This window comes from Dufourea novaeangliae, unplaced genomic scaffold (assembly GCF_001272555.1).
Source record: "Dufourea novaeangliae isolate 0120121106 unplaced genomic scaffold, ASM127255v1 scaffold101, whole genome shotgun sequence".
In the NCBI taxonomy this organism is placed as follows: domain Eukaryota; kingdom Metazoa; phylum Arthropoda; class Insecta; order Hymenoptera; family Halictidae; genus Dufourea; species Dufourea novaeangliae.
The window spans coordinates 3,251,274-3,395,452 of NW_015373989.1; the positions used below are offsets into that span (position 1 = coordinate 3,251,274).

The 144,179-nt window shown below is 46.7% G+C and overlaps 5 protein-coding genes across 5 annotated transcripts in view; 3 read left to right on the forward strand and 2 right to left on the reverse strand.

The window, feature by feature from the left end:
• Positions 1–1,417, forward strand: part of LOC107187669 (protein toll) — a 3,726-nt gene extending 2,309 nt beyond the window's left edge. Inside the window, exon 1 of the mRNA XM_015575811.1 lies at positions 1–1,417. This exon is cut by the window's left edge and continues 2,309 nt beyond it. Coding sequence (XP_015431297.1) covers positions 1–1,417 — 1,417 coding nt within the window.
• Positions 1,418–50,268: 48,851 nt separating this feature from the next.
• Positions 50,269–56,282, reverse strand: LOC107187660 (lysine-specific histone demethylase 1A-like). Its single transcript, XM_015575802.1, has 11 exons — positions 56,259–56,282; positions 55,506–55,734; positions 55,312–55,436; positions 55,032–55,193; positions 54,855–54,971; positions 54,602–54,778; positions 54,253–54,516; positions 54,037–54,174; positions 53,885–53,958; positions 53,644–53,792; positions 50,269–50,429 (listed from the first exon to the last, which is right to left on the reverse strand). Exons 1-11 carry the CDS (start codon positions 56,280–56,282, stop codon positions 50,269–50,271), a joined length of 1,620 nt encoding a protein of 539 aa, XP_015431288.1.
• Positions 56,283–56,776: 494 nt separating this feature from the next.
• LOC107187670 (ATP synthase subunit s, mitochondrial) lies at positions 56,777–57,683 on the forward strand. Its single transcript, XM_015575812.1, has 5 exons — positions 56,777–56,820; positions 56,888–56,976; positions 57,056–57,261; positions 57,334–57,496; positions 57,575–57,683. The coding sequence occupies exons 1-5, from the start codon at positions 56,809–56,811 to the stop codon at positions 57,681–57,683; spliced, it is 579 nt and encodes a 192-aa protein (XP_015431298.1). The 5' UTR covers positions 56,777–56,808.
• A 942-nt stretch (positions 57,684–58,625) lies between these two features.
• LOC107187661 (UPF0544 protein C5orf45 homolog) lies at positions 58,626–59,499 on the forward strand. Its single transcript, XM_015575804.1, has 3 exons — positions 58,626–58,676; positions 58,758–58,826; positions 58,996–59,499. The coding sequence occupies exons 1-3, from the start codon at positions 58,626–58,628 to the stop codon at positions 59,497–59,499; spliced, it is 624 nt and encodes a 207-aa protein (XP_015431290.1).
• A 1,416-nt stretch (positions 59,500–60,915) lies between these two features.
• Positions 60,916–94,369, reverse strand: LOC107187681 (extracellular sulfatase SULF-1 homolog). The gene is made up of 16 exons (XM_015575823.1): positions 94,043–94,369; positions 93,496–93,735; positions 76,756–77,077; positions 68,106–68,256; positions 67,767–67,942; positions 65,951–66,061; positions 65,216–65,508; positions 64,061–64,402; positions 63,766–63,952; positions 63,457–63,691; positions 63,205–63,384; positions 62,178–63,141; positions 61,686–62,093; positions 61,392–61,583; positions 61,238–61,325; positions 60,916–61,114 (listed from the first exon to the last, which is right to left on the reverse strand). Exons 1-16 carry the CDS (start codon positions 94,293–94,295, stop codon positions 61,024–61,026), a joined length of 4,233 nt encoding a protein of 1,410 aa, XP_015431309.1. The 5' UTR covers positions 94,296–94,369; the 3' UTR covers positions 60,916–61,023.
• Between the last annotated feature and the right edge of the window lie 49,810 nt (positions 94,370–144,179).

A 144,179-nucleotide genomic window follows, 5' to 3' on the forward strand; every position in this document is an offset into this window, starting at 1 on the left:
CGTTGTCGATTGCTCGAAGGGCGGTCACGTCAGCAAACTACCCGAACAGATCCCGATGGACGCGACCCGGCTCTATTTGGACGGGAACGACCTGCGCGTCGTTTCCAGTCACGCGTTCATCGGCCGCAAGAAGCTCAAGGTCTTGTTCCTTAATTCCTCGAACATCGACATCGTGCAGAACCGATCGTTCAACGGCCTCCGGGACTTGGAGGACCTTCACCTCCAGGACAACAGGATACGCGAGCTAAGGGGACACGAGTTCGACGGTCTGGACGCGCTCAGGCAGCTCTACCTGCAACGTAACAAGATCGTGTCGATCGGTAACGACACGTTCGCGTCCCTGAGATCGTTGCACGTCCTTCGGCTGGAGAACAATCGTCTGACCACGCTGGCCGTGTGGACGTTACCGGCGTCCATCGAGGTCAGCCTGTCCGGGAACCCGTGGTCGTGCGAGTGCGACTATCTGCAGAGTTACCGCGAGTGGATACAAGGACCTAACGTTCGTGTGACGGACGCGTCCACGTTGCGATGCGTCTACAACGTGACGGAGTTCGAGGCGTTCGGTGACGATGTGTTCGCGGACAACGAGTTCGGTTTCTCGGTGGCGTACGACAGTGATCGCGAGAACAGCAACGACACCGCTGTGTGCTCGGGCTCGGCTAGCATCGACAACGAATTGCATCGTAACTATACGAAGACCATCATCGAGAAACAGGTCCTGCAGGATTATCTTCCGTTGTTGGTGGCCACTCTGGTCGGCTCGTTGCTCGTTGTGCTGCTGTGCATGCTGGCGTTCGTGTTCCGTCAGGAGCTACGTGTGTGGTTCCATTCGCGTTTCGGCGTCAGGATATTCTACCGTAACCACGAGGTGGACCGTGACGACAGGGACAAGCTCTTCGACGCGTTCGTCAGCTACAGCTCGAAGGACGAGGCGTTCGTCGCGGAGGAACTCGCGCCAGTCCTCGAGATGGGGAATCCATCGTACAAGCTATGCCTGCACTACAGGGACTTTCCAGTCGGTAGCTTCATAGCCGACACTATCGTGCAGGCGGTCGAGTCCTCCAGGCGAACGATCATGGTGCTCTCGGAGAACTTCATCAAATCCGAGTGGTGTCGTTTCGACTTCAAATCGGCTCACCATCAGGTGTTACGCGATCGTAGACGCAGGCTGATATTGGTTCTGGTCGGCGATGTACACCAGAGGGATCTCGATCCGGACATACGGCTGTATCTGAAGACCAACACGTACTTGCAATGGGGCGACAAACTGTTCTGGGAGAAACTACGGTTCGCGTTGCCCGACGTGCCCAACAACCAGAGGACCACCACGCAGAGGACGAGGCAGCCGCCGCCGGTCCGACGGCAGCACAACAACAGGACGTCCAATGGTTCGCGTACGGTCTCCGTGCACATATAAATTCCGTGGTGTGCTTTCTCGCGTGTGTGTCTGTGTGTACGCGTGTATATGTGTGTATGTGTGCGTATATGGTGTACGGATCATGGTTTTATTCTCGAGTGGGCGTCGCCCGTGAATTCGAACGACGAGGAGAACAGAGAATCGCGGTGCTGGGCGGCTACCCCAGGGTTATACAGTGCATTTCACTACGGTGCAATAACGTCGGCATAAGGATAGAGTGTAAATACAGCGAGGATTTCTATATATGTACATGCATCGACGAGATACGAAGTGTACGGAATGTAGGAGTGTTGTAAATAGACGTTCGAAATGGGAGTGAACATATATAAATATATGTATATTTAAGGTGCTTCCTCGTGAAAAATGGGATATATACGAGACATTATAGCGTCCCCCCCGGTGTGTCTGTGTACGTTGCAGCGAGTCTACCCAGTGAGTTGTCTAGATAGCTTAAAAAAAAAAAGAGAGAAGTCCGTTGTAAATATACGTATACGTCGGCCGTTGTTCCGTCATCGAACACACTGTGTGTTTCCGCGGCTCGTTTATTAGGGATAACAGCGCATGGAAATAATCTCGTCGGGATAAAGAGAGATTCTTGCGGCTCGTACTTGGCGGCACGCTCGCCCGTGTGCCATTCTGTTTCTTTTTTTTTTTTCTTTTTATCATTTCTGAATCTGTTCTATACGTTACTGCGCGGTCCTATCGCGGTAAGGAGCACGGTAGCAACCTCGATTCTTCGTGGTCGTACGAACGGGACTTCGAGGAATCGAACGATGGCGAATAAATCGTTACGACGCGTGCTTGCTCGTTACCGCGTGGAAAACGCGTCCACGGTCCTGAATCGTCGGCTCTAGGTGTTACAAATACCAGAAACAGTTCTGTGAATCGATCGAAAAAAGATGCGAGGCTCAAGAGAGAGAGAGAGAGTCGTGACGGGAATTTTTGGGTCGTAAACCTCGTCGACGGTGGAATCGCGAAAGAGCCGCGGTTCGTGACCAACAACCCCCTCACCCTTCAGTGGCTCTGCGCGCTAGCAGGCTGACAGTGATACCACTTCCTAATCGTAGGCTATCTCGATGTGTAATTTAATTGTACTTAGACTGGCTAAACGGCGAATCCTCGATCCAGGTTATATACATATATAGAAGCTTTTAGCCGTCCATCCGCCGAGCGGACACGCTCCGCCCATTGTCGTGTCGTCGTCGTGGGCGTGACGACGATTTGTAAAGTATTATTATATGCGTGCGTCTAATTCTTATTTATTTCGTCCGCGAGCGTTCACACACAAGGGACCCTCGCGTGACTACTCGCGGCCGAACGGACGCGCGAGCGTTTCTTCTCTTCCCCACATTCGCGATCTCCCACGCGCGAACCACAAACATGAACACACACACATATACATACTTGACACTACTCTTCTTTTCTCTCGACTCTTTTATCATTTTTTTTTTGTTTTTCGTTTTATTTTTGTATTTGAATTCGGCAGTCCGCTCGTTTCTTGCCGCCGCGCGACAGAACACGATTAATCGTACGATTACGTCGACAGATGTAGAGAAATTTGTGCGGCTGAAGCTTTATACCTTCACCCCTTCCACCCCCCACGCCCCCCTGGCGAACGATGAATCAAACACGTTCACGTGCAATCCGCGGCCCTTCCAACCCCAACCCGCTCAAACCCCTCGTCAAGCGAGAACAGGACCGTGTTAACTGCGACCGTCGAATTCAAAATGCGCGTCACGCAGGGAAAGTACCGCTATAAATAATTGAAATATAATGTACAAACGTGGAACAACTACTTCTTCCTCTTTAGCTTTCCTCGCAAGCGGCTCTCTTGTCCCGCAGAACTATTGCCCACCCCCCTCGTCCGAGACAACGTGAAAGATATTATTAGAATAAAGATCTGTGACTGAAACAATAAAATGCTCTATTTTTATGTTTTTCGTAACACCTACGTCTACTTTCTTGTTATTTTTCCGAGTCCCGTGTTCCGACACCTTTCCCCCTCGATTAGATGTAATCAATTCAGTAGACACGATATGGGATTAACGAGAAATTCAATTTTTCTTCGAGAGTTTTCGATTTCGACGAGGTAAAAATATAGAAACTTCCTGTCGCAGCAACCAGCCCGGTCTGCCTTTCGGGAGGCGAATTTCAACCGCGGAGACAATACCTTATGCTAATCGAGTCACGTCTGTTTACATTGTCATCACGTTTCGTTACCGTTACAACGACGGAATAAGTAATGAGGAGGCCGCCCGGCCTCATTGTAATAGAAATCAGATAGTTTGGTAAAAGACCGTTCGGCGGAGCCCTCCGTTCGCCTTCACTGTCTTTGATCATTCCTCGTTGCAAGAACAACAACGTTATTTGCACGGAGGGGGGGGGGCGGTGGAGAAAGAGAACCAAATGGAACCTGGATCCGGTGAATTCGAATGGCGGGTAGTTCACTGCCGTTTATCGATCGGAAATAATTAAACTCGCTTCGTTTGCCCCGGGGGTAAGTCAAAGAAACGAGAATAGTCCGTGTTGTCCAATAATATAAAGTCGTTGCAATGAAGCACTTAAGAATCTTGGAACTATTACAAAATCCTTCTTTTATTTCGAGATCAATTAGGCCAATGCTCATCAGAATTTATATTGCCATTAGATCCTTTGAAACACAGTTATCCACTTAATGAAGAATGATTTATTACGTCGTAACATATGAAATGTCATTTTTCATTTTCATCGCGGATCCAATCAGCTCTTCGTGTTCAAGGCTGGTATCGATCCGAAGAAAATTTCGAACACTAATGACGAATAATACGTTCATCAGCACTATCATCCCCCAAAACTACACCAAGGTTAGTCAATGAGTGACCAAGGTTAAGTTCATCAAAGAAAGATTACAGTATAGAGTAACAGTTTCAGTCGATAAAGTTTTTTTTCTAAAATTGTCTGTAGCCAGAAAAGTTTTCAATGAATCGTGAAATCCCTATGTGTTTCTATAGCAAATATCACATAGATAAATAAAATTTATCTATAGTTTGCCCTAGGTCAAAGCATACGGGACATCTATGGCAAGAAAAAAAGAACACCAGCTCTGCCATTTCGTTTAAAAAGAACAGTAACAACATTTTCTTATACACCACATGGCACATAGAATAGAGCACTTAAAAGTGTCATCTCATTTGTTTCATAATTTCGCCAAAATCTCACGTATTATTTTCGGGCCTCCAAGGTGATCTAACCCCATAAAACACTTGGCTCTGCGTGCAGAAAAATTGACGTCACAGAAAGACTACGTATCTCAATGCCATCGTTGTTTCAACATCATCGAAGGATACGTTCCCCGAACATGCCCCAGAAAATTTCGTTCCACTCAGCACACCCACGGATTCCCAGCCTGTAGCACCTGAACGGTGAAAAAGACTCCTAGGCGAGCAGTAACTCGGGCAAAGCAACGATCTTCCTAAATGGACACTTCGCGGTCGCCGTAACTGGGCCAGCAGTCAAACGAGCTCAGCAAATTTGATCGGTACACACATTACCCCAATCCCGCTGCTGCTCTCTCGGCAAAGTGTTTACATAAAACCGAAACTTCGGGCGGGTCTGGCCGGTCGTCATAATTGAATTAGACGCGGTTCCGTGAAGTTCTGTGCCCGTTCGACCGCGTCGTCTTAATTCAAAGTTCTCCACTGCGCACCGGTTGGAGTTTAATTTCCAGGGAGTGGAACGTCGATAGGTGTCGTGAACGAAATGTCAGGTAATTTTTAAGATTGCCAGATGGTCAATATTACTGGTCGCGATATCGTCTATCGAGCGTCTATGATTGCTCGCTCGAGTAATCGGGCTGCGATTGCATCGATGCGCGCTCGGAGATATGACGCAAAAGCCGCGGTTGCGGCCACCCCGCCGCGATATTATGAATAACGCAAATATGTGTCACGGACCGGTGTACAATCACGATTACGTGAATTATGGAAGTACCGTGAGAGAGGGAGAAAGAGAAACAGAGGTAGAGAAAGAGAAACAGAGATAGTCCCACCCAGCAGCATAGCGCAACACGCCGAGCAGCGCGTTTTGTGGTTTGCTTAATGGCATTCGGAGAGAGTTTCGCATTGTGCGCCCGTCGTTTTCAGTAATAATTGTGATCGCGGTTTCCTAAGGTCTCGAGTAACGTTCGCTGGTAGCGATGCGAGGCACCGGAGCCTAGAACAATCATCGTCCGCCAATCAATGAATCGAACATCGCGATGCGTGCACCGAGATCTCATTTGCACACGGCGTGAAAGGACACCGAAGAACTTCGATTATCCTCGTTTGAACGTTTTCCACCGTTGGAAGATTAAACTCGACAGCGGGGATAGAACATGTATACTGGAAATTACGTAATCGTTATTCGAACTGAACTGTATGTTCGTTCGAACCGTACCTACCCAAGACGGACTTGTCTTAACCCTTCAACGTCCAGATCTTTAAATCGTTATTTGAATATTGTGCGACTGATATATATGTTGTATCTTGTTATTTTGAAGTCGAAAACATCGATATTAAGCAGACTTATGTTTTTATTTTTTTATTTATCTTTGTAGGAAGTACTGGAATTTCTCAACTGAAAACGTGGAGATCTACTACACATCAGTGAAACTACGTATCCGTCCTGATTAAAGTCAGATATTAACCAACGACAGAATATGCAACACTAGGTATTAAGGGGTTGCAGTTTCGGTGAAAACGTTGGCTCAGCAAATAGGGGGATGTCACGATCGTATCGAGTGTGGACCAGAAAACAATCCGAACAGAGCACTACGGGAATGACAAGTTATAATATACCTTTGATAAATTCAACGGGTTTGCTTTAACGTCGATAAAATTACCCCCACACCCCGCGAATATTTGCGTCCATTTTACGAGGGGGCAATAACAATTTGTTCGAGCGGAAACGAATAATTACGTAAAGTGCACGCTTGAATAATTGAAGTATCTACTTCGTGGGGGTAGCATGGACCATTCTCACGTGGTGCAAAAACGGGATGCTCTCTCTCTCTCTCTCTATCTCGACAGTCCTATGGTAGAATCGCGAGTACCCGCATGGAAAAGAGCCGAACCGCACAGCACCAACCAGCCGAACAACTATGGAAAATATGAATTGCAAATTTCACATGGATAAATTCGACCGTGAGCGATCGAACGTACATATACCTACATACATACAATATATCTCCGTTGGACGATCGTTAGAATGTATTCGACCGATTCAATTACTTATCTTATCGGGGTATTATTAAGCGTTTATGAGGGTACGTTAGACATCCTGGGAGAAAGACAGGGACAACAAAATCGCGATCGGTCGTTTCTCGGCCCGGACTGGGCGTATCGTCGAGGCGAGTAACGAGTCCCGTGTATTCTTTCCACGAGTTTGCGGCGATCCTGTTCTGCCACTTTTGTAATTAACAAGCCCTTAACAACGTATCGCAGGACGAGACGACGCCGCCGCCTCGCCTTCACGTTGAAAGCACATCCCCCCCTTTCTATCGACGTGTAATTTACCGGGACAAGTCCGAAAAAAAGTCCTCGATATCGCAACCTGCCGCTACCGAGCGAATCGAAACCGGCGACCAGTCGATCTAAATCGAGCACCGGTCCCCGTCGATCGTGTGTATTTAGATCGATTCGAAGGCAAGCAACGATACAGCTTTGACCACGGAAAAAATCCATGCAACGAGAAACACGATCAAGAACAACAGGCATACTAGAGGGGTGGAGTATGAAGGTGGATAGGGTGGCGATTGACATTTCGTTGAATATTCAACTGGGAGTAAAGGACTCGTGGCCGGCGACGAGAATGTCGGCGACTTCGCGATCTACTCGCGATGACAAATGGCTCTGTGTTCTTGTTCAAGTTCTCTCTTTATGGTTCTAAGATTATTCTCTTTCATCCTCGAAGACATCGATGTATCCAGGCAGGGGAAAAATTGAAATTTATTAAGAGACATCGGTTGTTCGAAACCTGCGGAAACGAGATCAGAACAGCTGGCGAATGGTAGGTACTTATTAACCTTTATATCGGACAGAAACAAGTTAACTCTGTCCAATGTCGTCTGTCATAGCCGACCAATGGACGGTTTTCAATTTGGAGAACAGAGAAAAATGAAACCAGACCGCAGGTCTGTCATAGTCGTGAAACTAAAAAACCCGTGTGTATCAGAAGCTTCTGGGGTGAATGGACAAAGCTAAGAAAACGCAAAGAACCGAGAAAGATAGATAAATGTGAAAACGAGCGAGTAAGGATATCTGGCGAACGCGTCGAGGAAGCGAACGTCGGAGAATAAACCATAATGGCGGAGCATAAAGGCTAAAAGATCGTGGCGCGGAAAACAATGAATTAAGGGCGATAAAATACAAAGGGGGTGGGTGGACTGTAGGAGGGGGTGGCAGAGGCCGCTTATACCTCGAGCATTTCTTTCGTCTTCGTCTAGCGGCTCGATATATTCGTTCGCGCAGTAGTTAAGCAGCGCTGGAGAATGCAGTTCTTGCATGCCTGCCAACCTTCTCTCTCTTTCTCTATCTCTCACTCTCTCTGTCTATCTGCACCCGTCTAGCATGCACTGGTATATAGTTGGGGCCCCCGCGATGCTTTATGCAGTATAACGGAATTTCTGTTTGCACTATCCAGCAACGGCGAACGGCACCACACGCGACTTTCTGGCTCTGTTCGTGGCCGAGACCATGTTAGGAAGAGAGGCCGAGATTGTGATTCGTGGCTCAGATTAAGACCAATGAACGGAAGGCATCGTTAGTCGAAATCGCCGTGGGTGCATCGATGCATTCGCCAGATAGGTTTTGCCCGTTTTTGCTCGTGTGGCGAACGGGGAGGATTCGTGCCGGCCTTTTCTAACCGGGTCGCCCTCTCCCCCTCCATCTGGAGAAACGTTCTCGGGTCTTTACGCTGCTCCTGCGACCGCCAGGTTCGTGACTGTTTGCGAAGCCTTATCGATAGACCAAAATTGGTTCAAGGTGTTTGGAAAACGAGATACACCGGCTGGATACAAGTCGCTTGGGTAACGTGCGAGATGATCAAGGTTTCTGGGCCTGGAAACGATTATCCCAGCTTGCTCCAGTAGCTTTTCTATTTGTATCCAATTTATGTCAGGATACGAGATGCGAAGGAAGAATATTTCTAACTATAGTCTTCTTACTGTATCAAAGGTTCTATCGACTTCTACATAAAATGAAGACCGTACTAAAATTTATTAAACTTGTTACTATTCCGAATTTCAGAAAATTGGGTACGGTATAAATACATAAAATCCACAGTCTAGTTATTATCGACTCGGAGTAGGTTATATGTCTTGTTACAGTAAGTCATCGATGAGTGTTCGAAGGTTCCCCGGCCACTGACAAGGCTAGGTCCCCAGGTGTAACGCAGACTTTTTAACGAGGTTTAGCACAGTGATAAATTACATATGACCATTAGTTTATGAAATATTTAATGTTCAGTGTCTTCGTACACTCATCGCGGATTACCAGGCAAGAAACAAATTCTAGGATTGGGACATATTCGAGCCCAGGGTGAACAACGACTCGATCGAAACGGTCGTATCTTCAATTACAAGGGACATCGGCACGTGAACTTTATATATATTCGCGTGTACGATTGCGTGTACGCGAATGTTTGCCGCGCGTAGTTTAGTTATCGCGATTGAGAATTTAGTGTTCGGCTCGCATTGTCTCGCGGAGCGAATGCATATTTCACACGTGCGCTATCCTTGCGCACCGAACGCCGCCGCCGTCGTGTACACATACAGTCTGGTTACACACCGCCGCAATATGCCCCCCTTTTGCACATAACATCGTCGAAAGACGGCAACGAAGAGACCGGTGCACCAGGGTACAAGTAACATCATAATAACTCGCAGAAATCATTTTCAGCCCTTTGTAAAGCGATCCCCACATCCCCTCGAATGGCCAGGTTGAGTAGACACCGTGCCGACGTTAATCCGGCTACGTCGCGAACGATCGTCCCCCCTGTTGGTATTAATTACGGGCCCTTACATAGCCGACCGGCTTCGCGTAAAAGATCACAGAGAACGTTGGAGGAGCAGACGGAGGGGAAGAAGTAACGAACAATTTTTCTTGCTTGACGAAGAAAAAATAGCGGAGCTATTTGAACAGCATTAACCGGGATGGAAAGTTTTTTTCTCGAAGTTCTCTCACGAAACAACGTGGCTTGCATGAAAGTCGGTACGATTGTACGATTCTTTCGAAGATCCCCAGTCCGGTTTGCCTCGTAAGGATCGAGATGTAGAAAAGAATGTCGGCGGAGGCCCCGGGTAACGATGAGGCTCGATGATTTCGTAAGGCGACTAAATCGACTTTTAACGAACCGAGATAATTGTCCGATAATTCGATCCCTTTAACCCTTTTGTTCCCATTGTTGCCTACGTGTTTTAAATTATGAAATAAAATATTGTATCTTGTATTTTTTCATATCTTTGGATATATAGTAGTTTCTTCTGGTATTGTATAGATAGTACGGCACAGATTTGAATGCGCATTTAAAAGTGTATCGACAAACATTATTTGCCTTTTGTTTCCTCCATTTGATGGAATTCAAATGTTGCGCATTAGTACAAATAGAAACTTACGAAAGTTTAATTTCGTTTAAATATTTCAAGAAGGTTCATTGATTAAAAGTGAGAAAAATCGGATTTTATTACGTACCATAACATTATAATGGGAATTAAACATAACTGTGATAAAAGTAAACAAATCTCCAAATGGGAACGAATGAAAAACTGCATTGGACATGTCTAATAATATACACAAAGATACAATAAAAATATTTCTTTGACAATATATAAATAATATGGAAATGTAAAGGGAGCATCGCTCCACACAACGAGAAAACATTATCGCGGCGGCGGAGGTGGATCTCGGGGCTGTCCGCGCGAAACCGACACGACCGGAAGAAACATCCATCGGGGGAGGCAGGGTGAAGCAGCCAGTTGTCCGTTCGGATCGGTTACAAAGCACATCTATCGCGGAACATTGAATCGGGATCCAACCTCTCCGCGGGTTCGAAAGATCGTTGAATACAAGTTGCGCGGCACGCGGGAACACCCGGTGGTGACTTTAATCAACTCTTTGCAAGCGCAAACTCTCGAACGGAACGAGTCGCGGGGCGTGTCCGGGGCCTCATTCCGGTGCTTTCTCTTTCTCTGTTTCTCCTCCGGCGGTGGGCCCCTTGCGAGAGAGACTTCGCTCATAATAATACCACGCGGGGACCCCGTTGACACGCCTCGTTGCTGGTATAAAGCCCGGCTAACCGAGCAGCAACAGGGGTTTTACATTTTTTTTTTTTGTTTCAGTACTCGTATATACCTACACCGCGTCCGATCGTTAAGCGACCGCTTATCAGCCGGGGGGTTGAGAGGGGATGAGAACCGTGAACGGAGGACGCCACGAAATGTATCGGTGGCTTAAATTAATCAGTTCGAATCATCGGGCAGGTTAGGTACCGTCGAGCAGAAATTTTTTATTAGCGACGTCTCGATTATTTATGCGTAATTAAGTGGGGGAATCTTTATAGCCCGTTTGCGTGGCCCGACCGACTACGGATAACTTTTACCGCCGGGGATAACTCAATTCGTAATCCCTTCTCTTTCACTCTCTCTCCACGACACTGCCAAAAACGGCTACTATTGGATCACTGTTAAGTGGAGACACGAAATGGCGTTTAAATTATGTTTAGCGGTCTATCCCCCCCCCCCCACGCCCGTGAAAAAGATCAAAAGCAAAGTTACAAAAACGTAAGACACGCGACGCACCAGAGTCCAAACGAGGCAAAGGCGAAACATCTGCCGGCCGGAAGAAAACCGGGGCGCGCAGCTGCGACCGATCGAGATTCCCGGAGGATCGTTCCGGCTGGTTTTCGTTGCATCGATCGACCACGAGGAACACACAAGAGAGATTCAAGGTGATTCTCTCGGGTCCCCCGGAAATCGTATCTACGTCGCGGGGTCCAGCAGAAAATTGTCTCGAAAAAAAAAACTTGGATCACGATTCGTGACAACGATCCAGTGGTCGAGGTAATATGTTCCAGGTGTATACATATATACAGAGTGTAACAAAAATGTTGGACGACCCGGAAATGGAAGACTCGTGAGGTGATTTGAAACAAGTTTTTCCTTAGCAAAAATGTTATCTAAGGATTTGTTAACGAGATATTATCAAAAAAACCCCGACCAATCACAGCGCGAGTCTGCCGGCCGAGTTCCCGCGGTAATGTTGGCTACGCGCTGTGATTTGTAGCCAACGCTACCGTGGGAACTCGGCTGGCAAACTCGCGCTCTGATTGGTCGGGGTTTTTCGTTAATATCTCGGTAACGAAGCCTCGGATTACATTATTGCTAAGGAAATACTTGTTCCAATTCACCCCCCCCCCCCCGAGTACCCCATTTCCGGATCGAACAACATTTTTGTTACACCCTGTATATATAATTCAAACGTTCCCGCGAAAAGCTGGAATTAAGTTATACAATTTCGATCGAGATAAATAGGGCTCCGAGTCCGATGATTAATACACGCGTTTACGCGCGTGGTGAATTTATCGGCGGGCGGGCGCGTCGTTCCCGGGCATTCCTTTGCCCGTAATTCTCGTGCAAGTTCACGGTCCATAAGGACGAGAGCCGAAGAGGAACCGAGGCGAGGCGAGACCGGTCACGGCCGTGCCAAGCAATTTTCTGACCGGTGCGTGTTCGGTCACGGAAAAGAAAAAGGGACAAAACGTGTAACGGTCGCGAACTGGGCCTAAGGATCGTCCAAGCTGAGCTACGCGGACGAAGACCTGGACGAAACGAAAACGAAAGACGACGGCGAACCACACCAGTAGGAAGAGAAGAAGTACGGTGAGCATCGTACAACGGCTCTCGCGTAGCGATAACCGAAGGGACATTACAGTAAATCCACCCGGCGCGATTAAACTGTTACAATTATTACAGATAACGTTTCAGCTCCAGGGGGGTAAATACGGCCGCATTCTTCCCCGCCACTAACCCATCGTATAGATACAAAGAGTCGCGGGGACTCTCTGGCTCGCGGCAAAAATTACAACTCATTACCGCTACTTATACGCCGTATATTTCAGACTGCCGGTGTCCACCTCTCGCGCTATCTCTGCCCACAAAGAATTTTCAATTAGCGATTAAGAAGCGTTCGGAGCCACAGGGAAACTATCTTGCCCCGGCATTCCCGGCGCTCCACCGAAAACGAGTGACCGTCCGTCTCGCGGTATATACCTACCCCAACCCTCCTCTTCTTTCCGAACCCGGATCCTTTATCTATTAACTTATCGTTCCTCGAATCTCTTCACCGCCTTTCCCCTTTACGCCATATATGTCATCGAGCTAGAACGTCGAATACCGATCGAGCCGATCCCCCGACGGCAGGACCGGTAGCATCTCCACCACCGGCGATCCGTGGTGAGTCGGCGTTCGACAGAGAAGAGAGGAACACAGAGACCCTTGACTACTCCGCGAGTAGCCCAGGTATTCCATCGTCCGCCTTCTGGATCCTCTCGCATGCCTCCTTGGCTCGGTTCCGAGCGCTCGTTGACTCTCTTTCTCTCTCTCTCTCTCTCTCTCTCTCTCTCTCTCTCTCTCTCTAGAAGGCGTGGTGGGGACGGTTAGCGCCCTGTGCCCACCTTTCCTCCCAATGGTGGGGCCCTACGACAAGAAACCGTGTGCTCTCTGTTTTATAATGCCCTCGGAGTTTTCGTCCTGCTCCGAGGCGGAACACCGTTGTCCTCCTCGGTTTCGTCGCGGAAACCCGGCAGCCTCCACTCTGCCCGGAGAGCAGTCGACTCGTATATACCGCTGCTATCATCCTCAAGGCCGGCTTACACAGCCCCGGCCCATAAGCCGCGCGACGGTAATTAAACGACCCCACTTAAGGCTAATGCACGAGGACAAGCGCGATCCGCGCGTCCACCCTTGCCCGTGTCATGATTCCCCGGACTCGCGTATTTTTTAATTAACCGTCCGACGAGGACGGTTAACCCCGTTGCGCGGACACTAGGAAAAGCGCGATATAATTAGCTTTATGGGCAGAGGATTGAAATACTATTTTGGATTTTAGGAGGTATTGAATACACGGTAAATCATCGATGAGTGTTCGAAGGATCCTCTGCACTGAGTGTTCAGTGGGGATGAAATCTGAACACTCAGTGCTGAGGAGCCTTCGAACATTCATGCATGATTTATTGTAGCGAGGTTAAGATCCGCGGAATTAGTTGCTCTTGGAGGAATAAAGTCGCAAACCATGGACGAAATTTTGTTAATCTCTATATACTCCATACGATGTTTTCCATCGATCATCTTGTAATCTAGACTTAGAACAAAGCGATCATTATTAACCCTTATTCGGTGTACCAAATTTGAATGGTTTGTAGAACCATCGTTTCTGGAACTTGGTAAGTGAAACGAATTTGCTTTGCAGTATTTAAAAACGTGATAAACTAATAGAGGGTTACATGAATTTTTAAATAAGTAAACACGCATTGAAGCACGCTTAAGTTTAAAGATTTGGGTAGGGCCCAGCTGCGTTCCCGATATCCGAGTAAGGATCAACGGGGTGAACGAGTTTTGTTGGTACTTAAAAAAATTAGAAACGTCGTTTTCGTCTTGCTTCGATAATTGCCGAATGAATTATACAATTAGTCATCCGATCGGCAAAAAGTGAGAAACGTTTCGACGACAAAAGGCACGCGAGAACCAGTAAGGTCGAGTGCGACAGAGACACTTTCAAGACTGGGAAGGTGAGTTCGGTGAATAATGCACACGGCCAAGCGGTGCATATTTCAAAGACGCAGGGAACTTCTTAATAACACGAAGAAACGAATCAATCCGGCTCAGCGACGATACGTGCATAATGCAATTCCCTGACTTGCATTTCTATCCATCGGTAAGCAACGCGAGCCGGGGGCTGAAAAGTGCTCTCGCGGGTAGCTCGAACGAACGTCGATATCCAATGTAAAGGAATAATTCAGCGGACCCGTGTTTCTACTTCGGCCCTGGGATCGTTCTTTCTCTCTCTGTCGACGACCAGCGTGCTCTCCAGCCCCGGCCGGTAGGTACCTTCTCCTCTCTGAACTTTTCTTTCTCGAGCAGCTTGTCTCCGGGCTAATACCATTCGCTCGACCGATATCGAGAAAAAGTATTCCCCCGACGGAGAGCAGGCTCGTGGCTGCGCGAGGACAACAGCAACGGCAGCAGCTCTTCCCCGAGCCGGCCCAGGAAAAACCATCTCGGCGAGAGTTCAGCTCGCGGAAGAAGCGAAACACAGCGGAAAGAACAAAAACAGGAAGACCCCCAGAAGGCATCGAAGAAACCGTCGACGTCGTCGGTGGTGATGGCAGCGATATCGAAAGAAACGGAAACGCCAGGATCGCCCGAAGTGACGACCTATCGGGACCAAGAACGTCTTTCCATGTTCCTTGGAACTGGCAAAGAGATCGCGAGGAAGAGGATGACTGTGGATTCGGGTCTGGAGACGAACGAAAGCACCGAGAGAAAGAGATTCGATGGACTGAAAGACGACTGGAGAGGAAGGGTGAGGAATGGGGGGCACACGATGTTACACGAATGGAGGGAAAGAAGAGCCCGGTGTATCCGGTATTTGAGCCAAAGGTGTTGCGTGCAACTTAACAAGCTAACGACGCCGTGCGAGTGCGATTTTCTTTCCTATCAACCTCAATCTACTTCGTCCCTTCTCCTCCGTCTCTCGCCATCCTCTCCCACCCCCGCCGCGTCGTCCCACACCCCCTTTTGCAGTCTTCCCTCCTTGTTCCTTTTCCTACGTCTTTGTGTTTCTGTTTCCCTATCCTTTCCCTCCCCCTGGTTCCCGATCGTTTCATCTTCCTTCGTGACCGCGCTTTCCGCCCTTCTCGTTTACTTCGCGTTAATTCCCCCGCAGCGTGCACTTCCGTACCTCTTCCACGTCGCCGTCTTTCCAAGATTCCCTCGCGTTTCTGCGTCCATGTACACAGCCGTGTTTCAGGATAAAGAAAGAAATAAACGTCCTCGACGGAAGGATGGCATCGCCCCATGCGGCTGCCGTTTCACGGCACGTTACGCCTGTCAGAGTACGCTAGATTAACTGGAACTCCGCTAATAGGCCCTGCATTACCCAAGGGCCCCTCTCCCGCTTCGCGCGCGTGGTCCCAGGTTTCTCACAAACGAAGGCTGAATTATTCAGGATCGTGTGGCTCCGTTGATCCCGGTGACCGTGCGCGCGCGCTCGAGCTGATCATCATCGGGGATAATCGATGTCTCGATGGTAACGATCGTGACGAGGTGAGCACGGTTAGATTTTGAAACGAACCGTACGAACGAACGGGAATAACCAAGGTGGCAGCGCGTTTCGTCAAAAATGCCTCGAGCAACGATTACACGGTCCCGCGGATGCTATTGACGAGTCTCCTTACCCGCGGAGCTGCGATCCTCTGGAACCAGATTTCAATTAATTATCTCCCCGGACGCACACGAACTCTCGAGCCCCGGCTACCCCTCAATCGTAAATCATTCTTTCCTCCGCGTATATGCGTGCTCGGGCCTTTTCGCTGCCCCGGCACCGCGCTTGGGAAAAACTTCTTCCGTTTGGTTGTTACCACATTCACCCCGGTGTAACGCGAAACTATGTGCCTATGGTTCACGTTGATGTTCGGTATAATTTTTACACGCGTTTCCGCGGAGATTGTAAGCCGAATGTGATCCATGCGAGTGAATCGAACGATAACGGTGTTGTCGAGACGAAAGAGTAAACTGCCCAGAGGCGACGTATATATTGTTCCGCAACACGACATAATAGTTTTATTATAGAACACAACACAACGTTTATTTATAGCTGTACAACTGTACAACGTTAATTATATATAAATATGTACAACTTAATTATAGTACGTCTGTTCTCTTTCATGTCATATCAGAGACTTTCTTTTTAAATACTGGCGGTTGTCAGCGAAACGACTGACCGATTCACAAATCGATCCTCGGAGTCGGAGGCTTCTTCAGTTATAACGCGAAGCCAGCTTCGTGGCTTCAAACGTCACAACATTATGTATACAACCGTCGAGGTCGTTCCTCTCCCGAATCTTCTCTGTTTGCGATCCATATCGCTTATGAATAATCGTAAAGCGACGAGTGGTCGGATTATGAATGACTTTCCGTTCACAGGCCCACGTGTAACTTATACACACACATCAGCAGAGTTAATTGCGCGCGCGAACGAAACGCGTATTATACGAATGTCAACGAACCTCAGCGCGCTCGCGCGCTCGTGGAACGCGCTGGTATCGAGCAATCCTTCCTCGAACCTGAAAATCAAGGTCTGGCCCGCGACTCTCGCGTTACGTACCTCGACGGGCCCAGTGATTCGCAATTCACCGAACGGACGTTATATAGCAACACGGTGGGCAAACTGTGGCTCTCAAAGGTACTCTGTGCGGATCCCCAGACAATACTGGGCTTCGTTGGCATTTTTCTTAATCTCTCGAGGAATACGGGTACGTATGTGTACATTTAGGTTTTCTTTCATTCAAATAGTATTCCGAAAATGTATTTAAATAGTCACTAGGAAATTCCCCAAGGAAAAAAGAGATTCTACCAATTGATTGTGCGTAATATTCATAAATATATTTTAATTATATGCAGTCGACTAATAAAAAAATTCTTTCTGATCTTAAAAAGTTCGTCCCTGAAATATGTAGCTAAACTTTTGTGTTAATAATCTATACTAGTATATAGTATATAAATACCAACATTAGAATATTTTATTTCTGTTGCTGTTGAACATTCAAAAATGTATGAGAAGTATTATATGTGGCTCTTATTATCGAAGAACTTGCCCACCCCTATTATACCGGGCGTTCAAAAAACCATTTAATATTTACATGGTTCATAGGAAATACAGTGTACTGAGTAAAAAAGCCTTAGTAACCATGGGTCGAAAGAGGAACCGTTTCTGAGATATAAACATTCTTGTATGTTAGCATCATAATTGACTTACTACTGGCTTTTCAATATTTACAGGTGTTCTACATACCATCCTTCCATTTCTATACACGCTTGACATCTTTTTCTTACAGAGTCGCGAACCCCCCCGAAAATTCCACATCTCTGTCGAATTATTTGACAAGATTTAAGTGCTCTCTCAAATTTGTTACATCGCACCTCCGCGAGAAAAGTGTCACGAGTCAAAAACCGTCAATTTTCATTTTACCGGATAAAATATCTTCCAACGCGTAGTTCCACCATCCATGAAAGTGTCACAGCATTGCAGCCCAATACTTCAAGCGACATGGTTGCTAGTGTCACTGTGTTTAATGTACGAAGTGGTACGTGAATGAATCACTTTCCTTTCGCTCTCCTGAAAAGTTACACGTTTTCGACTCGTGACATTTTCCTTCCAGGAGTGCAATATGCAACCTATGTTTACTAATGTTTTTTTACTCAGTACAGTGTATCCAATGTACCATGTAAATATCAATTGGTTCTCTTTTTACCACCCTGTATGCCCCGGAACGCCGCATAACGCAAAACGTCGAAGGGTCCAGGTGGGAACGATTTTCCCCGTTGACCTGTAATTAACAGCATCGCGGAAGAGAGTAAGCGTGTGTCTAATAGTAAAGCCGCGGTGTATTGGAACCGCCTAAATCAATCGACAACGCGGTTTTATCCGGGAATACACTTAGCGCGCGAAGAAAAATCCCAGAGCGGTATAATTCAACGTTGATAGCGAGGGGAGGGCTCGTGTGTGCGCATACGTATATTTGTGTGTGTGTTCCGACCTATGCGTGGCGAACGGCGCAGCGCGAGGCTCTTAACAACGGGACGCGCAAACAAATCCAGCAACCTGTCCCTTCCTGGATTTCAGCCGCGATAAGGTAGCAGCAACGGCTTGACGCGGTTTTCACCTCGCCAGGAACAGCTGCGCTCTAACGTGGCGTCTTATGGGCATCGCCACAGGTGAGCACCACTGCTGCGCCCCGCGAACCTCGGGGAGGAATATGGGCAGACGATGGTGGGAATACACGTGTGCGCGGAACGATATGCCGCACGAAAATTCATATCCAGCCTGGCAGGCCCCTGAGCACACCGTATAAAGAGGCGAGCCATGACCGTCGAAATATATTTGCGCATACATTTTTTCCGTCGCGGTTATACAATCCGAGAAGAAGTTACCACCTCGCGTTCTTCCACCAGCATCCCCTTCGCCCCGCTCTTTCTCGTTGCGTTCTGGTGAAAAGAAAAAAAAGGGATCGTTTCTCGCGGCTTGAAATAAACCGTGCGACGGCTTTCGAATACATTATCGAGCGAATTCTTGTTTATGGCATTCCGAAAGGTGGGACAACGCGGATATCATTTACTTACCCCCACCCCCAACCCCCCGATACCGTCTTCCCCTCCGGCGAAATAAACGCGGGCGCAGAGGAAGAAGAGAGCCCCCAGGGAGAAATTTCTTCCGTCCATGGTTGCGGAGGAATCGGTCGAACACACGCCGCCGTCTCGTGAATAATAATCCCCGCGATATTGTTACGAGCGACAAATAAACATTCGTGAAACGCTACTTCGATATTTCACGTTAAGGTGGTCAAGGCGCCCCTTCCTCTTTGGAGCGCCAGGAACACACGCGTTCCGAGTACACGGCAACTGGCGCGTTAAGCCGCGAGTACTTTAAAACGCCGGTGGTACACGCACGACTCGTGACTAGATCCGCATCTTTAGAGCTCTTAATACGCGTGACGGTCGACGTTTTTGCTCCCCGGCCTTTCACAATGCTCTTCTGCCTGCTTGCCCTTCCCTCCACGTCCTTTTCGATACCGTTATATTTTACTGGGAAACGATGCAACGACGATCGAGGATCTTCGGATTGCGCGATTCGAGATCATGGGAAACCCCGAATACACAAGCTGGATGGTGTGTATTATCGACGCGTTTCCGTTCCGTAACGTGCAATCGGTCGGGTTTCTACTCGCTCGAGGTGGCGGCGGCGTGTACATAATACGATGGATCGTTAGAAACGATAATTAATACGTCGATCCACGCGTAACTACTATCTATTTATATTCCAGCCGGCGCGCAGCCGAGGCATTAACGTCCCTCGGTGATAGACGGACGCGTGCACCGCTATTGACTATCGGCATCCGGCTGATTGTGAATTACTGTTAATCCTTTAACCTTTTCTCTACTTTCCCCTCGCGGCCGAAGGAATAACCTGTCGTCGGGGGTATACGTGTATATGTATACCCGGCGGAGATTCATGAACGACGCTTGTCATCGCTTTCGATGCGCCTGATGGAGAGGGACGAAGGAAGGGGGGAGCATTGTCCGCGAGAACACTGGGCCCCACGGTGACTTGCAAATGAAGCCTTTCTACGAGAGTTTACGCGGTCCCGGGGACCGTTCCTCGCGTGGAAACCATTTATCTCTGGTCGTGCCGACACACACACACACTCCGCGAATGAGAAATCAATTTTCGATTTTCGCTCTTGATCGATCGATGTTAATCATTAACCAGAGAGGGTACCCTGTCGTCCTCTCTCCGATGGGTTTCAAGCAACGATTTACCAACAGCTATAGGTTCGAACGAAATCCGGATCGCTGTCCAAGCTGTTACTTTCGCTTAGGATCGTATCGATGAAACAATCGATCGGTGGTTTGGATTCTCACACCAGGCCTCGATAGACCACTTGTCCCAAGAAAGTCCAAACAGTAACGGTAACAAACCGACAAACTCGGGGACCTATCTACTTCTTCAGTCCCTTTCTCTATACACACAGTCACCACCAGGGAATGCCCTCGATAGCCATGCGATCGTGCAGAGCCCCAGGAGCAGAGAATTCAATTTTCTGAATGTTCGTAATATATCAGGATCACCACGGTGAAGTCGTGGAGGCGCTCGCACGGCAAGTTTCCTGGAACTAGGCAGGATGTTAGGCTCGCACGGGGTCGCAGGTGAAGGACGCGAGAAGATGCAGGCGGCCACCGAACGATACTCTCCTCGGCGTTTCCTTTCACTGACAGCCGAGACCCGTGCACGCTATCCTTATCATTTCGTTCGACAAAATTACAGTACAAACAGGTCGCGGCGCGGGAATTCTAGGCGCGAGCCGCCGACGCGATTGTATACTGTCTGCGTAGACGTATAATAACTAGACTGCACGTTTCACTTGAAAGACCGTCAAATATTAGGAGAAGACAGCAAGCTTTGGGTCGCCATTCTCAGCCTTCGTCTGACATTCATTCTTTTTCGTTTCCTCTACTTCTTTGTTTCATAGGTAACGAAATCCTCTTTGCCGTAGATTCTACACGTCGTTAATAAAGGAGAGGTTGCTGACCGTACAGCAGATATCTATTTTGCAATTTTTGACACGAATATATTAAAACCACGCGGTCTAAAATTAGGGGGAACTAAATAAATAACTAAACTAAACTGCAAATTTTCGAAATACACATAAAGGCACTAAGCAGATAGTCCCCATCGTTCTCGATAACCCTTGACAGGATTATGTTAGTATGTACAAATTTTCAATGAAACTCACATGAAGTCAGTTTAAAAATTAAAAGGACATATTGTGTTTTGCTGCATTTCCAAGTTAAATTCATAGAGTATAAGTTCATATATACAACGGAGTATTGAAATAATTGAAAACTACAGAGTAAGCATACCAACTACATAGATCAAGCTTTCTGCTGATGCCAACTTGTACGATGCCAAATGTGCTATAAACGAGGATTAATAAAAAAAAAAGATTTATGACACACAATTTGCAGAACTTTGGAAACACCCCTCGTACGACATTACTTTCCGGTGTACACCTACTACATATTATACGTCTATGGTTTTTCTGATCTGTTCCGTTGTTTCGCAGCAAGAGAAATATCGCGGCCCCCAATAATCCGAATTGATCCGATGGAATTCCCACGCGGTCCAGTGAAGAAGCTACCCGAAGAATGTCCCAGCGCGTCCAATTCGGTTCCGTATCGGTGTTCATCCCGGCGTTTTCAGCGGCGTGACACCGTGGCCGACGAACTGACGTCGAGGAACGCAGCGCATTAAAAGGGGCAGGTAAGATCGAGAGAACGTATCGCGGGGCTGAAAGGTGGAACGACGGTAGGGTGAACACGCGCGAAAACGAAGACCGACCGAAGACACTTGCCTCATTTCCAGAGGCCACTACGGAATGTCTCCCCCCTGTTTTCAGCGATAATAATCGTTATTAGTCGGCCACCGCGCAAGCTTCCCCCGGCCACGACATCCACACCCAGTACGTCCCACTTTTCTCTGTCCCCCTGTGGTGCGTGTGTAACTGCCACCTTTCAACGGGCGCACGAGATCCCAAGAAGGAAAATGTCAGTTACGACGCGAGGTCCTCTCAACGGACTCGGGCTCGCCAACGACGACGAGGGCACCAGTGTGTGTTATGTTACACTAAAAGCGTTAATTCAATAAATGTATATATTTTCTAGTCGATGTATGCACTTACTAATCTGGTTAATAAATATATTCAATAGTTTAGTTTTCAGTTTTGAATTTCTGTTCTTTAAATATAGGTAAAAAAATTATACTTTCGACATTATGCTTTTGCTAACGTACTGTAGGAAATGTATGCATTACCTAGTAAATAAATACATTTACTGGAAACAGTGTATATTCTTATATTCGGTTCATACTTCTGCTAAAATCGTACGTAAATGCACACAATAACTAGTAAGTGTATACATTTACTAAACTTCACGCTTTTACTGTGACACATACACCTATCACGAATTGTCGAGGCTGCACAATACACCGATCCTCCGACGCGTTAAGAATACAACGGGGGGGGTGGTGGTGGAGGATGCAAGGGTTCAGGGGGAGGCAAAAGGACGCGAGGGGCCTTCATAACTTATCCCGCCACGTCGATAGAGAGGGTAGGGAGGCGGAGGAGGGGTGGACGAGGGGGAGTTTGCTATGCACGCTTTCTTGAGATAACCTTTCAGGCCGACAATTATTGGTAATATCGATACCGCACGCCCGTCGGCCGAAGAACTCACCTTTTCCGTGCCTCGAACTCACGATCCGCTTCGAGAGGCTCGAGAGAGCTCTCCTTGTAAATTACCCTCTCTTGCCCACCGTGTACCCCTCGCCACTCGGTGTATCTCTCCTCTCCGCGGCCACGCTAGAACCGTACACTCTCTCTGTCTTGTCCACTGATCCCAGCTCTCACTTTTTCTCTCTCTCTCGATCTCGATCTCGATCTCCTTTTTTTTCCTCTTCCCTGTTCAGAGCACGGGACTCCCACCTCCCCGCCGGTCGCGTTGTTTACAATGCACCGACCGAGCCTAATGAATTTCCATTCGAATAAAAGCGTACACGATGATAATTATGATTTACGGCAGGGACCGGCGAACGCGCGCGCGAATCAACCTGGGCGCGTGCAATCGCGCCGGGATTCCGATAATGTTGGCGCTGGGCGAAACCAGAGCTGGAAGGCGAGTCCGCGTATCCCCACGACGGGAAGAGGAGGAAGGCCCGTTTAACATCCAACGGCCGGGAATCGGATTTATAAGCAACTGTTGCGCGCTGCTTCCCTCGTCTTCGCGGATCTCCCCGGGTATGGGAAACGTTTCCGCGATATTTTCACCCGCGCTACGAACGCTCGGGGTCTGTGCTAACACGCTGATTATGCCGCGATAATAAAGTGTATACTGCCTAATAGAACCACGGTATTTTCGATAATTCATGTCATGGTTATCACTGGATATACACAGCTCGTACGGAAATATTATTCGAAGGGACTTTTATAATTCGGTGGCGGCAATTATGGAGGCAATCTATACAGTATGCTACAACAAACTATGTAATTGGTTCTAAAATTGATTTCGTTGGTTCTATTCTCTCGTTTACATTGAAATATTATATACGTAATTTCACAGACTATAGCAAAATATAACGAGTGACGCTCTAATACTATTCACGATTGTTGTTAACGGATTCGCATTGTTAGTTTCTTCCGTTACCATGGTAACGAAAGGTGGACTGGAACAATCGGCAGAATGGCTGATCGTATTTGCCCGCGTCCATTATTCGTTCGTTGTAGCATTCTGATTGCAACAATAAGTACAATGAGGTTTAGCACAGTGATGGAGCTTGGAATTCCGAAGCCAATGATATTTGTTTCAGCCGCATATGGCTATTAGCTTATGAAATATTTAATGTTCAGTGCCGTCAACACTCATCGATGATTTCCTGTACTACTCTACCCAACCCTACTCATTACCGATCTAAAGTGCCAGTAGATAGAAACTTGAATAACACCTTGAACCGTGGCTAGAAAGGTGGACATGTTTCATCCCGAATATGTAGACGCGAGGCAATCAAGGCCAGCTAGTATGTTACACTTTTTTTCTACCCTGGTTAAGTGGCTTTTAACTGGGGAGGCGGGGGCAAGGTTCGACGACCGATTCGCGCAAGGCCGATCAAGATCGCGAACCCGACGTAACGAGACAGCAACCGCTGCTCGGTTCTCTCGCAAGCTCTTCGACCTTCGCGAAGCGTCGATAAACCGTGCTTTCAAAGTAATTACACAAGCCGTGGTTGAGAACCACGACGACTATTTCCGACGGTTTTTCTCAAGCACGCCCATAAAACGAACGCGTGGCTGACACTCTCTCGGTTGCGATGAGAGTGGTGGCTAGAGGAACGCGTTTTTCGCGTCGCGGCCGGCGACGAATCAACGATTCCAACGGCGTTAAAAACGAGCGTGGGGAAGACGTTCAGGATCCAGGGGGATATTTAAAGAACCACGGGTCCCAGCGTACGCGAACGCGTACGACCGTCCAACCGGAAAATTATTATCATAATGACCGATAGGATCCATTCGTCGATCGAACAGCAATAAGGAAATGCGGATCGGAATGTCTCGATTGAGGCGCTCCGGTGTGTGTTCTCTCCTCCTCTGTCTTGCCTCGGCTGTATTCCTCCATTACACCGGGCAAATAGAAGGCTACGTCGTCTCTCTGCCGGGTGCATACCTATTTGTCCGTTGCATCTTCCGTGATATCGATGTTGATCCGTGTACACACATTCACACACCACCAGCGCGGATACATCCGTTTCACGCAGGGAATACTGAAAAATCAATTAGACGGCGACACCAGGGGCTCTCTAGAGGACAGGCTAACAGTGGAGGTTTTTGTTCGATCCAACCAACGACATGGTGATCGATCCAGAGGAACAAGAACTAGAAAGGGATCGTACGCGAACAAAGATCACCGACACCCTTTCGTACCTACCGATATCGTTTAACCTGACCGTGTTATTATCAGCATTAAGCGATTAAAGAATCGAATAGGAGACGAAGCTGGTTGACTGTCTGGTTCTTCTTTAGGCACACGAACGAGAAGACCCCACTGTCGTGTCCCCGTGGACTCCAAGTAATTGGCACCCCTCACGAATCAAAATTATCCCCTTGACAGTTTCACGGTGACGCCGTCGATCGGACAAAGTCTAGCCCACGCACAGCTTTGTGTCGAACCTGGAGCGTCACGACGAACACCAATGGGACCAAAACCCAGGCATCTTATAAAACCTTGAGGTGACCCCCGCGGGGACATGAAAGGGTTCCAATTATCTTGCACGCAACGCCGTGTAGTTTCTCTCTCTCTCTCTCTCTCTCTCTCTCTCTCTCTCTCTCTTTCTCTCGGGCGGGCATACACAATTTTCCAGAGGCAACCGGAGAAGAAAAGGAAGAGATGGACCAAGACACGAGCAACGCCGAAACGAAAGAGGAACAACAGAGATCACCCGGGCCCCTTATATACGAATCGAAATTCAGCGAGGATAGCGGTTGTCGTAACCGACTCCGAGTCGGAGCAAGTCGATTACAGGATAATTGGACGAGCGTTCGACCCTTGACTTCTCTAATATCATTTCGGAAACCAATACTACGTCCCCTCTCTGTTTCTCTCTTTATCTGTGTTCCTCTGTGTTTCTCTGTATTTCTCTTTCATACACACGCGAATGAATCGAACGTTCCGCTCGCTGCCCCTCAATTAACTCCGAAGATTACGCGTTCCACCCGTCCGAACGATTCATCTTGCCTCTCTCGACAACTGAACAATTTCACTTATCGTTACGGCCCTTGCCTCTTTCTTTCTATTCAAACGGTCTCGTCCGCTGGCCCCTAACGAGAAGACAATCAGACGCGGACAGCTCCGATTGGAAGTCTCAGCGGGCTGTTTAAGAAATAACACCCACTTTAACCGGTACGGTAATAGACTTTTAGATACGGTACACATACTCGCGCTGATCGAACCGCTTAATTGCACTCGGACTATAATATTTCCCAGGATACAGTGGTCACTCGTTTATTGCATCTTTCGGGGACTGTAGAGGACTGAATTTCCAGGAATGATGCAATAATCGAGGGCCAATCACACGCGCCCTCTTCCCACCCGATCGTCCCGTTCACTTATTCGACGTAGTTAAATATAGGGTGGACTGCGTTAGGTCTTCGATTACCTTATTGTCTCCGTTATTTCTTGAGATATCGAAAAAGTTTATTTACAATGAAGTTTCTATGTGGATGTTTCGGTAAGAATGAACGTTTCGGAAATTCAAACACGCCCTGCTCGAGAAATACAGTACAATAAACGGACGATAAACGGGCCCACGTTAAACGAATGTCTACTGTAAAGGGCATGTCTCAGTGGAAAGAATCCACCATTCTACCAGAAGTTACCATTGAAAACTAACTGGTCACACACAGAAACACCATCTTCTATTAGCTTCCAGCTGATTTAGAACCGTCGAATCTCCATCCACCATAAGGAAACGAGCAATCAAAGCCACTCATGCATAGTCAAATCTAGTCATCCATCGTAGAAAAAACGCACCGTTGTTCGACCAGTCAGGTCTATAATTTCACCCATGCCTCGTCCTATACAAAACACAAGGAAAAAAAAAATAGAAAAACCCTCGTTTCCGGTTATCGCTCTCCGCGTCTCTAGAAGGGACACGCACACACGTTGGCGTCGAACCGCACGGGTGGATCGTTTTCAGGAAACGGTCGGTATTTAAAGTAGGCAATCGCGTGGCACGCAATGACTTTACGGAGCCGCCGGGAAAAAACGTGTGCACACAGGGAAACCGAGAACTCGCGAATACACACACACGCATATACACGTGTGCAACTCGTCGAAGCCTTCAATTATCGTAGAGTTCGCGAATGCCGCTATTTTTCTCGCAAGTCCCGCCACGTTCCCTCTCTCGCGTGTGTACCTGTGCACGCACTTGGACATGAAACTTGTAGGATCAGAGACAAGGGTGAAGAACGGGTGAAAGATCCAGAGAGAACGAACGATTCGACGCCGTGTTGGTGGGCAACGGAACGGAAACCACGCTTCTTCGGCGGGACAAAGTTCCGCCCTTCCACTTAATTCGTATACTCTTCAGTCGCGGTATACTTGTGTACAAAGGGGAGTACTTGTGAATTATTATCTATTATGTAGTGCATTGTGTCCACGGTGTGTGTGTACTTTTCAACCGTCAGCGCCGAGACGAACGTTAAATCACAGACGAGATATAAGAATAGACCTAACATCTTATGGGACTTTGTGTCCCACGAAAATCACGCTGTTTCGAGCGCACCTGTACTTACGAGTTTCCGATTTCAGGAACTACGTTCGACGCCAGGATAACGCACAGCACACACACACGTGACTGCATATAGCGATACATACATACGTACATTATTGCCCCGGTTTCGCTAGCAAGGAATGAAATACCATAGGACAGAAGGTGCTTATTATTAAGCAGTCAAAAATAAGGGATACGTATTTTTATTTATCGGCTGAGACGCGACTTTAAGGGGTGAAACCCTCCCTCGAAGTTTCGACCAAAAAGTACTATCTCGAAATCCAGAGGAGATATATGAAAACTTCGAATTTGTTAGCACCATATTTTTGCGTCGACGATTACGTTGCACATGCTGGCATGCACGCAAAAATATCGGTGTGAATGTAATTTCTACGTCGAGGCAAATGTGCGCGTTACGTTCATTCGTCGTTGTTTGTGAACTCGTGAAAAGCCGGCTATTATGAGTGGAAATTCTCATCTCAGCCTTGGTGCACACGGGGTGACGTTTCGACAAACTTGCATTTTCAATGAAACTGTGCATATCGTAAAGGCGCAATGACATTTCAACAGTTAGGCAGAAGTTTGCAAACACTGCCGGCGAGAGCAAACGAGCGATCAATTGACGTAGCGTTATGTACTGTGTGCGCCCGAACATTAAAGTCGGATTTCCTGTTAACATTGCACCATCGAATCGCTGCTTTCAATATCTGGACCTCGGATCCAGAGTGTATTAAGTCACACTTTTCAAACTTTAGGGGAAAGCAAATCGAAGGTGCAAAACATCTTGTAAGTTTGGAACCAAGGTAAGAATTCAACGAGAAACAATCGCTATCTTCGAACTATTGAACAGACTAAAGACAAGTCCCGATATGTAGAAATGGTGAACATTGCATTAAGTATGTTTGATTTTGCACTATTATATTGTAAACTAAACAACGTAGGGTATATATATTTATATTGGAGTTGCGATAACAGCGAAGAAAAATAAATATTTGTCAATATAAACACTTCCATTAAGAAGCAATAGAATGTATTTCTACGCTTTGCTCTAATGACCGCTCTGATTATTTATCGTAGTTCCGACATGAACGTACACTTAGAACGAAATAATTTGTATCATCGGAAAGAGTTCAAAATTTGTAACAGAAAACAGGCAAAATGTAATTTGTTTTCAAAAATGGAGTTAATACACTCTCGCTGTTGGGTCCAGATATGGTATATCGTTTGTTAATTTATTATCGTTCGTTAATTATAATTTCTAATATCCAATTAATTAATTCATTGGATCTCTCGGTTCTATCGAAGTCGACGACAACGAAAGCATTCCAATGACTCGATTGCTCGATCCGTTACACGTGGAGCACCGATGCGTAGAATGTTCAGTAAAAGTGTGGCATTTAAAGTCAGGAGATCGCGGACCGTTCAAGTTGTTTGCCACGAAGTTACAGGGGGGGGAACAGCAACGAAATACCACGGTGCCGCCGACAACCGTTCCGCAGTCACAAAATTGTAGTCACGAGCACCGTGCCAAAGTGTAGATTACGAAAATGACCGGTCTTGCGCGTCAATCCCCTCGTTTACACGCCGCCAAGTTATATACACGCGTTAAACCGTGGAGAGACTCGCGGAACGCCTGAGCCGTGCTACGATTCCTTGTTCGCGTAATAAATCAATCCGCACGACTCCGGCAAATATTTAGCTTCTTAATTCAATTACGAGATACTTATCCGCTGGTTTACGCAGGCTATACGGTGATTTATAACACTTTGCAGTGGTACTACTGCGTCGATGTTGCTGTGATAAGTATATCGAAGTCGCTCGAGCACTCTCCGAGAGATGTGAAAACACATCAGCGCGATATAGGGACGCGGCGAAAGTCCTCTCGATGGCCCTTCGAGGCCCAGAAAACATCTTGAAAATTCTTTCAGTAGCATTCTCGGGACTGTTGGGCCCTCGATGGACCTGTGAAGAATATCTAAGGCCATTCCAATGGTCCTTCAACGATATTTCAGAGGTACTCATAGCTCTTCAGCGATGTTCCAACCGAGAAGGAGAATTTTCTGTTCCAGCCAAGTCTATTTGTATTCTTTCGAGTAAGAACAAAATTCATTCTCCTCCCTTATTATCCTCGAAAAATTGTTTCTGCTGAGAAAATAATAGATACGAGGGAAACAATATATCTCCTTCCTTCCCTCCGTTTCGATCTAAATTGTTCCAAGGTATCGCGCTCCAGGCCACGCGTTCAGAAAATTCTTCGCTCGAGCGACGTACAGATATTGCCCGCATTTTAAAACTGTTTCACAAGGCCCCGGTAATACTACGAATATATCCCCCGGTATGTACAATCGTCGATTGAGCGACTGCCAGTCAAAAACTTGTTACAACGGCAGCTCGTGCCAAAGGCTAGATTACGAAAAAAAAAAAAATATATCCTCCAATAGATATCGTCGAGAGACTCGACTCGCGTTCAGCCGCCTCTGCGAGATACATACATACACTCCCTTGTATAAGTATTAGGACACATCGTATAAGAAGTAAACGAAACAAAGCATTACAAAATTGTTGAAGACCTAGAAATAAATACTATTTAGGGAAACTTAAAGCTCGATCGATAACAATTACGTTATATACGTTAATATATTTATGAAATTACAAATTTTCTTCATACAAGCCAAGTGCCCTGATACTTATGAATGGCAGTGTACGTACGTTTGTAAAACCCGCGGCGGGCTTCGCGAACCGGTGTGCCAAGGCAATTTGTTGTCACCGTGATAAATCAACGCCGCGATGCGAATAAATATTTGCGGTTCGACGGTTATAGTTGTTCGGCTCAATTTGAAGATTCTTATCTGCGAGCCGGGGTAGGTGGTATGTTTCGCGCTGCGCTGGGCACAAACGTAGCTATTCCCCGATACACCTCTAATCGATCGTAACCACGCGCACTTTTAATAAGCACCGTTCCCGATAGCGAACGACGACGGTGGCCCGGGATGATAAATAAACACCGAACCACCATTAAACAACGGCAATACGTTCTGTCATCTATGAAACGACGCGGTGTGCGCTCGACCTGGTGGTCGCTAAGGGGATGGGACAGTGAGTGTGTGTCAGAGATGAGGAAATTCATTATCTAAATAAAACGTTTCGAATAACGAATAAAAGATAATGAAAGTATTTGGCGATTTTGTAATCGATTAAACGTGGAAAGTCGAATTTTTTTAATGAAAGTGTAGGTAGTAATTTCGAATTATCCTCCGAGATTCAAACACGTGAAGGATCAGTGTGAAGTCTGAAGTGAATGAGTGAGAGAGAAGAGAGTGTCGTTATGCCAGACGCGCAGTTAACGTGGAGACGTTGAGAAAGACTGTTGCGTTGCTTTAATGTTAAACAATGGAAATTGTTCAGTTCCATTTTATTTAGTTTATACAATTATTTTATGTATGTTTTATTAAGTTTTGTATATTCATTATATAGATAATAAAAACGTTCCACGTGTATAAGAAAAGCATCAACAAAAAGAATATCAGCTTTCGCGTGAGTAGACACTTGGCAAACAATTATTTCATCTCGTTAACTGTTTAAAGGTCTGGATGACGATCTAAAATAATGCTGTGTTTCACTATGTATTATTCGAATAAATTTCTGCCCAACTCTGGTATGAGTGTGTCCTCAAGTGTCCCGTTTCGCAAACCACCGAGTAATTAAATCAAAAGTCCTGGACCCGGCCGACCGACTTGTCCCCGTGGCGGCGACGCCGTTGAAACCGCCGCTCTCTCGTCGTCGTCGTCACGTGGGAGGACGAAAATATCCCATTGTGTCCCCGCGGGGCTCGATCAATCACCGCCGCGCGCGCGGTGGACACCGTTCGCGAATTCGAATATAATTTCGCGTAAGCGAATAAATAACCGTGACATTATTCCCTTTACAAGATCCACCTACGAGCCGTAACAATGCATCAGGACATCGTCTCAATTACTCCAGACCCTCCCCCACCCCCGTTTGGGTATGTAACGTTCGATGTCAACCGTGAAACCATCCGCCCAACGATCCGCGAGAACAGAGATCGAAATGCCAGACGATCGGAGACGAGACCTGGTTGTTGTAACCGTTCGCCATCGGTTACGATATTTTCTCGTAGCCGGTACGTTCCGTACGTACGTACAGTCCCAGGCAGGTTATAAACAAAGTTAACTCCGGCACACACCGGTTGTCTACAAAAGACAATCCTCGCGACCTAAGTCTCGTTCTAATGCCCCGAGCCATGTCTCCGGGACTCTCCGAGGCCTCTGAATACATTAAACCAGACGTACTCTCGAACTTACCGAGGATGGTGGCGGTGTTGGTGAACGAGGAGGAGGACGAGGGAACGGAGAGACACACAGCAGCCACATGTGGCCAGGATGGAGACAGTCTCTCTCTCCTAGGTATACAGGGTGAAACAAAAAAGGGGGTTCGTAGCTTCGGGGGTGTAGATATTACTTGGGACATGAAAATACAAGTTCTAATAAAAAGAGTTGAAGAATTAATATTTTCAGAGTTATAAACCATTTTTTGTTTCAGGTAAACCGAGTTGAACTCAATGAAGGAAATTGTAGAACAAAATTTTAATGAAGATTGTAGAAAACCTTCTGTAATCAGGAAAAGAAAGAATGATTAATATCAATATTCTCAGCTTCAAAAGAACAAGATACAACATATATGTATATCAGTCCTATAATTTTCAAATAACGATTCAAGGGTCCGGACATTACAGGGTTACCCAACACAAAAAATTGTTTACAACTTTGAAAATATTCAGCTTCCGACTCATATTTATTAGGACTTTTCCCTTAATTTGGCATATACCATCAACCCCAGAAGTTACGAACCCTTTTTTTGTTTCACCCTGTATGTTTTGTTTCACACTCAGAGTAGTACGGCAGCTCTAGCAGCCGCATACTGTACGCTCGATTCCTTTGCCCGGTAATCCGCGAGGGAACTGGAAATTATATGGTAATGAAGTGCTTCTGAGAGAGCATCGTAACGGGGCGGGCGCGCGGGTCGACTGGAAAGACAATACGATTTTACTCGGGGAGAATTTAATAGACCGATGCAGGCGACGAGGCTGGCGGCTGCGGCGTTCGTTGCAGCACACGTTGCATCGTCGCGGAACGATGCAACCAGGCCGCGGTGCGGCGGCTTCGCTGAGTGCAGTTCGTGGTATTTGATATCGACATAATCGGCGAGCCGCGGGCTCGCTCGCTGGTAAATCCGGCTATCTCCGTCTCTCGGGCTTTTCCTTTCACGAGAGAAAGAGATTCCGCGTGGACGGGCGCGCGGAATCGAGCGCGAATCCACACGCGCAACCTGCATATCGTCGTTCTGTTGCACATCGATGCACTCACTCTCTGTCTCCCTCTGCCTCTCTTCCATCGTCATTGGTCCCTTTCCATCTGCTTCCATTCTGTTTCCCCCTGGCTTGTACAGCCCTCGGCCACTCCGTGTTTCTCTCGATTCCGCGGACCTCGCCTCGCGCGTCTTACACGCGCCATCCATTTCGATCCGGGCGAGCGAACCAAGATTTTTCGACCGGACGTGGAACGTATCGCGAGCGAGTGAACGGGAGATTTGTACGTGGATCGTCCGTTGTCGTCGTAAATTATTCTCGGGCCGACTCGGCGGAATATTCGTGGCTTAGCTGTTTTTGAACGATCAGGTAGAACAGACACGGACGAGAAACTGTTATATACCTGGTAAGTACAAACACGATTATACTCCAGGTGTATAATAGATTCTTCGCTACGTTCCTCAAAAGTCTGTCCGCGAAACTGAATGGTTCAGATTTCTGGCAAATTTACGGTAAGGTTTTCAATCTTTCTTTGTTAATAACTTTTCAATAACCAATGATCGGTAATTTAAACCTTTTGAAGGTTACTCAAGAGGATGACCTTGATAACATATACCAAGGTCAGGATGATGTTGGTGTTTGTGTGGGTGTTTTTCGGAAGTTTATCCCGGATAGGGATCGATTAACACGGGGCACACAGGGAACGAGGAACCAGTGAAGGAGGACTCTTTGGGGACCCGGCTGGTACCCACCCCGTATAAATTACCCCGGTCGCCGTGAAAAATCGCCGGTAATCTCGTGCGGCGCGCGCGTTTTATTCGGAGGCATTAGCGTCTAGGTATGTAATTTCGCAGTATACACCGGGCCCTGATAAATGCCACGAAGATACACACGCATAAATCCTCGCCGGGGCGTTCGCCGGTAGAAGATAGGCGAGAGAAGGCTAAAAATACCATCGCGCGCAACCGTGGACTCTGACGGACCCCCTTCGATCGGTTAGAAGTCCCTCCCCTCTGTCGTGTTTCCACCGAAAACTGGCCCCCGCGCAGGTAGACTCGTACACGGGGAAATATACGCGGACCAAATGAAATTTATAGCGCGGACGCTGGTTAATACGAGTTGTCCCCGTTGACCGGCATGTTCTTCTTACCCCATAAATCCTCCACGAGGGATAGAACGACCACGGAATACTAAAAACACTTCGGATCCCCTCAAACTCTTTAGGATCCTCAAAGAAGACTACGAATCCTACTCTCTCTCTTTTTCTATCCGGAAGAACCATAACCGTTTCGCAGTGTGCGCGCGTGCGAGCCTTGCCCATCAGCTCTCTCCAAGATATCCGGCGAACACCTACGCTTCCCCGGTACCAGCCAACAATGGCCGGCTTCGGGAAACGAGGATCAATGCCGAGTGGATATCGCTGTAAGCCCCGGCTACCCTTTCTCTCCCCCCGCCAACCCCCCTCTTCTTTCTCACTCCCGCGCATCCGCGTTCTCCGGGGCCCATCGCCCCCCTTCGCTCTAAATCGGAACGGCCTGGGGTATTCGGTTTGACTGCTAAAAGGGTTGACTGTTAAAGCGAAAACGACCGATACAACCCGACGCGTAATCTCCTTAACGTCCTCTCTCTCCCTCCGCCCGAGACCCCTTTGACCCCTTTCGGGCGCATTGGTTTCCGGAATTTTTCTTCCTGCTCGATCTCCACACACACACACAGACGGACAGTACCCTCCCGTCCCGCCACGCCCCTGCGAAATTCCACTTTGTCCGGTGGGCCGCGAGAAGCGGATTCCGCGCGGGGACACGAGCTACTTTCGCGCGCGGCTTTATGAGGATCTCGATCATGGGGGGTTGAAATTAGCGTTGCAACCGTATAAACCCCCTTAACGGACAAAACCTTGGCTTTTCTTTTGGTCTGAGTTTAAACCTCGATAATGGTATAGTTAAGAGAGAGAGAGAGAGAGAGAGAGAGAGAGAGAGAGAGAGAGAGAGAGAAAGAGAGTGAACTATTTAGCCTCACCGGACGTGGAACGTGGAAATAATTAAGCGTAAGGAATTTATCGTGCATTAAACTCGGGGTGGTTTCATTAAGCCTTTGGTAGTGGTTACGATAAATCATAACATTTTACGAGTGATATGAAATAGTATGGCTCTTTGGTCGAGCGTACATCAGAATCCATAATTTATGCGGAATAAGCATAACCCCTCCCCTCCGCTCCCTCGCGGTTTAGAAGTTTCGCAAACGATACGCTGTCCGTGGAATATTTCCCATGGAAAACTTGTACGTATTTATCCCACGAAATCATCTCGAGCTCTCCACGTAGTCGATGTAGATATTCGGTGGTTAACTCTCGGAAGGCGAATGTTTTTAATGTTCTTACAGCAGCGGTGCCCGGGGTCCGTTTTAACCCCTAATACTTCCTACTTTTTTATCATTATTCTCGAACGCAATCATTCAATGGATATACATGACTTAACTGGCTTTTCAGAGATCCCCAGGTGTAACGCTGACGTTTTAATGATATTCAGCAAACAACGATAAAGTTTGAAATTCTGAAGCCAATGATATTTCTTTCAGCCACATACGGTCATTAGTTTATGAAATATTTAATGTTCAGTGCCGAAGAAACTTCAAACACTCAGGACTCACAGCAATATTCTTTTAAATTTCTCACGATGTCCCCTACAATCTCATGAAAAAAAAACATTCGGTCCTATTAAAGTTGGCCTTACTTTCGCTATATAAACCAAGTATTTACGAAATTTTGTTTACCGTCATTTATGGAGCACTCGATCCCATTAAAGTACAGTTCAAAACACTTTTTGCAGCATGGACGCAAATGGCAGAAAAATCGTGAATTGCGTGGAACACTCTATATCTACGATCTAGCAATTTTCGTATAGGGAGCCATGTAACGAGATTTGTGACGTATTGCCGCATCTCGCCACCCCGCTACCCCCCAGTTCGCCTCGTTTCCCAAGCAAACGCCGTTCTAGCGCGAACCACGCGACTCGGAGGATAACGGGTCCACACGCGCAATATGAGGGAGTAATATATATTCGTGTGCAAAAATGTATGCATGTATAACAATTACGTTAGAGCCGCGCAAGTGAACGAGTCAGTGCGAGCGTGAGCGCGCGCACAGGGTCGGGAGACAGGAACCGGGCGAACGTCGAGTGGCGAGAAGGTAAGTAGAATTTATTACAAGACGCGTCGCAATAAATTTCACCTATCTCGCAGCTCTCCCGCGAACACTTCTTTAATTAAAAGCAGGAAGCTGCACTATAACCCGTAACGCTAATTAATCGAAAGATTGTTTTATCTTATCGCTCCCCCCTCCCACCCCAAATGAGGCCCGCGAGGCCCGAAGAACGGTTTCCCCGGTTCGGCCGGTAGCCGTCGCCGAAATTCTAAATAAAACCACGTCGAGACAACGACGCTCCGGGCGCGCGTGCAAACGAACAAACGAGAGAAACAGAACGAGAAAAAAACGAACGGAAGCTGGAGAGTAACCTGGAAGATGGAAAGTTTCGGCAATCCATTACACGGACTGGGTCGACTGGCCGGACACGACGTTCGTTCGAATCTCCATTTCTAAAATCCACGAAACTCGCGACGACGAATAAAATTTGCGGGACAAATTTATTTTTTCAAGCCTCTCTCTCTCTCTCTCTCTCTCTCTCTCTCCATCGGTCGATCCCTTATTCGGTGGCAGTAAAACGATGATATACCCCTCCCCATCGGTGAACGTGCGTTCTCCCTTATCGTTCGTTCATCGATTACCAACCTTTTCACTACCAGTCATATTTCCCGCCGGTATTCGAGAAGAAACAAAGGACAGACGGATTGGGGGTGGGACGCTGGAGGGCAGGCTGCCAGCGCGCGAGCGCGCAGGCCCAGCGCGAAAGGATGAATGAGAGTACGGCTGAATAAGAGGACAGAGAAAAAGTTGGGCAATCCATTAGCCGGGCTTACCAACTCGCTAGACGTCGGAGGCTGAAAACCACGGGGCCGACGCCGCCGTTCACCAAACTTCCGTCAAAGCTCGACTCAACCGCGACTAAAGACGCGCGATCCTCCGACTTCTTTTATTATTTTTTACTTTTCTCCCGTTCTCTCTACCTCGATCACGGACCAACCGACGGGATACCACCGTCGTCGCGAAGAAAACTGCACGGGAAAGATCTGTGAACGGTGTCCCGTGAAGAGGAGGATTCGCAGAAAGTTTCGGCAATCCATTAAACGAGGTAGGCCGGTCATTTCGCAAATCCTGGTCTCGAAGTTCCGTCAAACTGTAGTTTACGAGGCCTTGGTACACAGACATGGCTGACACAACTCCCCCCACTCCGCGAGATTCACGTATACGACTTTCGCGGTTATCTCCGAGCATCATCTCTCTCTCTTTCTCGAAGCCTGTATCTCTACACAACGGCTCTGTAAAGGTCACGGTCGGCTCTCACTGGAATCCAGAAACTTTTTTCCAGAAAATCTCAGGCCGCGTAACGAGCCATCACCGTGGCAACGATGACGACGAACGATGAAATCGGACGCGTTTCGCCACTTCCCATTCGCGCGCGGATTCGAATTCAACGGCGATAAAAGTGTCGTTTGAGCGTTCGCGAGTAACGCTTGCGCGTAAATAATAGCGGCTGGTATCGATAAAAACACGATCCATAAAGATAGCTCTCGTTCACCGTGTCGTCGAGCGCAGAGAGGGACGAGAAATGGCCCGAACAAGGTGGCTCTATCTCGTCTCCGCTGCTTTACGGCCGAGATATATTCCAGAAATCTAAATGAAAGCGTAAATTTTGCCCGGTTGGAGGGATCTGGCCAGCGCGTAATTGATTGGATCGGTAAAAAAGCGGCCGGCCTAATAAGGCCCGCTGATAATCGCCGACCGAATGGGACTTTTATTCGTCACCCGACAGGTTTTACCGAACGTTAAAGTCCTAACACCGTGGGGAAGAGGGGGACGAACTGTCCCTCTGGCTCGCGTGTTCGCCGCAGTCCGTCCACGGATTCCCCATCCAGATTCGAGAAGGATTTCCCCCATCGTACGAACCCGACTAAAACGGAAGCCCCGATGATGATGGCCACTCGAGGCCTGCGTCCGGTTGGTACTAAGGCAACGCTAAAAGGATCAAGTCACGGTGAATCGAGAGTCAACAGAGCTGACGAGCAATTACGGGGCCCACGAATGAAACCGACTTTGTCCCATTGAACGGTTTACGACGGCGATTCCCACCTTCCCACCCGCCCCATAACTGTATAAATCTCGACGCGTTGAAGCCGTTCCGGCGTGAAAATAATAGATTGAATCGCGGAGGAAGTCCCTTCCTCTCACCACATACATACACACACGGCCCATAAACGGACCTCATAATCGCGGGTATATCGTCTAAGTAAACGACGCCAGGGTTCTAACTGACCGCTTTATCGGGGCCAGGATTCTCCAGGAAAAGCCTGACGATTACCACATTCGTACGAGAGACCATCTGTATCCGCGATGTGCGTTTACTCGAGGGAGGCACCGTCGCTGTGATATACACGCACCTCGGTTCACTCCGCGCAAAGAATCGACACGTGAGAGCAGGAAAGAGAGAGAGGAGACACGGGGAGAAGAGTCGGTCGCGCCGGTCTGATGAAGTGGTTCAATAAAACGTATCAATAAAAACGATTCATAGTCGTGGACGGAGGGCACGCAGCACGCGAGCTAAGGCCCCGTTTGCGAGGGAGGGGCCCCGACCGACCGAGAGTGCGCTCGCTAGTCCCAGCTCGCAAGGAGAAGAAACCGTAACCCGTAAGAAGAGGAAAGTTGGGCAATCCATTACTCCCGGTGAGATGGCGAGGCCCGAGGAAGAGAGGATCGAGAGAGCTCTCTTCTCTCCACCGACTGAACTCTCTTGAGCGCGCGGGCGCGCGCTCGGCCCTCTTCGAATCCGTGAGTCCACTCTCTCTCTCTCTCTCTACCTCTCCGAGCAAAGTTGCGTCAAGGCTAAATCCGCAGGGGCGGCCCCTTTGTGCCGATGTCCGCGCTTCTGCATACATTCTCGCCCGATAAATATACCCTTTGGCAGTATAATCCAGCTCCGCGCGGATTCCACCAGCACCGGTAGCTTCTGAGAACCTGCCCGGAGCTTTCAGCCGAACGCCAGACAGAGAGACCATATACCCTACTACCTACCCAACCAGCACACCACCATTGCTCGGGCCTTCGTCCGGCAGCAGCACACGCTCCTTTTCTCCTCTCTCAACCGACACACAACACACCGAGAAGACGGTTCCTCCCTCGACGTTTTACCCTTCGCTCCGCGGCGGCGGCTGCCTAGCCCCTCGTTCTTTTCTGCTCCCCCACCCTACTTTACCCTTACCACTCGTGAAGAGAGGACCGTGTTACGCGAACCGGGACCATGCACGCACCAACACACTAGCCAGGAAATTGTTTCCATTCAGTCCCTCTCCACTATCCTCTCTTTTTCTCTCCACGACTTGTTGTACCCCCCCCCCTCCACCCCCCACGGACAGACTTACTGATTGCGTACAAATAATCCGCAGAATGGGTACACTCTTCCCCTGGCTACCATCGAAATTCAGGCGATTCGCAGTGATCCTCGAATGATTCCGCGGGTTTACGTTGAAAGAGTACAGTAAATCAACGATGAGTGCCTGAGGCGCCCTGGCACTGAGAGTTCAGACGCCATCCCCACCACCGGGCGCTTGACTGGTTCCACAGAAGACTCCCCTAGTGGTGGGGATGACGTATGTACACTCAGTTGCCGAGAAGCCTACCGAACACTCATACATAATTTACTGTATATGCTTGTAGTTATGGTTACTCGAGACGGTTCAGGATCTAACACCTCGTTTCGATAAAGATATCCGGTGAACCGAGTACGTACTCTTGTATGATCTTCAATTTTCTGATAGAGCCAAGGTCCTTTACACTAGGTTTACGTAAATTGAGTATTAAATAAAATAAATTGTTTTTTTCAAGAAAATCTGCGGTCCATAAGAAGTATACAAGAAATGTCCATAAACCTAGTGTTAACTCTCGAATAGTAAGGTGTAATTTTAAGGTCGTACTTGGTAAAGTGAGATCGGATCTGACCCGATCTCCTTTTTGCTGCTTTCAGACAGGTAAAAAACATTATTACCTTTAACCTGTATGGCTGTTTAGTTATGCATTGTGTTCCATTTAAATCGACTCACTCGAATATCTTCAAACGATATTAAAGATCGCGTCGAACAAGCAGAGATACTCCGGTAACACGGTCGAGTAATTCGTTCGGCCGAGTAACAACGTGGTATTCGATGAATCACCCCAGTTTTTCTGTTCCGCGCGTCTCTCGTTGCGCTCGCCTGGCCAGGGTCAGGGGCCTAGGCGACGCCGGTAAGTTTTCACCGGAAGCAACACTTCGACGTTAAACAGTCCCTTTTTTAGTTGCTCGTGAAAGGCGAACGTTTCTTTTATTCCGTATTCAGAGCTAATCGATTATCCACTTCCGTTATTAATGGCATTCCGATTAACCGGTATACCGGGACGCATCCGGGTGTCAATAAAGATATACAATAGAGGGCCGGAACAACAATTTATAGAGGCCATAAAGCTTGTCTCTACATACGTTCCGCCCGCGTTTATACACCCTGGCCGACTTAAAGAGGGCCCTAGCATTTGCTTTAACGGTCATTCGGGGCTCGGTGGGGGCGCCACGGTTTATCGGAAAAAAGTTGCCGATCCCCTGCTAGAATTCCGCCTGGCGGTTTTTGCAGGCGAAGCCCGCAAGCGTGCGCGCCCTGGCGAACCGATGGACGACAATGTACAACGCGGGGCATCATTGTTAAGATTAATGGGCGACCTCTCTACACCTACGAACCACACGGGAACCTTTCTACTACGTTATAATCGTCGAAAAAGAAACTTGGTGTACACGGATTTGTAGAGTCGCGCGCTAACTCGAACGGCCGGTCGCGATAAAATCGAAATCGAAGAATTCCAGGGAACAACCGTGTCTCCGAGGGGATGAACAGTGTGAACACCCACTCGAATATCTTTATCGGTATACGTACGTACACTTTCAACGAGACTTCTTTCGTACGATATTCTTTTACGGTACCTACCAAGCGCACACTCGAAGTAACGAGACGATCAGGGCCTCGGGACACGTACATAGGATCCAGTCGATGACAGAAAAGAAAAAAAAGAGAAGAGTGTGCGCAAACGTTTCAACAGCCTCTCTCGGTGCCTATGCAAGGTTGTATATATCGTAAACACGTTACCGCTGTAACTGCATCTTTATCGTACACAATATTTGATAATACATTCGCATAGTGTTTTCGTTGTACCATGACGATAAAACTATGTTGTTGTTGCGGCAAGGAATACCATAAGAAGTTATATCGTAAGAAAGCAGAGAAGGATAAACGACCGGTGAATCTCGCTGTGAGAAATAACGCGTCCCGTTACGCGTGTCGTGCAATCTCGTTATTATCCCGACGCAACCAGGGTGGAGGGAGGGGTGGCGGAGAGTTTAACAAACGAATGCGTAAATTTCAGAGACGAAAAAAGAAGGTGGGGAACGAACGCTACGATGAGCAACGGCACGCCACGAGGATGTAGCCGAGTCGTAAGCGCGCGATTCGCACACGCGCGGCGGCTTGTGTACACGGTTTCGCGCGGCGGTGGCGCAGTCCGATCCTCCTCCCGGCGAGTCTCGTTAAATCCAAACAGGCGAAATTCGACGTACCCCGCGCAATATAATATAGTATTGTAAAGCAATATCTCCTGAAAGGAAGACGATGGTGGTTTGGCGTGGCGAGAGATGGTGGCACGGCCGGCAGAGCAAACAGGTTTTTCGTGCGCCGGGGACCCCGAAACCGACGACGACGACGTATGCTTTGCTGCGCGGGATGCAATAAAAATATTTTAATAAAAAGCCTCACCTGCACCGCGCGGCCGATTTGTTAGCTTCTTTGTGGGGTCCCAATGCGAGCCACGTTGGAAGGAGATGAAGTTCGAAACCCGTGGAAAGAGCGCGATGAAACGAAACAAGGGGAAAAAGGGGGGGGGGATCAGTGAGAAAGAGAGAGAAAGATGTCGATGAAAGGAAGAGAGAGACGGAGAAAGAATGGAAGCCGGACCGAAACGAAAGAACAGAGAGGGCAGAGAAAGAAAACGGGCGCCATTATGACGTGCGATTGGACTTTGCCGGGTTGTTTGGTAGGGAACGTATCACGTGTCAATACTTTTCCTTTTCGTTCTGTATGTAAATCCGAGCCCCATGGGGGCGCGAGGGCAGCATCAATCAATGGCAGACGGCAGCTGATTAAAAATTGCGCAACACCCATGAATTATTAATGCGACAATAAACGTGCAAATTCCGGTACACCACCCCGTGCGAGCGTTCGCTCGCGCACGCATCGTTTTCCTTTAACTCGCGCGGATCCACACCACGTGTCCGATGTGGTTACGTTCTCGTTAATTTTTTTTTTTGTTTCCTTTCTTCGACAATTTTTTCACACCATTGCGAACAAGACCGTGGGTTCGTTCAAACGGGGTGGAAGGGAGGTGCTAAATTGGCGAAAGATCCCCGAAAGATATCCGACGCCACGGTTATCCTCCTATAATCCGACGATTGCCTTTCGATCGAATTAAGGCGCGACTCGAACGATAAACCGGACACCACGAATCCACGGTTTCACGCTTCGTCATGTTCTCGCCCGAGAGAGGGGGAACCGTCCCAGCGTGTGTATACGAATTTCGACGGCGGACGGGGCCGAGGGGCATTACCGGGGGTACCCTATGGACCCCGAGGAGATAAAGACAGAGGGCCCCATCCCCACCATCCGATCGTGAATCCTTGAAAAAACAGCGGCGCGAAGAAATACGCGTTACACGCCTCGAAATCCTGATCGGTGCGCGTCCCGACGATGCTTCATATAAATCGGAAAAGGGACACCGGTGTCGTATATATATATATATATACATGTATATATTTCCTGTATGTATTTCCTCGACGATGCCGTGGTCGCTCGCCTGGCTCACGGGCCCCGAGGCGGGGTCTCCTCGCTCGTATACGGCCGCTTCCTGGAGGAGGCCACTCTCTCTCTCTCTCTCTCTCTCTCTCTCTCTCTTTCTCCCTCTCGTTGACACACGGCAAAAAAAATCGGAATATTTCGTAAAACGAAGAGCAAGCACCGCCACGCTGAGCCCGCGCGCTCGGTCGGTCGCGTCGTCGTATTTTACACGTCGGTCTGGTGCGCGGAACCTCCCACACAGGTAGTTATCTCGGTGACTTAATACCAGGTAATGTGCTCTCCAGTTACATCTCAGCCGATCTTGCTGGCTTGGCTTTCTCTCTCCTTGTCTCTCTCCCTATCTCTTTCTCGATGTCCCTCCCCTCCCCCTTGTGACACCCCTGACGACCCTTTTTCTCTCTGTTTCTCTTTAAAGTTGGCCTGGCCCTCTTGGAGGGACCGGGGACCAGGAGAGGATCGGTGGGTCCGAGACGAGGTGCAGCAAGAGAGAAGAAGGGTGTGAGAACGACACGGTGCAAAGAGTAAGAGGGACGAAAATTGAGGAACAAGAAGGTAGGAAGGTGAAGAGAGAGAGGTGTTGAAGTTACTCGATCCCCGTTCCCGTAAACCTACGCGACAAAGAGGTCGATAGAGAAGGGAGACACTGTACCGCGGCGGCGGATAGTTTATTATCGCAGGGGGGCTGCGAGACTATTCGCTGCGTACACATTTTCATTGTGGGAAACGACACACGATGGGAGGCTGGGTACAGTAAGAATCCGTTTCGTACGAGCACGACCCTCAATGACGGCTCGTGTTGAACAGGCACGGTGTGTACGCGGAATCGACGGTGTATCTGGCCTGTAGAAGAGGACTTGGAGGTTTCTTCGAAACGACGGTGTAGTTTCACCCTTAGCGTCGCATAATTTTCCTTTGTCCAATGATATACCCAAACGACTGTAAAAGGATTGTAGTTGCTTTTCTCATTCCTCTAACGATTCAAAGAGCTGTGTTAAGAAGAGTGTCGCTTCTCCCACTTAGATCCTCCTGGACCCCAAAGAAAGAACAAAGTCGATAATTTCAATCACAGTCCTCTCCCGAAAGACTTCTCGATATTCCTGAGCACACGGAAAGCGCTGATGGCTTGAATCGAACTCTCAAAGGGTTACACCGTCGGGAAGACCTTGAGGAGGGAATAGAAACGAGCAATGGAAGGGGAGGAGAGAAAATTGAAGAAGAACAAAAAGGATACACCCTGAGAGAGGTGCCCGAAGTCAATCGATCTCCATTCCCGTAAACCTAGGCGACGCGACAAGCCGAGACTCGGTGTCCCCTGAGGACGGTTTATCACCGACGTATAAAACCGTTTTTTCGCCTCGGCGGAAGTCGCGACTCGTAAGAAGCGAGTCAACACGATCAGGAAAACGATACGGAGGCTTAGGAGAACGTCCGGTATGATTAACGGGCCGATTTAATCGTGCCCATTCTGTACGTACGTGTGAATCGCGCAATTATCAGAGTCAGAGAAACAGAGATGAACACTTAAAACGATCGTGAACAGAAGAGACAACGGTTGTTGAATGATCAACCTCATGACTCACTAAAAGCCCCAACTGATAAACGTGATCAGGCTACTGGGCCTAAAAACAAATGAGTCAGTAAATGCAACCTCTTCACGCAATGGCGATGGACTAACTAGCAGAGGGCCCTAACTGTCCGATTAAGACATTAACACTTTGATCTTGGATGACGTCAAAAAAGAAAGTGCTGCGAGGGTACTAGAACGTCTTTCTTAAATAAGAACTAGAAGAGTAAAAAATAGGAAAAAATCGCTTTTCCTATATGTAAAGTTTGCCAAATAAAAGTTAAGTAGTAGATTCGAAATATTTTCCAAACACCTGAAATTATATATTTATAAAAACAAAATTTCTACCGCCTGTAAAACGGGCTTTTGTAAGATGATAGAGTCTCCTAATGATACATGTGAAATACTAGATATAGACACTCCATAATTTTAAAGATATGACCAATCAAAGTTACGAACCTTTAATTAATAGTACTAATATATATATAAATCAAAGTTATCAAGACATCAGTCCGCGAATTTCTCTTTACATCCTTGTTGTACCCGTCAGGAAATACAGTTTATTACTGAAATATCAATAACGTATTTTTCCTTCACCTGCAAGTTTCCAACACCGTACATATTCATCCGCGAGTAACCTAATCTGTGGTTTCTGTTTCATCGAGCAATTCGCAATCGCGCCACTTTTTCGCCGGTGAAGAAGACCCCGAGAGGAAGTTGCGAAATGTTCGCGAGCAACACGCGTGTTTTTCCCGGTTTCGAATCCTTTTGCAGAGGCTCGGCTATCTCCGCGGGATCATCTCGACGATTATTAGAAGCTCACCGAGACGCGGATCTCTCAGCGGAGACATACTTTCGGGGTGTATCTCGGGCAAAAATCTCGACGTTCCCGAGACCGAAGTCGTCAAGATTCCGGCGCGGACTACATGTATTTTAACAGGCGACAGTTCGCAGTATTGTTCGTGGATTTCGTTCCGTGTTCGCTGGGTTCGCATTTCGAGAGGATCGGGAGAGAGGATCGCACCTAATAAGAATCGAATCGTACGAGCCAGGAAGCAACACAGCACACAGTGTGTGTGTGCACTTTAACCAGCCGAGGAAAAGGCGAGTATACGCTCCGCGGAATCGTACGGCAGTTAACCTATCGACAGATAGAATTTCACTCGGTACAAGCAGCCTAGCGGCAATCGGTTGACATTAACCGTGGAAATTTATTGTTACGCGTCGATCGAACGAACGAAAATCGAAGGGGAGGGGGAGGGTAACGTTAAAGGAGCAGTCGAAGAGAGAAAGAGAGGTGTTTCCCCAGGTTCTCTCGATCGGTTTGAAATTGTTAAATAAAACATGAGAGCCGAGGATCGAATTCCGCTTAGCGTTTCCAATGTAAATACAAATAGCCCGCGATGGAACGCGAAAACTGTTGCTGCTGCGTCGTCGAATAGCGGAAGAAGCACAGGAACGGTAAGGAGAAAAAGATTAATGAACGTTGCGATTTCACGTAATAAATTTCCAGGCGGTTCCCTCCTGGTAAATTCATCGTTAACGGAGAGTAATTCCCTGGTAAATTTGGCCGCCATTAACGATATTAAGAGTGCCCCCGCCCCCCTCTCTCTCTCTCTCTTTCTCACTCGGCCGTTAGCTTCCGGTTTATGGACGCCCTTCGTAGGTCCACAGACTGCCTCGAATTCATCATCGAGATAAACATCGGTTTTTCAGCGGATAATGTTTCACCGTCCGTACACACCCGGGATACACACACGTACAATCGATCGATCGTTAATTATCGCCCGACGATGCACGTCCCGAACTTTTCTATCGCGGGCTTTTAATGGCCGTCGTTAGACCGACCGGCTAAGTTTTACGAGCCGCGCGAGGTGGCAGATTGAAAGCGGCTGGTCACCAGGTGCTGCTGTTCCTACGAGGCGAAGGCGACAGCAATCCGTGCCATCTGCTAAATCGGCCTTCTCTCCCCGGAGCTTGCTCCAAATTTTACTCCAAATTAGCCCTGTCCAACCGCCTTTCCCCATCCCCCCCTGCGTGTTTCGTCGTAAATACTCCGTTTAAACCCTTTCGCGTGGCTTTAATTTCGTTCCCTCGTGAACCGAAACAGGGAATACCATTTCGAAATAGCATTGTGCGAGCAATACAGAAAATTTTCGATAATCTTCTAGAGTGATCTATTAAACGTGAATAATTGTCACTCACAGCGGGATAGAATTTCGCCTCGAGAATATCTCCGTTGCAATGAGTTAACAAGAGTTCAAGATGAAATATAGGCTCATCTTCGCGGAAAATATCCGAACGGATAACAGGGACCGATGAGTTGCATTACGAGAGGCCGGAGCACGCGTGCGAAAACAGACATCATCATCACCATACGGCTGTTAAGTGAAAAGATAAATACCCGCGAAAACTTCACGAGGCCGATACTAGTTTTTTACGCGGCCGCGAAACGCACCGGGCGCGAAGGATGGTGAAAGGTCCGGAGGGGAGTAATCGTCGTATGGCGTGTGGCCGGGCATTAACATATAATGGTCACCGTCATTCTTCTCCCCGTCACGTTGGGGCCCCGTTTAATCATGCCCCCGGTACCTCAACCCCCGTCACGTAATCCCCCCACCCTCTCCCCTCGTCTGGAACGATTGTCGGGCCCGGCAGATTACCGGGCATTAATTTGAAAAATGTAGCGTCGCGCGCGCCTCGTCGCGGGCGAGGCGTATAAGCCTTATTAGCCCGCAAAAAAAGAAAAGAAAAGAAAACACGAAGTATACGCCACCATCATTCGACCGATTACGTTACCCGGGGGCGCTAAGGCGAACTTTTGGCGCGTTTCGAATTTATACGAGGGGGCTGTTAACCAGACGGCCGAGCGGGTACCGAGCCGGAAACCGAGTCTAAAGGAACCGCGCGTTGTGTGTGCACCGGGCATCGGTCGAACTGCCAATTCGAGGACTACCTCCTTCCCCCTTTATCCCAATTTCACCTTCCACGGAAGGCAATCTCCTTCTCTCTCTCTCTCTCTCTCACGCACACTCTGGTTCCCTGACACTCGAATTATCCGGATAACTTAAGTCCACAGTTACGCCCCGCGCCGGTTCGACCGGTCAATAAGCGTAAGTAAGGGAGGGCCTCGAGGAACCTCTAATCAAGATGGTGGAAACGAGTCTAATTAAAACGGAGAGGAAGAGTGGGAGGCGAACGAACAGGATAGAGCGGAAAGGGTGACTGCAAAGAGGAACCACGGTACTTATTTTCATCGAAGCTTAACGAGACCAGCCTGGTGCGAGGACGATGGAATGGAACATTCGATTGCTCCACCGAAAGAAACCAACACTGGGAGGGGAAGAATCTGTTGCTTCTCGCGTTGTGGGGGGGGTTCGAGCTAGAAATTTATTAGGCGTCGAAGCAACGCGGGTTATAATGGCCTGTGACAATAAACTCCCTTCGTTTACGCTTCGAAACATCCTCTCGATATAATCACCAATATGTAGACACGCCCACTGGTCCCATGATTTCGTTTGTACACACGAATTATCATCCTAGATGAATAATCGGATGGGCGGACGTAACGAGCCTGGTTTTCGTATTTCTCGTGTAGCCTCCACCCACGGTTCCTCGAAGGGGACACACATCCTCGAAAAAGGCTTGTTAAATACGTCTACCGACGAGATTCAGGGACGAAGCGCAGAGGCCCCGGTCTACACGGGGCCGATCGGGGTCGCGTACGATGATTGATGACCCGGAGCCGCCTAATTGAGAACGAAATTCGGTATGAATAACTCGGGGCCCGGTGACACCACGCATACACACGCGATATCTGGTACAAACATCGTGTCCGTGGTGTAGAGAAAGAAAGAAAGAAAGACAGAGAGAGAGAGAGAGAGGCGGAACGCATAAATACACTGGCTGGCAGCGCGAACGGGGTATAACCGATGACAGATTGGCAACACGGGTTATACAAAGTACGGAGGGAAATAATTCGTCGGCTCGACAACTTCATGACCCTTGAAGTTACTTTCCAACGACGTTACAGTACATCTATCGAAGGGAAGGGGCGAGTGGTAGGTGGGGGCGAAGGACTTAAAGCGCGTCAAGGAAATCCAACGATGCGGTTGTGCGAGCGATCGCGCACGGTCTGCAGGAAATTTAAACGCGTCATCATCCCGCGAGGTCTGTACCTGTGTGTATATACGTGCGCGTATATCCTCGCATAGCTTTGTTATCGGCGCGAATGCATCCACCCGAGAGAGAAGCGCGCATAAATAAGCCTCGGTGACGTTGCTCGGAAGTTGATTAACCCACGTGCCGCGAAACGAAGGATACTTAATCGCGGCGAAGTGACGTTCTGCCCGCTCCGGGACGGTTCCCAGAGTCTCCCCACGCGTCGCGTTCCGTAAGGCTTGTGAAACTGTTCGAAACGGGCCATTTTCAACGGCCGCCGGGGATCGTATGATGTTGCCTCGATAAATAAAGCCGGATTAGAGGTAATTGAAGGACCGTGAACAAGGTATACACGCCTTTCTCGTTAACCGTGGCCGAATGGGAAGGCATACGACTCAATTACAACTGGACACGTACGATTTTCCAGGCTGGCGTTATTAATCAATGGCCCGGAACACCGAGGGCCGTTATCGGTCAATCTTGAGAACATCTGGAGGCCATGCGCCCGTCTATCTTCACGTTCGGCTGTATCATGATCTAATGCACCATGGAACGACCTAATTACCGAAGCAACCGCGAGCGCCCAGGCACCATTTCATCTGCTGACACCGTACCCTGTTCCGGGCGAAGGGCGACTCATCATCCCAGTTATAGCGGGGCAATCACTATAATCACAAACGGAGCGATCGATATATGTACGTACGTAACCGTATTAACCGATCACGAAGTAAACTACGATCAAATATTCCACATTCGAATCGTTAACTTTGCCACCGTCGAGAAGAAGAATCGCCACTGGGAGACAGAACACTCGTAGGCGACAGAGAACTATTGCTCGACGAAGAATACCTACCCAGGATAACAAAAAAAAAAAAAAAAAAAAAAAAAAAAAAGAAAAAAAAAGAAAAGCACGAGTCGGAAACGTGATAGGGTATCGAGCGCGACGGCCAAGTCAGGAAGGACTTAATCCCGGTGTGCACGCGTGTCGGCGAACCATTTGTTTGAGGGTGAGGAATGCCCGGCGCTAAGAAATCGGGGGCCCCCGCGCGGTTGACGCTTCACGGCCGATAGAGGTGACGTTAAGAAGAGAAATCACGGGGATCAGCGCAACACACGGGTGAACGAGGAGTAGAAAGAGGAGAAGGGAGCTCGTCCGTAAGCCCCAGATAGACTATATCGACAAGGTAACCCTACCGCGTCGGCCTCCCTCTTCACCGACACGAGGAGCACTGTAAATGGTAAAGGCACAAACATCGAGGGGGCCCGCCAGGAGTGTACACGGTCTGGTATAACCGTGGATCTCTGTGTGGTACAGAGGCCAGCCGTGTGCACGGATAGGCCGAAAGTGGTCATGGGAAAGGTATCGGTGCGTTAAGGCCAAGACTGGATTCCGCGGGGCGAGGCCGGCTCGTTGGCGGGTAGGAGTGTACAAGGTCTTCGATACCTCGTAAATTACCGCTCGGGGCCCCCTCCCCCTCTCCTACCCTCTCTCTGTCTCTCTGCCATCCAGCTCTCGGCTCAACTAATGTTAAGCTGCCTACGTTTTCGTCCTGTCGGGGAAACACCGACTCGCGGAGTCCTCTTCTCTCGTATGGTTCACCAACCCTTACCTCTTGGGCCCCTTCTCCCTCCAATCCCGAAAAAACACCCGGGCGACGCGGTCGCGTCTCGACACATTCTATTTTACACTCTTTTTTTCAGGCGGACTGCTTCGCTGCTCCCCCCCTCCGACTCGCCAAATGAGCCGAGGCCGGCCGTCCCGTTTATTTCGAAGGGGCCCCGGGCCGTAACATCGGGCCGAATCGATCGGAGATCGAAAGCGAAAGCTCATTAAGGCGCAACCGGGTTTGTATATTCCCCGATATTCCGTTGGTTCGTAAATTTTCTGACGGCCGGGGCCAAACGTTATTGGGAAACACGAAACGCGCCCGGGCCCCGGATGGCCTATACACGGCGAACCCGCGATCCTTAACAGGGGATCCTGATTTCGATCTCCGGCTAGGGTAGTGTACACGTATACACACCGCCAGGCCTAGATATTCCGGATTCCTTTCTTCCCCCGTTATTGTCCGTGCATCGACGATAAATAGTTCCCGTCTCGACTTTAATATCCTATCGGCCGATTGTTGAAAAAGTATCTTTGCATCTCGAAGCACCACTTTGTGTCGATCTCGATCCCTTCTTTGGTGCGACGTGGCGAACGCACTTCTCGCAACGATATTCGAACTTCAGATTCGGACTTTTTGTCGCTCTCGTTTCCGAAAGCTGTTAACCGACCGAAAGTAACCGAGTTAAAAGTTTATCCTCGCGATAACCATGACCGTTAGACATCTTTATTAGCTATCCACCGATTACATAAATAAAATTTGATTCCACAATTGTTGGTAATATCTCTCTAGCGTCCGCGGAATCGACGATTTATCTTTCACCGTGTACTTTATGACCGCTTTAAAAGTCACCCGACGAGGACTCAATCGAACGTATCCGATTAACGTCGACGAGCGGGGAAACATTATCATTTTACTCTGTTCAGAGACGCAGCGATGGAATCCGATTGAATTTTGTGGGTGAACAAACGACAGTTCCACGAGTTCTCGTAACGAATTCGGCGGAGACCGGACGTAACCGTGGTCTCTTGTACCACCTCGTCGAGGCTGCATCTCGTTGGTGGAGGCCAAGGGGATCGTCGTGGTGCGCGTGAAGTCAGCTTTACGACAATATAATTTTGGTAGCGACACACCGATGGCGTGGAATGCGACGATCGGAGTCAACGAACGGTATAGATGTCTTCGATACGTCGTAAATGGCCCATCGTCCCCCTGCCCCCTTCACGTCCCATCGTATCCAGCTCTCGATCTCTCGGTTCACGTACATGCACGGGATATATGTATATACGCATAATATCGAGCTGCTGCCTACGATTTTCCGTCCTACCAATGGAGAAGAGACTGACAACGAACGACCGAAAAACACTGACGACGACGACGCGGGCCAGTCCTTGCGTGGCGAACAAAGCTCGGTAACTCTCTGGTATACGAGCGATCCGAGAGGAGAGGAAAGGGGAGGTGGTCTACGGAATACGAGGCCGTGTACATTCCTGAATTTTAGTACCGAATGTTGACCGACGTGGTCGTGTAGCGGATCTCTTGACCGTGGACGAAAACAATATATACGAACAGGGAATGATGGCATTCTTGTGTCGAAGACGCGAAGGACAGGAACGGTGTTGAATAGGAAATAGAGACGATGAGTGGGGGATTGACTGTCTCCTCTGAGCGTAAAGTTGGATCATTCGATATCCCTCCATGAAAGATACTCGAGATCGTCATTGACTTCCCCCATCGAACGGAATTGTTTCCTACAGAACAAAGATCGCGCCAGGAGCCCGGAGTGAACGTGTGTGTGTATATAAGTCGGCGACGTACAAAGCGAAAATGTATCTCAAAGAATATCTCAGCCTAAACGGTTTTCGGTCAGTGGCTATTAACCCTGTGTGCAGCCGGGATTCGTTTGAAACCGAGAAGGAACCGATGGTCCGTAAAAGCGGAGCTCAGAGGACCGCGATGAAGAGAGTACGAGCGGGTTACGGGGGAAGAAGAACCGATTACATCGAAGGATCCGGGCGTTCGGGGCCCACAACTTTCGACGGTAGGGGAGATGGGGATGGAGGGAGGGAGAAGATTCACCGGAGAGAGCCTATTGTTGTGCTTAATTTAGCGTTAAATTGTTTACATCTCATTAATCGCCGGGAAGAACCTGCGGGCAGACCGTCATGATCATCGATGCACGTCAGTCATGGACCGTGGGCATCGCTTTAATTTCGAATTGACCACCATGCCCGGGGCCCCAGTGTACCGTACCCCCCCCCCCCCCCCCCCCACGAACTACATCTCGCGTGTCTCTTGTTTCACCGTGTGTGCCGAGAAGGAACGCAGCGCAGCACTCTTCGGGTTCTTCGAGTCCCCGTTGTGTCGTTCCGTTTCTCTTGAGGATCGCGGTGCACTCGACTGCGTCTCACGGGCGACGAAGAACGACAGTGGAGCAATATTGGAACTCGAGCCTCGACCGGTTCGTTCGTTCACTGTCAGTCGAATGCACTTCGCGGTAGCGACACACGCGAGAGGCACGTTTTACGCCGCGCGCCGCAGTTACGGTCGACTGATACAAAACGTCCACCCAGCCTACACGTCTCCACCTTGAACCGTGTCGCGCTCGAGTATCCTCTATTTAATCCCGCGTTTACCGTTCCTTTGCCGCGCATAATATTACCGTACCGAGCGCGCAATTTTTGCGATTCGAGTTCCTACGGACTCTCGAACACCGGTACCGAGCATCACGGGATTGTAATTTCTATGATATGGATATATAGACGGGTATACAGAAGCACGGGAACGAAATGACCGTTCAAGGCCGCTGACGAACTATTCCCCCACCCCCAACCCCACCTTCCTTCCACTGGATCGTGTTACTGATTATTTCTAGCGTTGGTTTCTCGTGTAACCGTGTGCTACTTATATGGGAAACTATCCAAGATCAGATACTATTTACCAAATGCTTCGAAGAAACTTTGCAACCCCTTCATAACTCTGATACAATGCTGCCCTAATATATAGATATAAGCGTGTAGTATTTAACAGCACTTGGTATCGGTACGTTTTCAAACTGCTGATGAAACCAGTCGAGATTACACCCGGAAATCCCCTCCTAACAATTTTAACTGTGCAGTATCTCGGCACGGTGGTGGTTCAGGTGGGAATCGGTATGCCAATTATTTCCGGGAAGCTTTAGTTTAATGTAAATACTTCGAGGGAACGATTCGGGGAACGGTATAACCCACACCATTAACGTGTACCCGTCGTCCCGAGCAGACACTCCGGTGGACAGTGTAAAATACGAAACCGCTTGATTATCTACGGTCATAATTCTCGTCGCCTTCGTTTTTGTTAACGCATTAGTAGACCCGAGCACGGCCTACACGCTACGCGATCATAGTATAATTTCACATAATGAGAACTCTGGTAACCGATCGGTTAAGGGATACACCGGTTCTATCTACACGGAATCTCATGCTATCGGCTTTCAATAAGGTTGATAAAGTCAACCGCTCGGGCGCAGACCGCGAGAGACCATCCGACGCCTGTAAAGGAGATGCAACCCGCGAATAATTCACCCGTTATCTATACCATCTACCGGCTGGTTAAGCAATTTCTCGAGAACGTCGATATAATGCCCCGTGGTTGCGCCGTGTTACCGGCAAACAGGAGAGAATATTCCACGAGAGTAACGCACGCCGTATGAAATTAGAATGTTTTCACGTGTAAGTTCGCGGCGGGTCTATGAGCCACGGGCGCGATCAATAATCACGGGTAATTTAATCCGTGGGCTTGGATAAATCCAAATCACTTTCGCCCCGCGGTAGCAAGAGCTAATTTAATGGAGCGAAGCGTTCGATTACATAACATATTGTCGAGCCACTTACCTGTCAGATGACTACCTGTGAACTCGAAGTCGTCGTCCTGGTCCCAGTGCTTCAGACTCAGATTCGATAACGATGTAGCGTTCGCGAATTCCAAATTAGCGAAGTGCCAGTCCAATATCTGACGATCCTTGGAAGATAAGTACACGTCGCTGTAAATAACGAACATGTGTTTGGTTTTATGGACGAAGCACCGACACGAAAAAAACATTCATGGATGATAAAGACTGATTATAGAACTTACCTAGGAGGGGAAGCTTCGAGCTCCTGTAGCTTTGCCTCGATTTCTTTCTGTTGCTCAGCCAGTTGATCCCATTCCTAAGACACAGAGAATGAACGCCGTGTGACGTATGAGTCACGTTAAAATATTTGCAGAGATATCACTGCGGTTCGTACCTTGCACGCGTTATGAAGGTCACGTAATTTCGAACGTAGCACGAATTCTTGTGTTATGTCGCGGGTTTGTAATTTACTTTCGGTCATTTCTTTGTACTGTTTATTTAACTCGACTAAGCGATCCTTGATCGCTATCATCTGTAACGTAAAAGTAACGATACATTTCAGACGGTAACCTCACTAATTAATTAATGAAATCTACTCGAAGATACTTACCCTATGCTGATTAGTGATAAGTCGTCCTTGAAGCGATAACACGGACCGTAAATGGGCTACTTGACGTTGTTTCACACCCTGTTCCTGTAGGCGTATTACCCACTCTAATGCCTGACCCAATGATACTGGCCGCGTGTTACCACCCTGACCTGTCGCCCCGGCGTTACCCACGTAATTGAAATCTAATTGGTGCGAAAGGTATGACGTTGCCTCCAATAACCTGTTAAACTCCCTCTCTACCATTTCATCTTTATCTTTCGGGACCTGACCACAATAAAAACATAGAGACAAGTACTTTCTTTTAAGCACATAATTGTTTTTATACTTCTAAATAAATCGTGGTATTAACCGTTTGTCCGTCGCTTTCGTATAAAGGACACTTCTGTCGAATTTTATGGAGTTCCATATTAATTTGTTTACTAAGAGTTGTTACGGGATTTCCACCTAAACCTGTAACTACCATAGCACCTAGATCAGCTATGTATGAAGATTTGCGAAACGTTGCAATGCGACCACCTACGCGGTCCTACAAGACACGAAATATGTTTTAATCAATGTTTATATACATTACACGTATGAATTCAAGTTACAGCAACAATTACCCTCGCTTCAAGTACAATTACTTCTAAACCAAATTGCTGCATCTGCTGAGCTGCAGCTAAGCCAGCAATACCTGCTCCTATTACAATTACTTTACCTAGTTTCTTAGTCGGTAAGGGCTGAAAGAAAAGAATATAATCGTATCTTAGCAATATTGGTCAATTATTTAATGTCCTTACCTTCAGTCGTTTAAATACACCAAAGTTTATAAAACCATGTCTTTCTAAAAATGCATGAATTCGCCGTGTTAGTACTGTGTCACTGTTGTAAGGTGGTTCTATAGCTGGCAAAGCATTTTCAATTATTAATTGTTGTTTAGGATTTTCAAGCCACAGTTGTAGCTGAAAGAAGCAAGACGTATACATATATACGTACATAAATGAAACCACCAGTTATCAATGGAGATCAATTATTTGCTACTGAATTACATACAAGTCTATTCCTAATATGAAGAAATACTTTCTGAGTTTGCGGTGGACCACCAGAAACATCTGGGAAACAGGCTGCTTCTGTAGAAGTTAATTTATCAAAGGGAAGACGACTTTGAAATGCTGCTCCTTCTAACCCATTAAGTAACTCTTTCACTACAACAACACTTGTACATTATAGTTTCTGTGTTAAACAATCAATATTTTTATAGTAGACATACTTACCATGAGGATCTTCATGATCACTGTCTTGATCATCTTCTTCTTTAACTTCCATCTTTATCGATGAAGATGTAGGAGCAGACTGTGGTATAGTAGTCTCAGATTCCTTTTTCACATCTGGCACAACCTTCTTCTCTGGTGTCACAAGACCAGTTTTAGATTTCTCAGATGTGTCTGATGCATTCTCATCTTCTAACTGATTATATTTCTCTTCCATTTCTCTATACTCCACCTATATAAAGTACACATGAAAAAAAGCACTGTCGATCTAGTCTCTAATATAAATAATTTTAATTTCAATCTGTTACTAAACGGTCCTTAACAAAAGAAAAAAATCTGGTTTGACATATAGGTTAAAAATTTCTACCACCATTTATGACTTAAAAGTTGCATAAAACACTTTCACTTTAACTGATATAAAACACGTACGAATCATACAAAGAAATTTAATCTTACGACTGTTGTCAAACAAATACAAATCATAAACAATAGATTTAATCAAAACATAACCTAGTCTACTTGTTTACAACACTAAAACGGATACTGTGAACATGTACATAGTCTAAGACAAAGATTAACCCGTTTTCTTGTACGATACTATGTCAAGGATCACAGAAATATAAACATTGGTCTAACATTATAAGAAACCTTGCCAGCCACGGTATTCCAAACATTCGATAGTAAAATAGTTTTTATAAAAGTAATCTTCAAAATCGAACAGCATTCAGATTATTTGTGAAGCACAACAAAACGAACCTTCGCTCTTTTCCTTCGACTCATATTGCTGGTGTACGGTTGCTTTTTTCGAAATCTAATCACTGCCGTGCGAAATCACACAGGTTTGTTTTGACTCTTCAAACCGGCGGCACATACAATTATGTATGAATCCAGAAACTACGGATAATGTAGAATACTACAGCTGAAAGAAACGACCATAGTTCATCGCTGACATCTGTAGGGGAACAATCACGAGTGGATACTGAGTTTAGCGAGTCTAGCGGAAATCCCCTTAATGATTTTCCATAAACTATTCTGATTCGTTTCTGACTCAATATTTCATGCGTATATATATGTCATAGAATAAATGTCATAATTGCAGTTATATAAAAGTAACAAATAAAACTGTACATTCCTTATTAAAGACTTTGTTACCCATTGTGACACTTTGGTCGCCATCTATCGGAATAGTTGCATTTTATCCTGTGAACATTTCACGACGTAAATACAAGTACATAAGTACTGAAAGCACGACATATAAACATTACTGTATACTCAAGGAATTAAAAGTGATTAAAAGAAAGGAAACATGGCAATGAATGTACGCTAAAACAAAACACATTCTTTCTACATGCAATATAAATGTCTTATAAGTATCTTTTTTCCAGATTTTGAACAAATTAAATTCTGTTGTGCCCCATGGCACAAGAAATCAAGTCAGGCCTTTCTTTTACTGGCTCACTATCATATTCAATAGGTATTGCATAAAGGAATTAGTATTAAACATTCAATATATGAAGTAAGTAACTTTTGATACAGGAAAGTTCTTTTTTAAGAGTTGATGAGGATCGTAGAAAGCTAGTTGGTCCTGATCTTGCTTGTGCAGAATGGCTTTTGAAAAATGGCGCATTTGTCAGATGGAAAGATTCCTCTAAAGAGTTAACAGATTATAATTTATTGCCATCAACAAGAGGTGATTATTACATTGAGGCAGTCAATGCTAATAATGCTGGAATTACTCATGTTGGATTTCCGTACTTTGGTCAGTTTTATTTCAGTTTGCTTATGGAATAAAGTTTAGTATAATAATTCCTCATTTAAGTTATTAATTTAGAGGGCTGTAAACACATAACGGAAGTAAAACTAGAAAGCTGTAAATATATTAGTGATCAAACAATACCATTCTTATCACTGCTTAAAGATTCACTGATTGATTTGAAAATTATTAAGTGTAAAAGTGTTACCGATGAAGGCCTACAAGGCTTGAAACCACTCGAGTATGTATAATATGTGAATATTCATAAAGTGAGTGTCACGAAGCCTATTTTACAACTAATAGCATGTATGACTTTTAGAAATTTAAAAACATTACAAGTTCAGGGAATATCATATCTTAAAGATAGAAAATTTATACATGAAGAACTCCTGAAAATCCTACCTGATTGTAAAATTGATATTCAGTAGATGTGTATGTTATTATATTATAACTATATGTACTGTCTCAGTTTTTGTACTACTTGTATATTTTATGTATATTAAAATTCACCAGATTTCTCAATACAATTACAGTAGACATATTTTCAATTACGTACCTACACCACCGACTATACGTCTAGTAGCTTGGTAAAAAGGGTCATAGAACATACGCAAGATACGCCGTTATGTGAAAAAGTGGGGTCATAGAACCCCCGGAGCAGGCGCCAGAGACCCCGTGTGGGGTCACATTACCCCACCAGGTGGCGCCACAGACCATGGTGATGAGAGTGTGGGGTCGCAGAACCCCGCCAGGTAGCGCCACAGACCCCCGCGGTGAAAGCGTGGGGTCATAGAGCCCCCGTGTGACGAGGGCGTAGGGTCACAGAAACCCACCAGGTGGCGCCACAGACCCGTGTAGTGAGTACTTGGGGTCATAGAGCCCCAGGAGCATGTGCAAGAGTTTTGAAACGTGATCCTGTATTGTTGTTGCTCGTACGAGTCTCGAGCTCGGTCTAATGTTGCTCGCTCGTGCAACTGTCGAAATTTGACTGACACTTGGACGTGCTTCCGTGAGCAAATTATATAGTAACCCCAGCAATCATAGCAGTTTCTGCAGATACTACTACAGTAGTATAGGATTGTACAATGTTTATGCAGTTATATTTAAGACAATTCGATGAAATGAAGCTTATATTACCTGACGTATATTTATTGGAATATACATACATACTTTAGTTTCATAGAAATCATAGTTTCCCCATAAATTCCCCGCTAAAATTCAATTCCGAAATGTTGGCGAACCTGTTTCATTAGGCGCACAGTGCACATGTTCGAAGTTTGAAATTGTTTTGAATGTTTTGTGTGTCAAAACGCAAGAGTGTTAACAACTTGTGAATTCCTGTATCGATTAAAAAATCCTGATTTACAAAGATGTCACAGCAAATGAACATTTTATGTTGTTTTTCCTGCAACATGTATCAGGTAGATCTTAAATAACTTAAGTTCATAAGTTATGATTGTGGGATACAGTTTTTAATGTTCTGTCTACTGTACATTTTTTAGGTGCACATTGTTAAAAAAGCAAAGAAATGGCAGTGTAAATTATGTAATGCAAAGCAGTCGTTCAGACGGGTAAGTTTTTCATTGATTTATCAATCAGTTAATGTTAGATTAATCTGGTTTATGTTAGAAATGATAGATAGCATGCTTGATGTAAAAACAATTCGTGTACCAGGGAATAGTAGTCAGTTAAAACTTTTAGGTTTATTTCAACGGGACAGGAAAAGATTGTCGTATTCAGGTACAAAAATTAAATGCCATGAAAGAATATGAAAGTCCAATGAACCCATCTTTTGAGATGGCTACTGATGTGTATCTTGGTAGTAATCAGGATCATTATCCTGATCAACCTAGGTTAGAAGTACTTGAAAACAAATGGGCAAAGTATTTAGACACATCTGATGACAAGCAATTTAATAGTTATGATACTTCCAATAATGACATTTGTAATGATAAAGCAAATGATGATTCCTTGTACTCACAAAACACTAAAACTCATGGATCTTCTCAGAGTAATCATGTGCACAGTAATTCTTATTACCCAAATGATTCTAAAGAGAATTTTAATAACGATAATAGCAAAGAATATGACAATCTTATAGAACAAGACACATCTGATAATATGTTAATTGCCAATAATGATAGCAAAAATAGTGATCTTCATGATAAGAGTGCAGTTGAAATTAAAGATGCAAAAAATATTTTTGATGACAATGAAGATTTTGATCTTATCATGGATTTTTAATTTTCTTGAGTTTTTATGATTTAAAAAGTTACCTATTTATTCTCTGTAATATTTGTATAAGAAATATCTTGTGTAATACCTTATTTTCTGTTATTTAATATCCTTTAGTTCATATTAACCCGGTACCTTATGAATAAAATAATTAAATAAAATAAATAATCATTTGGACAGTATTTATTTGTTTATTTCACATGATTTAAATACATTGTTTTAGTTTCAAAATCTTGAAGATATCCTCAGAATACTAACTGAGAACCTAACAATACATAACACAGACATACACTTGTAAAAAAGTAAAATGCTAATGGAGACAATCGTGTAGCCATTTTATTTAAATAATATACAATTTTTTATCAGGAAAAGTTTAGTATTGTCTAAAACTTATTTACTTCCGAAGCAATTACATCCAATTTAATAAAGTTTATAAATCCATCAGCATTCCATTTTTTGTCATAGAGACTGTTAGATGTAGCAATCACAAAAGTTTTCATACTGCTTCTAGTAAGACAGGAGATTGCGCACAAATGTTTCTTGAAGTATAAACAGTCTTAGCATCGCATATCATCAAACAGTGGCTGGAATTGCCTTCTGCTTTCTATTTTTATAACTGTCTGTACAGTCAAGGTAAAAGATGTCAGTAGAGACTGCTGGTAATGATTGTAAGATATTTTATGGCAGTACGTCACGGGAGCGTTTATTTTATTCTGCATCGTTTACAGACAACAGGAAAGATCGAATAAATGATAGCTTCATTGAAAATAATCTGTTCACGATAGTAAGAACGCATAAGGACGTTTGTATTTTTTTGTTTTTTGCAAAATTAGGCAAAGAACTTTTTGGCAAGATAATTTTGCTATCGTGCTTATTACTTCGTTGTGCGTATCAGTCCGTATTCACAAAATTCAAATTCGAACTGCCCTAATTGCGGTAGATGAATACTCGAACTCTTTCTTGTAGACAATTTATATTGTCTAGAACGCTACTGGTATCGATTATGTCACTTCGCAAAGAAGTAGATGATCGTCTAGTACGGATAATCGAGGTTTTTAAAATTGCTCTAAATTTCAGTAGGCAAGTATCGATACAAGTTATCCGCAATCTTGTATAAAGACCTAAAGAGACGAGGGTAAAATAAATTATTATAAAAAATATCTGCTATTAAGTAAAAAAAGGATCGTCATTGTTTTGATCGTTTCTCGTTTCCCTCTTCGTCGCGTGGTTCGAACAAGACACCATGTGTATACATGTATATGGTGAACGCGATAATTTCATGGTGAAAACAGTATCGTTAAAAAATCTGCACAGTATTTATTCGTCGAACTGTGAGCTTCGTCGTCTAATGGAATCAGAACGTCATGAATTAAATATATCACGTTTCCGTTTCTTTTTTTTTTTTTTTTTCAATTAAATATCACTAAATAAATTACGTTGTTAAATGCATCGCGAAATTAATTAATATACATCTAAGGCAATGCATCGCGCACCCTTCGACAATATACGCGTAAGAAAAAACAGATGGACCGATCAGTACTGATGTCTGTGCCGCCGGAAGTTCACCGCGTCCTGGTGATGCCTCCAACTGCTCTGCCAGCTTCTGCTGCGTCTGTTCCAAACGCTGTTTAACAAGAAAACACACCGTAAAGACACTGGATCGTTGAACCAAACTTATCTTCGCTACAGATGTGGCACGTGTTATTACTTGACATTAACGTAAAGCTCTTAACAGGCTTTTACTTACTTTTGCAACTTTTTTCGTCTCTTATTAGGTGGACTACCGAGTTCACTTTCACGAATAATTTGCAAAGCTGACGGTACAAACATATCCTCTAGGGAAACGAAGAACATGAAATAAACGGTGATCAGAAAGTTACTACAGTGTTATATGAACTTACCGAAGGTATTCACGTATTTTCTCTTCGAGATCAATCGTTGGTGTTGCTGGGGTTGCGGTAAAGCTTCCTTCGCGCTACCAACGGTACAATCCCTTGTACCCTTACAACCTTTCAGATGTTCCAATTGATCGTGAAGGTATGATCGTTCCGTTGGTGTCAATGAAGACAGCCTGTTCCACTGTTCGAATGGATCTGAAACGAATGAAATGCATGTAATCACGGTAATTTAATCACACGGTTTGAACTTGGTAAATTGGTAATTGCTAGTGTCGTAGTGTTTCAAAGGGTACTTACCGATCCTCAGATTGTAGAAAGTAACCAAACCGGTAGTGAACTCGCAGTAAAGGAAATTATGAGTCGCGTTGATCGTACGTATGCACGAGTAGGTATTATTGTTTGCGTTCATACAAAAACAGAACGGGCCAGCGCTCCATAACGGAGCGGTCCTCCAGTGATCATTATCGTGCTCGAAACAATTCATTTTCTCGGTCAAGCATTCCTTCTCGAGCTTGGCCTTCTTCCGTAGCTTCCTCTCTTTCTTCTTCAAACGTTCTTCTTTCAGTCTTCTCCTCTCCTCTCTGGCGATCTCTTTCTCGTCCTTTTTCAGATAAGAATCGGGCTCGCAGTAACATTTGTGGCGAGCTTCTAGGGGGCTGTTTAGCATCGGTGGTAGTCGTCGATTATTCGACAAATCTATTACATCTGTTATTTAAAAAAAAAAGCATATCTAGTTAAGAAACATATCTATAGTAGATGTCAGTAATCTTATAGAACTCGATCACTAACCTTGCCTGTTCTTCCTATCAGGAGACTCCAAAATGGTTACATCTATCCTGGATGGTCCAAGGTTCGCTGTTGTCCTATTCTTCTGTACTCTCGGGATCTTTCTTGCTGGAACAACCGTAACTGGGGTTGTCATTGGTGTTGTAGATACTGTCGAAGGCAACGACACTGTCTTAGAACGACCTTCGGTCGTTGTTTTAGCGAACATGGGACTCGTTCTTAGTGGCTCTGTCGAATCTGCGAGGCTAGAAGTCTCTGACCCAGTCGATATCCTCGTTTGCGCGTCTGTTTCCATTGTAGTCTCTCTAGTAAAGTCGTTTGTAGTGCCCGCGTTGCTAGAAGCTTCTCTTTGTACCGTTGTTTCTCTCATTGTGACAGTAGGAAGGGTCGTGTACCTGCTCTGAGGATACTGACTCCTCTGGCTGGTCATTGTACTCTGCGTGGTGACTGATGTCTCCATGGTTTCGCTAACATTTACCGTGGACACATCGTCGTGGACACTATTTGTAAATAACGTGTTGTTCTTGCGATGATGATGAACCTTTCTGCGTCTTTGAGGCTTATCGTCCTCGACTTCCGTTCGATTACTGGGCGTCTCTTTTATTTTCGGACGACGCGAGACCTTCTTCGGCTTGGTCGTCATTGATAATGTCGTCGCAGTTGGTTCTGTCGTGGTAACCGACTCGCTATCAGTGCTGTCTGCGAAAGTGACATTAAATCTGGGCTTCGCCGTGGTCTCTGTAGCCGTGATCTTCTCCTCGGTGACTTGGTTCGGTTTTAAAGTGGTGCGAACAGTCGTGGTGGTTGGATTAATAGTACTGGTGTGATCGTGTTTCTTGTGGTGACGATTCACATGAGGCTTTGACGTATGATGATGAGATTTCTGAGGATCCCCAGCATCCTCCATTCTTTCCTCTGGATCCGGGATGAAATGAGGTCGCTTGATCATCAGATGACGGCGTATTTCCTAAAAAGAATAACGAGGATGTTTATCGAACATGATAAAACAGGGACTATCGCAGTGACTCACTTTTAGAGTTTCCAGCTGCATCCGCATTTCCCTAATCTGCTGCTCGATTTCTCGCCTCGAAATACGCCATTCGTTTGGATCCTGATAGACGGTCTCGGAACAGTTCACACCGCCTTGCGGTAGTACCGAACACTTTGGTGGTATCGTTTTTCGCGTTTCCGAATGGCGAGCTTGCGTAGCCTGAAAACAAATCTTTCTTAGATTACGTTAAAAAAAAAACCTTTAATCATCGACGAACTATGACAAAACTACCTTCAAGTCATCCAGCTCTTCCTCTATACTCTCCATAATTTTTGTGACATGTTCCACTGTATCTTTCTTCGTGACGCTTCTTCGTATTCTCCTGTGCCTTCTAACAATATCGTCGACATTCAGCCGACCCTTGACCACCTTGTCTAAACTAGGATCGAAGTCCTCTATGGAGTACCCGAGCAAATTATCAAATTCAAGGTGATCATCGCCGAACGTACGATTATCAATCCAATCCCTGAGGAAACGCATTCGTCCGTAAAACACCAACATCAATCTATCAAAGTATCAGTGGTATTTTTTAAATTCTACCTGGAAAGATAGCTCGCGTATTCCCTCCTGACATCTTCAGCTAGCTGGTTCAGCTCGTCTAAGAATCCCTCGTCGTCGTCCTCGTCTATGGCGCGTCGATCTCGGTCGCCGTCGTTACGGTCATCGTCGTCCGTGCTGGTATCTCGGCGAGCATCTTCGCTGGTACCGTCCGACACGTCTCGTTTTCCTGACAAAAAATCGTGAACGATGACGGCCCGTGCATTACGAATTTCATCGTCGCCTCCTTTACTCCCCCATTAAGCGAGATCATTGATTACGAGTCGGGGTTGTGTACCTCGTCTGGCGAAGTATCTGGCAACGTCTGCGTATACGTCGGGTCGTCTGTCCCTGCCGAAGGTATACCGATGTTCCTCGTAATCGTTCGATTCCAGTCTAGTGTAGACCACGCCGTTCGGCGTGAAACAGGCGCATTTCTTCGACACCCTCGGCGGAGGCGCGACGTACTTGCACTTGTGCCTCCTCCAACGATGACCGTCCCTCTCGCAACGCCATTTCTGGCCCAATACACAATTAGATTGTGCTTCCGGTCGCGAGCACTCGATCGCTAGTCGTTCGTGCTTCGACGAGTAACTAGTGTGCACCGGATGAACTCTGTTGTCCAGATGGGGATCCGAGTCTGCAAAAAGGGTTTAAGGATCATCATTCGCGGCTGGTCTACGGCCACATATCGATCCTGAAACGGGGTCTCTAGCAACGTTTATGGCCCTAGTGCGAAACTGATCTGCCAGGACGTGAAAGTGTATGGTTTTATGAAGGGAGGCCACGGGCCAATAAAATGGGATTAGAGCTGATCGTTGCGTAAATCCTGGCCGCGAGCCTGGACGTGATTTATATTCGAGGTAGGACCCCAGGGACCCTTTTTATCGCGATAATCCGCCAGCCCTGGATGAATAAGAATTCATTTGAGCAAATCGCGACCGACGCACGGGGTCCATTTTCTGCGAGGCTCGTAGGAGTATTAAATTTAAGCTTGCGTGATGAAAGTCGTATTTAGACTAGTTTTTCTTTTTCAGGGCCTCGATTACCCGCGATGTTATCTTGTCACGCAAAGACTAACAATATGTTCAATCGACGACCAGATTGATTTCCCTATTCCGAGATCCCTTCACGCGGTTTGCAACCCGTCAGAATCCCCTCAACACGGATAAACCAGTTAAGTTCACTTAATCCCAATGACAGCTTAGTAAATCCGTACTTAACGTAATTTATTCATTGAGGGATCGGATCGTGCCGTGAGATTGCAGGCTCTTGAACAGAGGAGACTGGTTTTATTGCCGCGCAAAAGGTCAGCGCGGCTGTTCAGTGTAAACTGTTAACGGCTTTTCTGTAGTAAAATCTGCATCATCTCGTTAACTAATATACGACGCGAAAGAAATCCCAGAAGCTCGATGCTCTTTATTTAATAGAAGAAGAGTGAAGCGTTTATTACTTGAATCGTCGATGATCGAATCCTCGAAGTCCTCGTCCTCGGAGATGTCCTGGTCGCTGCCGGTGTCGTTTTCCAGGAATCGATGCTCCGTATCGTGCTCGATATCTGGATCACCGATGTTCTCCTCCTCCTCGTCCGGCGTCGCGTTCGCGTGTTGTCTGGCCAACGTTGCGTTCAACTTCCTAGCCTCCCTCGCCTTCGATTCAGCGATCGATTCCGGGGTCTCGCGACGACCGGACGACTCGATCAGGAATGTGTCCGGCCACTTGAATTTCGACCTTCTCCCGTGCTTGCTAAAAATCGTCATGCATTCGTTTCTCCTCGAATTTTACCCCCGTTTAACTCTTTAACGCCCAGTGTTTGCACTGATACAACATTTATTTTAAAAGAGCGTCAAATTCTGTCGTCGGTTAATATCAATTTTTATCAGCAAGGATCCATAGTTTCACTGATGTGAAGTAAATCTCCACGTTTTAAGTTGAGAAACTCAAGTATTCCCCCCAAAAATAAATAAAAAGGGAAAAGAAGGGTTTATTACAAATAACAAAATACGACATATATGTAGTCTCAAGAATTTGAAATAACGATTAAAGGATCTGGGCGTTAAAGGGTTAACCCACGGCGGTGGGGTGCTTTACGTTGAACCAAAAAATTCGCCAGCTTCGACCATTCGCGGTATGTGATACCGTGCTGGTTGTGCGGCCGGGTGGAAAATTGGCAATTAGTACTACTCACTTCTGAAAAAGTTTCTTGAAAGAACGACCGTCCATCTGCGGCGGCGTCTCGACGCCGGCTATATCCAGGAACGTCGGCGCCAAGTCGATGTTCAAAACTATGTCGTCTACTCTGCAACGTCATATATAGATGCTTTATTGTAATCCAATATTGAAGCTTCGACCTCCAACCCCCCTTCCCAAAGAGGGGTGAATACCGAACTCGCGAGCATATTCGCCCCCCCCCCCACGATTGTTCCTGGCAATTTTCGTCCCTTGCATTCCCGATCGTTTTTTTGTCGCTTGTTCCCGTAATATTCCTCGGTTTATGACGGTACGATAAAGGGGTGAGTCTGGGGTGTAATTATTACTCCATCTCTCTCTTTTAAAGAATCTCAGTCATTTATAACCGTCCAGCGAAATATTCCGACCCGCAAACTTCCTCATCGTTCGACGAGTAGACATTCGAAAAAGCTGGCCGAGTCTCGTTCCATCATTGCGAAATGTAACGGAGAGACGGTTTCGTGTAATAATACCGAAGCTCGTGTCTTTACGTTTCACGAGGCCAGATATGTACGTGGTGCCGGTTATTAAATCCTTGGCAGGCGGGTCGAAGAGCCGAGAGGTGGATTGCACACACACACACACCGAAGTTACCACGGCGTACAGTGGTCCTTTTTCCCGAAAAGTTGGCCAAAATATATTTTTTGAAGTATGTAGCAGCTTATTGCTTTTACGACAACATTTATTATTCTTACCTTGTTTGAACTACATACATGACCTGCTAAACGTAGAAATGCTGGATTTTTCTTGAAAATCGAAAAAAATATGGTTTTACGAATTTTGCATTTTTGATATTCGAATTCAGCAATCCCAAAAACACGAGAATACCGATTTTTATGAAAATTCAATGAAGTTATGGATTTTGGCTAGCTTTTCAGGAAAAAGGACCACTGTGTGGCGAGAAGCATTAATCTAACGATGTTTATAACAGACACGTACTTATTCCCTGGTGTGTGTGAGTGCTTCGATTTATACGCGAGGTGGTCGCGGGTTCACTTCACACGGTAGTTTTGCAATGAGAACCCAGTGGTGGGCCCCGTGTGTCTCAGTTTACCCAGGTGTTTTTTCGTCGCTCTGGTGTTCCAGGAGACGGTGAGATATAATTTATCGCTTTCGAGGCTTCCCGGGGCCCGTGGAACCCGTAACTCCAGGAGATGGCCAGACAACAGCCACTTACGGTGCAAGTGCTCTATTTATTGCTGTGAAATCTTACTCTGGGGTGGGGAGGGATTCAAGAGAAGAACGTTCGAGCGGAATTGTGGCGCTTCGATGCTACCCTCCGACAACTCATCGACGAAAATTATCGCGTGTGCTTTGTATTCGCCTGTTTTCGACGCGAATTTACGAAGAGTAACGTTTACTTGCGCGATAGGCTTGGTACAGCCACCAATTATATGGGTAACAATGATCGAGGAGAGCCTCGTCAGGCAGAGGAGGAGAGTGTTCTCCGATTGCTTCTGGAAAATGGAGCGCCAGAGAACTAGGGGAGTTACGAAAAATCTGGACGCTTAACGTCACCGTGAATCCTTTTGTACAGGCAACTCAATTCGATTAATCTGTCGTTACCAGACACGCGACATTCAAGCGTTTAGGTGAATTACACCGCGTCACGCCTGTACTCGTCACTTAACCGACTCGTAATGATTCATTTATGTGCCTCGCGAGCCCATGTCAGCTCCGATGGCTTAACGAGCTCTTCCAAGCACCGCGAATCCGAGAAATCAGAGCGAGGCTCATCCTACGAGGAATCAGAAGTAATAATAAACCTTGCTTACATGGTCCCGGGCTCGATTCCAGGTCCTCTGATCAGGAACGGCACCCTCACGTCGAACTCGAACGGGAAGCTCTTCCCTTTGATCAGGCCGAACTGACCCAAATGGTAGCCGTGATCGGAGGTGTATATGATGTACGTGTTGTCCAGCTCGCCGAGATCTTTCAGTTCCTGGTAGATCTGTTAACAGACGGGATGATGAATGAAAATAATTCATCGTGTTCGTCGAACGGACGTTTAGTCATGCCTGCGTGAGTGACTCGTTTCCGTGGCAGAAACTTCAATCGAATATACACGATGTCCCGAGCCGCGAATGTTGTTAATTTAACGAATCATTCCGTACCCTATCCACCGCGTCGTCGACGCTTTGCAGCGTTTGGAGCCTCTTGGTCATCAACAGGTCCGTGAACTGTTTGTGAATCGGTTGCATCTTCTGCGTGACCTGCAGTATCCATTGTTTATCGGGGTTCGGGGCGTAATCGTAGGCCGGTGTGCTGGAACAAAAAATTTCGTCGTATGGGAATCACCATTCTGCACGGTGGATCATTTTGTCACGGATCAATTATATGTACTCGAATCATCGTCGAAGGTTATATGGGAATCACCTTCGTACATAGTGAATCCATCCCCAATTAACGTTTAAACTGTCGGTATTTGTTCATAAAAAAGAGGTCTTATGTGAAGAAAAATTTATATATATACAGGGTGGACGTGGTCTGCCTAGATTATTCTATTGTCACAAATAGAACTAAGCAGTCGTTTCTTAACCATTTACGCGAGTGTATTACAGCAGATGGACGCTCCATTATGAACACCGTGTTAATTAAGGTAAATTATATTTTCTTAACGTTTCTTTAGTTCAGAAGAACAAAATATTATTCGTTATTACGCTTGCCGAATGCGTCTCAGTATCCGGTAAAAGATGGGCGTAAAGAAATTATAGGTTTATCTATGAAAAAAAACTGAAGGTGATCTTGAAACCTCTGGAAGAAAAGGGTGAACAAAAAACATTGATACAACCACCTTAAAGCTCTCCTTGAATTGTGTTACATTTGTCAGACAAATTTTCGATCGAACAGTTAGCAATAGAATAATCTAAGCAGATCAAGTTTCGTGGCCCACCCTGTATAATATATGTACTGCGCAGGTTTACGAGTCTTCTTAATGTCCCAAAAGGTATATACTCCTAGGAACCTAAAGGTTAAAAGAAGATACCCGAACGAGCCCACACGAAAGTATGTCGTTCCGAGTCGATTCGTTCTCGAGCTCTCGCCAGCCATTAGTAGCTAATTGCCGGCTCCGAATCCGTGTTCCCTCGTGTCGAAGAATCCTTATTACCCGATTAAGTCCCCAGCCTAGATCGAGTAACTAGGATTTAGGTGTTCACACGCGTACGCCCTTCCCTCTCCCTGGAATCCGAGCTGGGCTGGCCGAAATTGAATTAATCTCGAGTATCTAGCGAGGAGATGCGAGAGTTCGATGCAACGAGAAGGTGAAACACGGTGGACCCTCGAGACACCGTGCCCCCTTCGCCCCCGTCCTCTTTCCGCCTAGCTCTACACCAATTACGCGAGACACGAAATTATGGGTAATTGGCCCTTCACCTTCCTCCGCGTCCTTCAGGAACGCTCGCCTCGAACCCGGACGATCTTTGTCTCATTGGGCGGACCTTCGTACGGGATGCAGGAACAGGTTTACCGGGCCGTGTTCGTTCGGTATCTCGTACAGTACCGACCGTTGACCGATGGAAAATCGCAAGACGCCCAAAGAACGCCTAAAGAATTTGGCGATGGAAAGCTGTATTTAATTGCTGCTCGTATCATTGAAATCTGTAGAAAACAGCGCCGTAAGGAAATCATGGTTTCCCAAAAGGATGGTCGATTTCGTGAAAAAAAGGGGGTGGACAGCAGGAGTCCATCCTCGCGTAACTGCACTTCGTTAAATGGCATTCGCGCACCAAAGAAGCCTGTAAATTCTGGAGACACGAGACGAGAAGGACTGTCGAGGGGGTTGGAAGATTCAAGGAAATCGTTTCCAAATAACAAAGATAATTCGCCTGAAGGAAAAGGGGACCGAAAAGCATGGGCTTTCAAATGAGGAGGGTGGAGGGCGACGAGGAGCAACGGATCTTACAGAGGAACACGGTTCCGCGTTAATTTCGCCGGATAGCTTTTTCGTTCGCCCGTCTGCTGAACGGGCGTAAAGCACAGCTCGTTCCTTTATGCAAATATAAAATAAAGCGCGCAATCTGACGGTGGCCCCCGAACGAAAAGAATACACTCCCACCGACCACGCGCGCGCGAGCGCGGGCACCGACGTACGTTTCGTCTGGGCTCCTTAATTGCGGCCTATTCTGCGTACACCGGCTCGCCACGGCCACTTAACTTTTCCCGCGAGACACTCCACGATTATATTTTGCACCCAGACACGTGCCCCCCGCCCTCTTCCCGCTCGTCGTTCCGCCTCCGCGTTTCATCTCTCGCGCGCATCCAAACCCGTTTTGTCTCCGCGTGTATCATTCGGGAGAAGCCCACAGCTGTCTCTCTAAACCGTTGCAGATTTAATCGACCGGTTAAAATTAATCGGGTACGTCTTTAATTATGGAATCGTGGGTAGAAACCTTTAATCTTCGTTTGTCCGACCGGGGATGTCTTATTGGACTTGACTTGTTCCGAACGAAATTGCTTCTAATGGTCCAGTGATTAAGGATTGCATGAAGCGATTTGAGACAAAATTTTTATAGTAGGTGGAGTTACAGCGTGCTTGTACAATCGCAGGAAAGTTTGTAAAAGTATGTCGATACTGGGACTAAAGAATTGGCAGACGTATGTAGCTTGCTCCTTTTTTGTTTGCTTTAATCCAATGTCAGAAGCCGTTCAATCCTTTCGTTACGACGAAGTTGACCGCCACTATGCTGCCACTGTACGGGATAGCTGAATTGCAAGACTGCAGTTTGCTGTGAAGAGTGTAATGCTGTTTTTGGGAAACTGGTCTCTGACGCCACGATCATATTTCATTCCCATCATCTTGGACGCCTGCAGTGTACCAATTTACAGTGGACTCTTGATGGATTGCCGGGGCCGTAGGAGAGGAAAATTCACGCAAATGGCAATATATCGGGAGCCCCTTCCATGCTAAGTTCCTGTCGTCGTAGCTTCAGCTTCAGCGTTTGCGCAAAAACTGGATCGTGCTGGTGGGGACGGCGTTCGCAACGTGGTGGGAGATCGAATTTGTGTGCGTGAAAGTACGCGTGGAGGGGGAAGTATAGTTGGGAGTTGGTAAGTTGGAAATACTCGGCGGTGAACAGTACTGTAGTCACGTTTAATAACGAAAGGATTAAAAAAAGAAACACCGAGACTGTAAATACCGAGACTATCGGCGACGAAAGGTTTCCGACAGACTTTATCTCGCTTCCCTATGGTAGTCCGCTACTAAGGCTTCAGCTCGAAGCAGCCTCGATCGCCGCTTACTTGTCCCCGAGACGCCCTTAATCGCGACCGATTCGAAGATTTAAAAAAAGAACACACAAAGAGAGACAGGCTTTCGCCACCGAATCAACCGGTGGTTTGTGCTTCGTTCGACGATCAAAACAACGGTCAATCTGCACCGATCTGGTTCAGACGGGCCTGCGTTAATGGCCCCACCGTCTGTGCCGTTCACAAGGGAGTCAAGCAAGAGGACAGGGCCATCGTTATCGCGGTCAACGAGCACACGCTTGTATTTTGACAAGCGCCCTTTCACCGTGAGTAATCCATTGGGGGGGGGAGGACGAAGGCAACGCCGGCGGAGACCTCGGATCGTTTATCGCGGATATTCCACTTGTTTTAAGCTCACGCGTATCGCGACCACGCTCGGAACGTTTTGCCTCCGCGGGCTATATTTTAATTCCAAGCGAAACCAGCGGTGTTGCCCTGCTAATATCGCCCCTAACTATCCCCCTTCCATCCCCTGACGATCAGATAATCGGGATTTATCGTTGGAGTAATTAGCGAGAGGGAATTTATGCGGCAATTACGCGCTTGCGGGCTGATCTTTTGCCCCACGGTGGCAAGAAAAGAAAATTCAGTGGCAATCGCATTTGCTACCGCGCGACTGTGTAGTTTTCCCGCCGTTTTTCTTTTTTTTTCTTTCACTGAAAACGCCCGCGATCGCTTGATAGATGACGGTACACGCACCGTGCATGCATCAATTCGCGACTTCTGGCGTTAAATCCGCGTCGATCACCGCGAGATAACCGCGCGCCACCACCGTTAACCGGTGGAATTGATTAACGAGGCGTAGGTAAACTGGACGACAGAACGTGGACGGTTATCTGCACGATCGAATTTATAGGCACACGGGACGGATAGATTGAGAGAGGGGAAAGATTTGCAGAGAAGTTTTCTCGGTTTGCTGGATCGTGATCGAGGAAAACGGAAGAACACGTACGGACAGAGACGGATCGGTCTGATTCGAGATCGTTAATAAGTCGAACGTGAAGTATGTCGGTCCCGAGGAATGCTCGGGGCCCCCGTCGAAACGAAGACAGTCGGATCATTTGTATACACTGGCAATTTGATGGATACTCGCAGACGCGATTTAACAATCGATCCCCTTGTTATCGTGCATATACGTATGTATAGTATGTTACACACTGTGTTACGTGCAAGTCGTTCCTTAAGACGTCTTACGAAAAACGTATAAAGAGAGCCCGAAAGCTCGTCGTCGATGGGAGGCTATTACCGGATGAGGAGGACGTATTTTTCTTCGTTTTAACATGGCCTCTTTTCCGTGCTCCTGTGATACTTTGGGAGATGCTTGACAGGCACTCCGGGGTCCCTCAAATATCGATTACCCCCGCCCAGTACCCAATATCCTTACATCCGTCTGTGTCAAACGCGTAGCAGTCTGCGCGATCTTCATGTACATATAGAAACATGTCGCTGAAGTATAACCACTGGAGGAAAAAGATCGAATCTATCAGATAAAGAGATCGTACCGAATAACTGTTGAAATATATGTCACGTATAAAAAGAGATCCCGGCCCCGTGATTCCAATTCTCCTCATTAACATTTTAATACCGTTCGGGCCCTTCTTCCCTCGTCGATTTAATTGGATTCGATGGAGAGGTTCGTAAGATCCCACCATCCCGTCCGATCACTCCCGTTCGCGCGTTTCCTTCGAAAGTAAATTACGTTTCACCTTCGCCGTGAAAAACGAGGCTGGTTTCTCGGTTTAATACAACGATCGATACCACCATCGGGCCCCGTTCTGATATCCTGGGTATCTCGTGTCGAGCACGTCTTATCAGATGTTACATAAAACAGATAAGGATCTCGTGGTGCGTGCTTGTAAAACGAAATCGCGAGTGGGGGTGAGAGGCGATCTGTAGAAACGAGTTACAATCGGCATACACCGTGTCATTCCAGCTGTCATGACGGAATTACGCGCAGAGGGGGGTTGGTATCTGTTACACCATCGGCTCGGGCCGCGTTACAAACCGGGATCGAGCATTATTAAATCACGATTATTGGCGTGGCTAATTCATTGGCCGATTCGAGTCGAAAGACCCCGCTATTACGCGTCTCTTGGCTGCGTGTAAATTAACGGTAGTAATGACCATGCGGAAGTGACGCCCCCCTCTTCAGTCTCTTTTTCTCTCGAAGAAGAAGAAAACGAGAGACGAGGGCAGAAAACGGATACGAAAAAAACGGGTGAATTTATTATTCGAACCGTCACTTGGGCTCGCAGTATCCCGGGGTGAAAAAGAAAGAAACTCGATCAGGAAATTACCTCGGGTAGTCGTAAAACTGATTTCGCCCCGGTGTGTCGCTTTAATCCCTTTTTCTCTCTGTCTATCTTACGACGTGCGCGAAAATATTAATTCGAAACCCGGTTCGAACTGGCGGCGGCAGCTGAAGGGCACGGCAAAATCCAGGTAAAAGTGTGTGTGGGTTCCGTGAAAGCACGTAATTGCGCGTGTGCCGCGGCGACGCATTAATTTCTCCCGATTGGCTTTTAAACAACGCGGCTTGGAGAACAGCGAGTGATGCACGGGCGTAGAATGGAAAAACCTGCCCGGTTATGGAATTAAACGGCCACCGTCCAGCCGGCATTATAACCGGTGCAACACTCTTAAACGGCCCGACCGCGGTGCATCATGGATATCCGGTGTTCAATTGGAATTTACGGCGCCGTGTTGTGACACTCGATTGCAGCCACTGTTACCAGAGAAAATTCGTTTTGCAGGAGGATTTCGGGCGATTCTCGTATTTTATCGAACGCAAAAAGTGTTCGATAAATCTTCGATTAACCGTCGTAACACAAAAAACGATCCATTCGCGGTATGGACAATCGAACGTGTTCTACCACGCGACAGCTTCGAACGTTCCTATTTCAATTGCATCCCCGGGTGGACAATGAGATATGACGAACGGTAGCCAGCATTCTACCAGCCGTATCGTGCGAAATATCGGGAATTCTGGCCCAGTTTGCCCGGCTCGGAAATCCAGTACATAATGAATTGTTCACCGGTCGAGTCGAGGGAGCTGTGTTCTTTCGCTCTCCCGTGAAAGAGATAGCACAGGTACAACTGCATCGCGCCGCGTGCTGGTACAGTAACGGCCTACATAAAAGATACGGCAAAAGGGGGCAGAGAAGACCCAGAGAGCCGAGGAACGATACTTTACGATCCCTCGTGTTCTCTTTGTCGGTGTAATGGCGTCATCAGGGGGATCAAATCCTTATAAAATTCTGGTCGGACATTCTTGTACGAGAAAGAGAAAGAATAAACGCGGGTACTTCGATGCGAGCAGGGAACAAGCGAGGAATCGATGAATGGGAATGGAAGTTATATCAGTTACCGATAGAATCGAACTTCGTATTGGAAATTGGAAGGAGGATCTCCGTGGAATCGATTCTGTTCCCCGATCGATGGTGCTTATCGCGTAATACCGTATAACAAAAATACCCCCATACAATGAGGCAATCGCTAGTCCCCCGATTCACAAAAGATCCCTTCGCGAAACGTCACGTCGCTTTCTCTGCTCGTCGTCTGAATCGTCGCTGCAGGTACGAGCGTCCGAGCGAGAGACATGGAACTCTCGTCGCAAACGGGAAGACAGACGGGAACGGAGGACGACACGTGTGTATGTTTTTCTTTTTCTTTTTTCTCGGTCGTGGAACAGAGACAGGTGAACATAATACCTGCACATCACGCCGGTACAATGACGGGGCGTTGGCTGTGTCCAGAGGGGCGTGAGACGAGGACCAGCAAGAGGGGTGCTGGTTTTTAGTGCTTTTCATCGTGAGCGCGTTGCGCGCCCCGTCTAGGGCACTCCATCACGCGACGATGACACACACATGTATACACACCGTGGCTGCAGTTATCTATCCGGTTGTCTAGTCTAGAGTGTCTCTGTCTCCCTTTTTTCGTCATCCGCCTTCGCACCCGGTTTTTCGCTTATGTGCCATTAAAATCTACCCGCGAACAAAACGCGCGACCGTTCGACGACGGATTTCGTCGGTGGACTCCGCCCCCTTTGCCCTTCTGCTCCGGAGGCTGCTCTTCTCGTGCATATATACAGGATGTCACAAAATGATGGGACAATCCGTAATATGAATATTCTTGATGCAAATACAAGTCAAAAAGTCCTGGAGCGTTTTGTAATCTGAAGCTCTATTTTCGAGATACTAGCAGTTGAACGAACACCAATCAGCTGAGCGGTCAGCTATACGTAGTTACGCGTGGCCGACCGCTCAGCTGATTGGAGTTTGTTTAACTGCTAATATCTCAGAAATGGAGCTTTGAATTACAAAACGGTAAAGGAGTTTTCGATTTGTATTAGCATTAGGAATATGCATGTTGCAGATTGTCTCATTATTTTGGAACACCCTGTATATACACCTTTCTCACCAGTCGAGAGAGAAAGAACCAAGCCATTGTCCGGTGCTGTAGAGCGTAGCCGGACGTCGAATGACGGGCGCGCACACACGTTTGCCGGTTCGGAGAAACAAGTCTTATTGTCAGGAAGCGCGGCGTGTATATGGTATGTACCGTATTTACCGTATGCAAGACATTCTGAATGAAAATGAAACGCTACGGCGACGTCGAGAGTCGCAGCAGACCCAGGTCATCCAGAAACGGATTGTTACAGATGGAGGGGGCTGGCTCGAGGGACCGTTCTGGAGGTTTTGATGAAACTAATTCACAGCCGGGGACTGGCATTTAAAATGCCTCGAAGCGATCCGTGAATAAAGACGTTGAGCACAGTTTGCCGTGTCTATTTATAATCTCTTTCGAGCACCATTGACATTCTCCGCTCGTCTGGTGTTACAGTTTTATTCGGTTGGATGGAAGTTATCATAGGCAGCACCAACGAAAATTTCATTCTCTATATTCGAAACATTTCCGCGAACTCGTTGAAAAGACTATCCCGTTATGAGACCTTTAGGAGCTTAAAGATGATACGGTTCCAGGGGAGTAAGGTAAATTGCGACTAACGCGTCCCGGTTAAAAAGGCTGGAGGGGAAAGAGCGGCACGGTACGTGTGTAAATAATAATCCAGCCAAGTTGCCTCGGTAATCGCGCCGGAGAAACGGCGCCTACGACGGTGAGCTCGAGAGACCCATTTCGCGTGGCAGAAACACGACGTTGGAAAACGAGATGAAAGAGCGGCGAACACAGACACACATGCGCGCGTACCAATGCGAAATAACTCGCTGGGCGAAAGTGAAATCCCAGGACGAGTCCGACATATCACACCGATTCACGCAGCGAGGAAAATCCCAATTTGACGATTCGACACCGGTTCGATTGAATTGTTCGAACTGATTCGATTTCGCGAGAATTGACAACGGGATCACGTGATTAAACGGCAAACAAAATTCTATCTTCCCATCCCCTTAACGGCTAACAAGCTGGCCCAGATTCGTGTCGGTTCGACGGCGAAGGGAGGACAGATACCGGGTAACGAACCCCGTGGAACGGAATGACAAAGTTTCTGGTACTTACTGGTGAGTGGTGACGTTGAAGAAGAGATGGGAGAACTGCGGCGCCGAGTCCTCCGGCCCGTGGGGCGCCGGGAAACTCGCGACCAGCATCACCGGCTTCCGGGCGAAATTGTGTTTGCTCTGTCTGAGAAACGCCACGCTGTCGTTCGCTATCAGGTCCGGATAATAGTCCTTGCTGTACTCGAAGCCGTGCTTTATCTTCTTCCCGTTCATGTTGACGCTGTAGTTGTAGTACCGTGAATTCATTATGAGACCGCCCCATTCCCGCCAGCCAGGCGGTATGTACGAGCCGTTGTACTTGTTCAGATACTTGCCGAAGTACCCTGAAACGTGTGTTTTGCAAGATAACGTGGATTCGGAATCGGCAGCAGGCGAGAGACACAAGACGGGAATCCGTTTCAGAACCGATTCTCGTCAGTGCGTCATAACATGCACCTCTTCAGTAACCTAAGTTGACGATAAGGGGGTATTTAGAGCCGTCAATCTTGAACGATTTATGAGACGAAAAATGGCGAGGTTATATGTTTTCTATATAGCTTTCCAGAAACGAAAGGAATTATGCACTTAAATCATATTAAAACAGCAACGTGATACTTCACGTCAACTCGAAGAAAACGAATTATAAGGAACGTTATTATTTCGCAAGGAACCGTGGTTTAATATTCGGTGGGTACGACTTTTAGTGAATATCACGAATAAAAGTTTCGCGAGATCGAATGAGTAATGACCACGAGAGGCGTGGCCGGTTCATTACACCCGAGGCTTGACAAAAAAATGGAGCTCTGCGCACCCACCCCCTCCCTTTCGACTATCGCAATAATAATTAATGTGCAATGGACACGCTCGGTTCGTCGCGGGAACTGACTCATGTAACAGATCGATTACAGGCGCCCTGACGGTTCACTTTTATTTTCGTGAGGTGGGTTCACTGTGATTAGTCGTACGGAAATAGTGCACGGGATTTCACCCTGACAAGTATCGCGAAACTGTCCATTATCAAATTAGGTACCAGCTAATCAATCTTCGTTCTCCAAGACTAGCTATGCACTTCCTCCAAAACTCTCGAATTTTCACCTCTCTAGGTAATAGTGAATTATTCCTGCCTAGTGTACAGGGGAACGAAAGGAACAATAAGATAATGAAATTTGCACCTTCCAACCTCCACGATCTCACCCCTTGAAGGAGTTCAGGGGGCGAGAAATTTCCCAGTATCCGGTTTTCCTTCCCGGAGGGGACTCGATAAATCAAACGGCAATCCCATTTTCCACTGTACCCGCACCCCGGCGAATAAAGTGTGCGTCTCGGTCAAGATTCATCTTGCCGAACGTCTTTGAATTATTCATACATGGGGCAGCATCGAATAATTAATTCAAAAGTACCACCGCCGCGTCCGTCCTCCGCTTTCGCCGTCCCTACGGCGTTTACATACCTGTATACCAGTAGCCGGCGGTAGGGCTACTCGCCTCTGCGTGTATCGATCCTATACCTTGTGGGGCTTATTTATAACAGTTGCACGGGGCCCATTGGAAGAGAGGGGGGTGGGTGGGTAGATATTCGTTCGGGGCCCGGGACAACTTTTTACCCGGGACCCAGGACCACCCGAGGCAGGACCAATCGCATTACTCTCGTTTTGCGTTAACCGATGACATCTCAATAAAGGGCCGCCTTGTCCGGCAAATATATAAAGAACAGTAAATCTTCCTGGAACGGAGAGAGAACGAGAAGGCCAGTGTTGCTTCCTGTAAAAATTCCGGGACTGAGATACAACGAACGGGGTCTTGTTCGCGGGTTCTCGATCGTCCCCCTCGGTGAATGGATGTCACGTGAGACGATCGTTAAAGGATCTTCGGTATACCTAAGAAATTCCTCGATGTCCGATTAGATAAGAATTACGCTTCTTTGAAAATTGCCAGCGGTCCAGGAAGAGGACCAGGGAGAAGAAGAAGAACGGTTCTGCGTCTATTTGATTCGTGGAGAGGGGAAAACGGGGACTCTCTTGATCGTCCATTGAAGATCATTCGCGTGGATCAACGAACAGAGTCGCCGCCAGGGCCCCTCCCTCTCGCTGTCAGGAACGAAACCGTTCGCGACAGGACGCTCCTTCGATCTGGTTTTTTATCCGACACGAGCTGCCGGCTCCGGAAGACCAAGAGGGAGAAAACGAGCCGAGGATTAATTAGCGACGTCGTTTAAAAAGTTTTCTCGATCGTCGCGGCCAGATACTGTGCGGGGCCAGTTTTTGAAAGCGAGACACGTTTCTCACGGAACAGGTTTAAGGGATCACGGGCTGATCTGGGGGAAGAATTTGCATAAACGACTGCTGCTGCTGTTCTCCTTCCACCCGCTTTCTTGGCTCGATGGCGGGCCGCTACCACGATTGCGCTTTAATTATCGATAATTCGAGCTTATTGACCGGCGTGCCGTGAATAACGTTCGTCCCCCGGACCACGACGACGTATCGAGAGTCGATATCGGTCGGTTAAGCAAATTGATCGTTTTCGTGCCAGCCCGTGCTTGGGGCGTGACTTATGCAAAATTGACTTTCTCCGGAAGAGAGAATAGCCGGTGCCATTTTGATGTACGAGGATTTTTTTTTTTATTTCAAAAGGTAATTCCGTAAAAAGGATTCATAAATGCTAAACTTATATGTTAGCCTTCTGTAGTTAGTTTGAATGAGCTACTATAGTTGGTAGGTGGAGTCCATCGAGGGATGCTTCATTTTAACCTAATTTTTCTCACCTTTAATCAATAAACCCTCTTGAAATATTTGAAATAAATTAAGGTTTTGTAAGTTTCTATTATATTTCTAACAATGCTCAACACTTAAGTTCCATCAAATGAAAGAGACAAAAACCAACAATACCTTATTTACCGATAAACTTTTGAATGCACAATCAAACTTCTGCCATGCTATATCTACAAAACTAGAAGGAACTATTATATACTCAAAGCCATGAACAGAATGAACGATACTAACATTTTATTTCGTAATTTAGAGTACATAGCCACCGTGGGAACGAAAGGGTTAAGTAGCATTATCTTAGGGTTCACCTGAAGAAGAAATCTCACTTTTATTTCTCTATCCGTTTCCGTCCAATAATATCTACCCACTTCGGGTAGCGCAGCATTTACATAACGCTCCATTTCGTATGCATTCCGGCATATCGATTCGTACCGTTCCGTCACCCGAGGAGTTCCGAGTTCGTCGCATTTCCTCGGGGTCGTTGCTACCCCCGCCCGTCTCTCGACTGCGCTTTACATGAACGCTGACTTAGCGCCAGCCTAAAAATACCTGGATCCACTAGGCTGGCCGTAAATATCAATTAGATTCTTATCGCGAAACGCGGTGCCATGCGAGGAACGCGAGCCCCTTTGCACCCAGCGTGCTCCAATAAAACGGATCGAGCTGGTCTGGGGAAACCAGTCTAATTGGCGCCTCGTAATTCCCAGTTAATCACTGTCGTTCCATAAGTTCCACTCGAAGACATGTCACCGCGATCAGAAATATTCAATCCACGAGGGTACGTTATCGGGGGTCGGGGGAATAAAAACGGAAATCTGCTTTCCTCTGGTCCCTCGAATCGCGATTTTCCTTCGTCCATTCCCAGGACTGAAAGCCGCGTTTTCAATTATGACCGCAGCGTTCCGTGCACCGTGGCTATTTTTCATCTCGATAACCGCGTTGGGCTGCCCCTTTCAGTGTGTAATATATCATCGTCGTTATCCGACTTTCGTTTCGCGGCAAAACCAGCACACCACGTCAAGGGAACAACCTTCGGCATCGTCCCCGATTCGACGCGGTCCAATGGCACTCGAATCGCGTTCTTTTTCGCGAATTCCGTCGGTTGGCCTGGCCCATATTCCCTTTTGCTGCACAGTGTATATCCAGCTGCATCGACCGCTGCAATTCTCCCTCTCACCCTCCCCACTCATTCCATCGAGGAGAGGATTCGTTTTGTTTGTCCCGACCGAGCCATGGACCCTGCGCGACTGGCGCCAGGATATCACGGCTCCCTACTTCGTCCTTTTGTCCCGCTTTTGTCGGACAGACCGATCGCCCGACCGCGCCAGTCGTTCGCCGGCCGCTGCTTTTTATGACCCCCGGGGGACCGACTACGCCGTCATCGGGGACCACTGAGGCCCATTTAGTTTTGCATTTTCACTCGCGGCCCCTCCCCGCGACTGTTTTTCTACGTCGTCGACGCGACACCGCTGTGTCCTGGCGCACCGCGGGAAGCAACAGGTAAACAGACGGGTCGCATCGGGGTCGTGTATGTGTGTGTGTAGATCGACCCAATTTTCAGTTGTTTCTCTCGTTCACGTGTGTCTGCTGGAAACCAGGCGACAGTTTACGGGATTCTTGGAACGAGTATGTCTGTCGTTTCTCGTAAGGGAAGCTTGTCGAATTTGGACCATCGCCTAGCCTGGATCACTAATGGAACTTGTCGTGTGGAAGCAATTTATGCCGTATGATAGGCAATATGTGCTATTTCAAGAGGGTTCACTGATCGAAGGTAGGAAAAATGGATTTTAATGTCATTTATAACAGTCATTTATAATGTCGTAATTAATTTATTTATTATAATTATACATTTAATGTAGTAATTTATAATGCCAGTTAAAAAAATTGCTAATTCCCAACGAATGAAAAATGGCACTAAATGCTTTCAAAGTGTTAAAATGTTCTTGTGAATCATTTAAATATACACCATGAAATATAGTCAAAAATGCTAGAAGAAATATTTGTTCGTAATATTTAAACAAATTGGGAACAAAAGGGTTAAGTTGCCTCGATTTAAAGTTTGCCTTAACTCGTTCATTTAAGTAGAAGAATTATGCGTTTAATCGCGTTGGGATCGTCATAGGCATAGTTTCGATACCGCAATGGTACGGAATGCCTCCGAGTCGGAATAGTTTCACGGGCGATAGATCACCGTGTCGGACGAATGAACACGCGACAAAGTTCAACGACGACCGATCGTGAAACTGCCTCCGCATACATCAAAAGCATCTTCCTGGCCCGATGTAGCATCGTGTCGTGGTTGTTCACGAATTCCCCGCGCAAACGCGACAGAATCCGTTCAAGCGGATCGAAATTAGCGGACGACACCGTCGGAATTAGCACGGCTAAACGCGTCCGTATATACGTTCGAAACATCCGTGAATCGCCGAAGGGGTAATAGGAATTCCCAATTATTGTCGATTCCGTGCGCCAAGGGTATTAACCCTCTTTCAGCAGGGAGGATCGTCTCGCATGCCGACTGTCCCGTTTGCACGATCCAACGGATTTAAGGGTGGATCGCATGCCGATGTTGCACCCGCGGCCCCTAACGAGCCGTTTAACGATCATCACGAGAGTTCCTGTAAACGGGATCTCGCATAACAAACAGGGGAATTTCAGACCTTGCGGGCCGAATCACCGGTTATTATGCGAAAACTTCGTGATCGTAGCCGGGATCGAGGGAAAGTATTTACGAACGGTAGTCCAAGTAGATCCCCCTCCCAGTAGACGATTCTAAGAAGGTTTTAAGGCGTTTGTTCTTTGCTTTCATATATTTTTAATGAACAGTGATGATGAAACGAAATTCTATTCGATATTCGTCGAGAACCTTCGTGGATTTTCTTTAACGAAGAAGCAAACACTTCCTAGGCAGAAAGTCACTGCCCTGGGTAATCGAGTCCTCTTTGTGGCTCGATGATTTTTCTCCTGGGCTATTATATTCAATAAGCCCGAGAGACACTTAATCAGTGAAACGGTTCTCGACAACATTCACGGTGCCCAACACGTCTTGCGATGATTCCATCGTCATTATGCAGTTATCACGATTATGCAGATAATGGGGCTCGATTTGTCTTATTACCGGTGCGCAACCGGCCGTTTGCGTCATGAAGATCTTCGTCGTCTTCCGGCTCCCCGGTTGGGTCTCGATTGTCTCTATTTTTACAACGACCACTGACATCCTCGAACAGAGTGTGTGTGTGTGTGTATGACACGTTTGGTCGACGACGCCTGGAATCAACAATTGTACGCGATACATATTTACACAATTGATCGTGGCTCGCGATCCATCGATGGGAGGAGCTCCACGATCCCCGTAGACTGCACCTGCGTCGCGGAGAGACAGCCGATTATCTGTCCGCGACACCCACGCCTGCGCCACACAGTGTGCTGTTTGACATTTCTTGGAATCCGAGTGGGTGCTTCCAAGTACACTTTGCACGTGCCTCGTTTCGTCCGTTTAAATCCTCCAGGTACGTTCTCACGTAGGTGGTGTTGGAATAATCCTGACGGGTTTTGCTTCGATGGAACTGCGTACCTTCTGTGAAATAACAGCGACCTAGAGGACTGAGTGCAATCACGATACGATCATCAGCATCGTAAAATTGCATCGATACTAACGACTGTGTTGACAGTCTAGATACCGAACGGTGTTTGCGTAACGAAATCGACAGGACTGTACATAATAACTAGATCTTTATGCAATCAATGAAATGAAAGCCTTGCTAAAATTCATTAAACTCCTTACTATGCTGAATTTTAAACGAGTGGATGGAACTATCTATCACAGACAAAGTTCACTGTTTCTTTAATCGAACAGCCCGGGATAAAAATTCACGCCAGTAAAATAATGTCTACAGGAGCAAACAACCAGGACCACCACGTGTGTGTTCGCAGCCACGGTGAATTTTTCACAGGTTGTGAGTGGAATCGTGTCAAGGTGTCGTCCAAGTAACGTGAGAGCGTGTGACTGGATTTTGGTGCAAGAAACAGAGCGTTCGTGATATATGCACGCATAACTCACGATTTCAAAAGTTTCTCTGGTGGACGTAGAATTCATAACAGTTCCTGTTATACATAAATTTCGTTCTGCCCTCGTAATTTTGACGGTATAAAGCATAAAATAAATATCAGTATACTCTGTAGATTCTGTACGAAGATCCAAAGGAGAAACACAGTAGAATAGGGGGTGGGAAGGGGGAGGTTCACGGTTTTTGATGGCTGCAAGAGAGCCAGGCGGCTCAAGGTGTCACTCGTTTTCATCGAATCGCGCAGGGTACGTCGCGGGCCTTTTGACGACGACGGCGCACAGGAGGGTCGCAAAAGCCCCGGATGAATGCACCGATCCGCAGCGCTGCACCTGCATCGTGAGGGCCCTTTTGTGCGACGCCGTGCGCGCGCGACCCTCCGTGTATCTTCCATCGTGTGCGAGCGTGGGGTGCCCCAACGTTAGTCCGGCTTGTCTTCGACCTCCTCTCCTCGCCCGTCCCATCGTTTCCCCCTTGAAGCTTCGGAGCTCCTCTCTCGTGTCCCACGAGCACTCGAAAAACTGGCGGCGCGTCCTCTCGAGCCGCAACAACCAGGAACAATGCTCTCCTCCACGGGGTCTACACGGCGCGATTTAAATTTAGATAATCTCACCTGCACGAACCGTGAGGAACCCTCCCTCTACCCGCGCTACCTTGCACGCCGCAGTGCACATACGCCCCGTGAAATGGAAGGTCCGTCTGGTTGCGAGGGTGCTTTCGTGTGAAATGCACATTTCGAAGTTAAGATTAATACGGGATTGAAATTTCTCCGAATGTTCGTTGGACTGTACATAGACTTCGTAAACAGAAATTTCAATCCGTTTTGGGTGTGACGTAGACCCAGAGTTGATTTGGAATAATTTAAGATGAAATTCGGGGAAAAGGGAAGAAGGAATTTCAATCGTCGATGATCCCTTGCAACGCCGAAATTTTGGATAATGAAGTTAGGTTACCACGTCCCTCTATCTGTTAATATTCAACAATTTCCTGCATCCCTCGCAGAGTTACATCACATGCATGTTCATGTAGATGCGATCCAACGGATCCTGAGAGATACGCCTCGACGTACAGGTCCACCTGAGGGAGAGTAACGACTGCGTCAGTGATGAGCTGCTCGCGATGCAACAACCGACCTGGGCATCCCGATAACACTCGGAGCTCACTCCCCGGGATCCTCACGAACGGTCCAACGGACTTTCATGCGGTACCGGGCCACATCTCTGGTTGTATCTCTGTTCAGATCCGCCCTTCTCCCCCACACGATATCGTGTCCATGCAACATAACTTGAATAGCACGAGATATCGTCTTGTGGATGTCGGTCTTTTGCTCTTGCCCCTCTCCTGAAACAACGAAGCAACCCTGGCGTTCGTTGTCCAGCCTCGGTTGTTTCACCATCGATCGAGATATCTCGCATGGAACACAACGACGATGACATCGAGGGCATTAACTGGACTTGGGTTAATGAACAAGGACATCGAGAATCGTTGAAGGAAACACTCGTAAAACGATTCGAATAGACAGTAGAAACGTCGTGGGCGTTCCCTTCGATGCGAACCAAAGTCCAGCGCGTATAAGGGAGATCGAGGAAGGAGAGAAAGAGAAAGAGGACACGTTCGACTGCGTTCAGATTTATAGAAATATCTCCGAACAAGCTCGTGGGGGAACTGGGACCTGTACGGTGCTCGCGAATTATGAGACAGCGGACGTGGAACGCGGCTCGAACAACGCGATGTATCGTTTACTAGGATCTCCTCGAGTCATCGTAACCTCTCTCTCTCGCTCTCCTTTATCCCCCTTTCGTTGGCCGTGCGCTCCTATCCAGCTCGATTCATGGAATACCCCATTCGATTGCCATATACGACATCCCGGAACCGTGCGAACTTACAAGCGTATAAGGAGATTTGTTTTATTACCGCGGCGGGCCTCGAGCACCGAGGGTAAGACGTGTCGGCGTATATAAGTTCTTGGCTGCGCGTCGATGCGAAAATACGGCCCCGCACAATCGAGCACGCCTGCCGGAATGTAAATTCCGCGACGAGGGGACGGTAGACGCATACACATATAGAAAGAAAGTGAGAGAGTGAGCCTGAATTTCCTTGGGTTGGACGTGGCTGCGTATCGGAGCGATTCGAAGCCGAGTGGGAAACATGTTTACGAGTTTCGCCGACCTCGTGACGTTAGCGGAGAATTTGGAAGTAATTTTCTTTAATAATCGTACAGATATTGATAGTAGTGAAACGATAGAAGGTATGTACAGTAAATCATCGATGAATGTTCGAGGGCTCTACAGCACTGAGTGTTCAGATGTCATCCCCACCACTGGGCGCTTGGCAAATTCCACGAAGGACGCCCCCTTCCTTTATACTGACAATAATAAACACGACAGTATCAAATCTCCACGAAACTACGTGAGTTTTATTGATTTTATTATTTCAAGGATCGACCGTCCAATAGTGTTGGATGTTCCTTGAAAGTACCACAGATCGTTGTTTCAGGATTAAGCGATATCGTGTAACCTTGCTCCAACATTTTATTTAAAATAATTAGGCACCTTACGTCGAAGGGATCACCGCATCCTCCAGTTGATTATCGAAAAAAAGAAAAGGCCCCATCGTATCTCCAGCCCCACGGCCCTCAGAAAGGGGCGCCCAGGGAGAAATGTCTGCCCACCGGAAGGGACGATGGGAGAGCCCGTATTTCTCGCACGATTTCTCGCGTGGGGCCATTTCCTGCGCACGTCACACACGTACACATACACCCATCACGCCCGTGCGAAAATCTGATATCGGTAAATTAGGTTTCCAAGCTGTGGCTACGCGAAGGACCACGTAAATTATACGGTAGAAAATAGCCCTCGCGATAAGGGTCTGGGTAATCCGCCGCCTCTGCGTGCTCGGACGCCACCGATACGTGGCCCCCGCGGACAAACGGTCGAGCGTCCGGGGCCGTATCTAAAAGTGTTAATAAACCGGCGGAACGGTCGCGGATAAACATAAAACATGCGTGTGAGGTACACTTTATTCTTGGTTAAAAAAAGCGAGTATGTATTCGTCAGAACATTTCTACGTTATCCACACGCTTTTCACCTTTTTTTTCTTACATACACACGTCGACAGCAGCCGACGATTTCATTTCTGTAAATATCGCTAAGTGCAACGGCTCACGCGGTCCAACAGGTTCCGGGAACCTCCCAGCCAGATCGGACATTCAGCAAAATACACGCGTGCAGGCCGCGGCAGAAAACTGCGAAACCACCGTGAGCAAACCGTTAATTATCGAGAGTATTTCCGCAGGCGCGGCTAGAATACACACAGGGTGTCTCAAAATGATGGGATAATTCGCAACATGCATATTCCTCATGGAAATACAAATCGAAAAGTCCTTTACCGGTTTGTAATCTGAAGCTTCATTTTCGAGATACAGTAATGTCTCGATGAGTGCAAAGGCGTGGCTTCAGATAAAAAATAAATTTATGTGCGGCTGAAAACCTTTCCGCTTGCCACGAATGCTCCGAAACGGACTCGAGTTCGTTGCACTTATCGAGACATTACTGCATCTCGAAAATGGAGCTTCAGATTACAAAACGGTAAACGACTTTTCTATTTGTATTTACACGAGGAATATTCATGTTGCGAATTACCACATCATTTTGGGACACTCTGTATATCCACACGTCTGTTTCTCCGGAGAAAAATTCGTCGAACTGTTCGACACGCGGCTGAGAGGAGATCTTCGCCTGGAGAACAGGAAAAAGGCGAACCGCTCACACGACGGTTACTGCTCTCAGGCCGCGTTAAAAAGTCGAGCCGCGAGAGAGCCTATACTTATGCCGATTCCGATATTTTTCTGGCTCTTGGAACTGTTCCATTGCACGCCAGTCCAGCGTGCGGGAATCGGCTAGAGCAAGTCGCGATCGCGTGATATCCTTTCCGAGAAAACCGGGGGATCGAGAGGCCCGCGAACCCCGGAGTTGTTAATAAGTATAAGACGGCCGTGCTGCTTCGATTTGCATAGGCAGGATCTCCCAGGCGAAAGTGGATAGATCCACACGGGACGTCGATCACTCCCCGTCCGTAAGATCCATTAGGATCGAGCCTGATATTCTATTAAGATATCAGAGCACAACGATGCGCTGCAGAGGAAGAGAAAACGAGCTGCACGAGGGATATTACGCGAGACGACGACCGAACGATACGGGGGAAATGCTATTTTTCTAATCGGTCCGATCGATCGGCTACAAACTCCTGGAAAGGTCCTTGGCATTTTCGATGGGATATATGCAACGCTCGAAGTTGCACCGAGAACGTTCTCAGTGTTGGCCACGGGGATCTCTGGAATCGGAACGATCCCCGTTGTCGGGTTAACAGGTCCCCGAAACCGGTGTTAAAGCCACGCTACCGAAATGTTTTCCCTTCCCGTTCTCACTTTCAACACTTCCAACATCGGGGAATCGGGGTTCTTTTTGTTATCCATCGGTGAATCTATTCTATACCTGGCCGATGCTGTTCTCTCTGGGCCGCGCGCGTGTGTGGCCTTATCATTATACTCTGTAGGGCCCCGCAAAGGGCCGTCGTAAAGCAAACGAAATTTGGCTAAAGACGCTGTCGAAACCCTTTCTTCAACATCGAAGGTTCGAGGTATGTGTATCTTGGAAATACAAACGCTGCATTCCTTTTGTCTCTAGTATTTAGGACTGAAATTAACACCGGGACACGTCCTCCAGGACAATTCTCTGCCCACGATATCTTCGGTATATTGACTGTATCCAACAATAGAACACTAGGACAATTGTATCGATCGCATTATACAAATCACCGTGTACATACAGCGGTCATTGTTCGAATAGGAAAGAAAGCTCTTCGGTACGAATGCTTTCCAGCCTCGAACAGAGAGAAGACAAGACTCCTCAGGGCTCACGTCGGAGACAAGACAACAGGAGAGAGAGGACAGTCGAACAATCGAGGCAATACCGTTGCCTTGACTACGCCTTGCATTTACTTCCCTGTCGCTACATTATGCATCGAACAGGAACCGGGGCTTTAATAAAGACGGCACGGCGATGCCCGGGAATCGATCGTCGATCGTCGAAGGTCAGGCCGCGTGGGTTTCACGAGAACGGCCACGGTGGTTTCGTGAAATCGAACCTTCGCGCGAGCAAAGAGGCACGACCCGGTCAGAAAACAGAAACACCCCTCCGATCGGTCGTGTGTTTGTCCCGTGAATCGAAAAAGGATCCGCATAGGCGATATTTCGAATATCGATAGTTTTCAATTCAAATATCGATATTTAATGTGATCATGTATCGATACTTGACCTACAAATATCAAAATTTAAAAAAAAAAAAAAAAAAAAAAAGAAATGTCTGACTGCGTGAAAGGGTACGTTCAATCTATTAACCTGTTAACAATTTTATACAGAAAAGTAATATCAGCAGCAGTACGTCTATCTTCAAGATAGTTGATTTTCAATTTGAACTGTATCCTATTGTATTTATGATCAATGTATCTCATGGGTGTGTCAGTTACTAAAGGATAGGAGATTTATGTTTGATTCTTTTGAATAAGACGCAATGTTTAATAATGTGACCAAATTGTCAAGGCATATTCAAGGTGGGGTAGGAGTAGTGATTCATTTTCATTTTTCGATTCTATTACTCCTAATTTAATTCCAAGTATCGATACCGATAATTTCTATATTTTATTCCCGATATACATATATATCCGATACTCCGGGTATCAATACGTATCGACACCAAATACCGATACAATTCAAATGTACAGCCGTCACTAATACTGTCTTTCGAACTGGTGCGCTCTAGTCCGACGTGTGGATCGTATACACCACGTTCTCGTATCGGTTGCCAAGATTCACGCGGCCGTGCACCCTTTCCCGTTGTAACTGCTCGCCGCGATCACCTAGGGGAACTAGTTTCTCGGACCTAATTAGCATCGGCGAATTCAGGTCTAGTTTCACGCCCGTCAGACGACAACGGGTGTGGGGTCGCGAGCCCGGCTTAAAGGTGAGGCCAACGGTGGCGCGGGGGGGGGGGGGGGGGGGGGGGTGAGGGCTTAACGTATGCGCGCGTGACAAGATCCTCTTGCGAAGATAGCGAAGAAAATTTGTCGCCCGGCCTGCCAGCCCCGGTATTCTGGTCAGGGACACGCTGTGTACTACAGACGACCACGATAACGAAACCAGTTCTCTCTTTCTCTGGCCACCAGTTCCGTGCCGGCCGAACGAGGCCCAGCCCTCCGCGGGATCACGGTTCCATAATTATTCGCGTGGCGATTCGAACGATCCTAGAAAGTCGTGTGGGTCGACCGACGAAATACATTTCCTTGACCCTGGGGAACGGTGAAAATAAGCAGATTCGGATTGTTCATGAAGAAAAAGGGCAGCCCAGAAGCCCACCAGCCAGAGCGTTTGTTTAATGGCTCTGCGTTATTTGAACTCGTTTCATCGGAGATGGATAGCTGTCTGGGCCCCGACGGTGAATCACCGTCAGTCTCGTAAATCGATTAATTATCACCCTTTTTCGCGGTACATTCGAAGGAGCTGGGTATTCATTAAAGCCGTTCTTGCGGGAGCTGATCGAAGGTACTGAGGGCCCTGTGGAGGAGTATCGGGATCATAGCGGAAGTGAAAACAGATAACTACAACTCATTGATCGCTATGTTCCGATTATATTAGCTCGACCAATACACGAGCACCGTAACATAGAAACAATAGAGGTCTCTGTACCAATCACTTGTACCCAGCGTGAAAAACACTCGTCCGTTTCGAGTCTAATTGGCCTCTCGACATCGCTACCCTCGAACACCTGACGAAAACGTCTGATCGGTACACGAAAGTATTCGGCGGTGTACCTCCGGCATGGTAAAATTTTTTGGAAACTCGCCAAACCCCCCGTGTGCCTAGATGTGTGTGTACGAAGCTTAAAGGCTGCGAAGCTTGGGCCCCTTTCAGGGAGCAACGTCCTACACACCACGTCGAATATGGTCGTACGTAGAGGAGCTGGTGTAGAAAAATACGGACAACAGGGAGACACAGACGGACAAGGAGAGACGTGGGTCCCTGGGTCGTGGTTAAAGGGAATGCGAGCTCTCTCGCGAAGGGCTGCCTCTCTCTCCGAACAGGAGCGACTGCCTGTCTCGTTTGCCCGTCGAAAGGGTCGAACTGTCACGATCGTGAGAAGATTTTTGTCTCCTCGGTCGCGTTCTCTCCGCCTTCGCAGTCGTGATCTCTTTTGTTATGCGCTCGACGATCACTCGTTCGGGTGATCGACGACGATGTTGCGCGCCCGGGGAATTCGAATGTGCAACCGGGGATGAACACGGTTTACCATCGGTCGCTTTCACGAATAATCTTCGCTGGCAAGAGATAGCTCGGGATCTATGTATAGGCTCGTGCCTGAGATATACGGAGAGCGAAACGGTCTCTAATTTACAAGATCCTGTTGCCGGGTGGGTACCACCACCGTGTGGCCTTTCAGAGACGCCTTGTCGTCGATAGCACGCTGGGGGCTTTACGTAAGGACAACAAGCATTTTTTCGTCTGGGATGAAAAAGCTGGAGAAAGCGGCCTAGACCGATACGCTGTGCACTGTTCTATAGTAGGCGAACAGACGGTGTTTGAACGTCATCGGGTAAGTTGTTACCTTCTTCCGAGTCAGATAAACGAAGTCGTTAAGGTGAATGGGGTTCAAATGCCAGACGAAAGTGCTAAGGCTAGCAATGACGTGCTGCTGCGATCGATGAACTGTATAAACACGTGAAAACGCCGGTGATTACGGTAAAATAAACGGACTCGTTATCGCCTACTTTGACTTAGATAGATCGGTTATTAAATCGAGCATTAAGTATATATGTATATACGAAACGAGTGGCGCCTGGACCGTAATTTCTGATAATGGATTCGCGAAGGTAAACGGTCGAGTAATTTTCAGGTGTACTTTGCAGATATGGCCGGGGTGATTTCGGAGATAAGTGTTCCGCAAAGTAGGTCTATTCGAGTTTTACTGTCTCTCCACGGGAATAAAGGTTCAAAGAGCAAGGAAGAAGCTTTAATCATCTAGCCCAATTTCACGGGTGCTCGCTGGAAGTAAGGAGGTCGAGGATCCTTTATTCTAGGATTACAATGGTGTACTAAAATCGAGGAATGATCATCGTTTATCGTAATTTTATCTCTGGAACTCTATTCGATCCAATAACGTCCATCTCGAAAACCCATTGGGGCCTGGTTCCAGTGGATCCAGTCTGCCCCCCGTCTGCACGAGTCATCGACTGCTATGCGTAATTGTATCGCGTCGATCCTTCATCGTCGATGCATCCAGACGAGTGGCATCTCGTCGGGGTACGACCAGCGAACAATGCAAACAGTCGAACGATCTCGCCACGATTCGTTCGCGGTTCGATCCACGCCGACGTATCCCGAATGATCGATCGCTCGCGGCTACGCTCCGCTTGTGCACGAATATGCTGCAACACCATTTTTTTTTTGGCTCTGCACGATTGTAGGACGGAGGAAAAAATGGGAGAGGACAATTCGTCGCTCCAGTTCTTAAGCGTTCAATTTCTACTAGTTTCTACACTTAGAAGACTGAGGTTAAAATTTACGAAATTCAATATTGTAGAAGTAGGGAAGTAGTGAAATAATCAAATACATTACAATATCATCTACTGAATTTATTACAATATTTAACAAAATTTTATCTTATTAGCGACATAAACTTTAATCGTTATTAGTATTAAAAGATACAACCATTAAGAAAAAGCAAACACTTTCAAAGTTTCGGAGTTAGAACTTAACCTTCATCCGTCTCTTATTTTTTTAAAAATTCAGTTAGACCAGTTAAGACGAATCGCGAGATGAACTCGCCCGATGAGATCGAAAACCCGAAGGATTCTACACAGGGATCCATTGCCGTGTTCGTTTCTTGTGAGTCTGAATTTTCGAGTGTCTCGGTTCGGTACGTAATTACCGCGGCCGATGGAACGAGAATCAGTGTGGCACGAAGATAAAATTGCGGCTGGGCCAGGTAGTAGCCGCCACCGTGTTTTCGGGTACGACACGCTCCACCATTTTATAATTGTCCCGGGCCTCAATCACGTTGTTGCAACCTTTTACGCGCGGTTGTTTACACGACAGGAACACGAGAATTCCTCACGGTTCTCGAATAAATCGCACAAGCATAACCGACACGGTTATGATCCGAGAAGCGAGAGAAGGTTTTCGACTGGTTTCAATTGAAAAATCCCCGGGGCCGCAGCGAATCAGCCGTTTCCACGGTAATTGCTTATGCAACGAGGATTTATCGTGTCGAACGTACTTGACTCCAATTACCCGGTCGGAGAGTCCGTTGCGCTCGCGGAGAAATAAATAGAAACCTCGGTTCAATTGAAGGTGGCCGGATTTTCTGCCTCTCTCTCTTTCTCTCTCTCTCTCCCTATCTTTCTGGTATCGCGTAGTGTCAGGGGTCAGCAGCGCAGTGGCGTATCCAAACGGCTCGGATAAACCGTCTTGCCCCCGCAATAAATGGCAAATTCCTTCAACTACGGAGATCATTAAGTCTCAATGAGGCGACCCTCTAACGAAGAACACGTCGCAATAAATAATTTCCTTGAAGAATATCTTCTACGCGGTTAAACGTTCTGTGGACAGCTATACAAATTGTCTGAATTATCTTGGGGAGAGGGAGTGTCTCTTCGATAGAGGTATATTCTCGAGGACACAATGTCGCAACGATTCCCGTTCGTGAAGAAACATTTCTACAAGCTACCACGACGAGACGGGTAGCGTGATTCGCTTTTTCAAGCCCTGTCGTTGTCTGGGACACGTCGGGAAAAGGGACACTGGGGGGACGACGACGAGTCTGTCATCATTGTGTGGGTAAGGGTGAAGAGGAGGATATCTCGTTGGCGAGAAGTTACTCACCGGTACGATATCCAGCGTTGCTCAGGTAAGCGGCGAACGAGTGTGGCTCGTGATCTCGTTGCCACTGGGGGCTGCTGCAGTTGTCGTTGTTCGTGAAGACCTCGTGATTGTGAACGTAACGGCCGGTCAGCAAGGAACTCCTGCTCGGGCAACACATGGGAGTGGTCACGTATGCGTGTCTCAGCTCCGCTCCCTCGTCCCTTATTCGCCTTAGGGTCCGCGGCATGAAGTTCAGCGAACCTGAGGGATCGGACCAACCGCAACAGGGGACGATCAAAAGGTTCGTTCGGTGGTTGGATCTACGTATGCCCGAAAAGGACTCGGATCGGATTGGAAGATAGATAGAAGGTGGGGTCTCGAGAGGAGATTACTTCTTCGGAGAAAGGGGGCCCACTACGTAGGTCGTTTATCGCGGAATTGAATTTTTTCCCTTCTTGTTTTTATTTACTTTCTCGCGTGGACGTGGTCCCCCCTTCCTTCTATCTTTACGTAGGAAGTTTCGTAGGCGGATACCGGTACGAAAATGAGAATAAAATAGAGAACTAACCCAATTCGACGTCCTGATCGTCGGTCAGTATTAGAACTATATTCGGCTTTCTTTCTCTGGTCTGTTGATACGGCAGATAGGGGGAGCTCGACTGGGGGTTGTAATTGTTGTTGTTCCCATTGTAATTCGGCTTGTGAAGGGAACCGCGACGCTGACCACCACCGTAAACGTCCTCCGCAGGGGCGTCCGTGTCCGTTCGCCTGGCATTGACACCCAACAATAGCACCGCCAAAAATTGTAGCAACTTCCTCATCGTGCGCCGGTTTGGTGGTCGTCGGTTGCAGGCTCTCTCTTCTTCCTTTCAATCGGGTGTCATATCATGACTGCTGCTGCTGTAACAAGCGAGGCGTGTCGCCGCACGTTAACGAACCGTTTGCGTCTGACGTTGATTGGAGGGAAATCACGATAAGTCTTTTTCCCGCGGACCGTAATCTCCGACGGGATTCGGGAGGGGGAGGGGGCGAGTTCGAAATAGCCACCTTCGACAGATGAAATTGCGTGTGTCGAAAACAGGCTGTCTTTATATCGAACAAACGTAAGTGGTAATTTTTCAAACCGAAAACTACGTTCTCCGAGCGTCTACAATTTCAACTACTGTTTCGAATAAGGATGTTCGATTCTCACTCGATTCTTCAGAAGGCCAACTCCTTCGGATGATACATCACTGTATCAAAAAAAAACACTAACAGCCAAAAGTATGGGACCAGGTTTGATAATTAAAAAGAGAGAATATTATTTTATCGTAACAGAATAATGACTGTTCCATCAATCATGAACTCTGGTCCCATATTTTCGGACCGTTAGTGTATGTATTATACACCCTAGTGACGTGTTGCCCAAGGGAATCGATATCCAGAAGAATCGAATAGGAATCGGAACATCCCTACGTCGAACACAATTTAACTTCAGTTCAAGAAATGAGAATCGCAGTGTCGATGATCGAAAAGGATTTCCACCGGTTTTCAGGAATCAAGACCCCGCCATGGAACCTAGAATTTCGAGACGCAATGAAAACGCGTCGCGCACCGTCCTGCACACCCACACAGAACGATCGTACGATCCCGCAAGATCGCCTCTGGGGTGAAATTCCTGCGCGACCGAAACGGATTACGTAACAGCTTAATGGCACAGGTTGCCCTGGCAGTGTGTGCACGGCGCGACCGCTAATTATTGCCAGTAACCTGGCCAAAGACCGGGCGCGCGTTTCGATCCGACGACGACGACGTGTGTGCACCGTGCGAAACAATTAACGAAGAACGCGATCGATTCCAGCCAGAGAACGTAACTCTCCATGGTCGAGAGTCTAGCCCGCCGTGACTGGGACGTGATCCTTGTAACAAAATCGTTGGGAACGCGTGTGTATACTTATACAGGGTGTAACAAAAATATTGGATGCCCCGGAAATAGGAGACTCGTGTGACGATTTGAAACAAGTTTTTCCTTAGTAAAAATGTTATCTGAGGCTTTATTAAAGAGATATTATACCCCTTCGCACCGGTGGACGAGATATCTCGCCACGTGATTTCATGATATGCTTTGGACGATCTCGTGAAAGCATATCATGAACGAAATCACGTGGCGAGATATCTCGTCCATCGGTGCGAAGGGGTTAAGGAAAAACTCCGACCAATTACGCGCTGCGATTGGTAGCCAACGTTACCGCAGGAAGTTGGCTGGCAGATCCGTGCTCTGATTGGTCGGGGTTATTAGTTAATATCTCGTTAACAAAGCTTCGGATAACATTTTTGCTAAGGAAAAACTTGTTTCAAATCATCTCACGAGTCTCCCATTTCCGGGTTCTCCAACATTTTTGTTACACCCTGTATGTAGCTGAGGGCAAAGAGCTCTTGCTTGCCTGGAGAAAGATGAAAGGCGTAAAAAAGAATGGACGTGCCTACGGGTTATGGGGGTAGGGGGGTGCTACGTGCGCGCGCGCGACCATAATCGGGAGATAGCTGGGGGTTTTATGGCGATTCTCCCCGGTCGCATACCTATCGACGGACATCTCGCGGCCGATCGAGGGCCTCGTAAATAGTCGTTAGCACCTGTATTATCTCCGCGTCCCATTCAATGGGTTATAGTCGCCGCTTAAATCAACGATCCCCGCTCGGTCTATGGTTTTCCGCTTGGGTTATTTACAGTGCTGGACCGAATAACACGCGGCGAACAGAGTACCAACTATGTACATCTTTTTTTCTTTCTTCCATTGCTCCTCGCTTCGGTATAATCGCTTTTGCGCGGTTGTAACGTGTAATATACGGTTGTGAGTAATGTATTGCAACACTGTTGCTTGCCACAGAGTTTTATTATCGATGGTGATTGTCTACGTTCGACGTTATTATCCAAGGGAATTCTACCTTCGCGGGACAATGTGTGTACACGGTAAATCCTCGACGAGTGTTCGAAGACTCCATCGGCACTGTCAAGGAAAGGTCCCCATGTACATGACTTTTTAACGAGGTTCAGCACAGTGATAGAGCTTCGAATTCTGAAACGAAAGAGACTCGTTTCAGGCGCATACGGCCATTAGTTTATGAAATATTTAATGTCCAGCGCCGAGAAGTCTTTGAGTACTCATCGAAGATTTACTGTACTTTGGTCGCTTACGTCTCTGTGGTTATGGATACCTTGGATGTAGTCTGGAGATGTGCGATGGAAAGAATCACAGAATCTGCAGAAGAGCCAACCGCGAAACCGATCGAAGCGTGTAAGAATAGAAGGGCCGATGTTTTAAGGAAGGATGCAGCGGTCCGGATAACCGAACTGGGAGCAAATTTATGATGCGGTCCCGTACCGATTCCCACGGACTCGGTGGAAACGCCAACAGGGAGAGAAGACTTTTTCGCGGGTATTCGCGCCGCGATCCTTTCCCTCCTCCTTCCTTCCTCCTGAACAACCTATTTCCGTGGAAACGCGGCCTTTTATTAAATTTCTCAGGACGTGCTGTTCTATTTCGCGCTTTTTCCACGACGAGACATGAATAAGAAAGGCGGCTTCTCGTTGTTGCTCGCCGTTTCGGATGACGTTTTCTTCCTCCATTGTCGGCCGAACGCGCATTGCCATTGAAACGCTAATCTTCGTTCTCCGTGGCCGAGACGATATTGGCTTCGGCGTTTCATTGGAAACACGTTCAACCAGACATACACTGCGTGGAATAACTATAGAACCACCCTAAAATTTTCAATCTGTATGCATTGTGGTTGAAATACATACAAACCACTTTTTCTTTTAGAGCAAACTTATTTCCCAACACGATTTCAGACATGGTATATACTTGGACTGTTTTTATTCTAACCACAATACATAGGAATTGATAATTTTAGGCTGGTTTTATAGTTACGCCAGGCAATGTATACTTCCTCGGGGCACGCCTTAAATATGTTCGGGCCGTCGTGTTCGTAAGTTCAAGCCGGGGCGAGAAACCCCCCTCGTAATACATATACATACACGGGAAATATTCACCTTTATAAAGTTCGCGCTTCGAGCGTACCCTCCGTAGCGCCGTAACATAGATCGGCGAAAGTGAGATTTCATCTTTATGTACCCACCTGGCGCGCGTGGTGTTTCGCGCCGAACAAGAGCCTCACCTGCCTTCCCGGTGAAGATAACGAGCGCGAAATAAGAGGGACCTCGGCGGAACACGAACCGTGCTATTTCCATTGGATGGATTTTCTCGAGTTTTACTCGCATCTCTACCTGCACAGTGATTTTTGTCACGGAACCGTGGAAATAAGTACGTCGAGTCTCTTGGATAATAAGAAATTGTGTGAGTAATAAAAACTGTAATCCTTGTATAGCAGTAGCCGATACAGATTCGCTGCATAGATTGGAAAGACTGCGAGAATAAATCGGTATACGCTTGGTGGAACGTGGAATGCTATGTTTACATAATCAATTGGGAGCTAAAAGTATTCGTGTTTCCGTGGCGTTGGTACAAATGTATTAACAACAGGTTCATTCCGACTCTCGCGTACATATCGGTTCGAACACGATAGAAGACGCATCAGGGTTATGGATCCTCTAATTAGCATGGCCTATTGGCGCCGAAGTTGGAGCAAGTCGACTGGAAATCGTGTCTAGAGGCGGCTGGAAAGATGTCAGGAAGTGATGTCACGGGCCCGCGATCTGGCCGCTCGATCCGGTGGCTCGGAACCCGCATTAATTACCGCTAATTGATAATCACCTCGTCGTCTCTCCCTGCGGAGCAGGTAGGCAAATAAGACCGGGACAGAGGTGAAGGAAGGGTTCGGAGAGCGTCGGAGAAACAATGTGCCTCTCCTGCTCCGATCTTTGGGTCTCCCCCTGGATACCACGCGAGACTTGCCCAAAAAGGATCTCCGTGCGATACGTTATGTAATTTATCACGCCGGTAATTGGGTATGCGGACGTCGATTAATTCGTGGAGGCTCGTGGAACTCGGTCGAACCTTCCCCCTCGTCGACGAAGACGGAAGACAAGGAACGAAGAGCTGACGCAAGACACAGCGATACGCTCGAATGGTAATTGGTTTTTGACAGATGAAGAGGACCACTTTTTTGTGTCGCTAACCCTTCCAATTGTCTGAACGCCTGCCTCCCGTAGTCCTTCGACCGTGCCCGATCGCCTCTGTCAAAACTCGTATCTCTCGACACCTATCTACGGATCTCATCGTTATTAAACGACACCGAAGCAAAACGTTTCTCCGACAAACCTGATCGTCCGAATAGACCCGCATCAATTAAAGCACAGAGCGACGAGCGTCCGCAACTTCGTATCCGAAGATTGAATTTGACAGAGGAAACCTCGATAATGAAACGGGACAGGGAACGGGTCGCGGGTACCAGGAGCAAATAGATCCGTCCATCGAGTCAATCTTCATTCGACCGGAGCACATAATATCTGCCAGACTGTTTCCAGCAAAGCGCACACATACAGACATCGGTGCATTGAACCGTACCGTTCCCTCTCGCGACCTCGCCTCGAACTCGACGCCAGCTAAGAATAGTAAAACAATAATCCCTCCGCCCGGTTTCGCAACCGCGACGGAATTGAGTAACAGCATCAGGCGGCGCGTCGCCGTCGCGGATTCGAAGCCATTGTGGCGGACAACAGTACAGGAAGTAACCCACAGCAGAGAGAAGCCGGGTTGGTGGTGGTTCTCTCGGGTGAGCTCCTTGAGCCGGGGAAACCGTGATATCGATCAGGCATCAATTAGCACCGGATCTCGTTAGCGTTCCGTCGTCTAATCCGGACCTAACCCAGACAACAAACCGTGGAACGTCCGTGTCCGCTTCTGCTGGATGATTCTCCGATTAGGGGTCCCAACGAAAGTAGCTGCAGCATCGTTTTTATTTCACAAATATGTACGCAGAGGCCCATGATGCCGCAGCGTTTACCAATCGGTAGATCATAGCGCTGACATCGGTTACTATCTTTAGGGCCCCTAACGAAAGGAGCCCCCTGGATTGACTTTCTAGTCTATGTCGCGGCGTTAACCGGTTAATCGTAACGTCGAGGGTTGAGTAACTCAGAGTTTTAAGGGAGTTTCTTGGTTTGTAAGATAGTTTTTTGGATTCTATGAGAGTTTCTTGGATTCTAAGGGTTTTAAGAGAGATTCCTAAGAAAGTTTTTTGGAGCTTCTAGCGGGAGAATCACCGTGTACATCGATCGCATGAAGGTTCGTTCGCGTTCGATTCCACGGCGAGGAACGCGTGTTCCTTGCGATAATCGTGGGCCTCCTTGCGTATTTTTTCTTTTCTCATCAGCGTCGCGTGCTACGTCTTCCCGTCGAAACGTTTCCCCTTCGCGCCGACGTAATTCACGTGGTACCCGAGCTGAAAAGCGGCGTGGGTGGGCGACGCGGGGCCATCGACAACAGATATGCACGCTATATACGGGCCGGAGTAGGTCGCAGGTAAAACGGATGTTACGTATTCGTGGCTCGCGTGTAAACCTGCGATGCGACGCGCTCCCCTCGGCCGTGGTCCCGTGCGCGCGAGAGTGTAGGTCGATCCTCTGTAGGTCGTGCTCGTCCGAGGAAGTGAATATTCATTCCGAGGCGTTTCGCCCGGCGCGCGTGGGAAGACACGCGAGATTTACGAGCGGCTAAACGATCCCGCCGTTGATCACGATAACGATCGATCCGTACAATAACGGTGACACTTGGAGCGAAAATCACGGCTTCGGGATGGCGGCCAAAGGTTTATGGAGGAGAACAGGAGGCGACGAGCTTCAGCTACTCGAACAACTAGTTTACTCGTGACGATACGTTCATTTTGTATTCAAGTAGCTTCAATGCAAATGAATTTTTTTTTTTTTAGGCTTCCTAGAATAATCAAGCTGCTTGAATTGTTGCTTGGATAATTTAGTGCCAGCCACGATGAGAAATTGGCTCTATTCGGTTGGAATTGTTAAACTGCCCCAATATCTTGCGTTTCCTCTTTTCTCTTTAAATATAAAAGAAAATTACTGGAAATGCAAATACATCCGGCCGTATACATTCGCCTCGAATGGTGCAACGCTCCAAAACACGAGCTCGAGCCTAGCGAATTCGCGGAGTTACTACCCGCTATTGTTGCTTTCCCGGTGAGCGAATGGGCATTTGTTGGAGGACTGAAATGGTACTTGGGTATGATTTACTGAAACGTTAGGTTTTCTATTTCAGTAGGCGGCGTATGCTTGCTTGTACGGCCGATTTGAATGTGAATATTAGGCTGTCCCGTTTTACGGCTGGTGCCCTGGGCACGCGTGTGGAAAGATGGATGCGGCATTGTCAAAGTATCGTTCCGATATGCAAACGTAACGAGGTTAACAGTGGATCAATGGACTACCAATAATCTATTGGCTTATAAACGTAAGTCCACTCGCGTTTACGACCTCCTAGCCGAGCTTGGCCGAGCTCCGTGATCTTTGTACCTCGTTCGGTGGTGCTCGACTCGAAAGCTTGATTTCTATAGGAACGCCCGTTCCTCCTTTCGCTTAGTTTCTGATTGTGCATAAAGTTTGCCTCGCTGACAAGACAGCCAATTCGTCTGGAGACTGATGAACCATGAAAAGTCTTGGGTCTCGTTCGAATTGTTAGAATCAACAATGTAGAGAAAGGTTTGGAAACTCTACAGAATAAACTTCTGTCAAAGAGGCACATGAAATAGCCCATTGAAATGAACGTGGGCGGTTCTACCTCGTCCTTCACGTGTTCGTTATTTAACCTTCCTTCGCTCCGAAATTGTTCCATTGATCTCTTGGAACGCCTTGCAGATCGAAAGGGGATTTGTATACATACAGGTAGGTGTCGCAGATGGCGTCGAGTCCATTCAACCCAGACGGCTAATAATCTTCTCGTTAAATAGATTGCGATTCATTGCACAGAGCTTATATGTCAATTGTGAGTAGCCCTGATACGAACAGAGAGAAAAAGAAAAACCACCCGACAACTTAATTCGCAATTTAACACCTTCAGCCTACAACCAACGGTCAGGCTGTAAAGCATCGGGGTGGCGGCGAATTGGTTTCCGGGGGACAGAAGATCCTCGCGTGTTATTACGATTCCCCGCTGTTAGCACCATGTTCGGAGCGACGAGGTGTTCTCGCTCGTTTGAGAATCCCAATCGACAGGTTGATGATAGGTCGGGGCAGACCTCGTCCGAGCACATAACGCCGAGTCGCGGATTAGACCATCTGCGGTTTGCAATTGGCCGCGGCTCGTCGAGCAAATAACAAGTCGGTGAACGCTCGCGATTATCGCGCGTATGGTCGACCAACCGTTTCCTTACAGACTTGTTTCCTTTATTCAACTTTCATTCGCGTTTCTAACACCGTTTCTCCATGTGGTCCCCTAAATACAAGGTCTATTCAAAAAATTCGGGAACTTTATACATAAATCTTAACAATAATTTCATTGGGTCACCTTCAATATCTTTATATATTTTTGAAATATTTTTTTGCAGTTTCTGAAAACGGTGTAGCAGACACCAGAAACAAGTCTGGCTCTCCCTATGATTTAAAATTTAATTAAATACTTGTATTTAAAATTTTGTAAACATTTTTCATTGGTAAAATTTTTTTATTTGTTTCATGACTTCCAGATATGCCAGCTACGCAACAAGTCACTTTGCCATCGCGGATTTCACAAGCAGCTGCTTATATTCGTAGTACATAAACAATTAGGTATGTAACTTTAATTAATTATACTTTCAAAACTATCAAGTAACTACGGCTAATGTGTCACATATATCATTAGAAATATGTATTCTATCATTCTACAAAAGATCGATAAAATCGAAATGGTACAATTGCGGTCCTCCCCTTACCAGTGTTTCACCTTGTATCGGGGGAAGCACGGTAGCACCGAAGAACGAAACAGTAAACTCGCCCAGTTGGTCCCCTGAGCTGATTTAATCGCGACTAGACGGAAAGACTCGGACAGTGACCAGCGGAGAGCCCGCGTTGGTAAATCCTGATCGGCCCGTTTCGTGTCGCACACCCGCTCGCGGATCTCTGACGTCACTTCCTGGAGCGGAACAGTAGGAACGAGCGCGCGAACTAAATTCAGCGCAATCAGATAATGTAGCAGCGGCATTGTACGCTCTCTCGAACACACACATGCATTTCGATTTTACGCAGCGTGAATCGTGTGTGTCCATCGACCGTCCAGAACCCAGTGGACCCAACTGGCGGTGTATGTGTATGTGTACATCTGTTTCTAAGCTGCGCCCAGCACGGTGCAGTCGTTACAATCACAGCAGAACACGGGGTGTCGAGAATAGGGAGGCCCACAGAGAAGTCGTCGATCGAAGAATCGGAAATTGCCTAGCAGCTGGTTCGAGTGTTAACGGTATTTCCACCGCGGGGACCAGAATAGATCATTGATTTTTCCGTGCTGATACCCAGGAGGGAACGTTGTCGGCCCTGAGAATGACACTGGCGCAGGAGAAGGTCTCGAACGTGCAGGTTGAGATCTGGGCATCATTGTATCTCCAACAGCAGATTCGACTCTTAACACTTTGTCTTATAACATGGAGTCAGACTCGTGTTGACGATGTTATTGATTTTCTTTGAGTCGAAGTGAAATGTCATGTTGCTAGTACAGTATTCCCTTGATCACTGTCTGACTGGTTCTACACGATTTTTGTCAGAGCGTGATCTCCACCACTGGAGGATAGAACCTACCAAACGTATACTACATTGCCCCCCCCCCCCAAAGTTTTTGTTGCCGAAGTTAGGACTTCAGGCAAAAAACAAATTTATGAGGATTTGACGCATTTCTTCTGTACGATGCTCGTCGCGATGCAGACCCGAGTTCTTGACAATAATCGACGGAACACTGTATTAATATTTAACTTTTAGAGTAAATGTACAGTTCTGATCAGTACAGACAGATATCATTTCGTTCCTGGGAAATTATCCACAAGAAAGTAATTCTAGAGACTGCAGACCACAAGAAAATACATATGGCACAAGGGGTTATTTGATTTTGAACCGTCGCGGCACGAATTTCGAAGCTGGATATGGCTTTATCGGAATGAAAATCGTATCGTCTAAGAGGAACGAGCAGGGACGTTTCGAAGTCTCTGCTCCAATTTTCAGAGACTATTCCAAAGCAATTGTCATAAACTGCCAGAGTATTCGGTTCCACCGAGATCCGACCCACCGCAATTGCAGTCGGGGATTCGGCACAGTATTCAGCCAGAAGGGAGAGATTTCCTGTCCCACATTGTACACCTATACGCGTGTGTTTGCACGGCACCCGGGGATCTATCGTGATGGCCGTTTCCTGCATCCGCCTGGATCGCGCGGATTCGTCCGGCTAATTAGTTAAACTGCCCGAACGGAGTCACGGGGGATTGAGCCCTGGCACGCGTGTTCGACACGAATGCCCGATTTGCTCGAGAGCGTATGCTCCGAAAAGAATCAAAAACTTCAATTGAAAGAAAAACATAATTTCCCCTAAAACGCTGCTGTCGAACTGTCGCTGGTAGATCAAAATTCACGAGAATTGAGGACAGAGAAAGCAACCGTAAAAAGGTAATCTTGAAAATTCTCAGTTCTATCCATTAACACTAAACCTGCCCTTCAAAAAAGTAGAAGTTTAGTGTTAAAGGTCCCTTCGAAGAAATCTCAATTTGAATCCTCGGTCATTAATCCCAGGAGAACATCGTTCAGCTGGATAATACCCAGGCGAAAATGAAAAAAAAAAATAATTAAAAGGCGTGGCCAGCGCGATACGAATGTCGTAACGCTCCCAGGGGTTCGGGGGCTGAGAGCGCGAAAATGAGAAACGACGGAGGGCGCCTCAGCGCGACACCACCTCACCTACGGGCAGTTATTGTTCGCCGGACGAGAGCGACGCCGGAGATTTCGAGGGAAAGATTTCTCCGTGGGGGCAGCAGCTTCTCAAACGCGAGACGAGATCCAGATCGTATCAAGGTGTATTCTAACGTTAGCCACGGGGACACGAGCGTGTTTCAATGAAAGCTGTACGGTAAGCAGGGGCGAGGGTAAAAACGAGGCCTTACGCGGTGGTGAACCATCGTGGCGAGATAAATCGAGAAATTTTGTCGGGGGGAACGACGAGGAATAGAGACCGTGGAATCGTCAGCTTTATTGTCCGGTGTAATTTCGGGAAGTGCCAGTCCTGCATTAAAAATTCCGTACACGGATAGACGGGAGAAAATTTTTGGACTCTGTTTAGACAAGGTTTTATAACAGGGGAACCCTGCTTGGACCTCGCTGCCTCTTTATATCGCATAGGAATAATTACTAACCTGAGGTGTGTTTGTAATGTTTAAAGGCAAGATCTAAATCATGTAATTTGACAATGTTCTTTGTATGACAGTCGGAGAATTGATCTTTTAAGAAGATTTTTGATTCTTCACTTTTTGCACGCAAAATAAATTTTAGATATAAATTTTCACTTTGATATAAAGTTAACCCTTGCTTAATCAATTCGATCTTCGAAGGGGCTGCAACACTCGAGGAATCATCACACCATCCACTCTCTTTCTCTTTTCGCTACCTGCGCCCAAGTTACATTCGAGATCGCAATCGAGCGAGACCAAGGATAGGGTTGGCAAGAAGTGAAAAGGTCGCGGTTCGATGTGCAACGGATAACGAACAATTAGCGACACGTAATTAACGACGGGGGAGAAAAAAAAAGGGACGGGGCGGAGGGAAGCGAGTGTTTACTCGCATGCGTGAGCGTTCACGGGCGACGCGAATAAGGGGGAAAGGAGTGAAAGACAAAGTTGACAGACGGTCGGAGCCAAGGCAGACGAGTCCGAAGGGTGAAAGGAGAGAACACGATCGCGGCAAGACGAGGACGGAAACACAGCCCGGGGAGAGAATGCTAGACTGCTTGGCGGCTCTGGCCTTTATCAACCCACGCATTCGAGTTCCCGCGCCGTTTTAACTTCTAACGCACGAATATCAACGGACATTCCCCGCCTCTTCCAACCTCGCTTCACCGCTTCGGTTAAAATATCTACGCGCGAAAACCGAGTCCTCCTCCCTCCCTCTTCACTCCGCGAGAGACGTTGCACGGATCGATATTTATTATTAACCCTTTCAGACCTGAATTTTCTTTAAAGAGTAAAGAGAAATATTTGTTTAAAAAAATATTTCTATGTCCTATATTATATGTACACATATGTGTACATCAGGACTCGAGTATCGTATGACATCTAAGAGAGCACAAATGAAAGAACGTGAACAAATTCAGATTTATAAGAAAAATATGGATCTGCAAGAAATTATAAGAAACAGTTTCTTTCCCTTATGAGACACGAATGTAGTTTACACTTTGTACACTGAATCCTTGAACGGCCAGGACGTTTTGGGAACTTGCAACGACTTGGAGTATTTAAGCGACAGTGGAGACGGAGCAGAAGCATTAATATACTGTACATAGAACGTACACTGCGTGGGGTAACTATAAAACCACACCTAAAATTTTCCATTCTGACGTATTGCGGTTAAAATAAAGACGAACCAAGTATGTCATGTCTGAAATCGTGTAGAGTTCGTTTATATTTTAACCAGAATACATAAGGATTGATAATTTCAGGGTGATTTTATAGTTATACCACGCAGTGTATTACTAATTGAAGACTAAGTTTATTGAATTTCAGCTTCAAGAAAGAAAAAGATCTGTGGGATCTGGTTTTAGGACGAGATGAAATGACGAGACGGTTGCATGACGGTTTAAGAAAATCTGCTATGCTCTGCTACATATAAGTGTGATACAGATCTGTATTTTAATTAACCAGTTCGCAACCAGGCATCGTGGATATAAACGTTTCAACCGGGGAATGTTGCAGGATCATCGTCGCTCGACATGTTTATGCACACTTCTTAATGAGAATTTGTATCCTTCGACGTATTTAAACGAACCCGGTTTGAAGCTTCATTTATCGCGAAAAACACGCGCAAATACGCCGCGCGTAGTTATCAACGTGTTCCAAGAATTGCAATTCTAAGGAGAGGGGGAGTTCGTTCACGGGTGGGCAGACGCGCGGTATAATAACGCCGTAAATTTCGAAAATTTTTGTTGCCGCCGCATCGATATTCCTGGCGTACCCTCGCCTGACGTTTTTTTTTTCTACTTTGTTCACTCGATTAATACGCCTGGAATATCGACGCGATAACGCGCCAAGCACGTGGACCACGCGAGATAATATTTCCTCGCTGGCATTCCGTTAGACCGCAGGCAGCGGAGTTTCGTTCTGGTAATTAACGTGCCGTTTTTATTTTCTATTAATATTTTTCCGCCAGTCAATCCGCCCCGTTTAATTGCTACACACACACCTGTATCGTAAGGGACCGGGTTGGGTTGTCTTTCTCGCTCGTTCGTCGCCCAACCGTTTCCTGTGGCGGGAAAAAAAGGGTTACACACACCCTTCGATGAAATGTGCTCCTCGGGGACACGCCTCCCCCCTCGTCCAAGCGGCGCGGAATAATTTAATAATTCGATCCGTTAATTGGAAATCGGTCGCACCGAGAAAAATATTTGTCTAACCCCACGCTCTTTTGTCGGGCCGTCCGCGGATCAGGGGATTAACGTTACAAGGTAGGGTGAAATATATCGCTTGGGAGAATAATTGAAGGAGCCTCCTGCTGCTTAAAATATTACCCGGAGGAAAGTAAAATTGCATTTCTAGTCTGTTCGATCTTAGACCTGGCGCTTGAGCGCTGTCAGTAGATTCAGTCGTGTACTACACAGACAACATAGCTCAGAATTAACGATGCACCGACTATGTAGTAGTCAGAGTTGGGCAGACTTTTATTCGAATAATACATAGCGAAAAATAAATAGTATCTAGATCGTCATTCTGAATTTGATATAATTAAATAATTATTTGCCAAGCTGGACCGGGCGTTTATTCTCGTCCCAAAAGCGAAAGAAATCATCCTGCCAACAAACACACACACCACACGGCTTGCACAACAACAGGGACCTCGTTACATCTCTTGTCGCGCCCCGAAAGAAAAGCGCGTGCACCAAACGCATGCAATCGGGTTGCACAATCTCTGCAACTCCCGTGTGCACCAACCAGTCGCGACAACCGCCTCATCCTTGAGCACAAGCCGCAACCGGTGGATTAATAGCTCGATCGTATTCCCTCGATCGTGAGGAGAGAACCGTTCCGATGGCGACGAACCGATCTCTCTCTCGTTCTCTGGGGAAGAGACGAAAAGGAGTAGGAGGACGATCGAGCCAGGAAAACGGCGATGCGTGGCGTTGACGCGGCGAGATACGTATCGGCACGCATCGGTTCTGCCTGTCTGCAGACGGTGCACTTAAGTTAATGCAGCCGACGGGGTCTGCGGTCGCAATTTCTCACGGCGACCGACCTTGGGGACACGTAGGACCTGGAATGGAGCTACCCATCTGCTCGAATGACGGCGTTTAACGCCTCGTGTTCGTGACACGTGAGAGGAATTGGGTATACCCGGGAGTATGAAGCTTCTTCGAGGAACGGACGCGTCTCTGGATTGCGCGGAATAATTCCTAAACCATTAGGATCCATCGATTTTTCTGGGTCTCGAGAGTATCTCCAAAGATGTTATGATGTTTGGGAGACAGAAGAATTCGTAAATGTCGGTAAATCACAGAATGTTAATACGCGAACGGGAAACTCAAGAGACGCTTGGAATGTCTCGCTTGTTGACCAACAGAAATTAATAACGCGCAATAGAAACTGGAACTGGAGTTACGCGCGGCGACACACTCGAGATGTTATCGATAGCATTCGACTAAATTGCATCTGACTTCATGAATCCATGTGGTGTCCCGTCCGTACGAACAGGTATCTTGTATCAATAATTCACGTTGCAATTCGTGAAATTGAATAGCGGGGAACCGTCTCCGCGCAATGATTTACCTCTGTAACGGAGCAAGAGGTACACCTTGTTCGAACGGGCTTGCGCCGGTGCGTGTGATTTTTTTTTTTTTTTTTTTTTCGTAAAATCTAATAACAGGTTGCGCGGCTCGATCATAATACTACTTGTCCGGTTTCCAGCTGTCCAACAGGCCAATTAAAATCATTAACCTGAAATTACGAGTTCGCGGGTACCGGCCCGGAAAGTCGTTTTGCATCGATCCTGGTATGTATATATCAACCCTGACAAATAATTTTCTTTTTTTCTCCCGTATATCGACTAATTGCAATTGGCATTCTTAACACATTCGTTCCGCACATTATCGAGACAAGTTCCTCAACGTTCGTGATACCCCCGAACGACTCATCTTTGCGGTGTCTCTGATGACAAAACGAGTCTGGTGTTTTGTCGCGTACTTATGGGGACGAATCGTCAAAGGACAAACCGATCCCGGAATTCCATTTCCCCCTTGACAACTTCATCGATCCTCGGAATTACGTGGAACAACGACGCACACCTCATGCATAATCGATACCGTCCGAGGATTTTCGTTTGATCGGACCTCTCGTTCCCGTGTTCCCTGGGCCAACCGATTAACGCGCTCTCCGTTCCGAATGAATAATTGGCCGCTTTAATAAAGCCAAAACTCATCAATATTAATGGGGCGGGGGGACCACGGTGTCTTTTCTACCGTTTAGACGAATCCGAGAGCCTGAATTGTAAGAACCGCCGCGTCTCGATGGGACTCCAGGTGGCCCTCCTGTGATTCATCCGCGCAGGAATGTATCGGCAGGGACAGATTAATTCGTCTTTTAATTCCCGTCAGCGTGTGTCCGCTGTTGCCTTGGCTACCTAAATATTTGAAAATATAAACGTTCAAACGTTGGACCCCGTGTCGACTTAGTCGTCGATGGTATCCAGAGAATAGGAAGAAAATCCTGTACCCGAAAATTATACTACCTTGAAAGCTCTCCGATCGGATTATCGAACAATCGTTACTTGTTCGCTACCTTCTCGCGTGCGACATGCACGAGGCCTGCGTATATAGCGGGGCCGTTATCCCTGAATTCAGCAGAGGGGCTTTTACGCGCGTTCACGAAAGAACGACGAAAACCCAAGGTGGAAAGCGTTCGTTTCCTTAACAGATGTCGACGTTCTCAGGCGATTTGACGCCTACGCCGATCGGCTCAGACGACGGAAACGGTGGGATACGAATAAGTATTCGCCGATGGATTCTGTTCCGCGTACTTGAAGAAATTTCAATAAGGGGACTGTATATACACCGAGGTCTCGATTCCAACTTGGGGCGACGGGAGAATCATGATCTGCGTTACGAAAAGTAGCACGTTTCATCTGTCTTACGAAGACTAGCAGATTTCTGTTTATCACGAATCGAAGCACGTTTCGTCGTTTCCACCGATAACTACCTTGCTTGACATTCACCGTGATAGCGAGCAGGTTTCACAGTTTGTTGCTCTTTAAAACTTTGAGAATACTTTATTCTACAATTAAACGGAATATAAAATTTTTTATTTTCACGACAAATTCATAAATACTATAGTTATAAGAACTCAAAAAAGGTATTCCACACCGGGGTATGAAACTAAAAAAATAAGTTTATAATTTTTTTATAAGAAATTCTCAAGAATTCATTCATTTTTACCCCGTTTACACCACGCCCTTAATGTGATATTTTTCGCAGCCAGAAGTAAAACATGTTCCTTTGAATCGTGATATACTACCGAAGCGTGCTAGTTTTCGTAGCGAGAAATCACAACATACTATTCTTCGTCGTTATAAATGAAAACATGCTGCTTTTCGTGGTCACGAAATCGATAGTGATCTTCATAAGACAAATGAAACGTGCTGCTTTTCGTGACGCCACGTCGATCGGATGTTAAACGCACCCTAGTCTCGGGGAAACAGGAAACTCGTCGGGGAACATACATTCAAGCGGAAAGTCGCTGTGTTATTCATCAGAGAAGAATGGCGAAGGGAGAAAGAGAGAGGCTTCGATGTATCGTTTCGTTACCGAAGACACGCGGGAGCCTCGCGGGATCCGTGCTATTATTTTCCGCGTATCGTTTCGCGATATCGCGTTACCGAGGGCCCGGGTTAATGCGCGCCTCTAAATCTCTCTGCCGTGAAATTACTTTGCGGTGGCCTCTCGTCATTATCCCTTCAGGACCGTGCGTTCGCTCGCGCGCGCACGATTGCACACGGCAAAACTGCTCGGGCGTAGTAGCTGCTGGTGCTTGCTCCTCCCCGCGTACCATTAACCGGGCGTTCATAATTGTTAAATGGCAATAACGCGCCGCGGACGAGACGGGTCGACACCCCCCGTTCGGAAAATTGAACGCTGACACGGTTCGAACAGCTGCGTAATGGGCGATAATTATTCGTCGTATCTTGGACGCATCTTGCACTCAGCCGCGGAACGGGATCGATATATATTTCAATAATAATTGGACGTCGGTCGGGCACGAAGAAAAGATACTCCCTGTAGATAGTTCTTGCGGGTTTTTCAGTCGATTCGATCGATGTAAGTGCCCGATAATCGTGATAACATTTGGGTAGTTAATGGAGAGGTAGGCTAAATGTCCCAATTACTGCCACTTTATTTATTTTACTTGACAAAAATGTAACGTATATGAAATGTGTAGAGAAAATTTACTATTACCGCCATATTACTATTCAACCTATATGTATTGTAGAAAATTAATTGTTTAAGTATATAGGAATTCATTTTTGCGGTGACAGTTATAGGGACACTGCGATTGCTCGGAGTTTTTAATTCATTATTAATTAATTCTTCACAATTTACAGTGTAAAACTATGTTTTTCAATGCCAGAGATGTTACATAATGTTATGTTCGAAACTGAGATGATTTTTAGGATAAATAACACGTAAAATGATTAAACGACGTTACGTTACAATCTTAAGGTGGTTAATAATTAGGACATCTACCCTAGTCGCCGCCCCTTAAAAAGACAATCGTTCGTGTCCATAACTCTCAGAAGCTCGTGGCGAACCAGAATGTTTTTCCGTTTCCTGGTATCAACGCTAGATCCTCTGTTAGACCACCCTGAACCTCTAACGGATACCAAATTCGCGTGTTCCCGGTGTTTTACAGTCTCGTTTTGAGTTCTCTTGGACAGCCGACAGAAGCGTGTCACACGCGAGCCAGAAAACGGCGCACAGGTAACCTCCTCGCAATACCCATCAGGATTTGTTTCCCCTACAAAATGGATCACACCGCAGGTAATCTCTGTCCAGCGAGCCGAGATTATTCGAACGTTTTCTCGACCGACTGTCTCAAGTCCGTTCTCCATTTTTAATTACAGAGGGCCGACGAATCGCTGTAACCGTGACCCGGATACCATTGGTACTCGGCGCGTTTATTTGCGCTTGAACTTCTTTTTCGCCGATCGATAGATCTCCCACACGACGTTGAACGTGGAACGTGTGCCAAACCGTTCACGCCGACAAGGACGTAGCTCGATCCCATCGGCTAGCTGGCTGAGAGGCCGAGGTTTTAATTACTACGAGTGACGGAATCGGGGCTCGTCACGATCGGGGCTTTTACCTTCTCCCCGTCGTTACTTTTATCGCTGTTCTCCAACACCCCACCTGGGGGGATACGGTGTGTTGGTATCGGTGTACTTCTCGCGTAAGGACGACGTGCACACAAGGCTACGGACACACCAAACGGACGCCTTAAATCTCTTAAACAGGCAGAGAATAAGCTACTTACGGCTGCGGCGAACCGGTCAGCCATGAAGATAGAACGACTATATATATATATATATATATATATATATACACGAGTTCGGCGGACCTGCATTCCGCAGGCTTGTGTCTGTTATCGCGAGTATACCCGCGGGGCGGCAGCGCATTTATCCGCGGTGGCGGTGTTCACCACGCGAGCACATTTACGGAAGCTACTAAGAGGATCGTCTAAACACAACCGTGCGCCCTCGCGGCCCCTCTGGACTGGTCTATGAAGACGTATAGTATACCAACACCCAGAGAATGGGTCGTCTCTCACCTACGAGGGGAAGGACGATCGGAGAAAGGTACGTCGGGTGAGCCAGAGCGAGACGGTGGGATATACATATAGCGATGAATGCTGCGGCTTAATGGTATTCACCGTGAACATACCGAGGAGACCGTAGATGAATGGATGTTAAGAATCTGCTGCTAACGCCTCTCGCGACACCGTGACGAGGAGATCGACCGTGACACGGCGACACGCTGGCGGGCTACGAAATGACGATCGAATGGACTGGAACTGGTTGATAATAATGTCTTTATTGTATCGGGAGAGGTTCGAAAGGAAGGTTCAGAAGCTTTTAGGTCTAATCGTGACCAAGGCAAATTGATGTACAACGAATTCAAGTGGCTGAAACAAATATCATTCACTTCAGCATTCCAAGCTGTATCATTACGCTAAACCTCATTAAAAAGTCAGCGTTACACCTGGGGAGCTCTCCTCGAGGATTTACTGTATGTGGAAATTCCATACAAAATACGACCTTTAATCCCACTATTATCCCAGTCGCGTTTCTCCTCGCGGAACCAGATCTGAACCCGAGCGATAAACTATCGAGCACCGACCGGGACCATCAATCATCACGGGTGATGACATCTGCACCCGAGGGTCCAGTTCGCACCGGAAGACACCTAACGGTGTCCGGGGCTCTTTATCATTCTCCTCCCGCCGGTGAAAACGAATATCGATAACAGGTCCCGCCCTGGTCTCACAACAATGTCCACATTACCATTTTCAATTAGCCCGCCGAGTGTCAATTAAGACCGGTTTCAGAAGCGAACTCTGTGATATTGAACGCGTCGGAATCAATTACGCGAAATAATTCAGTAACTCGCGGTTTATCATACCGTGTCGACTGGCCGTTCCAGCGAGAGATGAGGATTCATTTGTCTCGCCCAGCGGACAGTTATAATCGAAAACCCGTCGCTGAGAGCCTCATGTGTTGTCCTACCTGGTGACGGGCGTCGATCATCCTCGAGGACGAACTCCGATGATGGATTCGGTACGTTATCCACTAAATACTGACGTTGATCCGGATTTTTTTTTTTTTTTTTTTTTTTTTGATTCCACGATATCAGGAAAAATATTCGGTAGTTAGAGAAGAGTTTGTAGTGTTTTTGAACGTGGTATCTTCGTTACCCTTTTACAGGACGAAGGAACAGTGTTGTTCGATCTGGTGAAGAGATACTATTTCTCGGGTGTGTATTAAATGTATTTGCTGTGTAAATTACTCGTCGTTTTTGTTTGTTTTCTATGACGAAATGCCAGCTAAACGTAGGAACAGGCATGCAGTCAGTTTTCATTACAGGTTCTATCAAACTTGTATAGAAATTGCATTCCACTTCGCCTGAAAGATTCAGGACGTCTATCCAACTGGCTTTGCTGTATCAGATGATTATTCCCTTAAGTCGGCTAGAATATTTTGTACCAATTTCAAAAGCAAAATCCACCCGCAAACAGGTTGAACGATTTGTTTTACAACCCAATGCAGTATTATCGATCCTGTGTAAAGCTCGCGTTAAATATTCCCTTATCCGAGCCCCAAGAGATCATCCGAGATCTTTGCACCTGTTTCCTGCAAGCGAACGACCGCAAAGTCATTGCACAGGCCAGAACGATGATAACTTCGGTTTCATAATCGTGTGGAGAGGAGGAAAGAGCCGGCCAGGAGAGGTGAATGATACGATGTCTGGCAGTTGCAGACGTTACGCAAAAGACCGCGTTACATCCGATCTCATTAGCCGATTCGAAAATCGAATGAACCTCGCTGATTGCCGAGCCACGCCGGTGGAACCTGATTTCACGTTCGCCGCGTATTCGAGTGTCTATCTAGATGTAAACGCGAGTTATAAGCCGGCTCCTTGTATGCGGACGTTATAGGGACGATTCCGCGATAAGGCGCGAATCGAGAAAGCTTTTATACATTCCCTGGCGGTGTTGCCGCTGTTTTATGGACAACGATACACGCACGAATTAGAAGCGTGGTATGCGCAGTTGACTCGCTGTTATCGTTTACGCGAGCACTTATCGCGGGTAGTTATGACAAATGCATCGTGACGATTAAATTCTTTCGTGTTCTACTAAACGATCGTAGATTCTGGATCGGATAGATTGTCTCACGACGATCGAAAACATCTTCCAGTTAAACAGATTTGGGCAGAATTTTATTGGAATAATAAAAAGCAGCAGTATCTAAGGGTGTCTATCCTGAACTTTAAACAGTTAATGAGATTAAATAATTGTTTACCAAACGTCGACTCACTCAAGAAGAATCATTATTTTATTATAAAAATTGAAATTCCCATTATTTAAACGATTAAACATGACGAGGTACTTTTTTAATCATTCATTCGTTGTTCGAAACTCTTTATCTAGATAATAAATTTGCCCGTCTCTGCAGTTGCATTTACATCACAATAGGGTGTCGTTCGCTCGATGCAATGAATACAACTTCGACAACAATGTAGTCGTCCGAACTGTCGTAGATAATCGTTCGATGAAACGATCAATAAATTCTTTAACAAGGTTCTGATCTTGTGCGTGAAGCTTTTACTCCGCCACTGATCGAGACTGAACTTCTTTTTAGAGGAGGTTAATCGGTACAACTTGGTTCAGCCATTTTTGTCCCCCTCTCCCCTCTAAACTTGTACAATTAATTGATATTCTATATCCAACCGATACGCGTTCCGTTCACTTTAAAACGCACCGATAATTCATTTCAGTCCGATCAGGTAAACAACTTTTATTGCCTCTCGAGTAGCCCCGTGTTCTTGGCGCGCGCGTGACGACGATTTCTTTCGAGGGAGGATCGCGCTCTTTCGCGACGCTTATGGGAATCAAAAGAGAGACATAAATATCGGGGGATTGCCCGGATGGATCGTGGGAAAAGCGTTGCACGTCCTCAGACCGGTGGTAGGGGACGCGAATGACAGTCCGACGGCTACCACGACGGAATGCAACTGGGCTCCTCGGTAGCGGTGCGCTGCGCGACTTCTTTGTCGCACAGACGAACTTCTTTTCGTGGCACTGTGAATTCCACAGGTCGCGACGCAGCCAGTCGTCACGGTGACATTACGTCTCGAGCACCAGAGAGCTCGTCGTGGGAACATTGATCTGTATAACTGGGTATTGCGTGAGCCACCACAGGATGTGATATTTCAAAATCGCCATATTTACATATAAACCGTTTCGCTACCTGGCGAAGGGTATCGGTACTAAATTTTTCTAGATCCGACGATGCCTGTTTATTTTTCGCAATTGTATAATTCGTATAATAATACAAAATAGGAAGCGTAAATCAATTAGAAGTTTCGATAAAAAAAGTACTGAACGATATTGTTGTAGTAGGTATATTATAATAATTGGTAATAAACTGTATGTATAAATACTGTACATATAAGTACAACGAGGAATAAAAAATAGATACAGACTCTTCTCAATTATCGTCTGGCTTGTTTTACACGATTATTGTCAGGAGGCCGTGGAACGGGGGCTGATTTCTCCCTATAAGATTATTGTCTCGGAGCAGAACCGAGTTCGGGACGATAATCAAAAGGAGTCTGTACATTGATTTAATATAACTTATTATTTGATTTTTTGTCAAAGATGGCAATTTTGAAATGTCACAGAGCTGTGCTATGTTGAGATACCACACATTATCCGGTCATACAGATTAGTGCGTGAGAACGGTTTCCGTCCGACGAATATACAGAAAATATAGGACTCTGTACTATTTATCAACACGGATCGTAATGAAGCCACGTGAAGACAATACGAACTTTTTCCATCCTCCCATTTTTTAGCCACGTTTGAATCTCGTTTCGACGGTACTCGAGAGTATGTATGTATGTATACTCCACGATATGAGATCTGACTCTCGTAACACGGAATTCTGATGAAGCCACCTTGCTGTGCTGGCAAAACGTCAAAACAGTCTTTGGCCAGAACATGGCTTATACCCGGAAGCCTCGAACAGTATTAACTGCAGGTTCCTGGTATATATACACTTACTGGAAAAGATGTAGTATGATCTGGAAGCTGAAATACTTGTGTTTCGGAAGCAGGAGCAAAAAACACGAGGGAAACACGAAGGTACCTAAAAGATTAGAAATTTAGTTAAACATCGATTTCCCACCGAGAAAGACCAACGCAGCAATAACAAAACGAGATGAAAAAACCGAATGAACATAAAACGAACGGCGGACTTCCCGCGTAACAAAAAAAAAAAAAGAAACTTTAATTGAATTTGCAGCAGCTGCAATTTGCACGCGGCATATCGAACGGGCCATCGACGCGAAACGGCGGGGAAAAAGGAACAGATTTAAAAGCCGCGACTCCGCCGCTCGGAGCTATCGATACCCGCGTGAAAACGTTGCCACGCGCGTCGTAAAACGCGGGATCAACGGTTGATCAGGTCGGTAATGCAAAAAAAAAAATGGCGTGAAATGTGGAAATCCAATTAAGATTCCATGCTGCCACCCAGCGCGACTCGCCAACGGTGGTGCATTAATCAGGGAAACCGCGTAATCGTTAACGTTTTGTCCGTGTAATATCCATGGTTGGCCGGCGTCGCCTGGTTCCGTGCGCGGCTTATAACGCATAAATATGCTTTCCAGCGTTTTACAACACCATCCACGTTTCCGTTCGCGATGGGCATCCGTGGAGAATCGAACGACTTCGAGTACATACGGTGTTTCCCCGACGACGAACGTCATGATTCTCTCACATGAGCGAACCCAGACCCCGAAAAAAAAATATCCCGCGCCGTTCGGAGCCGATCCCATAACCATCCATTAGCCGGGGGCCCCGTTCATCGCGATAACGACCAGTCGAGACAGAAGAGTTCGTCCCAATTAGAGCAAATTCGCTTATTAGTCCACGCGCGACGTCGCGACGCCGATCACTAAGATAATCCCTTTTTCATCCGACTGTTCCTTCGGTATCGAAATCTGGGGGACACGTTTCCTAAATCATATTTCTGAAAGTTTTCCGTTCGTACTTGTAATAATTTGATCATTTCTGGGTTAGAGAAGCAGTGTGGATTGAACGGTAAAGTGGATGTGGCGATATTGTGGCAATAAAGTGGAATAGTTATATGTAATCTTAGGCAAAAAATGGCGAACATTTATTTCAGTACGTGAAACAAATTTATCAAATGGCACCAGGTCCTTCACCTACGCCACATTATTCCCTAATGGAAACAGAATTTGCACGTCAATGTACACCACATTGTTACCTAAAATCGACTAATTCTAAACGCATTGTGTACTAAAGGGTTTTATACTCCTGTATGAATAAATAAATCACTAAATAAACACGCATATATGTACCCTCCAGCTAGTTACGACAAAACGAAAGATCTTCCCCCCGCATGTCACCCAGCGAGAGATCCTTCCCGACGCTGATATACAGCCACAAAGCAGACATCAGTCAGCGTCGTGATTTCTCGTCGCGAGAAAAACGTCGGAGATTCTACGGGCGGAAAATGTAGCCGTTGCAATTTCTCTAATACCAGACCGAGTAGTTTTGCCGGTGTACATTCCACGTGTAATTGACTGGGGATCATTATCTCGCGATTAGCCTGTCCCTTCCAGCCCCTGCGCTATCGTACAAGATACGAACAGTTTCTAGCGAGAAAGAGAGAGCTCGTGGGAGAGCCAGTTACATCGAGAGGATATTTCCTTGTCTCGAACACGTTTCTTCGCGCGTTACAATTTCTCCCCGGTTTTTCGTAACCATCTATGCCGCCAATTTCCCAGACTATCCGGGCAATTTTCAATCAGGGACATGGACAGGACTCATTCAGCTATCGATACCCCGATTTAACAGGCCGTATTTCTTAGCATTCGATTCCTGGTACGGACAGGATATAAGCCAATTAGAATGTTATCGTGACTGGTTCGAATGAAAAACGTGGCAAGGAAGCGCGCCCGAAGGAGTAATAACAGCCGATAACCGGGCGAGGAAAGTTAAGTGCGATTTAATGTACATTGCTCGGGCAGGAGACAGCTGACAAGTTGCCACCGTGCGATCCGGCCATTGTTACCCGCGCTGGGGATTTTCCTAGCGTGGATTACATCGTACCTACCTCACACTTTTATCTCTCAACCCACGTATGTACGATTTTTCCCGTCCAGGATGTCCACCAACCCTTGCCTGTGAGACTAATTGCCGGGACACACCGATTTCTCCCACTGTTCTCTACCGCGTAGATGAACAACAAGCGAAACAAACACGTTACCGAAACCACGGTTGAAATATAGCTGCACCGGGTGGATGTAAATCAACCAGGTGGAGGCTTTTATGGATCGTAACTCGAGGAGCAGGTAAACCGTTTACCGAAGAAATTTGTCTTCATGGATCTCGGAATGATCGTTGTGTGGATACTGGTCCCGTTTCTGGTTATGGTCCGAGCAAAGGTAAAATATACAGTATATTTCAGAGATTAACGTATTCTGTTGGAGGTACAACGATTTTGAGATACGATTCTCTCTCTTCTCTGCTTATTTACATTTCTGAGAAATATTAATAGATCCCGTAAGGGGGTTATGGTGTGTCCAAAGACTAAAAAAATAGGCACTTTATGGAGTCTTTCTTTACGGAAGTGTTAAGTAATAAGTAGACTGCGGAACTTTATGCAAAATAACATTTTTCAAAGTGATTTGTAGAGACAGATACGAAGATTGGATTTTCTTTAGTTTCCTAAGGATTTTATTCTGACAAAAAGAAGACGGAAGAGTGTGGATTGAAAAACAATATACACAAAAATCTATCAAATTGTATACAAAAATTAACATTATATATATATTTCGCTAATGAACATTCCGTTCAGTTGTAGGTCACTCTGTGTCGGGCGAAATCGTTACAAGCAACGCGTAACAAGGAAGACAAGTGTCGGTGTGTGTACTGCAATTAGCCGATGTCGCTAATTCTTTTCCGTTGATTGTATTTAAATTCGCAATCGGCTCGACGCACAACGCGCATACGTATATGTACTGTGTAACCTTTACAAACAATGGCGTTGTTCAAGCAAACCATCGCGCATAGTTATCGCCTATTGTCGACTATGTTCCAGTTGGTATGGTCGTTTTTCGATCGCCTCGATTGATCGTCCCTCGTGTTTTTATCGAGAATTATTAGAACGACCGAGCAGAAAGTTTTCGAGTAACAACGATCGACAACAAACAGAGATCACGATCCGAAAGTCGACCGACCAACACGATCGCGTTATTAAAGGAAAATATCTAATCGTCCACGAAGAAAGGATCTTCGATCTATCTATCGTTGGTTCTGTGTTTGCAATCGGGATCAGTTCGATTAAACGGGACGAATAAATCGAGTGGTTCTCGCTTTGTGTGGGTGGCTACGTCGGCTGATGAGCCATTAAGAAACAAGACGGCGCACGGAATCCGAAGTGAAATTACACTCGAATGAAACCGACTGGCAATTAGTCGCATACATTATGCAGGGGGCCCAGCGGGGTGCTCCGTACCTGCTGGGTTTCAGGGATGATCGATCGACCAGATGAAAACGATTTTGTCGCTTCTCGCTCTCGAGACCCCCCAACCCTCGTTTCTCGCTTCTTCGCGGTTCAACGAGATCGACTGGTTCTCGGTATCCATTTCTTTTCGGCTCGTTTGCCGCAGCGTAAAACCACTGGATTTTTATCAGGCGAATCAGGATCGTCACCATTGGTGCGAGAAACTGTATACGTACAGTTTTTACCGACATCTACAATTCATTTTCTTTCCCTCTGCAATCCCCCTCCACTTTTGATCCAGGCTCGTTAATACATTTATCGAACGGTTGACCGGTTCCTCCAGTCCTCCTAACTTCCATTACTTTTCCCGGTTGATCGACGAACGATAAGTTTTCGTGAAATTTGTCCGCCCCCGCGGGCAGCGTTAATAGAGAAACCATAAATTCAACCCCAGCGGGCCCAATGAGCTCTCGCGTGATCGAGCACGGCCAGCTGTTGCTGAACAATTGGCAGACTATTTAGATTCCCGTTCCTTTAATTAGGTGTTGATATACGTCTGCGAACCGAGTGATTTACAAACTCCACGTACCAATTTAGATCGGTATCTCGAAATACGTGCATCGTCTGCTCGCGACCGCCGTAAGCTGGATCGATTAATATTTTTCGTGACGCTTAATATCGAGACACTTTAATATTTCCGTCTTAAAAATTCGGCAAATATCGTATGCATAGCTTCCAAAGACGTCGTTTCTATTCCCTCCTCGGTTCCTTCGAACGCAGACTCGTCGACAACGATTTTGCACCGACGACGTACGCCACCCCTGCGCTGTCACGTCACCGACAATACGCTGCTATTCCACCCTACCCTCCCCCTTCCCACGTATACGACCAAATACCTTCAGACGTTATATCGAAGGCAGCAAATCGGCGTATGTCTGTCAACTGAGCAAACAAAATGCCGTTCAGGTCTAATTCCAACGAAGAAATCAATATCGCAGGCTTTTCTGGCGGCAATAACCACTTGTTTGCTTACGACAATTTACTGTCTGCACGCGGTCACCTTGGACCCCTCATTGTCTACCCCTGTTCTTCAAGGTTCCCAACCTTGTCTCGTCGTGTATCTAAGTTTTCGGATATTCCAGTCAAGTCAAAAATGGCTCATAGACAAAGGTACATAACGAAGTCCAAACAGCCCCTCCATTAGCGGTTTCACCTTTTATGGATGGGATAAAATCGATTAACCAAAGTAACTACCACCCATCATTCTAAGTGTCTAATTTAGTGAAGCAAATCTCTATGAAATGTTAGACTTAAATTTGGGGAAACAACAAAGCTAAAATAAGGGAAAACATTTTTCTCCCTTTAACCCCTGGATCTACCTTCCTCTCTATACACATACTTAAATAGTATGTGAAATCTTCTAGAACCTGCCCTTCATCCAAAGGTTACTAACAAACAGTTACTAACTAAAGAGCCCTTGCATCTCGGATAAATTATTCGCCAGGGGGTTGGGGGCAGGGGGAGAAACGGCTGTACAAGAGCACGCTGAATCACGTCGCTGAGGAAATAAAAGGTGAAAAAGAACACGTTTGATCGACGCTTGCAAGCTCGTTCTCTCTCTCACTCTCTCTTTCTCCCTCTCGAAACACCCCGTGAGTCATGTAAACTGATGTGGACTGATGCAAACTGGTGTAGGGCCAGCCGCACGGGGGTCACGCAAGGTCTTCAAACGTCCAAGTAGCCGGGATCCGGCTGACGTGAGAATGGCGTGTAATTTTCAAATGAGCCATTGAAAATACATCTAAGCGCTCGGCGCCGCGAGAACCACAGCCGTTTCAGACGCGATCTTTGCACTCTGTGGGTATGTATGTGTATATACGTATACACTTTTTCACGGGAGGACATGATTGATTTTCATGGACAAGGAAGAAAGGCCCCTCGACACACTCCTGCTTCTATCCTCGCGACATTGATTCGCGTGACGACTTATCCAAACGAAATGGGATATATCTCTTCTCGTCAGCCCCGGCGATATTTTTCTTCGTGTAACATCTTCAGGGATGAATTTCTTAAGACCACGGAGATTATTTTTTTTAATTAAAATATATATGTAAATATTAACGACAATCAGTTGGTAGAATATTCTTTTTATTCAGGAATTTCCTATAATTACAGTTTCGGAATAATGTTTGAATGAAATAAAACCTGAACGTAGACATACGTGCCCAGTATCCTTTAAGAGGTTAAGTTTCCACGACTATGTCCACCAGCGACCAGTCGACTATTAAACCCCGATAACGCGCACAATGCCGAGTCCTGTACGTTTAGCAACGACGAAGCCCCCTACACGCAAAAGAAAAAAGGAAATTTATTCTTCAGTCCCTTCGTTCGGGTCCTGATTGCACCGCCGATTGTCAGCCCGCCGAAACGTATTCCACGAAGCCTCAAATTTTCTATGAGCGTGGAGAGAGGAGTGGAGGGGGTCCGAGGGGATCCGATTGAAACGAATCAGCGCATGGCTGGGACAGAAGAGGAAGCATTCGCGATGCGCTCTCGGGTTTATCGTTCGCAATCGCGACAGATATTGTCCCCCAGGAACGGCCTCCGGATTAGTCCCCCTTTCACGATCCTCGAAGTCGTTTCATTTCCCTTCCATCCCCCTGTACTGGTCGAACTGTATCCGTCCGGCAGGATCGAGAGCCGATTGATAAATGGACAGTCGATACCGTCCTAGCGGCGAGGATATATTCCGGCGAGCGTCATAAACAGCTGACCACGTTTTGGTAACATATGGTCCTACAATATTCCCACCGTGCTGTCCTTACTGAATACACTAACGTAGGTATACACATACACACACACACACCGGACATTGCCACTCTCCGTGATTTTCCCTCGGAACCCCAAACCAGCACAGCTCGTCCGCGCACAATGGCCAGCACAGACAGGAGGGGAAAATTGCCACGAAGGACCTTGGCCCGAAAGAAAATAGGGCTAGGTATATATTAGGGTCGTCCCCGGGGCAAAAGCAGACGTATTAAACCTGGTCTCTACCTCCTTTGTTACCTGTAATTATGTTAATGTCACGGCAAACTGATTTCGCGTTCCTTACGATGTTTATCGAAACACGGTTTAAATATTCCAGCGATGGCATACACCATCAGGTTCACGGAGGGGAACAAAACGGTACCGGTTTCTACGAGCATAATGACGCGGGTACCCCTACTGAAGTACCACAAAAATTTCTTAGAATATTGTCAACCGTCTTTCGTTGGTCCTTGAACGAAACCAGAAATATAGATTGTCTCACGATTGGGAAGATTTTGATCCTCTTGATTGTAACTAAACCTTTTCGATTCGTTGTGAAATTAAGAGGAGTTAACTTTGTGTACAGGTAGACAGACAGTGACACGCGAAAGTGGGGGCTACAAAGGTTCGAATTGGAGAATGTCGATGAGCCATAATTCTCAAGTAAAAGGGTTAGGGGACATAACTGTCACCCGGTGTGGTCGCCCCACTGGGCGAGAAGGTAAATCGCAAACGGCGATGACTTCGCAAAGTTACCTCCCTACACATGTTTGTGAATGGGACCGATGCTTTAATAAATAGCGCTGGAATAGAGAGTCCAGCGTTATATGAATCCCACATTTACACAGCCACCATGAGGTGGCACGTGTTTGTGGTACCCCGACCGCTTTTCACCGCGATGCAATCACAATTTCCCATTACGTATCTCCAGTTAATCTCCGCCTGATCCCTCTCAACTGGCTTTTAAACGGTACCCTTTTAAATTTCCATCGGTATGACGGATACGCTGTCGATACACAAAAATGGCACTTGTACTTTACGTCAAGTTTTTCATTCAATTCACGTGGTGCTCCGAAATTCACCGGTAAAGTGTCGCGGTGGCGTTTTTCTAAAGCGAAAAACGATACCTCTTTGTGACAGCTCGAAAGCTGACCGAAGCTTAGGCGGACATATCGCGTTTCTGCCTGTAAAATTATACAAGCCGTATAGTTTCCCGTTACCATATTCTGAAGTTTCGGCGTTCCTCTCTAGGACCGTCTCGTGAATCTTCGAGCTTTCTACGCGGGGCTTTCGAATGAAAGGTCCTTCGTGTCTCGGGTAAGAAGCATATCTGATTACTAGACTGCGGATGTTTATGCATTTATGACGTCTCTTCGCTTGGAAAATGCAATAAAATAAAGGTTCGAATAAGTTTGAATACTATTTATGTGTTATTATTAACGTAGCGAAGCCTCCAGTACAGAATTCGAAATTCTGCCCCATTTGAAGTTTTAGATATTGGTATCCGAAATTCTACAGTAGTCTACTGATTACCCACTAATAAGTGGAGTTTTTAGAGCATAATCGAAAAATGGCCGACCAGCGCGTAACACCTCCGGCCAATTTCATTACCGACAATGGATTCTTGATTGCAATCCCGTCCGGTTACAGAGCTGTTCGTTCTCCGAGCGATCAACGGATACTACTCGGGTTATCGTGACCCATTCCTTATCGTCGTTATTTATTTATCGTGTTATTATCGTTGGCGACAACGTCGCGGCAATGTGTATATATGCGACACGGTTTAATCTGGAACGGCACACGTCGCAGTACCTGATATACCCGCGTAAAATTAGCTTATCGTCGGCTCGGTTTACCGTTTCCAGTATACCGGCTTCCGCGACGCCAGAAATAAGCTTTACAATCCGGCCTCGATATCCCAATAACGTCCAGAATCAGCGAAAATGTCGATTGTTTTAAACTATTTTAAAGCAATAGCTACGAAACCGTCACTTCTCCGCAGATGATATCAATGTATGTACAGTATGTGTCATACAGTTTAATCGATGTTTAATGGTTGACCTAAAGATGACTTCACCGCTTTAAATTCCACGAGGTCAGGATTATGCAGTTAACTTCGTAAATTTCGAGTGTCACCGCCGATTTGCTTTGTCGTCTCGGTCCACTCATTTGAACGTTCTATAGACATGCATTTTGGCGGTTCCATTATGCGAGTTACACGGGGACCAGAGCCGAAAAATTTGTTTCCCCTGTGTACCCGACACGAAAACCCTCAAACATTTGCTCGGTCCTTGGTCACCGTGTGGACTCAGTCGACCAGTTTGATGAAGAGTCGTTTGAAGACGACGTGTATTCTGAATATCTTCCTCAAACCTGATAAGAAGACCTTCAGACGCTTCGTATCCGTAGGTCGTTGAACCTTGTAGCGTTAAAAGCTGCACATAACGAGGCAAGGATTTGACAAGGATATTCTCGATATACCTATCCACCACCTGAAAAACAACCCGAACAGTTTGAACACCAAGAGGACCAATCTTACCGATCTGTATCCCGCCGTTTATCGCTGCATCAACAACCTTATCGCTGTTTATCGTGTCCGATCGATAAACCTCCAACGGTGGACATACCCGGCCTGTGTACAATTCCAACAACGGAGCAAGATCGAAATGCCACCGGGTTCGTTAACGATATACCCACACCGTAGTGGATTGCTACATGCTCCGATGAGTTCCCTCTCTCGATTGAGTTGTCGGCGATGTGGGTCAGTCTCATTCGCGAGATCAATCCAGCCCGCCGCGTGCATACCTATCACTTCGTAGCGTGTCCGATCCGATGAATAATGAATCCGTGGTGATTCGTTCGCGATAAATAATAACCGGAAAATTCATGAGCGTACACGATCGGAGAGTAGAGAAGCCTTGATAGACGAGGCTGGCTACTTGCAGCGGAGCGCACTATTTCCAACGTCCCACGAGTCATTTGTCGCATCAGTCACCGTTCAGAATCTAAGAATAATCCAAGCTGACGATGACGCTACTAGCATCCAGTATCGCTCTGGTATCTTCCGCCTCGAATAGAAGTTAATGACCGAACCCAGCAGCCTAGGTAGAGACATCGGTCTCTAGTGTGCAACATTAGCCTTAACACTTTTAAGCTTCACGGTCGCCTGGTACACTGCACGAGAATTGGCTGGTTGCCCAGCGACAGTGTTCCCATATCGCGAGGAACGTCAGTTGAGGGGCAGTGGGAAGAGGGGCGGTATTAACATTCACGTCGGCGTAAATGAGTTAGGCGTATATTTATCTTCGGTTAATGCACTTCCGCGAAAAAGCAGTGGTGGCAGTCGCTGCCGGACGGGATCGATCGTAAAACGCTTTACATCCAGCGCATACCTCAGCAAGTTTTCTTCAGTGCGCGTTTCTTCTTCCAGGGGACCGCCTCTTGTTCCTGGAACACCGGGCTGGCTGCTCGGGTACTTCGTTCCAGAACGGGATACGTTCTATAACCCTGATGGAAGAGGGGGAAAAAAAGGACTTTGCATAATCGCGTCTTCGGCTACCTAGAGCGGGGAAATCGGTTGCGCAATCGAAAAGATATCTTAGGAGAACGGTGACTACCGCGGAAACAGGCGCGGACGGAACTGGAAAATGGGATACGTAAGCGCAAATGGAATTCGAGACTTCGAGCAACGATTCTCGTGAGGAGTTCAGCACGCAATTTTATTCGAATAATACGTAGTGAAATGCAGGTGCTTCTACGACCGTCGTCCTGACCTTTCAACAGTTAATGAGATTGCATAATTGAGGGGACCAATGCAAGAAGGAACCATGTCATAACCGAGTAGCATTGTGAGGTGTATTAAGACTTTTATGAAAAGTGGTGTACATCGCAGTATTTTGCCATGTAATTGTAAATTAAGCGATACTAATTAGACACAAAGAGGTGCTATAATTAATACAAATGTGATTCCTCAATATTTTCTGTTGTTCCCAATTGTTCGTCAAGTGTGTCCAGTCATTCAAAAGGGGGTATTATTTCATGCTAAAAATTGGAATTTCCAACGTTTAATCTATTAATTTCTTTTATCGAATTTTATTTATCCTCCTTTATCCAAGAAATGAATTTGTCCATCTCTGTTCTCGCCGTGGCACGCGTTTCACGGGAGCGAACGCGACACACCTGGCCCCCGATACCGCCGTGCACGCGATTACCGGGTTAAATTATGCGATTCCTCGCCGGTAACCTTTTTACCGCGGCGAATACCAATCAGTCGGGCCCCGCCACGAAGCCTGCCCGTTAAAACGCCCGCGGACCGTTTAATGAAGGAGTGGAGGGGCCGTGTTTGCTTGCACGAGCTGGACAGACGCGGGAGATAAACTCGCTACGAGGGAGAACGATAATACGTCCCTGCCTCATCAGCAATAGCTTCTTGCTGGGTGACTGGCGGCTTCAATAAGTTGCAGGGATATTAATTATCGCGATAATGCGTGATGTTTGCTTGCTCAAGGTCGATCAAGCGACTCTTTCATCGTGGAAAAAGTGAAGACGGGTATTCACGTTAGAATTATTTGAACACGATCGCGCTTCTGTATCCTTTCAGAAACAATTTTATCCGAAACGAAAGTTCCAAAGTAGTGCACGTGAGATGAGTTTATCGAAATCTGCAGTTTATAGAATAATATACGGTTTGGAATAACGTACATTTCCATCCATAAATCATTGGACACTAATCGATTTGCTATGCATTTCACAGGTAGGCATGCAATACTTTAGAGTCTAAAGTTCAGACCCACTGGTGTATAGGAAAATTTTATCCCACGTTTTCAACCGATATACTCTCTTAACGTAGCAAGACATTATTTTTTATTTACCATCATCATCCCCCGGTCTTTATCTGGCGTATCGGTCGATCGTCGCCAGACACACTTTGGGGGCGTTCTCCACCTCGATATATTTCTTTATCTCGTTTCCCCGAGTGGGCGTATTAGGGGGAAGATTACCTTGACGGAGGAGACGTCCATGGAAAGGAGATATCGTTTAAGATACTATCGCGACACGCCGGTAAAGCGATCACGATCTCGCGGAGGGTAGCCACAAAAGCCCGACCTGAGTCACACTCCGCTGTATATCTAGTACATGTCTGTATCTAGTCATCCAAGGGCTGACCCTTGGCACGACTAAGACATATGCGACGACAGGTAGTGGAGCCAGATGTACTATGCGACGGTGCATTGGGGCGGGTTGCGGTGAACGCCCCATTACGCTCGATTAACTTATAAATCTCTTCGAGAACGAGGTGTTCTGGCCCCTGCTCACAAAACGACTCCGTATATCTGAATACGCTCCGGTTTCCTAATTGCGTCCACCACGCTCGACGCGTCCGCTGCTCCGGGAGCAATTTGTCTCCGGAAACTTCGCCCGCGGAGCGGGAGGGCGGGTCGGGGCAAGGGGGAGGGCGTGCATATTCTGAAAAGGGAATAGAAAAACGACTGACCGCCTCGACAAGTGTCGTAAATCAGTCGACACAAGAGGAAGTGAAAGTTTCAGTTAAAACTTGGTTTATTACCGTAATATATTTGGATGTTTGGAACGACCGTTTCCACCATTCTTATAGGAAAATCGTGAGCCAGCGCACGTTTTAGTGGCATCTCGTTTCCGTGGCGATCTCAGGTCGAACCTCGGTTTTGCTGGGTACAATAAACTGGTATTAACTACGGGCTGGTGGATTCTAACTGGAGTCCAGGAGGCTAGACGGTCGATTCGTGGATGAAACCGAGTACAAAGTGCAACGGATGACGAGTATAAATACGTTCTAGCATATTAGTGTCCGTTTTAGTCGTTCGGTTAATAACCAAGATCTCAGTCACCGTCGGTTTTTATCAGAGTTGAGAACTTCTCTCATTTCTGGGTAGCATTTAGTCTATACTTTAAAATAGCTTGTTATACATTATGAAATTAAGTTCAACCTACATGCTCTGTAAACGAGGCCACGCGTTTTCGAACGAGAGAACAGCCAAGGAACTGACGCGTATAGGACACGGCAGCTTCGGATAATAGAACCATTGTCGTTGATCCAAGTTCCTTCTCAGACTCCTTTCGACCACAGTGCTTCCTGGACTCTCCAGTTGAACACCCCAGGCGTGAAACGTCGTGGCTCGGTATATAAGAACGGTGGCCCAAGAGCGTAAAATAGCGGTGCGGTTCAACACGGTCCGAGGGGGCGGGGGAAAAAATGAATTACAAGGCCAGTTACGAATTAGTCACGGGTGTATGTGTGAAAGGCACGCTGAATCGTTCCACGGGTCCTATTATTGTTCCCCGTTGAACGGTCAACCTTTACCGTCACCTCCGCCCGTGTATCCATTACTGTCCAGATGTAATACCCGTGACAAATAAACAAGTGTCAACACCACGAGTACAGGCGGATATCTGTGAAAAGGGGAGCGGTATTAAGTGGACAGAAAAGAAAGGTAAAACACGCCCGGGAAGGACTTATCGCCGTCAGCGACCGTAGACAATGGACCATAATTCTACAGAGAGTGTCGCGGAAAACGCGTGAAACCACGTGGACGGAGCTCTGTCGTCGCCGAGGAACGGCGATATTTCTTCCATGTCGCGGGTTAGCCGAAACACATTCGTCGACTAAACAATTACAAACGACGACCTACTTAACCACCGCGTGGCGTAACTATAAAACCACCCCAAAATTTTCAGTCTTTTTTTTCAGTCACTTTTTCTCCTAGGGAATATAATTTATCCTTTTCTGGGAAAAAATTATTTCTCAACACGATTTCAGACATGGCATATTTGGTTTGTTTTTATTTTAACCGCAATAAATAAGAATGGAAAATTTTAAGGTGGTTTTATAATTATTATACGCAGTGTATACACAGGTATACACCGACAAGGTTTCCTCTTACTGCCTAATTTCGATCTTTCTTGTTGCTATGCGATTGGTATATGCTACCTGGGCTTCGAGGGTGGTGGCAACGCCAGTTGGCGGACAGAGGTACGACATTTGACGCTCGCGGACGAAAATATGAACCGGAGGAGCTTTTGTTCGCTGGACTGGTCCTTTGAATTCCTCGATGAAAAATCCCTGCTGTGGGAATATTTCGTCTACCTGGGAAGTCTAACCGGCGACACGAATAACTTAGGCAAATATATACCTATAATGACGATCTATAATAAAAGTGTGGCAACCAGTACCGTTCGTCTTGTTAACCCTTCTTGGGATTATGCGGGCCACCCTAAATCTTTAATGCAAGCACGCTTTAATGGATATATTCATATCATTATTTGAAACTTTATGTATTCCTATATTGTTTCATCCAGTTTTTAAATACTGCACAGTAAATTCGTTTCCACTGCACAGTTCCAGAAATACTGGTTCTAATAAACCATCGAAATTTGGTGATCCGAGTAAGGTTTAAACTGGGCTCTACATTCACCGTCACTTCTAGAAACACCCACTCCAACGAACCCAAAGTACAACCAAACTCACAGTCCTCGAATCTCCGTCTGGAGAAATAGTCTTAATGGCGTGTACCAAGTGTACATCGTCCAAAAACCACCGTTTATCCATCACCGCGATACGACTCCTCTGGTTCGATGGGGGGAAAAAAGACGAACAACTTGATAAGGAAACAAGTCACCGGTTCCATCCTGGAAAAACGGAACAGATGCGCGACAGGCGTTGGGGCATTAACATGGAACATGGGTTCGTGTTTCCAGACGAAAAGCACACCACCGTCGCCACTACCCCTCCACCCCTCACCCCCCTGTCGAACTCGGGCCTGTGAAAGCCATTTAGCCCGGGCCGAGATGTTCGCGGTGGCACTTGAATGCCTCGGTGGCGGGCACAAAAAGCGACGGGGGTGCGGTTTGGTGGTTCGTTGGTGCCAAAATGAAGCGGCGAGTGCGACGACGACGTCGTCGTCGAGTGGCCCGGGCCCCGCCGTTCCAGAGTACTTAAGATTCTTACGTCCGAAATGGCTGCGCGACGACGAGGCGCGAGAGCTAACGACCCACCATTTCATCGTTGCACTCCCCCCTTGTTCGGCTCAATTTGCGGGGAATTTTTCGGTGTAGAAACTGGCGACCATTCGAGGATGTCGCCAAAAACCAAGGGAGGGGGGGGAAGGGTGGGTCAACGATCATGGAATGTACTTCGAATTACAGAGATAATTGTAAGCGACGAAAGAAAAGGATTGCAAGGTTCCATGGTCCTCTCTCTTAAGCTGGGGATTTCCTGCAGATGTCCAGGTATGGTTGGCCAATAGTTCCTAGAAATCTCACCTTTCCTCGAAAACAGATTGCCGCGAAACGGTTGGCCGACCGCAAGATGAATCGCGGTTCCCCCCTCTGTTGGAATACGTTAGCAGAGTTACGGAACACGTCTGATTAATCGCCAGACTCGCGACGCGCGTTTCTCGCAATTTGATAAACGTGAATTATCGCCCGAGGTTCGTCCAGGTTGGTGATCGATGTGTTTCGAGAGTAACCGATGCCAGGGGCTCTCTCGCGTATAAGCTAATCGTTCCTGGTCCTGCAAGAGTATCCGAGAATGTTTCGACTGTACCAGGCCCGGGGAACAAAGAGATTTCAACGGGCACGGATAGGAATGAACTCCTAAAGCACACCCATCTGTGGTCGACGAGACTTTCCTACGAGGCGGACGGAACTTCCGCGAGCATACACCGGCCACGTGATTAATGATAGCGAAATAAACCCGTCACGTGGAAATCGAAAACGAGCCGCACACAGTTTCCTTCGTCGGTTCGCTTGGTACCCGTAACGGAGCGCACACGGTTCTCGATAAACGCTATTAAAAGCCCATTAAACTTTCGACTTTTGTTAAACGACCGTTCAACGTCTTGTTACACGAGTTTTTCTGCCCTGGACAGCTTCCTCTTTCCGCGATTTATAATATATATTCAACGGGCGATGATTTATCGGGGGACGCCCTAATGACGTCGCGTTCGATCTGTCGTGTGCGACACGTGAAAGAAAATCTTGCCACGAATGGATCCTTCAGAAACTCTCGAGTGGAGTAAATTTTATTCGAACAGAAGTGGATAAACGAACTAAATTTTGTCAATTTTGAGAATCCTCTGCGATGATGTTCACTGACAGTGTTCTCAACATCTTCATGAAGGTCAGAATTTATGGGGAATTTTTTTTTCTATTTTCGGCCGAGATTGATGATACGAAAGGGTCCGAGGAGAACAATGATGCATGGAAGTGAATCTTCCATAGTTAATAATAAGTTGATGTGAGTTTTTTGGACGATAAAAGAAATTGTTTTTTGAACATTTGAGCTGCTAAATTTTGATTCTGGGCCAGAGTGGGATGGGGGGCGTCATCACGGACCAGATAATCCGGGTGAACTACGATTCCGTTTCCTGCGCCCGACTGAACACCGCCGGAGTTACGTCTGCCTAACCAGCCGAAAAGCAGATAATTCCATTCGCGGGAAACGCCACCAGGACGATGCTAACGACGAAAACGGCCCCCGGAAAGAATCGCGAGCAATAGGCGAGCTGTGGATGGATATTTGGCTGACGGCAGGCCACAATGGGTCACCATGGGCGGTCTGCCGAGCCTGAGTTACGACCATGGGAACCATCAAAATGGAATCTAACACCTACAGCGCCGTAATACGGTTTTAACCCACCACCGTCCAGCCACAAATCTGCATAAAATATCGAATTTCGAATTGTAACGTGGCGAGAACGGATTAGGGGAGGAAGGGAGACGATGTGGCGTCGGTGCTCGAGGTTTTTAATCTTCGTACGGGATTCATGGATGGTCAGGCAATTCTCTAAAATTAATTTAACTATACCATTAATGGAGATAAACGTATTTATTCCTTTCCAAATCCATTTCGTCGACTTCCGTTGAGAAGTTGTGGATGAGAATAAAACCGATTCCTGGGCATACTTATTACTTTTTCTTTGTTGTTTCTTATATGTAGTGAATGAACAATTTCTTACTATAATTTTCTGTTATTAAGGATCGAAGGAGCCGCGATGAGGGCACAGGGGCTGTTCCAAAAGGCAGAAGTGGCTCCAATCCGCTGTCCAATCGGCTAAGATGATAAAGACGTCCATTCGTCCCCGGGGTTCGTTACGACAATGTAACGATCCCGGGGCGATACGATGCAATTTAACCGATGGACTCTCGGATGAAGCGCAACCGGCCTGCATAAAATGAGCAAACACGAGTCTTGCGATCGGTTTTACCCGGCGACTTGGCCAAAGATCAAGATACCTGCCGCCTATAAATAGATCCGGCCGATCGGTTCCATAATGACTGGCCGAGGTAAGTTTATCAGTATTGATCGTGCAATATCACGATACTTAAAACATCTGGCTGTGTAACGGGAATGGATAGATAAGTTAGGCGGGACCAATCAGCGAAATAACGAAGGGACACGCTGGGTAATCTTCCGATTGCTTGGATGTGCAACGTGGGTGATTCATTCACAAATTGAACAACCAAGGTAACCAGTAAACAAAGTAGAATCAGTCTTTACTTTTTATGAATCGAATGGATTGTAATTGAATGACAATAGTGTACATCGCCAATGACAAAAGTGTACATCGCCTTTAGATCAACTCATTCCCTTTTTCCCCCCGTTTCGATGTCCAGTTAAGTAATTTAACTAGTTAATAAACTTTTCTGGACTAACTAATAAAAACTGGAAACAAATAGAAATTTGTGTTTTAATTAAAATTTCTATAAAATTCGACGGAAAATAAAAATCTACGTAGAACCTTTATTGAAAATTTCACTGTATCGAATTTCCGACTATTATATATGCGATAAATGCATAAAATTCGAACTCTAAATTTTTCTATAAATCGAAAATTCAAGTTCCAGCAGTCTGAAAAAAGGGATCAAAAGGTGGGTCTACTAATGGATCAGTATTCTGCATTCGGTCCAGGTGTGATTTATCAGAGGGAGTTCCAGTTCTGAATCAATACTGCACAGGTAACTAAATCGAAGAATACCTGCGACGAGTCGTCGAGTTCTCCGACTTACACAACATTGTAAACACCCGAACGGAAAAAGCGTCGCGACCTCTCGCTTTAGCCTCGAATAATTAAAGAGCCCTCGAGTGACCGCGGCGAGTGACGTGGAATTACTTTTCCTTGTTTCCACGGCACCGTGACACAAAAACCCCGTAAGTATAAACTCCTATGCCCCGATCGACCACGCACGGAACACACCGGGCTATTAACGTTAACCTGTGTTATTCGATATATACACGTACCTAGACGACCGCCTACCGGCCCCGTCGTCCCAGAAGTAGCGATCGTTCTATCTGAAACGAGGGTATAAAGTTACCCGGTCTGTATCGTTAAAACATACTTAAGGAAGTTACTCCCAGCCGATGAACGTCTGTGAATCGTTCCGATTATACCCGCCGAATCGTTGACAATCATTCATCGAATGTCGTTTTATCGCCCACGCGACATCTGCTTGAGACCAGCAGCGTACGATTACTATTAAAACCCGTTTAATTCGCCGTTTAATTCGACTTTGGCAGTTCGTTCGGCGGCGACACCCGGTGTAAATCCAATTTAGTAAACGATAACGATCATCCGCTTCTGTTTAACGCGTCCCCAGAAGCTAGAAATATTCGTCTCGCTGCTGTTTCCCATTGATTTTACGACGCTAAACTACAGTCGAAACGATAATCCCGGTACACTCGAGAGTTTATCGATGACTTTTATGTGTCAATTCGAAACGAAAGTTTCGTCTTAATCGCGTGAACCGTTCTGCACTTGTTTCCTTTGACGCACATCCTGCCGCCGAAAAGAGAACACGGTTGCGTAGGCGTCCACTACGTTTTTGTGTATGCAAGGATTTTTATCGCAATGTGTTCTTGTTCAACCTGCGCCGCGGTAAATATTATGTTTACAGGGTGGTCCAGCTGACTGTATCACCGGGAATATCTCGCTTGTTTTTGATACTATTAAAAAATATTTCAGATACAAGTTGATCGTTTTGAGGAAAGCATTATTTGACATGATTAATTTTTTCGTAGGTGGAGGCGCAGACACATGACGGTCAATTTGATTTTTTTTTTACCGAAATCATGTATTTTTGAATGTATTAGTCGATGCAGTTCGTCATTCCCTATAAAAAAATTATTCAGCCATTTATGCCAAAAAAGACCATTAGATCAGAGGACATTTTAATTTCACAATGGCAAAGTGGTTATTAGTAAGTAATACAATGGTTACATTTTTAAAGTTGATCACGTCAAATCATTCAACTTATATCTGAAACAATTTATAATATGATACTTCGGGACACTGGGTCAAGAAAAAAGGTGAACTTGCACACTGTCGCATGATAAGTACCCATCGGTAATGAATATTGAGAGGAACCCGCTGAAAATCTGGAATTTAACCTCGTCAGAAAAAAGTAGCAGACGCTTTGTTCCGTTCGTAATTTACATTTTCTTCCGCTTACATAACCTGTCCCGTCGACGATTCTGTTTGCCGAGCGAACAGGTAAGAAAATGTGAACTGCGCGTAACTCGACAAAGATTGGAGAACGGGATATCGAAGAATTCCATTGGAATACACACAGCTTGAAAAATCGTTCGCAAATGGAAACGCGAAGTTAAATGGGGAACGTAGTTAACAGGATTCAGTTCCGTGGAATCGAATATCCTTCGTGAAAACTTCAAGAAGTTCGGATCTTCGGGAGGGGATAGGGCGGGGGCCAAGAAGGAGGTTCGTTGCCAAACGGAAGTTGATACCAGCCAAGAGAGAGTTATCGGGATGGTGGAAAAGTTATCGTCGAATTTCGTGGACGCGTTGGCCGGTCGGGTCCCGCGGCGTTGCCTCTCGGCTTCCAATAATATTGATCTTGTCTGGCCGGCGATAAAAGTTTTCGCGATTTCTTCTCCGCCCCGAATGTCCGAAATAACGGGGCTGCACTTCGCTTGGTACTCGCGTAGCAAATCTCAGAGCTCAACGACTCCCCCTTCCCATCCCGTTTTACGCTCTCCATTATCTCATAGATATAAAATAGTAGACGCAGAAACGAACGAAACAAGTCCAATTAAATGTGAAAATCCAATCTAATCTAATTTTAATTATTCCCTCTGGGTGACGTTTTTTAACGAAGGGCCACTATAGTGACTCACTGTCCTGCTTCTAAAGCCTTTTACCTACATTACTGTGGGCGATGTAGAAATGTCTACATTTTTTGTTCTTGTTTTTTTATTTTCCACTCCGTGACAGTCCCACCGTAGCTAAGGGTCTCGGTTACCATAGACCCGTGTGGTAGCAAATGCTTGTTAGAGAAGCTTACCAGGTTTCTGACCTAATTTGTCGATTATATTCAATTTTATGGAACGTGTCGACCCTAAATCAATCGAAGCCATCGGAGAGGAAGCTTTAGTTCGACAACGAACGTTCATCTTCGTGGACGCACCGCGCGCGGGATGGCCCCATTTCGCGAGCGTGTTCGCGCGAATCGAACCGAGTTGAATATATATATATATATACGCTTCGGAGGAGGGCACGACTCGTTCCAAGCGGCAACGAACGACTTACTACGGTTGGGGCTCTATACCGGGGGTGCTGTAGGAAAATGGGTTCGAAATTTACTGCCGTTTCGCGCGATGAAACTTTATTATTCGCTTAACGCCGCGCCATGCCAGCCGTTTCGTCTTCAATTAGAGGTTCGTTAATTTCACCGCGTTTACGACCCTCCCAGCCGGAAATCGACGATGGTAAATCGGTCGTATGGGTAGCCTGGGCACAGGACTGATTCCCCGACGGTAGATCGTTATCAATTAAAGTGACGTTGCTCACCTGTAAAGAGAAACGAGTCGCGATTGAAGCGCGAATCATGGAATCGTTACGCCTCGACGTTCAAATCGATTCGTTGCTGGAAGAATGGTCGCGTGCGAAGATCGCACGTTGATCGACGCGCAATCTGCCGATCTCTCGTCGTCCAAGGGATGAGCCTCAACTTTTTAATTTTTAATTTCAATAATAGATATTCAGAGGGATCGTGTTATTGAATTTGTTCGACTGTATGTCTGGAAGAAATTTCTGTCTATACAATAACAGGAATTTCGGAACAGATTTCAGTAACTTCTTTAACGAAAATACAGAAATAAAGGGTGCTTCGATCTCCGAGAAAAGAGAAATATTTTCAGACTCGTGTTTGCAACTTTTCTTCATTCTTCAGACAAATAGAATAGACTCCTAAGGGTACAATACCTGTGAGTAATCTGTCTTATTACCGGAGCTCGCAACTATATAAACTTCGATGGATTCGTGTGCTCAATGAAGCAGCCTCAATAACAATCCTAACCACGGAGAAGCATTGTACAATAATCGTTCTACGTAAAACTGTTTACATTCGTCCTTTACCGCTCCATTTCACCGCAGAAATTACGCAGAGAAACGGAATTTATCTGCGCCTCTGGTGCAGACGTTCTTTTAAAATCCTTTCTATTTTAAGCATGTTCGAGCCCGAGAACACGGGAAATAAAGATTCCTTTAAGAGATTTTCAGCCGACGACGATACGTCTTCGAGTCGAATCGAGAATAATTCTGCGTCACGAGGAGGCCCAATGCACTGTGGGGATCTCTGGAGCGACATAATTATATACAAAGGCGGTGTGTGTGTCTGGTCATCGCAGCGTTCGCAAACAATTCACGACAGAGGCGCCCGATCGGCGTGGTCGTTCCTTGCGCGAACCACCATCGGTGCAATGAGTCTCGTTAATCATATACAGACGATCGAGCCACGAGCCTCGATCAGGCAGGTGTCTGCGATATTGGACCCGGCCTGAAACCCCCGTGCGTTGCACGAATTCCTGCGCGAACGACCTTTCCGCTTTATTGCCGCGCTTGCAATACGTAATGAACGGTTTAATCGTCCCGGTGTGTTGGAGCTGGTAGGGAGAACAAGGACTTCTTGGTAAATTGTAAATAGAAGACCACCATTTCACATTCGTGTCCATTGATCTATGCTTTCAGACGTTCCTCGCCTAGCACTGATCTAATTTTGGATAATCGGAATGGAATACAGAAGGTGATAGAAGCAACAAAGCTTTCGATTCGTCCGTTGTTTATCGTTCAAGCACTCTCGAAGGGCATTCAGCGATAACCCGTACCGATACTCGGACCAATTTTCGTTCGGTATCGTTGACGCGGGACGATCAGATTTCTGTGCAACAAGGAGAACCTGCCTCTGGAGTCGTCTAACGTCAGTCACGTAACACCGTTGGAAAATGCTTTCATTATACTGCTGGGACTATTTTGAATGCACGTGGAATCCAAGGCTTTTTTAGAACCCTGTTGTAGGATCGTAAAGCTGGAACCGAGAGAGAGAGAGAGAGAGTGCCTTCCTGACCGTGCACGTGAAGGTTGTATATCGGGCGTTAAAATAGTTCTGGAGAGTAGCAGCGCAATTTCATCGATGGGAGTTCCGTTTATACGGACGTGTCGACGGAGGTGATCTCGGGGGGTTGCAGCCAGTGGTTTCCCAACGGTCTGACGGTAATGTCCGTGGAAGATATATTCGAATTACAAGAAAGATACCAAAGGGCCCGAAAAATATTCTCGTCGATGCAATAACCGGAACAACTGGAATATTTGCCGATAAACATCTTTAAGTATATGGTTAATGAACGGGAGAAAGTTTGTGACTCGACTACATAATTACATCGCGCAGTTTACGATCTTATAACGACTGTACACTTCCTTCAGTACCTATTTATACTTATTTATAGTCCTCGTTACAACCATGGAACATCGAATGCATTACGAAAGACCGAAAAGATCGTGCAACTACGAGATATTCGATTATTGTCCTAACTCCTTAACACTTTCATGTCAACGTATTAAATAAGATCTAGAATAGTAAAAAAATAGGGAAAAATCGTATTTCCTGTATGTAAAGTTTGACAAACAAAAGTTAAGTAGTACTCTCTAAGTATTCTTCGAACACCTGAAGTTGTATATTTGCAAACACAGAAACCCTCCCTGGAGGAAAGTGTTAATGGACACTCGGTTAACGATCCTTCGGAGTAAATGTGCTCACGAAGGAAACGTTCGAACTGCTCCGAAATCATTTCACCCGCATCTCAATGATTCTGACAAGCGTACCCGGTAGTCGTTTAAAAAACAAATGAATTCAGCCAGTCCGGCGGGGCCAGATCGGACACTACGAGAAGACAACGTCCAAGGAGCAGCCGGAACGGAGCAGCAGGCGAACGATGGTTCCACCGTAAAAATTATTCCGAAGCGGTCCGAAATTCCCCCGTCTCGTCTGTCTGCCCTGCGGTGGGTACGTCGTCGGCGCGAAATAAAACGCGCCCTGCAGAATATTCGAAAGTCGGTCGTCCCGAGGGGGGCCCCTGAAGCAGACTTGCATATAGAACCCGGACGACACATGCATTTACCGTTTTTTTGTGATTCCACGAAGTGACCGACCGATTCGACGGGGGCCCTGAGCAACCGCCGCCCATTTTCAGCACAAAGGGGCCACCAACGTTTCCGGTCGCGAAAACGCGGATCGAATCATTTGAAAATCACCAGTGAAGAGTGCCAGATTGTGACGAGGTATAATTTCCGAAATGATTATATAACACCGTCCGAAAATTGGATTATGTATAGATTTATGTAATATTAAAACGCGTCCCATTGACAGGAAACAGACAAGCCCCGATGACAGACGGAACACCAACCCGAGTCGATATCGAAGGAATGCTTTTGTTTAGAGCGCGAGCAACGATAAAAGAAAATGCGAAACTCTGATATCACTGTCTGTCTGTGATACTTTGCAGTGACGCGAAGTATACACAGCAGAAAAGAGCATCGTCCCTGCAAGGTTCGTCCGTTTGTCAATCGATTCGCGAAATCGATACCACTCCGAAACTGATACAGATGAACTCAATTTCCGGTAAAAAAACATCCTGTGAACTCTTATACGAAGAAGGTAGTGTATATGAACAAACGATTGTTAAAGTAACTATATAACTAGAACTCAATTTCCCTGTATGTTGAACCGAATTGAAACTCCAGAGTACCCACGGATTTCCGAGGAACATCGATTACGCGAATCGTCTTCTTTTCCAGCGACTCTCATTACATCGATACAAGGGATCGAAAAAAATTCTATCGCGATCCACAAGAACAAAGGTGTTTTGTACTCACTCTGAATCGTCGGGTTGTTTGTTTGTTTGTTTTTTGTCCGGAAGATGAGCGGTTCCCTCGCCGCCCACGAAAACCACGATGAACGAGAGACGCAAATCGGCCGCCGCGTGTTGGTCCGCGGATGAAGGTAACTAGCGGCGAGCCGGTTCTCCGAGATGTGGTGGTCCACGAAGAGACAAGAGAGCAAGAAGAGTGCACGTGGCGGGAAGGTAAAGCGCGGCCGCAAAAACGGCAGGGTACGACACGACCTCGCCGACGGTCGCAACGAGACTGAACTTCCAGCCCCGCTACTCCAGCCTGGAAACAGCTGCTCTGCCAGCCAGCGCCAGAAAACTACGGTCGCCTGGCCGTGTACGCTGCGCCAAGTGCATCTTCTCTGCGTCCCGATCGTGCCGTGAAAGGGGGCACCGCCTGCAGAAAAATCACGTTTCACCCTATTGGGACCGGTGGGGTCTCGCTATTTGCCACACGCGCAGACCTCCTCCTCGCCTTGGGAAACCTCTATTACGCCGCGTTCAGCGAGAGTTAATTGCGGGTTTCTTCTGGTGTTGCTGCATGGAGGAGTCTTTAATCTCTGTTTTTTCGTGTCTCGAGATCGGTTAAAGGACATTTGTGTACGTATAGATGCTGTAAGGATACAATTTGGTGAAATTGGGGTGTCTTTTAGGAGGCTGAAATCTGTTAGAGTTGGATATCATAGATGTCTGTGGGAAGAAACAGAGAAGAATTGCATTTTTAACATAACACAAAATCATGTGGACGACAGTGACGTAATGGTACAAATTTTGACAGTCGGACTGCTAATTTGGCACTGTTAGCACATTATGTAGCGGGTGGTGTTTAATAGGTTTAGTAGGTCCAACGATCAACAGGCAAGGAATTATTATTGAACGATTCAATCACAGTGGGAAATGAAAAGAAAGCGAATTAATTTATAAACCGAATATTTTACATCGATATTAGTAGTGTAATTAACTTCCGACCCTGCATATTTATCATAACTAATGTCGATAGTATGTCCAGGATATAATTAACTATATAGAAATTATAGTTCTTAATGTATGAATATTTCGGTCCCTCGACATAAATTCCAAAGTTCTATGCAACCGATAGATGACCCTAACGCTTGGGAAGGGGGGGGGGTGGAGCGTATCGTGCATGGAGTGTGAAGAGCCTCGGAAGCATCGGGGGTCCATTACATACCTGAAAAAGGTGAATACGCCCCTTCACTGACAGCTGCACTCCCGTGTAAATATTTACATTTCGTATGAGTCCTCGGGGTCGTTCACACGGAGTCGTAAGCCTGCGGTCGTGGACGGTGTGTTCTCTGTTCGTGGATGCAAATTTAGAACTGAACCGTCTATTATTAAGCGGTCGTCTCGTGAAACATTCGCCGATCAGGATGAAGAAAAAATAAAAGGGAGATACAACAACAGTGACTGACGTAAATAATTCTCCCTTGTCAAAATTATCGTTCACGGTCGACACTCGATGATCCATCCATCCGCCCGTTAAGGTCCCGTCCCAGTCGACTGAATCGTAAAGTTCTCTGAAAAATGCAGTCGCACCCGGTCGACAATGACGACAGAAAGACTCTGTAAATTTCACGCCTGTGTGTACATACGGGTCCGAGGGGACCGGCGTTAACAGTGCCGGTCTTTTATTGGCCGAGTGCTAATGCGCCTTTACTACGTTCACCCCGTCAATTTACCTACCGTGCGTTGTAAACCGGCACCTGTGCCAAGAACGTGTTACGGAGACCGGACCCGTGGCTTATTGCGGAACGGTATCGCGTTTTGTAGCCATGGCTGCCATCCACGAACCCAACCTCCTTCGTTTCTGCCAAATTCGAGGAGGAAAGTTCTAAACAGTTTAGGTCTAGGACCTAGGTCCTGGTCGCAGCATCATCGACGAGGGTAGTTCAAACGACTCGCCCAGTGTGATAAGGCGAACTCGAGGGTTGAGCCCGACTGGCCTTATCGCCCGTTAGGGATGATTTACCCCGGCGGCAGTTCGGACTAGCTTACGGTAACAGCTGTTTGATAGACCGTGGCAGCTAGTAACCTGGATTGTACACCCTCACAACTAGGTCTACCGAATCCTGGTTAATGTATACTTTGCCTAGCTTCCCCCGTTGCTCCGAAGATCGAAGATTGCGATTAAGTATCTGGAGTGTCTTAGCTTCCGTGATGTGAACCCTTTTTTACGTCGATGCTTTGAGTGTGGACATATTTGAAGAAAAAAATTCCTATCGATAATCGTAATTCAGCACCATATGGTGTCCTGTTAAGTGTTCAAGAGTCTGTACGGAATCGATCAACACACTAAAATCGGAATTATCAGATAATCGTTCGGTTCCCATTTATCCAATCGACTGTGTTTGTCGCGAGTCGTATGTCCTCTCCTGAGTCGTGTTCGATTCTCTTTAGCAGAAATGATGCTGTTTTTTTTCCTCTCTTCGCCTCTTCATTCAACGATCCCTCCACGTGTCCTCTTGCGTGAAACAAATCGTAGCTCTCTTCTCGCCTCGTTGAAGAGCCCCGGTAGCCACTTGTTTTTGGCGCGTACGCATCGTCGTTCCTAGAGAAACGTGTTATCCAGCGACCGTCGTCTGCTTTCGATCTTCTTGGCTCGGCGAACTCGCATGCATAAGTAAATCCCTGTCGAACACGATATCGGGTATTTATTTAGACACCGGCTTCGAGGCCGATGGCGCCAGAATATTTGCGACATTGCGGAGAACCGCTTCGAGTGGGCGGCAACGGTTCAGGTGAAATGTTTATGGTGCTTTGGTGGAACCTGCACGACGGGGCTTGTTCTCTTCCCGGTGGAAGTAGAAGTCGCGAAGTGAAGCCCTGCGTCACGGTATAGTGCGTGAAGTCCTCTAAAAGAGCATACGGCTACGAAGTTTAATGTTCCTTACCTGTCCCTGCACTTCTACCCCGAGAATTTCGTTCTCGAAACGAGCTGTGAAAGCCAAACTTGAGTTTAGCACGCGGATGTTATACGCCTGATTACAGTTTAATTCACCTGCATACACATACCGTATCCTGGCAGAAAGATAGAAGTAGAGGCTGAGGAAACTTCAGAAACTCCTTGGTCGATAAAAATGGTAGATGATGAGGCAACGAAGTATCCGTGCCTCGCGAACTTGGTTGCATCTGATGCCCCACGTTTACGTCGGATGTCTTAATACACGAAGATCAGAGCGCAGGTGATGCGCAACCATGCTTAAAACTTGGACTTTGTTGCCGTGTAATCGCGTGTTACCGCGGAAGGAAGCCGCTGAACGACGACGGTACAGGTTTCTAATTTAATAACGGTTATTAGCATGTTCGGTGCGCGTAAAGATGAAGTGGCAGGGAAAATAAGAAGTTACGATGAGGCTGTAATGGGTTACGGGGTGCGCGTACGCTTATTTCCATGCTAATTCACCGCGGGTTCACTCGCAGACGAGCAAAAATGCGACCCGCTTCTGCGTGCTCCGTTGATTATTCTGTTCTTGTTAAACCAGCGAACCTGTCGGCCGAACCACACTCACGCAAACGTTTTCGTCTATCTTTCTTCTCTATAACGTTTCTTTCCCGAGATCCCCCGGTGGGCATAATTAAAGTCTCGTAGATCATGCGCAAATCGTGTTCCGTTGGCATGTAATAACCATGTTTAGACGCGCTCTGTCTTATTAACATTTGTAATCGTTTCCTTTGGACAAGTAAATCTTTGGAATCAACACTCGAAAAACAGAGTTATTACATGTTTTCATTTGTGTTCGCGACGCGAGCTTCGTCTCGACTGGGAAATTGTATTGGTCCAAGAGCCAACGATTCACCCTGCCCTCATAAATATATTCTTTTCTCATTCAAAGGTAGCAAGATGAAGCAGCCAGATACACTCCTGCGTTGGAAGTGGCTAAATTATTTATAGAATCGAAAAAAAAATTCGGACCCCAGGACAACCGATCGGTAGTTTCCGCGTGAAATTTGCATTGCGGATTCAGCATCTCCCCCACCCGTTACCTGCACCTCTGCTGTTCATCTCTTTCTCTACTTTGTGCTTGCATTATGCATGACTCAGCGGACTTCTTGGCTACAGTGTGTTACGGTTTCGAAAAGGGTCGCAGACTGCTCGACACACATTCGCCTATCCGGGCATTCTCTAACGTTATCTCGCATGCCACCTTTTAACGGGGGGAGAACGACCAACATTCTTGCGTCTTTATGGGAAATGATAGAAGCATGAGC

Excerpts from the sequence above, each read along its gene's own strand:
- LOC107187661 (XM_015575804.1), top strand. The coding sequence starts at position 58,626 with ATGTCACAGCAAATGAACATTTTATGTTGTTTTTCCTGCAACATGTAT. Across the intron at positions 58,677-58,757 it reads TTTCCTGCAACATGTATCAG|GTGCACATTGTTAAAAAAGC; the intron begins GTAGATCTTAAA and ends TACATTTTTTAG. Across the intron at positions 58,827-58,995 it reads CAAAGCAGTCGTTCAGACGG|GTACAAAAATTAAATGCCAT; the intron begins GTAAGTTTTTCA and ends TGTCGTATTCAG.
- LOC107187670 (XM_015575812.1), top strand. Across the intron at positions 57,262-57,333 it reads TGTTGGATTTCCGTACTTTG|AGGGCTGTAAACACATAACG; the intron begins GTCAGTTTTATT and ends TTATTAATTTAG. Across the intron at positions 57,497-57,574 it reads CAAGGCTTGAAACCACTCGA|AAATTTAAAAACATTACAAG; the intron begins GTATGTATAATA and ends TATGACTTTTAG.
- LOC107187660 (XM_015575802.1), bottom strand. The coding sequence starts at position 56,282 with ATGAGTCGAAGGAAAAGAGCGAAG. Across the intron at positions 55,735-56,258 it reads GTCGAAGGAAAAGAGCGAAG|GTGGAGTATAGAGAAATGGA; the intron begins GTTCGTTTTGTT and ends TACTTTATATAG. Across the intron at positions 54,779-54,854 it reads TAATTGTACTTGAAGCGAGG|GACCGCGTAGGTGGTCGCAT; the intron begins GTAATTGTTGCT and ends CGTGTCTTGTAG.
- LOC107187681 (XM_015575823.1), bottom strand. The coding sequence starts at position 94,295 with ATGAGGAAGTTGCTACAATTTTTGGCGGTGCTATTGTTGGGTGTCAAT. Across the intron at positions 66,062-67,766 it reads GGAATCGAGCCCGGGACCAT|AGTAGACGACATAGTTTTGA; the intron begins GTAAGCAAGGTT and ends ATGACGTTGCAG. Across the intron at positions 61,115-61,237 it reads AGACGAAAAAAGTTGCAAAA|CGTTTGGAACAGACGCAGCA; the intron begins GTAAGTAAAAGC and ends CTTGTTAAACAG.